Genomic DNA, 102735 nt, shown 5'->3' with positions numbered 1-102735 from the left:
ACAGCAAAGAGCTGTAACCTGAACAAAGTGCACAGTGGGTAGGGTCTGAGCAGAAGACAGTGTATGATGGGTGATGTGTGTCCCCCACAGCCATCTCCTGCTGATAAGGGGCCAAGACACCGCTAATCCCCCCCTGACAACCACCCTGACAGTGGTGGCAATCAAATTACCTAAATAATTTTATCGAATCTTTGTAAAATAAATAAAATAAAACCAGGCACATACCACAAGCATGGGACACGGACCACAGCATGGATGGATATATGGGTGCAGCCACCCAGTTCTGCCAGGCAGCCCCCAGTTGCAGCCTCCCTGCGGGGGGACCAGCTCCAGCAGCACTTAGTGCCCATCCCTGTTCTTGAGAAGGGCAGGAGAAACAGCTCGGAAAGCACTGAAGGGTGCTGGATGAATTCTGTCCTGATGGAGCTGCAGCTCCCCTGCAGAGCCCATATTCCTCACTCAGCCACCAGCCTTTGAAGAGCCCTTTTGCCCATGGGCATCCCAGGTCCTCCTAAAGCCTCGAAGAGCTGCAGAGCCACATGGACTGATCCCAGGCAAAGCAGGAACAAGTGGGACCCCTAAGGGAGCAACGTGAGGAAGTAAGAGAGGAGAGATGGTGGCCAGTGATGGAGAAAGGTATCTGTGCTCTCCATTAACACAAGAAGCAGTGATAAGCACTGCAGGTCATGCAGTGACAGACACTGATTTTTACCTTGCACCATTTGGTGTGACTGTAGCTCTGCCACCAACCCAGAGAGCACCAAGTCGCCTTGTTTTCGCATAAATTCCAGGCTATCTGGTTGACTCAAGTTATCCTTGATGATTGCCCAAGGGAGAAAAGAAAACATCCCTGGAATCATGTTCTGGCTTCTGCAGGCTCCCAAAGGAGACGCTTGCGTGAGGTCTGTGGGCAGCTCAAAACAGACAAGTACGAAGCTGGGCCTCCAGGCACTGGGGATGAGAAGCTGTGGACAGGTGATTCACTGCAATACCTTGGCCAGGACTTCTCCCAACAGTTTAATGACATCAGGCTCTGTTTTAGCACAGATAGAGTGAGATGTTAGTGGCACCTTAAGCAGTGTCAGGAGGAAAGGGAAAGAGAGAGAGAAAATGCTCGTGAATCACCACAGACCTACAAGGTATTTCTGTTGTCACCAAGAAGTAACAGAAACATTTCTGCAGAGCGTTCACCTCAATTTTTCCCTCACAACAGACTAATTTGCAACTGTCAGCATAAGCATCTTTGTCCTGACCATCCTGTACACCAGTACACATTGAGCACGGGCAGGGCTAACTGCAGAGGCCCTACCCCAGTATCATGCCATCGCATTACCCTTTCATTTCTCTTATCAATGCTGCCATTCAGTTCCACTCCTTATTCCCAGCCGTTATCACAATAAGCCAAGAAAGTGCAGAGCATCAGCCAGGAGGGAAAAAAATAATAATAAAAAAAGAACAGGTGAAATCCTGATGTTGTCAGCTAAAATAGTTTCCAGATGAGCTCTGCCCACAAAGCAGCTGAATCTTGGTGATTTAGTTGCCAAATTTTACATTTGCTCCCTCTCCCCCATCTCTCCTCTCAGCTGCAAGCTCAAAGTGGAGTCCTGACACTGCAAAGCGTTAATAGAATTAGTCTCCTGCTATAAACTGTTCACTGGGGCTTGTTAGCTCAATTGTTGATGCTAAATTCTTATCAGAACCACCTAAAAGAGCATTAATCAAGAAAGGCTGAACTCCCTGCCTGGGTCACAGAAATTTAATTAAACCCCAAGTAAAACTGGAAAATCATTTTGAAAAGAGAAGAGATGAATGCAAAAAGCTTTTCACCATTTGACTCTGCATCTTTGTAGTTCAAACCCTCAGCCACGATTTCAAAGAGAGTTTTGCGAGAGCAAAGGCTGAGTGAAACACAGACAAGACTTCCCTCAGTGCCTCCTTTAACACAAGGTCCTGGTGCTCATCCAGGGTAAATGAAATATGGAAACCACTGATTAAGGCCTGCTAAGGACCGGGATCCACAAATGCAAAGGAACAGAATGCCCTTCCAAGTAAAACTGTGATCTTCTCGAGTAAGGTTGTGTTACGGTTATTGGTTTATGTATTTGTATCTATTTCACATTTGCTGTGCAAAAAGGCTCATGCAACAACCATTTGATTGGTAGGTGCAGAGAAATATTAGTACTGGTGTCGGTACAACCTTGTGTGGAATAGTTCTGGGACCTCTCTTTGGAAAAAGAAAAGATGAATTTATCCCTGAACAGGTGCAGGGAAGGACTGGCAGGGTGATTAGCAGAACAGAGAACCTATCTTAGGAGAGGAGATTAAAAGAGCTTGGCTTGTTTAGCCTAGAAAAACAAAGGTTAAGAGGGGATATGATTACTCTTCATAAATACATTCAGGGTGGGAGGAAGGGAAATGATTTAAGTTAGAGGATAATATGGGTAGGAGATCAAATAAGGCTCATCTTGGCCAGGAATAAATTCCCATTGGGAATTGGAAGATGTCTCCTTATTTCTGGAGGAGGGATGTTTTGGAAAAGCCTTCCGAGCAGTACAGCTGAGCCCCTGGGGCTTTTAAGGGGAGATGGACACATGTTGTGGCTGGTGCAGCCTGATAAGCAAGTCTGCAGGTAGGAGATGTGGGACTACCAAAGTCAAAGCAGGAGCAGGAAAACATGATATGGCTGCTGTCTTGTTGTATTTTTATTATTTATGAATCCATAAAACCCACTGATTTCATTTAATCCATGATTCACTTGAAAGATCCAGGAATCATTTTCTTCCCCTGTAAATACAAAAAGTTTGATTTTTGAGATTTTTATTTGGCAGCCCTCTCCTAAATCATGGCAGATGGGCCATAACGAGACAGTGGAGGGATAGGATGCTGAACGGGGCTCACGGGTGCTCCTGGCAGTACCAAGAAGAGATGGAGCACCTCGCTGCTGTATGTCCCCAACGGCAGAGACCTCCAGTGATGTTTTCTCCCACTCTCAGCCAAGCTGCATCATCTCCTGGCTGCTTGCCTTTGATGATGCAGTTAAGTGAGATGAATCCAGGTCTTTACGAGTCCTTTTTCCAAGTGGCAGTAGTTATGCACAGTGCAATACAGTGGAAATCAAGACATATGTTCTTCCTCTTGCTTCAGCAATTACTCACAGAGCCCTTTGATGAAGTGAGGCAAGAGGATAGCTTTAGGAGACACACACACACACACGCATACCCTTTGCATGGCCAGGAGGATCTCAAGTGATTTGCTGTCAGTGTGTTAACAGTAATACTAGTGTACATGCATACGTCTGCATGTATTTACATATATGCATGTGTGTGTGTGTATGCATATATAGTATATGCTTCTGAAAGTGGTATAGTGCCAAACTGACCAGAAAACGCCACAGGGCACATTTTGCAAAATAAAGACAATGGTGAAACTATAACTCTATTTAATGCTTGTCCAGTTCTTAATTTATGTGAGTCATCCTGTCACTCACAAATTACCCTGTTGACTTAAAGGGCCATCCATATCACAAGGCTTCAGGTCAGGCTGCCTAAGTGCACGAGCTTGGCCCTGCCTTTGGGGTGCTAAAATGCATTTTTACTATTTGCTTTTTCAAATATAGAAAAACATCCCATTTTAACTGACCATCACTAAGATGGACTTCAGAAGTTAATTCAGGCTGGCTGGTGTTTTAAAAATATGTACTTAAAAATGATTAAAAAAAAAAAAAGGAAGGAGGAAACTGTGAAAAACAGGGAAATAAAGATAAGAAAGAGCAAGAAAAATCTTAGCTTCAGCTTAACCTCATGAAAATTGCTTGCTCTCAGCAATTAAGTATCAGCTAACAAAGGATGGAGACTTGATTCTCACTGTTAAGACTGTAGAGCTGGGGGTTGCTGAGGGTAGGGACAGGGCTTGCACTTGCACCAGTGCCCCAGCCCAGGAGAAGATGCAGAGGTGCAACCGCCAGACCCTGCAGCAATGCCTGTACTGCTGGGGACACCTTGTGGTACATGCCTGAGAGACATAGTAATGCTGGGATTTAACTGACGCCACCAGGCCCTGCTTTCCCAATCCTACTCTGTTTTTTCCAATCTCAGATGCTGCTGGGGCTCTTCAATCCCGAGGGAGCTGCCCACACGCATTTGCAGACAACGCAGATGCTGAAGTTACTTACTAATCTATTGCTGACTATAACTCACGGATAACAAAGCCCCAGGTGAGCTGTAAGGATGAAAGGAAGGTCTTTTTAAAGAGTGGGGAAAGAAGGAGCACAAAGAATCAGCAATTACAGACCCGTAAAATCATGAAACACCCAACCATTCTGTTTTTCTAAATGTGGGTATTTTTGCAAGATTATCAGACAACTTTTGGTTTCCTCCAGAGCCCGGCGCTATGACCTATGTGGAGTTTTTTTCAGCAATAACTGTATTTTCAAAGAAGCCAGAGGGGCCAAAGCCCAATAGGGGAGCAGAACGGGTGGCTGTCAGTGGGAAGCTGGGCTGAGCTCGCGGCGGTGAAGGTGTGCCTGCCCAGGCACAGCCCAGCGGAGTCCTCTGTTAGCCCGCGGTTTGGGCCCCGTGCTGCACAGACATGTAGGAGCTTGAGGTGCCAAAAATAACCTGTCCCTTGGGGGTGACTGTCTCCCTTCAGCTATTCCCTGCCCCGTGGCATTTGGGATACAGGCAATGAGGTGGGGACTTGCCGTGGGCAAGTGCCTTCCCACGTGCTTCTCCTGGCTAGTTCTTGTAATCCTCTGTCTGGAGATGGAGGGGCTGCAAGTCTCACTGATCCTGGCAGTGAAAGGCTGGAAGGAATCATGAATACACCTGGGAGTGTTCAGGATATTTGGGAATCCCTAAAACACTCCTCAAGCACTTTCTGGTCTTCTCGAGGACCTGCTGGAAGAGCAGCTGCTACCGCTGAATCTTCTCCTCCACCTCAGTAACAGTTTGCAGGGAGGCACAAGCGGTGCTCCCCTCGGCTGCTGCTGCCAGCTCCCTCTGCCTACGGCACAGCTGCTCTAGCAATAATAGGAAAATTTTTACCCACCTTTCATTTTAGCAATTTTTGCACGAAAAATAAACCAATTGCTATTTTGCAAGCGGCTCTAGCAGCAAGGGGAGCAGATGCTGAAAGGAAGCCCTGGAATCACACGTGTAAGGAGTTTGTCTGTTCTGCATTTGCAGCTTTCAACTGCATTGCCATTACGCTTGAGTGCTTTCTGTATTAAACAAGATCAGGCGAGCGCAATCGCCCCGTCCTGTTTTGGTTGAATCAGCAAGGAGGAGTTTCAGTGCTCACTCTCCACGAATAATCCCATTCTCCCAGGCAGCTGTCTGCAAACATCTACAGTATTACCCCGTGCCTCTTCCCTCTTCGCAGAGTCTGCTGTTATCATGTTAATGAAGGGAGCTGAGATAATCACCTTAAAGCATAAATAAACCTTGGATGCTGATTCACTTTCTGCTATTTGAGTCTCATTTACCAGTGCAATTCTTATTTTTTTCCACTGCGGGCTTGTTGTGCCTAGAAGGATAGCTCTTTCTGCTTTCACAATTCATCTTCAGACAACTTAAATCAAGAAGCCTCTTGTCTAGATGTGGTTATTTCTTCTCATTTTGTAGCCATACGTTGTATCAAGTCCTAGATCTAAGGCCAGTCAAGACAATTTTGTTTGATCCACAGCCTTAGCAGTCACACAGACTGCACAGCCCCAGCCAGAGCTGTGTAGGTCACTGACAGGAGAACACACACACACACTTTTAAAAGAGGATAATTTCTCAGTCTGAAATGGGTGACAGCATCTACCTTTTCCCCATGTCATGTCAGGCCCTGCCATGTTGGTTACAACCATTGAAGGAGCCTACGTGGGTGGGTAAAATCTAAATTAGGTGCTTAATGCTCAGCCAGATCGTGCTGAGGGACACTGCATGAATGGCAAGTCAGATAGTGTCACAGGCTTTAAATACTCCATTTTTCCTTCAAGCACCAGCCCCTGGTGTCAGGTGAATATGCTTCTCACTTCTTTTCTTCTCAGTAAATTTATATCTGGCATTTATGGTTGCAGAAAAAAAAAATAAAAACCAAGCATGTGGTTCAAGTTGGGTGTTCATAAGCTCGAAATGAAGAATATCAATTAGCTCCCAGAGTAATGTTTTTTTGCTAAGTTCCCATGATTTTTCCCAAGCCTGACTAACAATATCAGAACATCTGGTGTTGGCTATGCTTCACACGAGAGGTTCAGCTACAGCGCAAGGACGGTGTGTGCCAGCTGGGGACTGGCATCTCCCCAGCTCCTCACTGGCTCCCACCGCCGGGCTGCTCCGTGCATCCGCTCCCGCACCCTGGGAAGCCCCAATCCCACCCAGAGCTGGGACAATGTACTGTCACAGCAGGGATCGCTGTGGAGGTGTCCTGCAAGGGATGAGGACTGGGAGAACTGGGTGCTGAGCTGAAGGAACAGGTGTGGAAATGTTGCCCTGTGCTGGGAGCCAGAAATTAGGGCAGGGTAGGGGGTACGGGGCTGCGGGAAGGCAGCGCCACTGGGATGAGAAGATGCTCCCAGGAGGTGTGCAATGGGACAGATGGGGAAATAAGAGTCCTAGTCTGTGTGTAGTTGTTTTGTGTTTGCGTGGCAAGGTTTTCGTAGCAGGGGAGCTACCAGGGTAGCTTCTGTGTGAAGCTGCTAGAAGCTTTCCCCCCATCTGATAGAGCTAATGCCAGACGGACAGCACAAAGGTGGACTCACTGCTGGCCAAGGCCAAGGTCAGCAGTGATGGTGGCAGCGCCTCTGGGATAACATATTTAAGAAGGGGGGAAAAACCTTGTGCAACAGCAACTTCAGCTGGAGGGAGGAGTGAGAATACGTGAGAGGAACAGCCCTGCAGAGACCCAGGGAGGTGCAGGAGGAGGCAGCAGGGGCTCCAGGCCTGGGGCAGATATTCCCTGGCAGCCTGTGATGAAGACCACGGTGAGGCAGGCTGTGCCCCCACCCCATGGAGCCCATGGTGGAACAGTTTCCCCCCCACAGCCCCGGGAGGGCCCCACACCGGGGCAGGGGGATGCTCACAGCGGGCTGTGGCCCCTGGGCACCTCCTGGCAGGGTCTGTGGCCCCATGGGGAGAGGAGCCTGGGCTGGGGCAGGGGCTGGGGACCCCACGGGAAACCCCCTGGGGCAGGCAGTGCTTGAGGGGCTATGCCCATGGGAGGGACCCATGCTGGGGCAGTGCGTGAGGAGCTGCAGCCCTTGGGAAGGGCTGACACGGCAGCAGCTCCTGGAGGGTGGTCTCCAATGGGAGAGACCCCAGGCTGGGGCAGGGGAAGGGTGTGAGGTGGAAGGAGCGGCAGAGACAATGTGCGATGGACTGACCATAACCCCATTCCCCTGCACCATTCGAGGGGAGGAGGGAGAGAAAATGGAGAGTGAAGCTGAGCCTGGGAAGAAGGGACGGTTTGGGGGAGGTGTTTTAAGATTTGGTTTTATTTCTCATTATCCTGCTCTGATTTGATTGGTAATAAATTAAACTAATTTGACCAAGCTGAGCCTGTTTTGCCCATGATGGCAATTTCTGGGCGATCTCTCCCTGCCCATACCTCGACCCAGGAGCATTTTGTCCCATGTCCTCCCCCCTGCCCAGCTGGGCGGGCAGTGACAGAGCGGCTGGGTGGGCACGCAGCAGCCAGCCAGGGCCAGCCCCACCCTGCCATCCGTATTTCGGCTGGACCAGTGGGTGCAGGCTGTTGGTTCAGTTTGTATTTAGACCTGGTCTACATTTATGCCTGGCTGATATCCCTGTGCTGCTGGCCCAGGCTATATTTAAGCCTGGTCTGTCGGCTCCAGCTGCATTTAGCCCTACTCTGTAGCTCTGGTCAATATTTAGACCCTGCCTATAAGCCCAAGTAGTTGACCAAGGCTTTATTTAGAGCCAGTTTGCACTTAGGGCCGGTCTGTACTTAGCTCTGACCTGTAGGCCTAGTGCATTGTGTGCTGTGGTTTGTATTAAGGCCTGGTCAGTAGCACTAATCATATGTAGGCCCTATACATAAGCCCCATAAGTAGGTCCCATACGCAGGCCCTGTGCGTACTCAGGCCACAGTGCCAGCAGGGAAGGGTGAGCTCCTGCTGGGATGGGGACCGGAGCCCCTCGGCCGCCCCCGCACTGGGACGGGCCCCCCTCAGGTATCCAGCGCTGCCCCCGGGCCCAGCAGTGGTACAACTTTCCCCCCCGCGCCGGGTCGGCATGGTACAGCCTAGAGAGCGCCCCCCGCCGGGCAACAGTGGTATGGTCCCTGCCCCCCCTTCCCGCGGCGGTGGTGCGCGCCGCGCCTGCGCAGTGGCGCGGCCGGTGCTCAGCTGGGCAGTGTTTACAGCTGCGGAGCGCGGCGGGACGGCTGCGCCTTCGGGCCCGGGAGGGGAGCGGGCCGCGCCGGGCTGGGCTGCATCGAACCGACCCGCTGCTCAGGTACGGCTGGAGGGCGAGGAGACTGCCCGCTGACGTGCGGCAGGGCCCGGCTCGACCCGACCCGACCCGACCTGACCTCACCGGGCCGCTGCAGCACAGCCCCGCCTCCCACCCCACCCCCAATTCACCTCAGCCCCGGCCTCAGCGCCGCCGCCTCAGGCTGCTGCCCCCCTCGGCCCTGCCCTGCGGCCTGGCTCCGGCCCTGGGCCCCCGCCGGGCTGCCCCGCCGGCCGCAGGGCCCTCTGCCGGGCCTCCGCCCGCCGCCTCCCCGTCAGGGCGGCCTGTGCTTCCCCCGGCGGCGCGGGGCCCTGGGAGGGCTGCGGGCAGCGGTGCTGTGCGGGGACCGGGGGCACCCAGGTGGGGGTAAAGCGCGGGAGTGTGTGTGTGTGTGTGTGTGAGTGGATATCAACGTCAGGCTGTCTTAGACCTTCCTCCCACTCGTCTCTATCACTTTCCTCGCAGCAGCCTGATAACGCAGGTAGTGATTGAGCTGTGCGGCGCGGGGCTTTTTAATTTGTTGTGTGAGAGGGTTAGAAAGGATCGGATTGAAAGCTTGTGCTAACTGTAACTTTTTTTTTTAGTCGGTAAATAGCCTCACCTTTGTTATTCCTTCTTGAGGGTATTATGTCAGAGCAGGGATTACCCTGGAAATCTGCTGGGGTGAAGAACTGCATTGTTGTGCCTTGTATGTTGTTTTGAGTCCTCCCCTGTGCATCTGCTGGTGTTTGCCTTGGAAGAAATTGCTTTAATTTCAGTGTTTTGTTTCAGGCGTCTGAATGCAGCTTCTCATGTCAGACTTGTTTGGTTTTCTGGTTTGCTTTTCTTAAAGGGGAAGATGGCAATGTGCAATTGAAGGGATGTTTCAGCCCTAAAAGGCTGCTTGGTTTGGTACCTGTGTTGTGATCAGCTAGTGATAATGGTTTTTGCATGTGAACTTTGGCTCTGCTCAAATTTATGGAAATACGTGCTTTACCTAGAAGTGTGAAAAGGCCAACTGGGCTAATTGTGGAGGAAGAGGATCTTGTTAAAGAGTTTGTTAAAAATAAGTCCTACTCATAGTCTTGTTTGCTACTTCCACTAGGAAAAGGGAAACAAGGTTAAACAAAGGTGTGGAATTAGCCAAAGAGGAATTTAAAGGTCAGAGTTCTATGTTGTGCATTTTATTGGAAGTAAGCTAGGGTCCAGTAAAACTGAATATTTCAGAAGTGACTGATGCCTGTCACAACATGGATATTCCTTAATCTCACTAGAAAAATGTCTTCCATGTTGTAAAACATGGAGTAACAGTTGTTGATCATATAGTTGAGCTAAAACCAGGTCGGACCAGTTGTCCCAGTGGCGCTTGCATACATCAGAAAGAATTTGTTGGGGATCCAAAGTGGAACACTGTTAAAGGCACACATTTTTATTCATACTTTAAATCTGAAAATGTAGGCTTTTAGTAGCAGAATTGCTCAAGTGGAAGGAAGAAGCAAGCCTATGAACAAAATATACAAAAGAAGGTCAAGGGAATTTATACCCTTGGGGAAGAGAGTATTTTAATGCAAAATGTTGCATAAAGCATACTGATCAATGATATAAGCAATCCTATATGTGCAGATGAAATGAGCTGTGGTGTATGTAAGAGGAGGAAAAAAAGAAGAAAGAATCAAATTGGCTGATGAACCACGTGAGCCTTCAACTTGATACATTTCCACTGTGAAGTAATAAAACACATTCATTTTTTGCAGAGAAAATGAAGGAGTAACTACAGAAAGGAGAGGGGTGGTACTTTTTTTAAAAAAGTTTTATTAATGGTCTGGAACTGGATTAATGCGTGTGAGACGTGAATGTATTAAAAACTAGCTCAAGTTCCCTGCCTAAGTATGTCTTATTTTATGTGTCTCTACAGGTAATCAGGATGATATGTTATTTGAATAACTGTGAAATTTCCTTAGACTTCTGTAGCTTTTCTTTGTTTCCTCTGAAAATGAAAGTGTGTAATTTGCTCTTGCTGAATGTAGCAAATAAACCCCAATAATTTAGCTGTAGGTAGATCTTCTGATTCCAGGAATGAACTCCAAAGCTGCTGCTTCTGTGATTGTGAGCAGAGAAAGGCATTGTAAATAGTGATATTTTTTTTTTTTTAAAAAAAAGCATTTTTGTTTTCTGAAAAGTTTTCCTCTTAAGATATGTGAAGGGAAGAAAAGCTAGATAAATTTTGAGTGATAAAGTTCTTCCATGTTCTTCTCCCTCTGTGCTTTTTCCTTTACAACCTGTAGATAATTTACTACATGAAGTATATAGCCATGCTTAGTATAATGCAGAGTCAAGGAAGGTGCCTGATTTTCTTTTCCCCAAACCAACAAGACTCAATAGGTTGCTGGAGATGATCATGTTGGTGAAGCCAGAATATTTTGTAATTCATAAATCTGTGTCACTGAAGAGTTTTCAAGTTGGGGATTAGCTCATCCAGGACTTAAGAGGACCTAAGAAATTCCACAGGCTTCAGTGGAAATTCTCTCTGCAGATGTTGTCTGTATTGTTAAGAGCTTTACTAATGATAGTGGCTCAGGCTCTAAAGATGAGCTGTGTGAAAGTGCAGTTGCTGAAGTAAGCAAGCTTGTACTCTAGGTCTGAATATTTTTGACCTCTGTGAAATCAGCATCTGATGATTTTCAAAGAAAATGTAATTTGAGATTTTTCTGGTTCTTGCTGCCTGTATTTTAGTCTCTTAATTTCCCCTTGATACTATAAGAGGTAGAAAGTCTGCATGTGGCAAGAATTATGACAGGCAAGCCAAAGTGGCACTGTTGGTTGGATTTGCAATGAAAAGTGACCTATAAGCATAGGAGCTAGAACAATCCTTTTGTGTGAAAGGGTTCAGGGGAAAAGCTGACATGCTAGTAAAATGTTGGTAGTGTTTGAAGACAGGCATTGCACATTTGAATTGTCTATTGCGATTTTCCCCACTAGTGTCAGGTACTAAATGCCAGATCTGCTGTATTTTTTTTTCATTGTTTGAATGGGAGTGCTGGTGGTAATTTTGTTCTGCTGCTGGTGGTCCTTAGAGTACCTAAAGGTGTGTCTCTAAGTACTTCATATACGGCAGCATAATTTAGTGTTGAAGTGCATGTCTTATACCTCACCTTCCTTTATTATCTTTTAGTTTTAGTGCTTGTAGAAAACTGTTGAAGATGGGAGGTGCAGTGAGTGCAGGAGAAGATAATGATGAATTAATTGATAACCTGAAGGAGGCACAATACATCCGGACAGAACTGGTAGAGCAGGCGTTCCGAGCCATTGATCGAGCAGACTACTACCTAGAAGAGTTCAAAGATAATGCCTACAAGGACTTGGCATGGAAGCATGGAAATATTCATCTCTCAGCACCGTGCATTTACTCTGAGGTGATGGAAGCTTTGGATCTGCAACCAGGGCTGTCATTTTTGAATCTTGGCAGTGGCACTGGTTATCTGAGTTCTATGGTTGGACTCATCTTGGGTAAATACCTTTTCAGTCATGTTAACTGTTTATGTTAGATTAGAAGAAAAGTTCTGAGATTGGGAATGAAGCATTCCTCAAGTAATGAAGCTGAAATGTAGCTAGGAAAGTAAAGAATGCAGTAATCCAACTGGCCAATTTATCAGGATTCTTGCAGCCTTCTCTATGGAACTGGATGGGATCCAGATTTCTGTGGCAGTTCAGAACAGGCAAGAATATGATTGCAGAGGTGGCTTTAGTGGGTTTCTGCAGGACTGGATGTAAACTTGGGGTTTTTGCCCCTTGAGCAAGAGCACAGCTCCAAAGCAGGAGTGCCATGTTTAAACTAGAATTGAGATGTCTGCAGAAACCTGTGACTACAGCTGCTCTGTGCCTTGTTTGTTTTTACACTGTCCTGTCTAGACTGAAACATGTTTGAGATCCAGTTTTGACTTACCAACAAAGAGGTGGGAATAGTCTCTGGAAAGCGCATCGGAACTAACTGTGACCACATCTACCATAGGCTCAAAGCAATGCATCAAAGTGCAATTATACAATTGCAATTCACCCTTAAGTATTTTAGTCAGCAGTTGTGCTGCCAGGATAGACAGCGAATGACTGTAGGGTACATGTTTTCCTTTTGTGGGAGCGTCAAGAATTTTAACTGTTGAAGTGTATGTTGTCAGGATAGAGCCTTGCTGCCATCTCCCATTCGTGGGTTTCTGCTGGGTTTGTTGGGATTACCTAGGATGCCAATATGTAACTCTAGGGCTTTTGAATTCTTTCAAATTTTGGGAAAAGTTACCAAGTCAGTTCTGAATAAAGTGTGAGAGCTAACAACTGCTGTATTTTCCAGTTCATTTTTGCTGTTAACTTGAGGTGCAATATGTGGTTACTATTCCTGATTCCTTTGAGGAGGTTTTTAGGATATCAGCAAGGGGTTATAAAAATAACATAATGAGTCCCTCAAAAAAAAAAATCTTTAAAATATGCAGGATATTGTTCTGCATTGGAATTTTTTCCAGGTGGTCATTAATAGTATCAGTGTTTCCATCCTACAGAGGAATTTCCTGCATAGTTAAGAGCAAATGACTCAAGATCAATTGTGCAAAACAGCCTCATTTTCTGCCAAAAATTGCAGGTATAGGGTTGCAGTTCCCACTGTGGTACTAAGATAGGTGACCCTGTGCAAGTGCTGGCTGTCTGACACTCGAGGAGTGATCCGTTACAAGAAGTAACCAAAACTGTATTCATCCTGCTGGATTTTGTGTTGTTGCATGTAACCGTTATCCTGACGTTCTCAATTTGCAGGTCCTTTTGGTGTTAACCATGGTGTGGAGCTTCATTCCGATGTGATCGAATATGCGAAGCAGAAATTGGACTTCTTCATTAAAACAAGTGACAGCTTTGACAAGTAAGAATGTAGAATGTCCATTTGAATTTATTTTGTGCCTTTGGCTCTATGTCATTCTTGCTCCCATGTGGCAGCTCTGGATTCAGGGTAATCTGAGGATTCTGGCTCCTTAGGCTGCCTGAGCTGCAGTGTGTGACCTTCGAAGCTGATGGGTATTGTGGGGGTGTTTCAGAAATTTGTGCAGTGTTTTCAATAGCAGTGCTGCTGTTGCAGAGCTTAGAGGAAGCTGAAGGAGGTTACTTGTTACCTGCAAGTGCATTTTAAAATAACCTGAAACTTGCAAATAACAATAATTGTTATATTTCTGATCTGAGAACATGCATGGTTATCAGAAGAATATGAACTGATTTCTGTGGTGGCCTAGTATGTTTTATCCGAGAAGAAAGAAAAAATAGGGTGTTTTAAAATATGAAGGTAGTTTTATGATGATTAAGTTGGTACTAAAACTACTTGGGATTTGATTTATGTTCTTCCTTGGAACCTATTTTGCTGCTGTCACAAGTAATAACTTTCCAGCAAGATAACCATTGCCAATAGTAACCTCAGCAATAAAAGTTGTAGCTGTCATATTTTTTGGATCCATCTCACAGCTTGTTCAAACAGGGAAGTGAAGCATCTCTGGATACCTGATAGCCCTCCTCTCGTGGGAGGAAGAAAATTAAAGTCATTACATGTTGGAATTTAAACCACTCAGCCTTGTGCCGTTACTGCTGTACTGGAGAGCTACTGATGAGAGGGCTGTATTTTCTTGATGTTGGCAGCAGACCGAAAGTTTTCGGTGTGGATGGTGGTTGCGCATAGATGATGGTGGTTTTTTTCCAGAGTCACATTGCTATTGTTTGTGTAGGTGTTTTAAGGAAGACAATTTTTTTCCTTCTCTCTCCAGACAAATACAGCCATGGAGCAAAAGTGAGCTGAATTCAAAAGTCAACATGAGTGGAAAATTGGCATTGCTGAGAGAAATGTCTGCTTGGTTATGCTGTTAGAACACCGTGTGCAGGAACTCTTAGCTGGCTGTTCTGAATGTCTAGCACACTTTACAAAACCAGAAAGCTTCAGGAAGTGTTTAGGAATAAATAGGTGCTATATTGAGCTGCCTCCCAAGATACCAGTAGAAGAATGGATATGTTGTACAGCTTGTATGAAAATCAGCTATTTAATGTAGGGCTTAAAACTTAGGTAGTTTTGGAGCATGTAGGAGAACCAGAAGCATCGTAGAATCATTCATTATTGTTTTAAACTGAATCAGAAGTGTTTATGGGCAAAAATTCTTTTTTTTGAAGGGTGAAATCACAGTTCTTTTGAAGCTAATGGCAAAACTTCCATTGGCTTCAGCAAAGCATAGTTCTGAAGCATCAGGTGATTAGTTCCCCACAACATCTGAAAACCATTTAAAAGCTTTTGAAAATGAAAACAAAAAAAACCCCACCAAACCTGGTGCAGGACTTTAATATTTGGAATTGCAGGTCTAATATTTATACTTGCATATTATAATGGGGTCAGCATCAGGTGACTAAAAAAACCTTGTTCTGAAGAGTTTTTTGCAGCTTAAGTTTGAAAATGCGCATCCTTATCCTTTGGAGATTGTAATCTAGAATTCTCACTTCATTGTTCTGTGGTTTTGAGACTTCTAGCTGTGGTTAACATCTAGAATATATAGGCTTTGAAGGAGAAATCCTGTGAAACTGTTGGGGTTATTTAAGTGCTTTTATCACTGTTTCATAATCATGAAAGTAATTCATTTGATAAATTGTAATATTCTTGTACGATACACATCTTCATTTTCAGATTTGAATTTTGTGAGCCATCTTTCGTTACTGGCAATTGTTTAGAGATTTCCCCGGACTGCACTCAGTATGACCGTGTTTACTGTGGTGCTGGAGTACAGAAGGAACATGAAGACTACATGAAGAACCTGTTGAAAGTTGGGGGAATTCTTGTCATGCCTCTAGAAGAGAAGGTTGAGTGCCTTTCTACTCATATTTCTCTTTGAGTTATTCTTAATTCTGATCTCGATTTAGTCAACAGCTTTTCCTTTAGTTTTCCTTCAGTTTGCCCTTTTTGTAGCAGGTTGAAGTATTAAGTGCACCAGTTTTCACAATGAGTGGAAACTGAACTCTGCACACTTGATAATATTTAAGAAATTAATTGTTCTGCCGGTCTTTTGCATATTTCAGTCTGTTGTTAATTGCTCATGTACTTCCATGCAGCAGAAAAATCTAAGCAAGGCTTTGTTCAAGTTATAAATCTAGTGTTATACTTAATGGAAAAATACATTTTGCACCCTAACTGGCTTATCAAAGTGTGCAAGTTGTCCCTATTTACAAGTGTCAGTGGATTATTTTTTTTCTTTCAGTAAAAGTAGAAAACTGTCCTGTGTGCGAGCTCAAGACTGTAATTCATATTATTTTTTTGGTGTAAAGGTGTGCTATTTTAATGGACTTGAGTGGCTGAGGTGTAGGTGTCTGACCTCTTACCTCTGTCAGGGTAGTTGAGATGAGCAGAGTTTCTTCCCAGTGAGATGCTGTGCAGTGAGTTAATTTGTGAGATTTGAGCTGGAACAAAGCCAGTGACCTGCAGACTTCCTTCAAGAGCGCATGTTCATCAGTGACTGACATGTTCTCTGTGGTCACATGTAGCTGTTCTAGAATTCAGAATTAAGGAAGACGTGGGAAAGCAGGGTGACCCAAACTGCCAGTGCTCATACTCTGTCGCAGCAGATGAAGTTACTTGGGGCTAATCCTGTAAGGAGTTCTCAGTTTTTCTCAAAAAAACCCCCCAAACCTCACCAGTGTTTCTCCTTATTACCTAACTTACTGTTGTAGCTTCTAGTACTTTAACCACTTGTCTGGGCAGAAAAGTTGTTTATTTTTTTTGTTCAGAAAACTTACTATAGTTCACACAATGGACAATAATCTCCTTGTTTTGGTTTAGTTGACTAAGATAACTCGTACTGGCCCTTCTGCCTGGGAGACCAAGAAGATTCTTGCTGTTTCTTTTGCTCCTTTGATTCAGCCTAACCACGCAGATTCAGGAAAATCAAGGCTTGTTCACTTGCGTGAGTACAGACGTTCTTGAGTATGGGGGAGGTTTCTTCTGCTGTTTGGCTCTAAGCTGCACCTTCCTTCCTTAGATGTAACATCCCTATGGATATTTTTGAGGAAAATTACTTCCAATTGCTTCCTTCTTTGAACAGTTGTCGTAAGTCCTGTGTTGGATCGCAGTCTGTCTTTGAGCATATCTGTGGAGGCCTGGTGCAAGAATCAGAAATGCATAAAATAGATTCTAAGTACAAATGATTTCTTGTGAAACTGTACCTAAACTTTGTGGGGTGTTTGGTCATCGTTTTTGCACATGCAGACATCTGTTTTAATCCTGAATCACGTACTGTCATGGTTCTTGGGCACTGCGGTATGGTGATGGAAAATACACAAGCAGTACCTTTGAACAAACATAATATATACTCAAAGGCTTTCACTGCCCAGCAATTCAGAATTAACCCTGAACCTGGAACTTGAGGGATAAAAGTTGTGCAATTTTTGGTTAGCTGTTTGAAATGCAGGTCATATGCAGTGGCCTCAATCTTTAAGCCATCAGTGTGGAGAGGCGTCTTAAGAACACATGAAGACAGAGATACTTCCATAAAGAGATTAATGAGGCTTTGTTCTTGTTCTGGAAAGGTGTCTTTGCATGACAAAAAGCAGCTCAGTAAGCAGTCCTTATAGTGCTGTAAAGTTCATAAAGTGTGTATTTCAGCATACTTTGTATGGTGGCTTTGTTGTGAGACTTGCATATATGTTACATGTTATTTTTTTATGGTTCATTCAGGTTGCAAGAAGTGTGTCAGTAGAAGACAGGGGGTTTGTTTGTTTCAGTTTTAATTCATTTTAGTACATGGATGCATGTGCATCTGTACTTTTTTTTTCTTTATGCTGCATGAGTTACTTTGTGCATTTATGGGCTGGCAGCAAATAAGTGCAGAAGACAGAACAGTCTTCCAAACCATTAATGTGGGAGGCATTTTAATACAATAACTTATTGTATGCTTCTATAATTACTTTTACCAGATGATTTCTAGCCTGTCTTCACCCACCAAGTCTGAAGCAGTTTTTGAAGAGCATAAATAGTACTCATGTTTTATAAGTGAAGAACTTGGCAAAGCTGAATTAACTTCACAATAGAAAAACCATTTTATGGAAGAATTAAATAGACTTCAGGTCTAGTTATCTACAGTAGGAAAATATCTTTTTCGAAGTTATTAAACAGTCACAGTTTCAGTCACTAACTCTGCATTCTTATAATCTTTAAGACATGTGTATCTTAAAATAATCGTGAGGACTTGACATCAAAATATGAAACTCCTCTTTCATCCCATTCTTTTTTTTTTCAGTTAATGAGAGAAATGCATAATTAGATTTTGTTTGGAAAGTTACAATACAGTTTATCTGAGTTGACAGGAGTTGAATAGAGCTGTTTTTGTAATCACAGCAGGGAATTCAAGTGGCCTGATTTAATTTGAGCAAATACAACTTTTCCTATGAGTACTCTTGAGGGGAGTTTCTCCATATCTGTTCATGGTTTTCATTTTGTTTTAGCCCCAGTGGCTGTTCGCAGCCTCCAGGATCTGGCTCGCATAGCCATCCGAGGAACCATTAAAAAAATTATACATCAAGAAACAATGAGCAAAAATGGAAATGGGCTGAAGAACCCCCCAAGATTTAAACGAAGACGTGTGCGTCGCCGTCGCATGGAAACTATTGTTTTCTTGGACAAAGAGGTCTTCGCTAGTCGTATCTCCAACCCATCAGATGATAACAACAACTGTGAGGATATCGAGGATGAGAGACGAGAAGAGGAAGAAACTAAACCCTCTGAACTAAAGCCAGATCCTCCTGTAAACTTTCTGAGAGAAAAGGTCTTGAGTCTGCCTTTGCCTGATCCTTTGAAATATTACCTGCTTTATTACAGGGAAAAGTAATTTCCTTCTTCTAGAAAGTGGGAAGTAGGCAGAAAATAAAGTACTACTTAGGGCTTGACAAATGTGTACCACTTGCTTGCCTGCTAATATGACCACCCAAGGCAGTAGGCTAGCTGGGGAATGTGGCTGCTGTATACTTAAACATTATAGCTTTTTTGAGTTTCTTCTTTCTTCTCGGTTGTGTGCTATAGTTTTATTCTACAGCAGGAATTCCTTAGGAAGCAAGTTGGTGAAATGCTCAGCTGCTTATGGAAAGGGTTTAATTCCCTGAAACTAACTGCACAGAGAGATTCTAAAAACCTCACAGCTGCTCTACTGAATTGCAGGTTTTAAATATTCTTAGCAGTTCCCCAAAGACCTTTGTTGTCTGCACTCCTCCCACTAAACCTGCCATGTGTTTACCATGGTATGCGTTTAATGGAGGATGAAGATTATTAGTAAAAACTAACCTGGCAAATCTTGTTTCTTCCAGTAATCTGAAAAAGCACAACTTTTACAGAAAGGAAAGAATTTATGGCGTTACCCTTGAGGCATCCAGGTTTTGAATGAGAAGGAAAGCATCAGCTCCACTTTGGTTGGTCTCAGTTTTGCTTATAAACCATATATAATTTTTCAGTAAAAGGTAAAAATGTTTTGCAGAATATTGGTTTTCTTAATGGAAAACACCTGTTCTAGTGAACTTGTCTGAGATGCACAGGGGGTGGTTTTTTCTGTGGCTTTTTTTTTTTAAGTGATGGAGGCAAATGAAGAATTGCAAAGCTGATTAGCTTTGACAGGATGCTAGGGTAGTCAGGGTGTGACTGTTGTCTCTGGAAGTGTTCACAGAGTAATTCTGAATGGGGAAGAGGGTAAAGAGGAGATGCAGAGCAGTCAGTTTATAAAAACTGATGCTGAAAGCAAAATCTGCAATTTTGCTGCTGTGTGAGATAACTTACGTCTGCTGGGCTGAACAGAGTGAGGTGCAGATTGTTAGCCTGAGCAGGGTAGCTTGTGTCCTGGTTAAAAAGCCAAGTGTAGTTTTGTGGAGAGGGTGTAGAACCTGAAAACAGTCTAGAAAGCCAAATTGATGCAGTGCTTAGGTGTTCCCACATGTGTGCCTCTGCTGTAGCAGGATGGCTAGAGTACAACTTGTGCGCACACAGATGCACACAGGTATGCAGAGCATACCATAGGTGGAATGAAGCTGATCGACTTGGTAAGTTATTTTATTCCTGCAACAATTAAGTAGATGTTTTAACAGTGTCATACAGGAGGACTTTCCACTCTGCAGTTCTGTGGATGTGAACTCTAGTTTTGATTCCCAAGTCTTCCTGTAATGGTGATGGAAGGAGACAGGTGTTTAGAAGAGGAAATTTGCTTGGTTCAGCCTGTTTGAAAAGTCTGCCTAAACTGGTAAGGGCTGGAAAGAAACCCTTGAGCTTGTATTGATGTGAAAAATACTCCTAAAGCTGGGGGGGAGGTGGGTAACAAACCCCCTCTCAGTAGGTAATGAAGATATGTTAAGGCATTGCCCCATCAGAAGCACTTAAGTTGATATCACTTTGATATCTCTTTTTTTACCATCTCGTCATTTTCTGAGGAGGAAGGAATGAAGATTGTCTTGCCAAAAATATGCTGTGTTTTGGGTTAATGGTTCTGAGTTGCACAACTTGCTTAATGATAAATAGTGTTTTGAAGTTCTGTGTGGCTTTGAAAATAAATGGATAACTCTAGTACATCTAAGCCCAAGGTGCAGAACTCTTCCTTGCTTAACGGGCTTTTTGTGTGTCTTTGAGAATATAATCTGATAATACGGTGTCATTTGGCCACTGGCACACAACACAGTTGTAGACTGTGTTTTGCCTCTGGTCTCCACTTCTGGTCTAAATGATGCTCCTTGCTCCCTCAGATTTTTATTTCTTTATTTTAAACAGGGCAGTTCTGTGGCCACTGAGCTGATGGTTTCCTGTAAACATGCAAGTACCCATCTTGTAATTCTAGCAACTAAAGTGAATTTCTTTCTACAAATGGCAATCCTGAATAACAGTGGTAAATAGAGGCTTAATTGAATCTGTGTAATATTTCTCTGTGCTTCCCCAAAGGCTGTTGCCTCTGTATTTGTTAGGCATTCCTGCTTAATAGCTGTCATACCAGGTATGTGCCTTTCTGTACTGTGGCACAGTTTCCATACCCCTACAGAGTACAGGGTGTCTCCTACGGTTGGCTGCTAGGTCATCCTTCAGTTTGTTAATTACAAAACTTGTTTTAAAGAAGTTGCTTTGAAAATTGTATTAAACTTCAGGTTCATATTAGTAAGCCTCACTGAGGTTCTGTTGAAGCTGACCAGTTGGAGAATTGTCTTTAATTTATCCCTGTTTGATTTTTATCCCCATCCCACCCTCAGTTGTAAAAGATATTTTATCAGATTTTTCACCAGATTTGCCTTTTTTATTACATTTGCTAGATTTTTGTAGCTTTCTATAAGATGCATAAAATACTGCTATTTTTTCCTGGATAAGGTTAAATAAATAAATATATATACAGGAAATTTATGTTCTAGGTTGTCAAATTGTCCCCTTGTTCAAAAACCCACAGATTCGAACAAACACATAGTAGAAATTCTGTGTAATATAATTGTGAAATAGTATTGCTTATAGCCTGTAAATAAAGGGGAACTGTAAATACATTTTCCCTGTGCACAAGCACTTGCACTGTAGTTTTGTATGCGTTTCTAATAGAGTAATTGTAGCTTAACTGTTTTTGTATAGTCTGTAAGCTGTCTAGGAGTTTTACCTGCTTTGTTTACTTTTGTGTTCCAAGTAGTCTTCACTTCAATTGTATGTGTCTCCTAGATTTTGATACAGCAGTAAATTTGCAAAAACAAATGAACTTGAAGCTGCTTTAATCATTAGTGTATAAACTGAAAAAATCTATGTGTAGAAGCTAGAGTTAAACTGGCCTGAGGCATGCAAAAGTGTTATGCAATTTAAACTTTATTAATAAGTGTTTCTGTATCAATAAATTCAGTAAAGACTTTTTAGCCTTCTTAACACGGCTTCGCATCATGTTGTGATTACAATACTTTGTAGATAAGTACTTATTTCCATAATTGATGGTTAAGACACTAGAACACTAGAAAAAGCAGTTAATGTGATGCAGGTGCATAGTTTTTGATGAACTCTTCCAGACATAATCTCTAAAAAGAAACCTGCCCAGCTGATTTCTTTATGTAATGGAGTTGTGCAAGATGTGTTTTGGAATTAGCATACACAGACCTGGTCTAGGTTCAGTATATCAGAACGGTTAAAGAGTGAATTGACTTACCTGGCTGTTAGAGCTGTGGCCAACAGGTATTGAGAGGTCATTCAGTCTGCTTCTGTACTTCAAGGAATTGCCTAAATGAAACATGTCAGGAGTTAGTTTAATGCATTCTGAGCTGCAAGTCCCCTCCTGTCTCCTGTGCTCTGTTTCAGTGCTTAATTAATGCAAATTTTTAAGAGCTGGTGTTCATGGCTTCCATTTCAGTATTATTGAGAATAATATTTTGGCATCAGCTGTAGTAGGAAACTGATCACCATAGCAAATACAGCTGTTGCTAATTAAATGTATCTGTTAACCTTTATTCCGCAGGATAATTATTGTATAGTATGTTTCTTCCTGTCATCTGTCTGTATGATAGATGTCCTTTTACCGACTATACATAACATGAGACTAGTTCAGCGTTCATGTTTTCCTTCACACGATGTTAAATGAAAAAAAAATTCTTTTCTGCTTTAGAAAGCTATGGATGTGTCATACAAATGGTATCAAGTAAATTAAATTTGTCAGATAATGTTTGTTCACTTAATAGTAAAACATACATCACAGTTCTTGGGAAGTAGTGATGAGCTCCTCAGGGGACCTACTCCAATGAAATCTTTCTACTGGGGTGAAGTAATAGTTCAAAACAAAGAAGGGTGGGAGAAAAGAACAATCCACACCTGAAAAACAAACCCAGACTTCCTTGCATTCTACTGGTGTGAAAAGTCTTGTCTAGCAGAGGCTGGAAATGCTTAAGCACGGAAAACAAGTGTTAACTTTCATTCCTGTTGCTTAGGAGTTAACTTTTGGTTCTTGCTCAGAGCTGCACATATTTTTGTTTTAACAATTTGTCATGTTCATGGAAAATAAGAGAAATTAATGCAAGAGTAAGGGAACTGTAATTGCTAGCGTTTCATAACATCTCACAAGCGTTGCGCTTCTGGTGAAGGAGAGATAACGAGGGTTCAAGTGAAGATCTGTTTCTAAGTAAGTGTATGGGTTGCAGAACTTGCCTTTTTGTGCTCAGGTTATTCCCTGTGGTGTGGCCACTGTTAAACCTGCTGACTTGGCTAAAGATCCTGTTCCTACCTGCAACAGGAAAATACCCATGAATCCTTCCAGAAGCTGCCACCCACCGCACAGCCAGGTACTGAAACAAGATTCCAGAGGCAGTATGTACAGAAACATGACTGATGCCTCTCCCAGCTGTCCTTTTAGCAATATAAATAAACCTGGAAGGGATAAATAAACCTGGAAGGATTTGGTGTTGGTTTTTTTCCCCTCAGATGTTGGTTTCAGGCTTGGAGTTTATGCACTGATGTAATTGGAGGCAGAAGGCAAAGGCTTTGTATTTGTGAAGCGGGAAGATGCTGACGAGTTTCCTAAATACTGAAGCATGGTTTGAAGAGAGCGTTTTTGTTTATTTTCCTAGAAATGCTGCTTTACAGTGCAGTCTCTAAGTAGCTGTGTTGCCCTGTCCTAACAGAGTTCAGTGTGTTTTGGAAAGAGCTCATACGGGGAGCAATCAGGCTGGAAGAAAATAGGGCGTAACTCTTGAAGACTTTAACAAAAGGTGCGTTGTTCTTTGTGAAGGAGGCGCTTCTATCGCACTTCCCAAAGCTGTCACTACTGGAATGTGCTCTCCGCCGGCGCTTTTTGAAGGCTGAAGCGGACCGTTGAAGCTCTTGCAACCTGTTTTTGTAAGGAAGGGCTGGGAGGCCACTAGAGGATGCTCTGCTCAAACCCATGAGCTGGGTCCACGTGGGGAGCTGAGCCTCCTTGCCTTTCCAAGGGCTGTCAGGGCAAACGAACAGCAGATTGCCTGAGGACTGGATGCAGAAAACGTGCAGTATAATGTGTTTTTATAACTGGGGGAAAAAAAATAAAGCTTGAACAATGTATTTAATATATTTATAATATATATTCTATCTTATAATTTGTAAATAAAACCCCAAAACTCCCCAAATGTTCAAGTGACAAAGAATCTGAAGGGAGAAGAGAACCAGGGAGGTTTAAATGTAATGTCACTCTTGTTAAGTACTGTTTTGTCACATAAATTATACCGTAGTTTCCAGTATAAAGCAGAGGTACAGGCTGATGGTAAACTTTTGTTTGATCTTCCAGGTAGTGCAGAATGGTGTCATGTTTGAAATTCCTAAACTGTCTTTATATCCTGATGAGCATTAATGCCTCTCTCATGCTAAACCCACACATTCAGGATCTTGTGTAGTAGTAACTTAAAACCTGAAGACAATCTTTTTTCACTCTAAGCTTCTTTATAACAGTAAAAGGTGATTAATTCAACTGGAAGCAAGTCCTTCCTTTTGCATCTTAATTTTATCATTCAATGGGAGAAACAAGCTGAGGTCTGTATTTCCTACAGTTCAGACTCAGTTGAGTTCATTGTTTCTTTCCCTCCTCACCCCTCAATTGCCTAATTTCTTCAAAATCCTGACATTTTTCCAAATGACATCTTTGTAGAAAGAAATTAGGCTGGCTAAAAAGTCTTTGAAATTGATCAGCCTTTGCAAATCTTTGCAAAAGGAACTTTACAGAATGCATACCGTCAAGGTTTTTGGTGTGGTTTTTTTTTTTTTTTTCTCGTTTATTTGCAGGTTATTTATCTCTGTTGAGTGATTTTAAAAGGGAGATTACTATCTGTAGCATTCCATGCTCCTGTCAATGATTAGAAATGTATTTTTGCTGGATCTTGTAACTACATGTAATAAGAGACAGCCTTTATCCTGAAAGTCTTACTGCTTGATACATTTGACAGGCTGTTAGATAACATGCTGTCCTTAGTTTGCAGGGAGCAGCATGCTAAGGCAAAAATTTTGACATAAAAAACTTGACCCTGGGCCATCTGCGTCCTAGCTCAGCCCTGGAAGCACAGGGTCATTTTTCAGTCACTGTCCTTGAAGGTGCATTCTGCATGCTTTCAGCTAAATGCCTGAGGAGAGGGTGAGGAGTTAACTTGCTGTTCCAAATAAGAAACAAGGCAAAAATAAATCAAAATTAAGAGTTTGTATTTCAGCACCACAATTAAAGAGGGGTGGGAACAGTCTGATCTTCAATGATGTACATAATGGCAGAGAGGGTGGGCGGTTGGACTGTCAAACTGCCTTAATTTAATTGCAAACACATGCTGATGAGTCCCCTCCTCCTGGACCTCAGGGCTGGGAAACTTTTTTTGTCAGCTCCCTGCAGTTCAGAATTGAGGCAAATACACTCCAGCAAACACCATGCTGATCAAATCTTCAGCTCTTCGAGGCTTTTTGTGTTTTCTCCTCTTGCCTAGTTTCTCCTGCTCCTGTCCTAGTCGCTGCCTGTGCTTCAGGACTACAGTAAGATGCATGCATCTGATGTTGGAAACCATCCCTGATATCCCACCCCAGACAAACATACTGTGAGTAACCATTTCATTTTACTGCCTTTCTTACCTGCTTGGTCTTTAGAAAGAAGGAAAAAGAAAAAAACAGGCAGTGCCAAAAGCATGCTTTTTGTCCTTTTTTTTTTTTTTTTTTTTTTTTTTTTTTTCCTGCGGAATTGTCTGTATCATACACTGTTTCATGTTTTTAAAACATGAAACAGAAACTGCTTCCTTTGGCATCAGTTAATTGTTAACGGGACCATCGAGGGAATTGAAAAATTTCGTGAGTGTAATGTCAGGGCAATCACTGGAAGGCAATTTTGGAGAACCAAAGGTCACAAATGTTAAACTGAGCTTATGGAAAGGTACACAGTTTATATTTGAGCAGGCTTTGTATATGGGTGTAGGGGAGAGAGGGGAAACACAGCGGTTCAGGCTTTTGCCTCTACAGTAACAAACACTCTTCTAATGCATACAACATCATTTCTTTCCTAAACTTCAAGTACTGGTTTTCCAGTTTCTATCTGAACCATACAAACCAAACCTAAGGCTTATTTGGAAAGCAACAATTGTAGTAACTCACAGATTCCTTGGGAAATAAAGTACCTGTTGGGGAGGGAGCTGCTGGCTGAGTCCATTTGAACAGAAAAGGTGGAGGAAAAGGGCATGTAATGCCTGGGGACTCCAAGAGCACTTCCCTGTGATTCTAAACTAATCCTAAACTTAAAGGTGGCTTTAAGATGCAGTGGCATGTGACAAAGTACTTCCCTTTGTGCTACTGTTAGCTGATGCCTTGGTTTGGAAGATCTTTATTGTAAATAGTTGAAAAGACTTTTCAAAAATTTATCTTTCTATTCATCCTCTTTTTAACTGCGCTGATTGTAAAACCTTTTCAACAGTACTTTGAGAAGCTTTCTTCTGTGCCTGTAACAAACAAAATTTGGTCTCAGCCAGAGCGGCTATACCAGCATTTCTCCTGTAAACACCTCACAAATACCGCTAATGAACATGATGTGGGCAGAATGCCGGCATTTTAATTGCTGCCATGCAGATCTGCTTTGGCGGATGGAAACCACAGAGGTTCTAGCATTAGTGGCACATAGGGAAATGTCTACACTTGCTGCAGCTCCCAGAGCTGCGCTGTTGGGGAAACTGACTGCAGCTGGGCTGCTTGGGAGTCACCCTGATGGGGGGCAGACCCAAATCTGGACTTGCTCGCTCCTAGGCTAGTGATGGAGGGGTTATTCTGTGGTATGAAACTAGTCAGTACTGTGTGGTTTGTTGCAAACTGTCTGGGTAGTAGTTATCTGCTCTTGCAGCAACTTGCAGAGTCTGACTCTCCAAATTGTCACCAAGCTTTCTTCCCCCTCGTTCCTCTGCATCTTGAGATAGTAAAATATTTTAAATACCCTTACACTGTTTGATTTTAGTAAAGTAACTTGTTTATCCTTGTTTAAGCATGGATTTTTTTTTTATTGTGGGAAAAGTTTGTTTCGTTGGCTGAACTGAGATATCTCTGAGCTCAGTAAAGCTTAATTTCTGTTCTGTTTGAAATGAGACAGCATTTGCTGTCAAACTGGATAGCCCAAGTAACTTTCTGGTAGAGATTCTCTGAGTGCAGAGGGAGGGAAATTTACTGTGGTCATCAGCTTTTTTTCAGTACTGGAATGATGTATTTCCAAATGCCCTCTGGCAACAGCACGCTTTGTTCTCTGTGCTGCAGGGGGCAAAACCAAACTCTGGTCCATGGCTTGTCCTTACAGCTTTAGTAAAATTCCAGGTAGTATCTTGCTGTAATGTAGATGGCATTGAGCTGTCTGTAAAACTCCGTCTAGAAAGGTGACCAGATTTCCAGTGCAGTGTGTACAGCCACCCTAGTTCCCCTTTCCTCTAGTTTATATGTGCGCTGCTTGTAAATGGTCTGTGTTTTACCCACTTAACCGTTTGGAAAGCTGGTTAATTTAGCTTAACATGATAGTCACAACCTTGAATGGGAAAGTAGATTTTTAATCATTAACTAAATTGTATAGGTGTGAGATATAAAAGTAGTAACATCCCCAAGTGAAATGACTGTCTTTACAGACCAGTATTTAAGGATATTTATCTGGTTTATTCTCTTTTAATGCTGTTCTGCATAATTGTAAGCAAAACCCCTAGTGATGAGCAGAGATCCTCATAGATATAAGACATATGAGCCTGGTAAGTGTTCTCAGTTGGCAGATTGTATGCCTTTCTCTGGTGTGTGGCAAGTAAAAATCCTGACTTTCTAGCTATGCTGAAGATCTAATGTATGCAAATGATTTGCCAGCTAGCATCCCATTGTATCTATTATAAATAGCATTTGAATAATTAAACTTTTTTTAATTGTGAAAGATCAAAGAATGCTTCTTAACCAAGTCCCTGACTACTCCAGCTTTTTGGTATGTTAATCTTTCTCCTGGGAGGACTGTTGTGTCAGAGCGAACATTCAGAATTATAGCAAGAATAGTCTTGATCGTGGAGTTATTCTGAGTAGAAATGTGGGATTGTGATATTTTCCACGTTTGCCCCTTTGGTATGAATAGGACCGAGTCTGTGACTGCAGATACAAACACCGATCCCGGGCTCCAGCTCAGTTCCCTCGCAGAACAGCTGCAGTTTCCAGATGGAGTTTGCTTTGAAGTTAGGAGTTGGGGACTTTCTGACCTCCATGACTCTGTGCCACCCTCTCTTGAACAATCCTTGAAGATCAGGGAAGTCTTCTAGCCGGCACACGCTGTGCTTCAACAAGCCCTGCTGGCAGATGGCCCCCGCGGGGCTGTAGCCAGCTGGCGCAACTTAGAGCAGCCCAGAGCCTTCTCCGAGTGATGCTGGGATTGGCATGGAACCAGTTCCAGGATTGATGAGCTGTTACTGGCTCCTTTTTGGTCACCATTTCCCGCCTCCCTTCCCAGTCCCAGCTGGGTACAGCTGAGGATCTGGCCCAATGTCTGGTTTTAGCGATAGACTGTTTATCTTTGGTAACAAAAGTCTGTTCATTTTATCCTGAGCAGAGAATAGGATGGCAGGAATGACTACACGTGTACAGATAAGTAAGTATAAAAATTCATGGTGTATAACTGCAAACGTATTTTGGCTGTTGTCTGTTCAACTGGAACATGATTATCCAGATGTGATCTGCTGGTTACTGCTGGGATTCAAGCAGTTCTTTTAGCCAGCAGCCCAAAGAAGGGAACAGCTGTGAAACATACATTCAGAAAATTTCAATAGGTCTTTAACCTTCTAAGTCATTTGTTCTACAGTGTGACATTTAAAACAATAAACTTTGAAACGTGTGGGCATAAGTAGAAGAAATCCATGGAAAGAAGTTCCCCTCTGGCTGGCAGCTAATGGATTGCAATCCAATTATCCATGGGTTATTCTCCTTTCTGCATTATGCATCACACATAATGAATGAGTACTTCTAGAGAAACATAGCTGAGGGCACAAGCAAAGACGCCGCAGTATCTGGGATCTGAACGCATCGCTGGCATGAACTGAAGGTGACCCAGTTGTTCACAGACCTGGTTGCTAATTGGGCAGTGTAAGCACGCCAGCTTGACGAGTTTTGTTTCCCTTCATTGTTGTGCTGCTTGTTTGGTGGCCACTCTTCTTCCTCCTGCAGGTCATGATGCTGCAGTAGGGAAGGCTGGAGTAGGACAGGGTGTAGTGCTCTTAGTCTATCTTAAGAAACATAGTTTTGAGAAGGAATTTTATACATTTGTTGAGGAAGGGTTTACTGAGCAAAAGAATTCTTGGAAATCCTGCTCCCTTTGTGATCTCTGTCGTGTGCTTTGGGTTGAGGAATGGATTACTCATTTCCTCTGTGTGTGATAGTCTTATAGGCAGCCATTAAACGCACACCCACGCATTCTGGATGGGCCAGGTGGGATCTCTTTCGGACTTCTTCCACTGTACTATTTAATCCTTGTTAAACCTTTCAGAGGTGACCAAAGTCTTCTGTATGTTCTGTTTATAGAATTCCCTTCATTGGAAGGAAAATGGGGAGGGTGAGGGTATTTAAAACATATTTTCCTTCCAGAAACATTCCAGCATCTTTTGATGAAAGCATCCGAATGCTTGTGATGGTGGCCTGCCTTCACTGAACTTCACGGTGCTTCGTCATCTGGTTCCCACTTGAGTATTTGCATTTTCATTGACCTCACCACATCCTTCTCCCCGTAGGTATACCAGGATTTTTTCCTGTGCCCTTTAAGGAGAAGTCAGTGTTCTTTGGTGAAATAATGTGTGTGTAACCTGGGTAAAGACTTAAATGGCCATGCTCTTAAAAAAGCTGACTCCTATGCTACACGAGACTGCATATTAAACAAAACCCCGGTGGTTCATTTAAGCTGGCAAGGTGCTACTGCTGCTTGGAGTCATCTTTACACTCAGAAATTTTCTTTTACTCCCTCTGGATCAGGGTCAGAACACACTTCAGGAGGAGGGAAAGTTGTCCTCATCTGATGTGGATGATATCTTGAATAGAAGGTGCAAAGGAGATATGCATTAGGTTAAGAGACTCCTGCTCCTTGCTGACATGAATGCCCAAGAATAGACATAGCTGGTTTGATTAGGGTCAGACCCTCATCTTCATACCCACTGCTAATACAGAATAGCTCAAATTATTTAAGATTGGTGAGTTCAATGGTTTTCTGTGTGTTCTGCCTGCTTGAATGTGTCCAGGGCAAGTTGTGCAGATGTGGCAGCTGATGAACTGATTCCACAGGGGATGAAGCATCAGCGGACCCCTCCTGCCTTCAGGGCCAGGCTCTGAAATGCAGCGTTGATGCCAGTTTACATGCACAGAAAAGGTGGGATCAAACAAGCTCGGGATGCTGACTGCTGAATTGCTATCAAGTTCTTGCCCTAGCTGATGCCGAGGGAGCTCTTTTGAAAACCTGACTCCTGTTTGTGGGAGCTGAAATCTTAAAAAGCTAGTTTCAGGAATGCCTGTGGTAATTTCTTAATTAAAATCTAGCGTGCTCATCCCTAAAACTTCAAAATGTAAGCACTGTGGCAGTGCAACAGAGAACAAGGTCCTGTTCAGCAGCACGAGGGTTTCTGCATCTGCTCACTCTTCAGTGTTTCAACTGTTGTTGTGTAATCTCGTTTACTAGCATTTCCATGCTGAGCATGTTTTCCTTCCTGTTCACTCCTTGAACAGTCAAATCTCGATGTCTTAAGCTGGTACACCCCAGAGCAGCCAGGGCTTGGGAGAGGCCCCAGCCCTGAGCCTCGCTGCACTCGCCTCATCTGTCTAGCAGAGATGGCAATGCTCAGCTGCCCATGTGGGGATTCGGAGATGAAGGCTGTCATTTATTAAAGCCATTTGTGGGGGCTCGTGTGTGAGAGGGACATTCCTGAGTTGGGGAGCCGATGACAGTGAGTCTGGAAGGCTTCATTTCCATCTCAGCAAGGCTGTTTTCCCTTGCCAGGACCGAGCTGTTTGGCAGGAGTGGGGAACCTGCAGAGCTGACTCCGATGTTCTGCGGATAAGTAAGAGAAATGATCGTCTTTCTGATAAATGTTCTGGCTTTTCTTATATATGGGAAACTTGACTGAGAAATTGTGGCTAGGATGTCTTTCACATCCTCCCCCAAGAAACGCTGGAAGGAACCTCGATGTTTTATCTCTGTAAAACCACCTCTCTGTGTCTTTGTTGACAATGATCGGGTAGCTGCCACTTACCCAACCGGTTCTGGGTGAAACGGTCCAGAACTGTCAGCATCATTGCTGTGCACAGGGTTTTGAACACAAAAGATGCTTCAATGAAACAAACCCAGTAATTTCCATGGAACTGCAGTAAAATACCTCTTGTAGCTAATTATCTGCTTAGTTAACGTAGTAATACATGATTCTCTGAAAGCTTAAATAGATTAAAGAGAAGCGGAGGTTTCTTGTAAAAGCTGTTGATTGCTTTATATGTTAATTGCCGATAATTATTTAACACAGTGCTTTCAGGAACAATTGTTCTGGTAACAGCTGAGAGGATCAGAAAGGTTCAAGTGTCATGCTGTAAAGACCAGTTTCCCCACCCATTTGCAAACTCTGGCGTTCTTGGTAAGCCTTTGCAATGGGGTGAGGAGTTCCCAGGTTCGAAAACAGTGAGTTATTTCAATAGCAGATCCTAGATTATCCACGTATTCCAGCCCAGTTGCCTGTCAGAGCTATGGTGTTTTGGCACGAGGGTTTGGTATGTTGTATTGAGCCGGTCAAGCTGGTATCGTCCGGAGGGAAATCAGTATTGCAGGATGCAGGACAGCTGCTGTCCCGGGCCTCCGGCATGCACTGCGTGTGGCAAGGTAGAAGAGGATCTGAAACCCTTTATCAGCAGCTATCCCCTTTGTTCCTTGTGGAGAGGTATCTCGTAATCCCAGAGTGCCAGCCTTGAAAACTGGGGGGGGGGGGGGGAGTTAAATCAGAAGATTCCCCCCACCCATCACCCACCCCCTCCCATATTGCAAATTCCAAAGTGGAAAGAAGCAGGCGGGAGTGAGGGAGCCCAGCTGCTGGTGCACGCAGCAGCTGGAATGGGCTGGCATGGGAGAGCCTGTGTGGTGGGTCCTCGTAAAAAGCACACTTGGTGAAAAGAAACATAAGGTTTCCAAAGTGCCCTGGGAATAGAGAGAAACGAGCGTTTCGGTGTCAGAAGGGACAGACTCCGTAGGGAATGTTCTCAAACGCATGCGAGCCAGGCATTTCCCGGTGCAGCCGTCCATGGCATTCACTGCCAGCTCAGCTTTAGGCCAAGGCAAGGGCTGGAGAAACACCACCACGGGTGAGGTAAGGAGGAACATGTGCGTTCCTCTGTGTCTCCAGGAGCTTTCTCTGCTGTTTAGGGACATCCACACTAGTTTTTTACTGTCTTAGGTACAGGGAGCAGAATAGTCTGGTCCATCCTTATGCCTCCAGGGCAAGATCCACCTACCTAAACCATACGTAGCTAATGTCTGTCTCACCTGCAGTCCACCTGAGTATTTTATTAGCCTTGCTATTTATTTTTTTTTTAAATCTAAATCTTCAGTTTTAGCCGGTGACTTTTTGCCCTTTTCTATTTTTAGCAATGTTCTGACATATTTATGGTATCTATTGCTAAAGAAGCCATTTCAGTTCTTTTCATTGTCATGTTTTCTGGTCTTCAGATCATTCCCATTACTTTCCTCTGGATTCTGTCCAGTTAATTCACATTATTTCTTGAAATGAAGTGCTCAGAGTAGACATGCACTCTTTCAGTTCCCTGTTTCGTGTGTGGGGAAAACTGTTGCCTTTGTGTGATGGAAAGCAAACTGGGGGGTGAGTTTCCCAAAGAAGCGCAAGACAGCTGGGTCTGGAGAATCATTTGAAGGTCTTACCTGGAACAGAAAACAGAGGAAATATGAAGATATTTCAGTAAAATCATAAGGTTTATTATATGCTCCTTGGCAGTGGTGTAGGGGAAAAGTTCCTGCATGAAACCAGATCCCCATTGCTCACCCAGCAGTGGGAACTATCAGGAGGCATCTCTCCCTCCATGTGCTTCTCGGCAGCAGGAGCGCTACTGAGAGATGCTCCAGCCAAGTGACAGCCCTGAGACACCTCGGCTAGTGACACAGGGTGGCTCCCGCTAGGTTCTGTGGCCCAGCTTTGCTTTACTGCTCTCACAGGTGAGGAGACCCACCACCGCCTAGCAGGTCAGGCTTGCTTAGGGAGCTTGCGACCAGGCGCAAACTTCCACGGTACCATTTCCAGGGAATTGTTTTTGGCAAGTGACCGGTAGTGAAAACAACCCCGGGAGCGGAGGAGCTTATGTGTTATTTTTCTGGAGTTTCAGAAGTGTTTTCAGTCACCTGTGGTTCTGGCTTCTGCTTTTTGTTTCAGCTGTGGAAGCCACACTCTTATGTGTCAATGCTGCAGTGTGAAGGATTGCACTTGTCTTTCTTCATCGAAATAGTGTGATTTTTTTTATTTTTTTTCTCCCCACCCCCCCCCCCCCCCCCCCCGCACCTGCAACCTGTGACCCAAAGTGGTATTTTACTCTTCACTGCCTGCTTCCTGCTGCCTTCCGTGAGCATCAACAGTTTCAGCCCTGACCCCTGTGTATTTCTTCCATTTATTTGTTATGTTCCCTATTACCTGTAGCCAGCTGCCTGGACTAATTACACAGCTTTTTACAGCCCCCTTGGGGCACGCAGAGTTTGTGTCTGTGCGCTACAGTGTATAAATCAAGTGTGTGTTTCTTCACCTTTTTTCATGGTCTAGTCTCTCCTCATTTCTTTTTAATAAAGCCGTGGAGAATAGTCAGCCTGTCGTGCTATCAGCTTTGCCAATGTTTTAATTGTGTTTGGCTTTATGGTGTCAGCCATCGCCTTGAAAAATCCGTACAAATATCCTCAAATTCACATCATCAGGGCAGAGGGATGTGTAACACCTTCCAACAAGAAGAGCAAGAAACGTGCGTTTGAAGCAACACAAGTAAAGCCAAACACACCAGAAAATGTCAGAGGTAAAGTTACTGTTAAAAACTGCGATTCCAAGTAGTGCTCCTTCGGGACTGCAGTTTGCAGTGGAGAAATGGTGCTTGTAAATTACAATTCCAACACTTTTTTCTGAAATACTGAAGCCGTTCTCCTTCCTTCCCTCTAACTCTTCTCTGTGGGATACGTACCACTAAGAAAGGGGAGAGACCTCTCCCTACTTCAGTCTTCTCATTCCTTTGTTCAAAGTTGAAAAGTTACAGAAGGGAGAAAACAGCAGAGAAGACAACTCCCGCTGGCATGTGTTCTGTCGCGTTCAGCGCTAGCAAAGGGGTAACAAGGCAGAGATTTAATTAATAATTTCAGTGTAACCTAAGTAAAAATGCCGCACATTTTCTGCCTAAACAGTAAGGGAATTTAGTTGGTATTTTTAAATATAAAATAACTAGTTTTGCAAACTGCTAAGCTGAAGAAACATTACACCTTAAAATAAAATCAGCTTTACTTACTGTCTATCCTCTTCTCGAGTACTTGCTCAAAGATGTTTCAGCCCCCTTGGATACTCGCTGGCAGTTTGGGTTTACAGCTACCTGCAGTGGTTGCACCTCTTTCTCATCTCGATTTTATAAAGGCCACGATTCTTGTTGATGCCTGTTCTAAAAATAAGGGTTGAACTTGTAACTATTGGTAGGATTCTTGTTTAAAACTCTGCCTCCAAATGCTCTGTAACTTACCACCAGAATGACAGGTAGTTCAGCATGTTCATGTGTTTTCCCTCTTCAAGCAAATGCCCGTAAAAGGCTGCCTTAAACCAAGAAATAGCTGTCTGTTCTCTAAATGTGATAGATCAGGCACCGCAGGAGGAGAAAAGTCAACTTGTGGTTTGGATAGAAACTAGCAGCTAAAAACATTTGTCAGTCCTCTGCGATTTGTTATAATACACTGGACCATGCAAAGTGCCAAATCAATGTACATTCCCTATGGAAGGGTTTCTACTTGGTTAACCAGGTTAAACCACTTAGCTCTTATTTTATTATCTCATTAGCAATCAAAACCCCATGTTTTAGGGTTCCAAGTTGATGTAGTTACATGGGCAGCTCTTGAAATTTGCCAGAATCCCCTGGACTCTACTAATTCTAATTGAAGTTGGCACAAATTTGAAATGCCGGCAGCGATAAGCTGTTCTGAGTCTTGGAGCATTGCAAAGCAGAATGTGAAATGCTTATTATATGAGGTTATTTGATCAGATTTAACCATTTTAGGGTAATTTAGGAAAAAAAAATTTGCCAGGGAGCTAAAAAATGGGTCCACGTGTTGATGTGCATTCCTCTACAAATCTGTGTAAGATGCAAGTGTAATTGCGTCTGAACTTGGGGTGCTGAGCTGCAGACTTTGTCTGGTGTTCGTGGAAAAGATCAGTTGGGTCCTTTCAGTCTTCGGTTTTCTATGAAATTTGTAAATGTAGGCTTGTCCTGGCTGCTGGCTGACTTTGCAGACAAGACTAGACCCCAGCCACCATCCCCACTCCTTCGCTCCTTTCCCTGGCCATTGTCTCCATTTCTCCAGTTCCTGTAGGCCTGGTACGATAGCCTCTCCCACCAGCCCTCCTCCCTGCCTCCCATGGACGATGCTGATCGCTAATGGCTTGTTTATATCATGAGCACAATGATTGTATCTTTTTCTGCTTTTAGAGATTTACGCTTCAACCACATCAAGGAGGTACAACCTGGAGCCTTCAGAAGACTGAAGAACCTCAACACGCTGTAAGTTCCACTCCTGCAGTGAAGATATCCATTTATTGCTTGTGTTGGTGCTATCCCCTATAATGCCTTAAAGATGGTCTTGATCTTTCCGTTATCTCAGCCAAGTTGTGCGTATCCAGCTAAAACTTTAAAATTCTCTCTGTTCTACCTTTTTGTGTTTATTACCTTTTTTAATTAAATGTGCCATTTAATAACTTTCATTTTTCACAATTAACCCATCCTTTTAAAACAACATTTTAAATCCTGATGCGTGCTCTACTGACTGAGGATGTTTGAGCAGGTACAGCCTTACGAGTAGCCCATAAAAAGAGTTCTGGCCTGGGGTCAAGGCAGTGGAGGGATGCATTGAAAGTTTCTTCCTTTCCATGGCCGCCTCAAATGCAAGCACCACTTCAGTTGCTCTGCATGAGTTTGACTGAGGTGAGAGTGCATCCTTCCTAATGCCATCTTCTCCCTATGCCTTGCCCTAGAATAAATGCCTACACCTACCCTGCTGCAGGTAAGAGTGGGAGTAGAAAGCAATTCCTTCAGTTTTGCACGCCAGCCGGAGCAGGCACGCTCCGATATACTACTTGTTTGTTGTATGGTACACTACTCTGCTAACAAGTTTCTGACTCTGCCCTAAGGAAACAGCGGGAGCCTTTGCTGCTTCTTGCCGTGGTAAGGCTGGGGGGTTGACGATAGATATGAGGACGTCTGTACTGTGTAGCCAAGAAGTTGAAAACAAACCAGCTCCCAAATCAGAACCAGAAGCAGTGTCAGCACAGCGCTGTGCTGGGTGTAATTGGCCTGTCGAGACTCAGATGTGATTATTCGATCTGTAACATGGCGCTAACAGCTATAAGATCTCCCGGTCCAAGCTCGAATCCCTCTCTGAGGCAAGCCAGCTAGCTTGGGAACCCCCACGGCTGGACAGACATGCGTGTTTCTTGGGTTTGTATGTTCAGGGTCCCAAATGGCAAGAGAAAGTCCAGATTGTTGTTTTTTTTCTGTCTGACCTTGAAAGATCTGTAGTTGCTGATTCTGTAAAGGTGGCAGTGCTGAAAGGAGGCAGGCCTGGGCAATGAGGTGGGCAGTCCGTTTCAAGAAGTTGTAGGAAGAGTGGGAATACAGCAAGACTTTATTTTTTTTTTATTATTTACTACATTAATTTTTTAAAAATCAACATTTGCTAGAGATTATTCCACTATGTGTATGTGGGACTTACTGGCCAGGATGCTTCAGAGTACCCTGCCCATGGCCCAAGCCCCTGCTCCTAGGACAGGTAGTCCGCTAGTAGACTGGTAGAAAACTTTATTGCCAATGATGCTGTTCATCCAGAGCACAAGAGCAGCCCATATTAGTCTCTCCATCAGCACCACGTGCTGCTTAATTACCAAAAATAATAGAGAGAAAGGATACTTTGGATGCATTTCTGTCATTTGAGATAGGGTCAGATAGGGTGATGAATGTGACTAAAATATCTAGGGAGAAAATAGAGTCTGAGTCGGTGGGGTTCTACCTTATCGCAAAGCTCTGCTGAGGCGTCTTGATCTGCAGATCCGCTCTTCCACCCCTGGAGCTCTCCTGAGTCGAGAAAACAAACGGTTCCAAATTATGTCATCTCTGTGTGATGCAGACAGATGTTTGGCAGGCAGCTCGGCAGGACCGCCAGGCGAGTTTCAGCTGAACCCTGGGGAAACTAGGGATGCTGGCAGGCCTTTGCTTGGAGAGAGCCTCCACCCAACCTGCGGAGCTTTGTAAGAGATCCCGGCTCCTGCCCTGCCAGAGCCTCGGCCGAGGCAGGTCCCCCACATATACAAGACTTCTGCTTCTGTCTTCCCGAGTCCTGCCACTCCGCTTAAAGCTCGATATAGACACGCAGCCTGGCTGAGGTGGAAAGAGCTGTCTCTGTTTATGCTCCGTGAATTTGTCCAATTCTTTTTTTTGCTTTCTCTCTCCACACCCTCCTGGACTTGGACCTCCAGGACAGCAACTCCACGAACAGATACTAAAGGGGATAGGCATGACCATGCCCCCCAAGATCCCTAATCCCATGATTGTGGATTCTGCGGTGTTAAGAGGAATATGTTTTGCACAGATGGTGAGCAGGCTCTCCTGCTTTCCCTAAACAGTGTCCTACAGCTATCGTCAGAGCTGGAATGTTGGACTAGGTGAAACACTGCTCTAACAAAATACTGTGTTTTTATATTTGAATTCTGAAAATCATATGGTTTTGCAAATGAAACCTTTCCATTTAGACAGTGTTTCGTATGCTTGGTTGTATTTCCTGGCCTGGCCAGCAAACTGGAAAAATCAGTTATTCTCACACTCGTAGTAGTTAACTCCCACGGATGAGGAGCTTGATAACTGAATGAGAGTATGTCAGACCTCGCACTTCCAAAGTAAATTTCTCTCCAGGAACTTCAGTTTATCCAATTCCCACATCAAAGCTGACGAGCTGAAGAATTTGCTGATGTTTCTTAGATGGTAAGCTTTTGCCTCAGGACTCATACAGGTCTTCAAGTGATAAAGAGAATAAATCCTTTAAAATCCCTGGGAGACTCACTGGGAAAGTTTGACCAGAATATTTGAAGTGAGAGATTTGGAGGATAGAGTAGCTCCGGTTCCACGTGCAGAGCTCTGAGCTTGCAGCTTCCTGCCATGGGACTTAAATAAAAGTTCCTTAAGCAAATAAATGCTTTTAAAAGAGCCTTTTCCTACAGTGCTTTGGCCTGGCAGAGGAAGGGCAGCAGATTCTGGGGAAGCTTCTGTTCTGCATCTCCTTCTGGGCAGGGTGGCTGTACTGTATCCACGTTTGACAGTTTATAAACCACCCTGATAAGGAAACCTTTGTAGCCTGTGTTGGATGTGGGCAGATGGGCTGTGAGACTGGCAGGAGAGGAGCCTGCTGTGAATGTCCAGTGGGGCTTTGCAACATCTGAAACCTTCCCCTGGCTCTCCTCTCCTCTTGGAGATTTGAGAAATTACAGAGTGCTACTTTAAAAATAAAAGCAGGAGCCCTGTTTGTCTGTGGAAGAGGTACGGCTGTTATTTGTTTCTGGCTGGGGACTCCTGCTACAGCCGCACAGGTAAGAAACAATTACCTCAAATGCTGCACCGCCAGGAACTGGCTTGTTGGCTGTCTGTGACGTTGTGTGCATTGGAGAAGTCCTCTTGGGGTAAAGGTCTTGGAGTTGTACAGCTTCCTCATCCCATCTATTGCCTCTTCTCAGTTCCCGTGCAGGAGCTGGTGTCAGGATCTCCTTTGTGTATTTTTAAACTCTTAGTATGTCCCCTTGGTCAAAAAATAAACAGGGTAGCAGGGAGAGGGAGGCAAAAAACCTCTTGTATGCCATCCATAACATACCCACAGATCCTCAACATCTGTTTCGCTTGCGTTTGCTGACACTAGCCACGCTGCTTGCCCAGCATTAGCTCACAGCAGGTGGTGACTGTGGCAGAGAGCAAACACAGTGCGAGCCCGTGGCGAGGCACAGCATCGCACTGCTTTCCAGCTTTTGCTCCTTTAGGTCATCTTTGGGCAGGGGTGGGTGATGACAGCCCTGCATGACTGTCCCCTTACGTGTTCCCCTGGAGGTCAGCACCCTGCCGTGTTGACCCAACTGGTCGATCGCTGTGATTTCAAACCAAGACCAGCAGAGCCAAATGGTTGCTGCTGCTTGGGTCTCTCCAGCATCACCTATAGAAATGTCCAACCCTGGGACCAAAGCAGTATTTCTTAACCTCCCCAGCATGTATTTTGTTCTGCCTGTGGCATGAGCATCCTAGAGAAGAGGGACTCTGTGGAGACCACATCGCGGTATGTACTTCTGCATGGGCCTTTGCCCTGTTGGTGGTGTTGCTCACATCATCTTTCTCTTTCTGCTTAGGTGAGGGTAAAAGACACTTCTGGTGAGCTCTGCAGCTCTCCATTATACACTGCTTGTGATGGGTTTCAGGGTGAATGACAGGAGCAGCATGGAGGCTCTGCCTGGAACCCTTTAGTAGCTCTTGAAAGAACATTTTCCTGCCAGCAAGGAGGGGATGCCGGAGCCTGCTTCAATCTCAGAATAAAAGTTTCTCCCTCAAATGTGGGAAATGGCTATTCCAGATCATTCTGTCAACAAGGGAGAATGCACGGCTGAACATTAAACTCACTTTTTCTCCCCCTTTAAATACACTATGTGACGATTTCTATTAATGGAGGGAGGAAAAAATAGCTGTTATGTCACGACAACTGTAGCATGTGGTTTATCAAACAAGAAGAGGAACGAGTACACAGTTTGAGTCTGAATTCTGTACTGTCACATCATTTAATACATTCTTCAAAGCAGAAAACGACTCATTTAATGCAACTTAAGCCTGTGCTTGGCAAGCCGGAGAGAGGGTGGGGAAGGAGAAGGGAGGGGCTGTCAGGACATAAAACCTAAAGGAAACTGAATGTAAAATGTTCTCTGATCTGGGCCAGATCTCATGGTGCTTGTATATCTTAAACCTCCCAGAAGAATTTTTCAGGAATAAAACCTGTATGATTGAGTCCACCTACTCATTTGGAGCCCGATTCACCAGCTGGCACGAAGGGGAATGCCACATCATTTTGCTAGGAAACAGACTGCTGATACTTTTAATTTAGCTCATTTTGCTACAGGGTATACTTAAGATATACATCGATAATGATCTTTCCAGCTTCTGTCTGCCAGAGCATTTATTCCCAGCAGATCTGGTTAGCAGTAGATCTTTAGTGTTAGCAGGAATTTGGGTCGTTTTGCCATTGATTGCAGCTGGGATCAATGTCAAGGTCAGTCATGCCAGGTTTTTGCACACTCCTCTGCCTGGGTGAATTGCACAGGAGTCAAGGAGCAGACAGCTGTGCAGAAGCCATCGAAAGTCTTTCTAGGAGCCAGATGTGCTGTCTTGTCTATGGATTTCGCTGAATGCAGCAGTTTGGACTATGTGGACTGTGATGGACTTCATAAATTATCTCACTTTTGAGTTTTTTCCAGGACATATCCTTCTATTACAATGGGGAATCCTGAGACAGGAAACAGAGATGGCTTCTTCCATACGCTTTGTAACCTTTAATAGGGCAGTGAACAATTTTTTGAGTATCAGACGATGAGATAAGAGGTCTGCGTACTGCATGCCATCTGAACTTCCAGAATTTGTCTTATTTGTCTTGGATCACTGATTACACCCCCTTGAACTTGTCCAAAATTGCCAAGACAACAAAAGAGACTAGGTTGATGTTTTTAAAAAGCATCAAAGTGCAGTCAACATGCTGCAATTTGAAAGCCCCCAGGGACTTCAGTCCTGGTCCAAACTCATTGCCTTAAAGATAAAGGGTCAGCGAAGGAGTCTAGAACATCGTGGCACGTGGGGCTGCTCAGGCTGTCGGCATGACCCTGTCTCCACGACCTGGTCGTTGCTCATGACCCCTGTGGAACGAGTGGCCGATGGCAGTTGCGTGGCTGGGGACAGGTGTTCGCATCCAGGGGAATGACGTCGGAGCTGGCGCCCGTCTATCAGCCCATCTAGTGTCCTCAGAAGTGTGGCCAAGGATCAGATAACAGAGAACAAGCTGCCTTCGTCCTCCTCTGGCTGAAGATGAAAGCGCACTGATCGAGGGCAGGGAAGGAAGCGTGCACGGTTGGTGCCTGTGTTGTCTTTGTCCTGTGGGTAAATAGACAAAAGCCCTCTCCCGCGCTGCTCTCAAGCAGTTATTTCCAGTCCTTGGGTGTTCAGTCACCAAATAAACCTTTGGGTTGGTGTTCAGAGGCTGGATTTCCACTCAGCATATCTGGCTGTCAAAGCAGGATCGTGTGTTCCAAGGACTTGACATCATTTTTGCATCCTTATGAGTGAAATCGGGTTGTTTAACCTCAGCCGTGTGTATTGAGCCATTGCTTCCAGCTGTGCAGAAACTTTCCAGCAACTTTTTGCCTTAACCTCTTCAGACTGCTCGTCGGCAGCCCTGGCAGTGTGCAGTTTAGTAGTGGTACCTGCAGCCATGGTAGCAGGGTGGCTGGTCAGGAGGGGATAGTGAGATCAAGGATACTGAGGTTTTTCTCAAACCCTTAGTGCTCTGACTTCCAAGAGTTTCTTTGAAATAGAGTTTCTCGTGTGCTTTTTGGAGTTAGCACTCCACCTGAGAACAAGGTGGTGGAAAGCTGATGTGACTCAGTGCCTGGCAGTGACTTGTGAAGCTGCTGTAACACGTGTGTGTTTCTGACATCTTTTATCTTCGCATCCCTGAGGCTTTCGATTTTATCTTCCTCTTCTTTTCCCACACGTTTGCTTCCATTGCTTATCATCTCTTTGTCTTTTCTCTCCATCCTTTACCTGCACAAACTGTTCTGCCCAGGAAGGGACCTTTGCTCGTAGTGCCGCAGGCTGGCCGAAGCCCTGCCCACCCTGTTTTCTGCAGCAAAATGGGGCAGAAAATTGGGCTTTACTGCTGCAAAAGTGCCAAACTTTTTTCTCACCTGCTGCCTGGAGGCAGATTGTTTCTGAGTAACATAGCTATCACACAAAGGAGCCTGTAAAATAGAAAATGCACATCCAATGCGCGTGTTGAATTAGACCCAATGCTGTAAGGTCTGGCTGCTTGCAGAGGGAATAGCAGTTTTTCATACAACACTAGAAAAACAAATCTGTGCAGTACATGGCTGCAGCTCTCCTTTCCATCCACAGCTCCATTTAGGAATTTTAAAAATTAAGTGTGGCTGGTGAAACCCTTGTCCTGAGCTATTCAGCTGTAAGCTCTACCAGCTCTGCGGCTGCGGTGCGGTGTGCCAGATCTGAACATCAGTGGGATACCATGGCGAAAGACCCACAGGAGTGCGGCTGGGCAGCTATGATGAATAGTTAAATGTCGTATATTAAAGAGCTATTTAGAAGTGATTGATTTCATTTTCTCACTGTTGGACTTGGCAGTGGCCGCAGAAGAGGTTTCTGCAGCGTCCAGCTGCGTGGTTATCGCTGTTGCACCCAGCATGGTGATGACGGGGTTGAGCTGTGTTTCTGGCCATTGGCACTGGCCATCAGTTGCATGCACAGTCATGGCAACTGCACATACAAGTCAGAGGTCGCTTGCCAAACCGATGTTGTCCATAGGTTTTGTATTAAAATCTGTCACGAGGCTCTGGAGATCGAAAGAGGCTGACTGTCTCTAAATAGCCTCAGGAGTCGGGTCTGTGTTTGTTTATTTTTCCTTTGCACATATTTGTATACAAAGTGATTAGAACGAAGCATTACCGTTTATAACTCCTATAACTCCACTGTGAACTGGTATTTTAAACTGCACTTGCAGTCTTAAAAACTGGTTCTGCACATCCCTGCTCACACGTTGAATGCAACCATGCACCTTCAAAACCCGTTGCAATTGCGCAAGAGTGGCAGCAATGATTTAATTTCTCCCTCCCCTCCACTTCCTTCTGCCTGTCTCCTTTCCCCCCATCCCTTTCCTGGCCAAAACTGTATGTTTGGGGTGAAAACTGCTGCGGCAAAAGGTAAAGGTCTCTGAACATAGTGCATATGGGAAGCACTTGGCATCTCTGGGCCAGAAACCTGCTCATTGACTTAGCTGGTGTGAGTATCCAAACTTTGATCTCCTAACCCCTTTGAATCTTCAACTCCATGAAAGACAGGCTGGGGATTTTTGGATGGGCATCCAGGAACAGAAATGCCACAAGTCTCACATGTGCTGAATTCACTGGTTGTGTTTTTCTTTCTTGATTTGACAGGCTGCTGAACAATAATCAGATAAAACAAATTGTGAGAAGATCCTTTGAAGATCTGGAGAACCTAAAATACCTGTGAGTTGGTAGCTCAGTAATTGCTTAATCTCTTTGAGATGTAACAACCCCCTTCTAATGTTTGGCTGTCAGGGGCATGTTTTCTGTGCTCAGAGTGTCTGGATGTTAAGGTTACAGCTATAAAACGTTGCCCTTGAATCCACACAGCCAGCTCTGCTTTGGGTTGAGGTTCATAGCTCTTCCCACCTTCTTTTTGAAAAACACCTGCTGATCTGTTAGTCTAATGCTTTTTTCTTTCTCTCCTTTTGAAAGCTACCTTTACAAAAATGAAATTCAGAGCATCCAGCAACATGCCTTCGACGGGCTCCGTTCTCTGGAACAGCTGTAAGTACGATCGAGCCGTGTTTGCTGCTGAACGTGGTGTGCCAAAGAGCTGATTTATCGGCTCCTTTGACCCAAGTGCTGTGTTTCCAGAAGTGGGGAGTACCAGACACTTAGCAAGGAGTGGGATGAGGCTTCTGCTGTTTTATCATCCAGCTTTGCAAGACTGCAGTGGCTTCATCTCAAAACAGCTGGTCCCAGTACTGATTTTGGTTAGTTAATACTGAGGTCTCTTCCTACCGACACCCCATATGTTTTCTCCTGACCATAAACCTCTGGAGCATAGGAATTGCCCAGCTGTGCTTCTGATTCCCTTTACGTCCAAGACCTTATGCAATGGGAGGAGGCGGGTCTATAGGATAGCTTGAAGGAGAAGGCAGCTAGCCCAGCTGTGTTTGTCTGCTGGGACTCCTGGAGCAGAGAGCAGGATATGGCCCTTTGCTTGAATTGAGGGTGCTGGTCGAGTTTCTCTCTTACCCAAACTTTTGCTGAAAATGAAGGGATGAATTGCAAGCTGAGAGCTGGGGCAGTGGGGTATTTGTGGGATGCGGTACTATGGATGGAGCTACCGGTGGTGCTCACATGCTGCAAAGCATCTGGAAATTGCAACAGGGCGGAAATGAGGGATCCAGACAAAGTGATGTCCTTCCCTCCAGGCTGCGTGGCACTCTGGGATGAAAAGGGTTGCAGCTGGAGCCCATCACAGTGACACTCTAGCAAGTCCTTATTTGCTCCCCTTCTGTGTATGGCAAATCTGTCCTGCTTTTTCAATCAAAGTTTTAGGTCTTGACTCTTTGTGCTTCACGCTCAAGGTGAGATGGGAACTCAGAGGTCTGACTCTTCTAAAGCTGCTAAACCGGGGCTGGATTTTCCGTGCCAGGGGTTGTGATATATTATATGCATGCATGTAAATACATGTGTGCACGTGGAGAGAGTGTGAGCCTGGATATTTGAAGTACAGGAATATATTTGCATCGCTGGAGAACAGGGACTAAAGGTGAAACCATTCTAATTCACAGATTGTCCCCAACGGCAGCATTTGTAGGGCTGGAATGAAACCAGCATAGGATCCAGCTTGTTCTCCAGGATGACAGCAGAAGTGGGCAGAGTATAGCAGGAAGTTTCAAGCTGGCTTAATAATAGGTGTGCTACCAACCTTGTGTGCAAGATGGTTTTTCATCAGCCAGCTCAGCAAGGATGCCTGAGAGAAAACATAGGAAGCAGATACCGGATCAGCTGTGCTTAGAGAGGAGATGATACCAGCCACAGTGATATTTTAACAGAGAGCGTTCCAGACTTGATGTCACGAATAAAAGAAAAAAAAACACCCAAAAAGCAAAAAACACAAAACCTCAAAACCAACAAACAACCCGCTGAAAGTCCCATCTGTTTTCAATCTCAGGCAGGCGTGGTTCCAAAAGAATTAGCTTTGCTCAAATCCTACCCCATTTTCTGTACCCCACAAGCCAGCTTTTCAAGAAAAAAGTATACCCTGGTTGATGGATGGTATCAGATGCTTTCCTCAAGGTCCCAAGCAATGACAGCAGACATCTGAGCCTTATTAAAGCACGTACATCTCTCCCCGCTGTTGCCCTCCATTGCAGAATCTGAGTCACCATCTCTCGGTTTGCGCTCTGATAGTGGACCATTTGTCATGAATCCTTCCATTACGAATCAAACAGCCATGTGGCGGCTCAGGCAATTGTTTCTCAATGCAGTCAGCTACAACAGCAGGATGAATATTTGTAGATCCGTGATTAATCAGCGTCCACTGTGAAATTTATGCCTGTGTAAAACAAGGGGGAAGAGTTGAAGCAACTTGAAACTATACCAAAAGGCATCTAAAAGTCAGAAACATGTTGGCTATGCCGTTGGATGTCACAGCTAGTGGGGAGAGGGAGTCTCAGGTCTTGTGGTATGTTGCCCTGCAGCCCCCAGTTTTTCCTTGCTGTTGGCGTGGGGTGACTGGGGCAGTGCAGAAGCTCTCCCAGGTCTCTGGATTTTAGTGGAACTAAAAGCATTAACCTGTATTAGCAAGGACTGGGCCGTTCACACTGATGTGCCATTTAGATCCAAGTGCCTCAGCTGGCTGCACCATCTGTGCTGTCCCTCTGCCGAAGCAGAATAGCCCTACGGCAGCCGTTCTGAGATGGTTCTGCTCTGGCTGGGTGGATGCACGTGCTGGGAGCCCCTGTTAGAATCACAGACAAATGCAGACTGGAAGAGACCTTTGGATGTCCCCAGTCCCACGTTCAGCAACCAGCAGGACCAATTTCAAAGTTTTATCAGGTTGTTTAGGGCCTTTTTTCTACAAGTTAATTCCCAGCAAACTCATGATTCCACTCAGAAATGTTGCAGTTCCTAGGCAGGGAGCAAATGCCTTGTAGTAAGGCTGTTTCATCCTGCCCAGTGATCCAGGGATGTGTTGGGAAATGCTGAGGTGCTAGCGGAAAGGCAGGGAACATTCCCGTACGGTGCTCGGATGGGGGCAGTTGCTGCTGGCTCCCCACGGGCAGCAGTTTCATCCTGCCCCTGCAGAGTGCAACAGGCAGTTTGCAGTGACAGTGGTGCTCTTAGGCTTCAGGGCAGAGCAAACCTGACCTCCTGGGCAGATTTTGGTTTATTAAGAGAGAGGCTAAATAATTGACAGGGTAGGGAGAAGCTGGTGTTGGCTGCTATGGTTGCACATGGAAACTGGAGACACTGAAGTGGATGCTGGTTTCTCAGAACCTGCCCTGAGGTGTGTGGTGGGCATTGGGGGACACTGGTGGAGTGGTCTGGAAAGATCTTCTGTCTTTTAAATTGCCATCTGTAAGCCTGCCCTTCGTGATTTCCTCCGTGACAGCTACCTGCATTTCAACAACCTGGAAAGTCTGGAGCCGGAGACTTTTAGTGACCTGCCTAAACTTGAAAGGCTGTAAGTAAGATGGGACCTTGTAAGGGAAAAGGGGAAAACTTTGTGTAACAGTTTTGATAGCATGAAATGTGATCTTCACAATGGAGGGAAACACAAAAAGAAGCTTCCTTGAAGAAGGAGATTTTACATACTTGCCAAGTGGGAGGGTTACTGGGAATATGAAGGGAATTTTCCATGTTGCATTATGTTCACGTTTCCACCAAGGGTAGTGGTAAATCTGCAGAAAGCCCTACAGTTGGCCAAGCCAACTGAAATTTTACTCTGACCATAAGGTCAACATTAGTCACTCTTGGGCAGCATGTATGAAAAAAAAGGGGGGGTTGGGGTCGGAGGGTGGGAAAGGAAAAAAAGTCAAAAGAAAGCCTAACAAGAAAAACACGCATCCTTCTTGAAAGCAGTTAGGAAACGAAGTCCTGTGTCCTCTGCTCCCCACGGTTGCTGTAGTACTGATGTAGCCACTAGGACAAAAGTTCATATGGTGGTTCCCACTCCCTGGTGAAACCAACAGACCCTTATGGGATCCAAACACCTTTAGGAAAATTCAGACCTGGATCAGTACGCTATGGCTGATCTCAGTTGCTGTATTTGATCCAACAAAAATTCTGGCTTTAAATTTTAGAGGAAGGTTTGTCAGCATCCAAGCTGGGCAACTAGGCTGAACTTGTGTGTACACATGTGTGCAGACATTTGCATGGAAGCTGTTACTGCTTTTGTATTTCTTTCCTGTTCCACCGACTACTAAAATTGCTTCCTGTCTTCTATCAATGGTCTCTTATGAGTTTTAGCTGTAATGGACATAACTAAGTTTGCCCCTCCATTATGGGAATGGGGAGTTAATTATCCCATCTTCGCCCCCACTGATGCACTGCAGTGCAATCAGGGTTTTTTCCAAGAACTGGAGAATCTTACCAGAGCGCTGAGACTCTGGAAGTGAGAATTTGCCTCAGCTTTGTTCAGAGATAAACCCATCTTAGGCTGTTGTTGTCTGAATTAGATTTACTCATGGATTTGGGTTAATAACTACGTTGAATCTAGGGCGTGAGTTGTCTAGTGTCTTCTGCTGGTGCCTTGCTTCAATGGCTGCCCTTGCAAAATTGCCGTATCTTCTGCAGGGGGGGAAAGGAAAGGTCCTTTCTGAACTGGAGCTGATCCAGGAACAGAAAACGTAGGGTGGGTCCAGTCTGTGGGGATATGGTGCCCTTTCTCCTCCTTTTGCAGAGCATGAAGCAGATTAAGGTTCCAGTTTAAACCTGTTACATCACATCTTGAGTCACCGTTTCCAGTCCACACCCGCTCTCCACTTTGGTGCATTGCACAGCACTCGCAAATGAGTGAAATCCCTATAGCTCGTGGGAACAAACACAGTAAATTTAAACACTAAGCTCCATTTTGGTGAGCAGCCTTTGTATTTAAACTGAGTTTTGACCTGGGATGTTATCATCCGCGCAGTGCAAATACTGAATAATGTTTTGGCATGGGTCCTCCCGTTGCAGATTCTTGCACAACAACAAGATTTCCAGGATTCATCCAGGGACATTCTCTCAACTGGAATCCCTCAAACGGCTGTAAGTAAAACGCATTGCCTGCAAAGAGCAATTGTTTATCTTTGATCAGATGGCCAAGACCTGAGGAAAAATGTGCCTGGTTGGCAAAGCTTTTAGTTGTTGCACTTCTAAGGCCACTGCTAAGTTTATAAAACGGGTTTGATTGGACATGGGAGCTGATTTAACCAGTTAGTAGTTTCTTCATGCTAGTGTCTAATTATAATCAAACTATAACCTGCTTACAGCTCAAAAATGCCCCAGGAATAAACACTTTTGGAAAGTCCTCACAATGGTTAGAACCCATAAAACATCCTTCACTGAAATGTGGAAAGCTCAGGTCACAGATATGACCCCAATCATGTCTTCAGATTAGTACCTAACATGGAAGGAAAAATCATAGTCATACAAGAAAAGGCTTCTTTTTCTAGGGATTGAAAACACTTAGAGGGGCATCAAGGTGTACGGTTCTCATTCCATGCAGGAATGCTCTGGTGCATTATTCCCACATACCCTGGCTGTCTCTTAAGCTTACTTCTTGCTTGCTTCAATCCCCTCGAGCTTTGCTTTGTTTGTCTTTTATGATCTCTGGAAATAAGTTCTATGATGTGTTGCGGGGGGGGGGGGGGGGGGAGTAAAACTAAAGAATTTTGGTGTTCTGCCACGATTTTCAGCTACGAGAAAATAATGTGTTTCTCACTGCAGCCCTCTGTCATTTCTGCAAGCAGGTAAAATGTCTCACTTTTCTTTAACAGGGAATAACTTGTGAAATGTTGCCTGTATGCATCAGAGAAAAAAGGCAGGGTGGCTCTAAAATGCTCTCTCATGCCCTTGTGTGAAATCTCACGTTCTCAAGTGTTTGTCCCTGAAAATATTAGAACTTCCATATATATATATATATTTTTTTTTTTTTCCGATGGCCCAGACCCATCTACTGTAGAACTGTAGTGGGGACGGAGGCATAAGCTAATCCCCCTATGGTCTTTCTGTATCCTTATGTCCTTATGCATAGCACCGCACGTAGGGATGGATTCATGGAGGGAATAGCACGGGTGTGCTGGGAGGTCACCAGTGCTCCATTCGGCATGGTGCAGGCGTACGTTGTGGTGATAAAAGTTCTTATAATTGTGTGGAAATGCTACAACCTTGAGCAGGTGGGCACAGGAGGAGATCGATCCGGTGCACACTGAAATCAAAGGGGTTTGGAGCTGACAGTAAAAGAGAATGGAAAGCTCTAACGGAGGCAGTGTTATCTACTGTTCTTATGGAATTCAGTAAAGGTGGAAATCTCTATCCTGCAGGTAAAACCCAGTATTTCAGTGTGCTCCTCTGCCTCAAATTAAGCCAAAAATGCATAATTCAGTTTAAAAGAATAATTTTCATTTGAAACTGAAATGGCTGATGGATAACGTTAGTTTTTCAACAAAATCCTTGTGACTCAGTTAAGGACCTTATTTAAACGTTCTGGAAATCAAATATCTCCAATTTTCACTTGGGATAGAATCAAATGCAGGGAAAATCAGCCAAGTGATCCTTCACTCCGGAGGACTGTTCCCCTCCTGTGTCCTGGAGAAGGAGGCAGCAGCCTGCGGCTGGGAAGTGAATTGCCTTTTCCTTGGTCTTGCAGGCGGCTGGACTCCAATGCCTTGCTTTGCGACTGTGACTTGATGTGGCTGGCGGAGCTGCTGAAGAAATACGCTGAGCAGGGCAGTATCCAGACAGCCGCCACCTGCGAGGCTCCTCGGGAGCTGCACGGACGCTCTATTGTCACCCTGACCACCCAGGAGTTTAACTGCGGTGAGTTGAACCCTTCCACCGGCCACCCTCAGCCCGTGGAGCTGGGCTTTGGTCTGGGAATTGCTTCTTCCATCCCTTTTCCTCCCTCTTCCCTGTCCTGGCATCCTGCTTTCTCCCTCCTTTTACTGCTGAAGTGGGAACATCCCAATAGGGTCACACGAGTTACCAGGATAACGCTGGGAGAGCTGACAGCGGCGTGGGGGTTGAAGGCAGCTCTGTTTTGATTGGCAGGTGTCATCTTGGTTCTTAGATAAGAGTAGAGCCAGGGAAGGACCTGCTGCAATTAGTGGCTAAACCAGGGACCCGAAGAAATGTCGTGCCTTAGGCTGGACAGAAGGAGAACCCTGGGAGAGCGGCAACGGCTGGAAACACAACTGAAAACCTGAGCAGACGCATAGTCGATACGTAGCTGAATGCTTTGTTTGACTGTGGTAGTGTATTGCATTTCTTAAGCTGTTACTCTTCAAATTCAAATAATTGTTCCCTGAAGAAAAACAGCATTTCAAAATGAAAGGGTTTGTTGTGAAAAATTCCAAAGTTAAATATTTTGTACAGAAAAATACAAAACTCAGACTTTTAAGTGCAGGCATCAGCGGAAGATGGCACAAGCATCGGCTGTGGTTCCCTGGTACTCACTGCTGGCAGAGTCAGTTTGAGATGTTCCTACTCGCCCAGGCCAGCTATTAGCATCCCTCCTGGATATGCCAGTCCAGCTGTGTGCGTGGTCGTGCTGGGAGCCACATCTGTGAGAGAGCTGGATTTTGAAGAGCTCTCCCTTAAATTCAGCTTTTCTTCTATGTTTTTATTTAAAAAAAAAAAAAAATCTTGACCATTTCACAGCTTAATTGAGGGCACAGCCATGCAAAGAGTTGAATTGGCACCAATGGCTCTGTAACCACAAGGGAGGTGGGGGGTAGGAAGGGTCTAGAGAAAGCAGCTGGGGACACACCGAGTGGGATGTGCTGCACAGCGAGCTGTCCCCGTCACACACGGTGCCACAGTACAGCCATTGATGTAAATTTGTTCTGGTTTGGGCATGGGCACACAGTGGGATGTCTGTCAGATTAGCCAGAGCACCTGGTGGGAAGATTTTGCTGGCATTAGGCTTTTACACTGGGATTGCGCCAGCTGGGAAAGACAAATGATGCATAATTCAGCGTAAAGCTCTAATGATGCAGGCAGCTGATATCTGAGTACGAAGCCTGCTGGCATGGAGTGAACCCACCACTTTTTAGCAGATGTGAGCCAGCGGAGCAAATCTGCACTGGATCGGCATCGTGCACCACGGGGATGCGGTGGGTTTGGTCCCGCACTGGTGTTGCCGTTGGGGATAAGTGACCATTAACTTGTGGTATGAGGAGTGAGGGCACTGACCTTCCACTGGAGAAGGTGGCAGGTTCTCACGTAACGTTATGAAGGATCCTGCTGGTTTTACTGGGTTACTGGTGGCCGTACAGATTGCTGGACATACTCTGTTGGGTCAGGAGCATCGTGCTTCAGACCATGTACATAAATTCCTCCCTATTTTAGCACATCCTTTAAACGTTTCACATGCTTAGTGCTTGAGCACATCTTAAAGCGAAGTGTGTAGTGAAAAGCTTGGCTGAATAGGGATCGGCTGATGAATCAGGGACACGATGAATGAAATGCTGTTGAAATGGCAGTGGTGTGGTTCGCAGAGCTGGCGCTCCCTTCAGATGCAGCAGGCTGCCAGGGGCAGAAAAACAACCCAAGTGAGGATGCCACTGACTTCTTCGCTTACTCTGGGGGAGACAGGGCCCATCTCTTGGGGCAGCTGTAGTGAACCAGCGTGCAGCCGGGTCTGGTTTGCCTTAGCGCTGCCCGGGGCTGTGTGATACTGGCAGTAGGTACGGCCACTTCGATTTTCCAGGGCTTTTAGCAGGCTGGCGCAGATGAACGATGCTGTTCCCTCTCTGACATCATTTTTGCTGATGTCGGTGAGGAGTCCTGGGGTGGCTCTGATGCCCAGGCCTCTGCTGGTACCTGCTTGCTCGGGAGCTGCAGGGTGGCTGCGTTACCCACTACGCTCCGGTTGGGCTGTAGGTGGTTTCATGCTGCTCTGGACTGGGTTGTGTTAAAACGGTCTTTTGCAGAGAGGCCTCGTATAACCTCAGAACCCCACGACGTCGATGTCCTCTTGGGAAACACGGTTTATTTCACCTGCAGGGCAGAAGGCAACCCAAAGCCTGCGATTATTTGGCTGCACAACAAGTAAGTTGCACACAATGCGCCCTGGGGTAGCAGAGGTTTTCAAGCGCTGAGCTTTTCAGTGACTGCCTGTAATTACAAAAGCTGTTTCACGCAACATTAAAAAAAAAAAAAAAAAGATATTTCATGGGTTGTATTTACCTTCCTTTTAGTGGCATTCTCTGGTGACCACGTAATCCAAGTGGTGTCTTCATCTGCGTTTGAAATATTTCATCTGCATTTGTAATGGATTCCAGGAGCTTATAACTTTCCCATAAACATACTCTGCAGGCTGAAAGTAATTGTCTTTTGATCAGAAAAAAGAAATAATTAGTATTTCATGTCGCTCTAAGCCATCGTGCTTGCCATCTATTAACTGCTGAAATGCTTCTAGTCTCTAGGTTCTTCTCACTAAAGGCTTTGCGTGCTGGGAGAGTGGCTTTTTGTCAGAGGGAAAAGTCACTGTGCTCCGCTGAAGGACAGACCTTGCAAAGCAGCCTATAGATTATCATTCTATACAGCAACACTGAAAAAATATAGTTATGCTAGATCCCAAAGCATTTCTGGGAAATGCTACACAATAAAATACTCTGTGCTCCAGCAGTTGCCCACTGTGGAAGGGAAGTTACTTCCCTGCTTTACGAGCTGCTTGTTTGTGGGAGCCTGAATAGGGCTCGGTTATTAATAAAAATGATCAATGTGTGCTTCTTCAGCTCACTCCCCACCAGGCAGAGTTTCAGCACAGAGCAAAAGTTTATGGTTGAGTTAAGTCCCTCTGGAAGGAAGGTTTTGTTAGGGAAATTCTGGCAGGCTCCCAAAGATAGCATTGTAAGAGGGGTAATGATAATAAATGTTCTGCAAACGAGATATGACTAGAGTGAGGAGACATCAGGGGAATTAAATAAATGCCCAGCAAGCATATTAGTTTGCATCGTGGATTCAGCCTTTGTCCTAGGGGGAGAGAGGTCCCTTCTCCCTTTTCAATCATCTGCAGCCATCCAAGATTCCTTCGTGCTGGGACAAGTGGGATGCAGCAGTGGGACCTTCTGCTGCGGGCTGGGATCCAGGAGCCACAGGTCATTGCAGAAAGAAGGAAGATGTTTCACAGCTCTCGGGTTGGGTTGGAGTCCAAGCTGTGTTGGGGTCCCTTGGTGACCTGCTCTGAGCTTTTTGCCCCCCTGAGGCCTTTCAGTCCATTCGAATAGAAATGTTTGCACACAATAACAATATTAATTCATTATTATATTTGCACTTACTAAATAATGAGAACAAGCTTTCCAGGCCTAGATGCCCTGACAATAGCAACGATGCTATTGCATGGGAACAGCATGCTCTCCCGATGGGCTGTAAATGTCGTATGTAATCAGTGGTGAGAGCAAGAACAGCTCACCCAGGGAGTAAACCAGAGCTGGAGCTGAAGTTCAGTGCTGTAAATCATAATTCTTGCTATAAATTTCGTGAAGTCTCAGGACAGCTCCAAGGAACACCAATTTACTGCAGTGCATGCGAAGCCCCCCCGCCCCCCTCGCAGGCTGGGGGAAGACCACCAGTCTTTACTCCTTTCAGATTTTGCCTGTTTGTGGCTGTTTTTCAGTAATGAGATTGACATGAAAGATGACAACCGCCTGAACCTGTTGCAAGATGGTACCTTGATGATCCAGAATACCAAGGAGTCAGACAAAGGCATCTACCAGTGCATGGCCAAGAATATAGCAGGAGAGGCCAAGACACAAGAAGTTGTGCTGCGCTATTTTGGCACCCCATGTAATTGAGCCTTGTGCACCCCTGGAAGGCTCGGCTGGGGTTTGGTCTGGGAGGGGAGCTAAGTCAGAATCAGTCCCAGCTTTGTATGTGCCAAGATATTCTTGGTGAGCTGGGGGAGAGGGTGGCGAAGAGTGTAGCGTGGTCTGAGCTTTAGGGGTTCCGTCATGGGACTGGGAAACCGGGGGTTTAAAGCTTGAAGGTAATTTGGGGCTGGGGAGGGAGTTTGGAGGCTGGGGGGAATTCTGCAGCACAGAGGTGTCACGGGTGAAGGGGGCAGCGGAGCGGGGATGCTCCAGCACTGAGTGATCGGGAGGGAGGAGGTGGTGGGAAGAAGTAGCACTGGGGGAATTGCTCGCAGTGTGGATTTGGAGGTTGAGGAAGATCCAGGTGACCGTTAGCTGGGTTGCGTGAGGAGTCCAAGCAATTTCTGCCCTCACTGAGCAGGCAGCAGAGCTTCTGGTTTCTGAAGCTCTCGTTTCCTTCCAGCCAAGCCCACTTTTGTGATCCAGCCGCAGAACACTGAAGTGCTGATTGGGGAAAGCGTCACCTTGGAGTGTGGGGTCTCTGGGCATCCCCACCCTCGCATCAGCTGGACCCTTGGCACAGGCTCTCCTTTACCGCAGGATTCCCGTTTCGCTATCACCAGCTCTGGGGGGCTCTTCATTCAGAATGTCACCTTCTCGGACCAGGGCCAGTACAACTGCAATGCCAGCAACACCGAAGGGTCCATCCAGGCGACAGCAAGGATCATAGTGCAAGGTGAAGAGTCCCAGGCTGATGATATTTCTGGGATGCAGCATTCACTCAGGGGGTGTATTTTAAGCCCTGGGACTGGTTCTGCTCCCAGGAACTGAGAATTAACCTGAGCTTGCTGCCTGAGTTTTCCCTGCTGCTCAGTCATTGCTTTCCCCTCCAGATTCTCCCAGGTTTCTCGTCATTCCCACTGATCAGACTGTAACTGAGGGACAAAGCGTGGATTTCCCCTGCTCTGCTGAGGGTCACCCTCCACCTGTGATTGCCTGGACGAGGGCAGGTACCGCCTCACTTGACTCACGGTTTCCTTCTCTCCCATGCCATCATCCATGGGATGTGGGTGAAAACAGCTGAGCTGGTGGCCCAGGGTGCTGGCTGGCAGTGGTGACACAGGACAGGTGGTGATCAGCACAGACCTAGTCACACTAGGAGGTATGTTGTAGATCCAGGATGACGTTAAGCACTGCAGAGGGAGCCTCTCAGGTCTCTGACACGCTGTAAGTCATCGTGTCAGAAGGAAGGAGTGTGCTGAGACCCATGGAAAGCCTCAAAGTTCCTCCCGTGGTGGCTTCCTGCCTCCTTGGGAAAGGCAAGGTCTGGCCACTCGGTGGGTGTCACCATGTGCCCGCTCCCCATCATGGCCGTTGGGCTGCTCCTCTGGGGGAGCCCGTTGCAGAAGAGCACCGTCCGCTGCTGACACACCTCACAGGCTTCTTTTAGCTTAGGAAAAACCACTTTGGGCCAACAGGTGGTGGTGAACTTTTAAAGTCTCAGATGATTGTTAGCGCTGGCTCCACTGAGCTGATCCCATCCAACACTTTCTGGGACAGAAGCCAATAATGCTTGGCCCAGAGGCCCTCCAACTTTTCCTTATGCTTCACAAGCCATAATTAATGGTTTAGTGCTGTGGAGAATTCATGGCTATTGTATTTCCGCTTCCACAGCAATAGCCCTGATGCGGAGTTAAGACAGACCAGCTGAAATTCACCTCCACTAGCATCTTCTGCATCTTCTTTAACCTGTTTTCCTTCACTGCCCAGATTTCAGAAGCTATCTCTTAGAGATGTGGAAAGAAGGGAGCACAGTGACAAGAAGAAAGGTTAATAACTGCTTTGTAGCCAGGTTTGCTGGGTCACTCAGCAATCCAATGATCAACCAGGCTTTACCGTGCTTTCACAGAAGGCATGCTAAGAACAAGGCAAGAGGAGGACAAGTGATGGAGCATCACTTTTCTCAAAGCCACTTTTGACAGTGTGGGGTGGATTCAGATTCCTTCTGGTATTTGGAATGAATAAATAGAGCCCTTATTTGGAGGAGAATGGAGTATTAAAAATAAAAAGTTGCTAAACTGAGAAGTTCTAATAATTTTGTTGGGGATTGGTAAAGCATTTCAATTTTCAGCTTTTCTCCTTAAATAGAGGAAATATTGAAACAACATAGTTTCCAAACAAAAGAAAATCAAAATTACCAATTATAAAAGACAATCCAAAATGTTTCCCTTTCTTTGATTAAAGAGCCAGTTTGGATAATTGAACATAGTTTTGCTATCTGTCAGGTGTCACTAAATCTGCAGTTTACACTAGGAAAAGACTTGGGAGAAAGAAAAAGGGTACCAGCTCCTATCCAGTTGCTTAGTGAGGGAAGACAACTCGTTCATGGTCCTGGGTGTGAGGAGAGCAGCATCTGTCCTGTTCCTCACTCAGCAAGATGGAGAGGGCACCTCAGGGTGACTGGTGTCATCTTGGGAAGGAAATTAAATTTTTAACTATTGCACAGATATCTCCAGTGCTGGAAAGAGAGGTCTTACAGACTGTTAACAAATTGCACTGCTTGTTTGACCAGGTGGGCCACTGCCAAGTGACCGGAGGCACAGCATCCTCTCCACGGGCACCCTGCGGGTAATGCGGGTAGCTTTGCATGACCAAGGCCAATACGAATGCCATGCCATCAGTGCCATCGGAGTGAGGACCCTCCCGGTACAGCTGTCGGTGACCCCACGAGGTAAGCTGATGAGGCCATGGGGAATAAGGGCTGGTTGTTAATTTAACATTATGGTAAATAACACACTATCTGACAAGGCAGGTTATTGCCCTGTTTCCTGTGGGATGGGATTTTCCTTTTGCCTGGGAGCAGATGTCCAGCCATGAGAGCTCCATCAGTTGGTGGGAAACGTAAAAGAGGTTTCCAGAGTGCTAAGATTTGTAAATTGGAAGAAGCGGCATCGGTTTTCCTTAAAAATTTATCTGGTAGTCTAGAAAAATTATAAGTGTGGGAATGAAACTCATCTGGTGTGGCCAGGGAACAGGATGGTATTGGTTAGCGTCTGCACGAGTGAACACTAGGGCAAGGTTATATGGTCAGAAATGACCTTGAACAGCCATCAGATGAGCTCTGATAGCTGACCAGTTTGAGTGAAAAATGGGGCCTTTAATATGTTTGAGAGTTGTCATTAAGAAAATTATTTTGGTAAAGGAAAGGAAAAAAAGGATTTTTCTTGGATAATGTACAAAAAAAAAGGTATTAAATTCTTAGTGAAATTTTTTTCCCTGTTTTTAAATTTTGGCTTTCCTACATAACTAATTGTAGGATTCTTTTTTAAATGAAATATTCTGCAAAACAGAATGATTCCTTGCAAGGAAGATTTAACTCTGGCTCTGGATACACTTGTCTTAAACATTACTTACCAGGTCGTAGGTTCAGCCTAAATTTAGGAATTCTAAATCAAGCCTCTGTAAAATGCAAGGCACACAGGAATGCTTTCATGTTTTAATTTTCTTTTTTGTTCCCCTATAAATAATTGTTCTAAATGAGAAAATTTCCCTGCTTGTTCACAAACATGGCAGAATTTTACTAATGGTAGACTGCAGGGAAGGAAACTGTCTAGAAACAGGAAATTAGCGATGCTTCAAGCACAGAATTTGCAGAATCTTTTAAGACCAGCAAGATCACTATAATTATTTAATGTGACTCGACTAATACTTTCCAGAGAGCTTCATCCGATAATTCCTGAATCAGTTCATGATCCTTGTTTCAGTGAGAGCATCTTTTCTAGAAAGCCTTTGGATTAATGATTTTAAATGACAGAGAACCCAGCACATTCCTATGTATTTGCCTCAAGGAGAGACACACAGGAGCAGAAAATAATGAACGTAAATTACAGGGGACTTGGTAGAGAGACAGCGAGCCCGGGTGAGGTGACACTCCTTTGAAAAGCCCTTGCAAACAGCAGCAAGAGCCCAGCAGCTCTGGTTTGCCCACGCTGAGACCTTTTGAATGCAGGTTTTGCTGTTCTCCTTGATGCATTTCTTGCACTTGTGACTTTTTTTCCCCCCGTGTTGCACAGTGATACCGGTGTTCCTTCACCCCCCCCAAGACGTGGTGGCAGAGACAGGCCAGGACGTTGCAATCACCTGCGCTGCCCAGGGAGATCCACGGCCCACCATAACCTGGGTCAAAGTAAGAGATGATGCCGCATTTTCGGCTCACTGGGAAGCGGGATGGCTTCTCCCTGGAGGTGTTAAACATCTCTCTTGTTAAACACCTCTCCCAGCTCAGCTAGTTAAATCAGTTTGTGCAATACACATGGAATAGATTGTGTTTGCTGAAAGTTTAAGGACCAACATTTCCACTGATCTGGGGGGTTTTATGGTCCAAAAGAATGTTGCTCTTTCTCAAGCTCGAAGCCTCACAGCTCACATTCCTGTTTTCTCTTGTTCTTCCTTCCAAACAAGTAACTTGAAGCCAGTAACCTTCCAGGATGTTAGAAACACGTGACTGACTATTCCTGGAAAAAAATGAAAATGGTTTTTTTTCCAAGTAGTTTGCCTTGCATTTCCAGGATTCCCACTGGTGGGACTGTATGATGCTGATCAGCTCCAGCTTTAATGGGGCAAAGCCCTGATCCCTCAAAACCACACTGCAGCCTGGCTGCTCTTTTCAAGAGTTCATTAGATGAAGCTTTTCAGGCTTTTCCTGCTGTGCTATAGCACAACTCCTGGGACCTTCACTGGGACCTGCCCTGCCCTGCCTTCGAGCACAGTCAGGCACAGAACAAATTAGAAGGGAAAATGCTTGAGCCTCATTTACCCCGCAGAGGTCTCGTGGGAGGTGACCTTGCAGCTTGCCTTGGGCTGCCGCCAGTGGTGGGAGCAGCAGAAAAGAGCCTGGGAGGGCAGCAGAGTAAGTGTTAGATTGGGGCAAGGCAGCAGAAAGATGTTAGGAAACAGGAGAAGAGAAGAGTAACACCTGAAGCCACTTCTGCCACCAGCCAGGCTGGGACGCAGGGTTTGAGCATGCTGCTGCGCATGGCGCTTCCATCAGCAGTGCTGGCCAGAGCCAGCAAAGGCTGGGATGTGCAGTTCGAGGCCAGCAAAACCCCACCAGTTTCAGGTTGTCCCCAGACTGAAGACATTTAGACTTATTTATGTGCCATGAATCTTCTGTGATGGCATCAGGGCGCAACACTCGCTCCAGCCAGCCTGTCCGTAAGAACCGCAGGGAAACGCGTGGCGTGTCTGTGCCCTGCGGTGAGTGCCTGGAGGTGGACCAGGGCGAAGGGGCTGAGCAAGCACCTCCTCGCAGTGGGGCCAGGCAGGAGCAGATGTCCTGGGATGGCTTGCTGGTTTCTCTGGAAGAGCAATGCTAACATCTGGTGGCCACCTTAGTTCATCGCATCCATCTGCGGGTTTGCTGAATGGGCTGGGGGCTGGGATGGTGGGAAACTTTCCATTCCCTCACACGTTTTCTGTCTCTTGATGGTGCGGCAGGAGGGCATCCAGATCACAGAGAGTGGCAAGTTCCACATAAGCCAAGACGGGACCCTTTCCATCCAAGACCTTGGCGTGGCTGACCAGGGCAGATACGAGTGCATCGCAAGAAACCCCTTTGGCTTCACCTCCAGCGCCATGCAGCTCACCATCACCGGTAGGGCATCTCCCGCGTGCCTCCCGCGTCTCCTCTCGCTCTGGTGCGAGGAGGGGCCGTGCTGTGTGGGCGCCTACGCTTTGAACAGATAACTGTTATTTCTCTAGCTTCTTTGCTGACAGCTCCCTCGCAGGCGTGATGGGAGCTGCTGGGCCATGAAAGCCCATGCGCCTCCCAGCTGCTCCTCGCTGTTTTCTCAACTGAGCTGCAATTGCTCCCCACAAAGCCCAAGGTGGCTTAATCCGCCTCCCGCAAGCCGAGCTGTTGGCGTGCGCGTAGTTACTGCCTCTGCTGGGAGGGAGAAACTGATTAAAATGTGTCACAAGTCACCGTAACCTGCACGCCAGCGGAGGGAGGAGGAGAACAGCGTTGGTGCTGCAGATACCAGGGCTGAAATGTTTGCTCGGTCCCCTGGGGATGGGAAAGAAGTCGCTGTTTTCCAGCTACTGCTCCGTGCATTAGGGCAGTTGTAATGAATAAAGAGCAGTAGGACAACTCTGCTAGGCAAACCAGGGGTCAGGAGTGGAACTTGTACTTCTCAGAGGGTATGGAAGAACGGAGAAGGAAACAAAATCACAGACGAGCAATGAGGTTAAAAATAGCAGTAAAGGGGTATTCGTCCAGCACGCAGGAATAGCCAGCATGGATAGTGAGTAGCTTATTAGATTAATTTAGTATCATTTTCTATACAGGGGTTGTATGCGAGGAGCTGAGAGTCATCTGAAATGTCTTTGTAATTTGAAATTATTCCTAAGATAATTTCTGTGATTTATTTTTGATTGCTACCTCATTTTCCAGCTGACAATTGCATATGCTGGTAGCCAAATGGGAACTCGTTTGTTCAGCTGTGACAAAGGCCCTGGCTTAAATGCATTCTGGAGTAATTTTTTAAGAATTCATGTTTACTTCTGAAGGTATTCAAGCGGCAGCTTTCTTTTTTGATTTAAAATTATGTATATGATGTGTTAACGCTAAATTTGAATTGGTTTAGAAGTGTTCCACAAATGGAAAATTAATATATGAACAATATGTTCAAATGAGTTTAATGACTTTTAGAAGTTGTGGGTTGTTTTTTTTTTTTGTGGGAAGTAAATATGTTATTTTGCGTTTACTCATTGTGATTTTTACGTTTTCTTCTTTCGGTTTAATCACCAACTGAAACAGGCATTTGTCTGCAAAGTTGTATAGGAGCAAACTCTGAATACATCTTCCACAGCCATCTCCTGAAAACATCACCTTCTTTTCCAGGCAGTTATTTTTTAATTCAGAATTGTTTAAACAAAGAAATTCATGGTGTGTATATTGCAAATGGAGACACAGCTTGACCCGCAGTGGAGTTGTTACGGGGCTTGTACTGACAAGCAGATTTTTTTGAGCTTGGAAGACAAATTCATATCAAGGTAAATTTAGGATATTTTGTTCTTTCTTTCTGCTTTGGAAAGCCACGGACGTCGGTCGGAGCGGCGACACGTTTGTAGCCACATCGATACGGGAAGCCATCAGCAGCGTGGACCACGCCATCAATTCAACACGCACGGAGCTGTTCAGCAAGTAAGTGTGTGAAGCGCCACAATCTGGGACTTGCAGCAGAAACGAGACACAAAAGACAACAAATGCAGCTTTCTCAAATCTCGTTTTATCACTGACAATCCACGAATGAAGGCTATGGTATTTTTTTGAGTATTGGAGGTTGAAGCTGCACCATGTAGATATAAGGATGTGATGGAACTTGATAACAGGCATTTGGGATTCTGGAAAAATCTGGTACACAAATATCACCTCTTAAGTCACTTATATTTTCAACGTGCGTTTTGTCAGCTGGAGTTCACTCCAGAGAGAGTGCACAGAAAAGAAAATTAATCAGCACAGTCATTTTATAAATGCAGCTAACTTTGTGTATGGTGAACAGAAATAATAATGGAATTATTCTAACTATTTCCTCAATGAAGAATGACTTCTCCAGTGAATGGTAATTCCCTCCTCTGCCACCCCAATATAAGTTTTTATTGAAAAGATGGATAGTTTGTATTAAGCCCAAAACCTCTGGGTTTCAGTTGTTGAAAAGTGAAAAAATAAATTATCATGGCAGAAAAACCCAGGGATGCTGAGGAAATTAAATATGTGTGTTTTTCTGGGGAAAAATATCCTTTCTTTTTAATCATCTGCAATATGCAGGCAAGCCACGTTGGTCTTACACACTAGTTTTGGGGGTCAAGCACCAGACGAGGCTTAGAGCTTGCCTCTTGCTGTCTTTAGTCTCATTGCTCTGAGCAGAGTCTGCTTATTTTAATGTTCCTGCATCACTTTTAATTCCTTGAAACAGACGCCCCAAGACACCCAACGACTTGCTGGCTCTGTTCCGTTACCCCCGGGACCCCTACACCATTGAAACAGCCAGGGCAGGGGAGATCTTTGAAAGGACCTTGCAGCTGATTCAGGAACATGTGCAACAAGGTCTGATCGTGGATATGAATGTCACAGGTAGGAGAGATTTTATTTCCCTTCTTAACTTTGTGCGTAGGATTAAATTAAAACAACAGTGTGTAGACATCCAGAAAGTTTAAAAATTGCAACGGTGTACCAAAGTCCACATCAATTTTGGGTATATCAAGAAATGTGTTGTCTGGGTTGCAATTCTCTTTGACATCCCATGGTTTTCATAACCGCTGGAGGGCTGGGCTTGCGTTTACTGTTCCAACCCAGTACTCAGGGAAGTGTTTCTTCCTGAGTGCCCCCATTTGCTGAAGATTCCTTGACTGGCTGTGAAAGCTCTAATCTTGAAAAGTATTTAGCTATCTAACTCAGGGAGGAGTGCCTTTGTGGATCTGAGGTTCAGTCCCTCAGCAGCATGGCCAGAGGTGTTTCCTGCCCTCCCAGTGGCAACGAGAAAAACCTGGCGAACTCCGGACTACCCGGTGCTGTAACGGAGGAGGGGAGGTGTCATCCCCCTGTCCCTCTACTGCTTGGACCTCTCAGCTACAAACTCAGATGGGGTCTGGCACTCAGGTTCCTTCTATCGAGGCAGGATAGCAAACAACAAAGCAGTGCAACACCAAAAGTACTTAGTACTTTTTTTAGAGGTCCAAGCACCCAGCAGCAGTACTCCAAAACGTGCTCACTGGGGCTTCCTTTATATGCAACAGACATTCCTGTACACGGCGTGTTTCTACCCATACGTGTGAATCATCATGTAGCAGGCATGTACGTTTGGGGCCTGTAAATATTTTGTTCCTGCCTGGATGTATTCCAGGGTGCGAGGAGTCTCTCTCCAGGCTGCAGGTCTCGTCTGGGCTGGTCGGACTGCCAGACTCTCCTCCTCCTTGCCCTGTCAGCATCCGCACGGCACAGCATTATTCAGCGCTTTCGCATGGCGTAGCATCCTGGCAGTCACCCACGGCTTCCCTGCTGCTTGTCACGTAGAGTTTGGATGCTTGATGGTTCTCAGGGCTGCAGCAATAACCCAGAGAGATGTAAAATAAACCTAGAACGGAGACCGAGACCACCCCCACAGTTTGGTCTACCAGCCACATTATTTCTGGTTTCCACTCTGTGCAGTTTATACTAAATTATTTTTGCTTTCTTTTCTTCTTTCTGGGCCTGATATGACCCTGTGCTTCATCTGCCTTCCATAAATGACACAGCAACACCACGATTAAAGACCTGGCCTTCCAGTGCCCACCCAGCAATGGGTTTCACATGGAGGGAGCCCTTACACGGGGTGGTACGAACCGGATGGCTACAGTGGCCGCGGTCTGACCTGGTGCTCTGCCTTTACCTTCGCAGGCTATCGGTACAACGACTTGGTGTCCCCTCACTACCTGAACATGATTGCCAACCTGTCAGGCTGCTCTGCCCACCGCCGCACACCGAACTGCTCGGATATCTGCTTCCACAAGAAGTACAGGACCCACGACGGCTCTTGCAACAACCTCCAGCACCCGATGTGGGGTGCATCCCTCACAGCCTTCCAGAGGCTCCTCAAACCTGCCTACCAGAACGGATTTAACCTCCCCCGGGGGTTTTCCTTAGCAGAAGATGCCAGGGACCTGCCCCTTCCTCTACCTCGCCTTGTTTCCACCGCCATGGTCGGGACTGAGACCATCACCCCCGATGACCAGTTCACACACATGCTCATGCAGTGGGGCCAGTTTCTGGACCACGACATGGACCAGACAGTGGCAGCCATTAGCATGTCCCGCTTCTCCGATGGAGCACCCTGCAGCGAGGTGTGCAGCAACGACCCACCCTGCTTCTCCGTCATGGTCCCTGCCAATGACCCCCGTGTGAGGAACGGGCGCTGCATGTTCTTTGTCCGCTCAAGCCCTGTGTGTGGCAGTGGGATGACCTCCCTGCTGATGAACTCCGTCTACGCCAGGGAGCAGATCAACCACTTGACATCTTACATTGATGCCTCCAATGTTTACGGCAGCACAGAGCAGGAATCACAGGAGCTGCGGGATCTGAGCAACCAAAACGGGCTGCTGAAGCAAGGGCAAGTCGTGCCCAGCTCGGGGAAGCATCTCCTTCCCTTTGCTGTGGGGCCACCCACTGAGTGCATGAGAGATGAGAACGAGAGCCCCGTGCCGTGCTTCCTGGCTGGGGACCACCGTGCCAACGAGCAGCTGGGTCTCACGGCCATGCACACGCTGTGGTTCAGGGAGCACAACCGCATTGCCACTGAGCTGTCGGCCCTCAATCCCCACTGGGATGGAGACCTCCTGTATCACGAGGCGCGGAAGATTGTGGGTGCCCAGATGCAGCATATCACCTATGCCCAGTGGCTCCCCAAGGTCCTTGGGGAAGCTGGGATGAAGATGCTGGGTGAGTACAAAGGCTACAACCCCAACATCAATGCGGGGATTCTCAACGCCTTTGCCACTGCTGCCTTCCGCTTCGGGCACACCTTGATCAACCCCATCCTGTACCGGCTGAACGAAACCTTCCAGCCCATCCGCCAAGGCCACATCCCCCTGCACAAGGCCTTCTTCTCCCCTTTCAGGATCACGCAGGAGGGTGGGATTGACCCCCTCCTCCGCGGGCTCTTTGGGGTTCCTGGAAAAATGCGGGTCCCCTCTGAACTCCTCAACATGGAGCTGACTGAGAAACTCTTCTCCATGGCGCACTCTGTCTCACTGGACTTGGCTGCTATCAACATCCAGAGAGGGCGAGACCATGGCATCCCACCTTACAATGACTTCAGGGTCTTCTGCAACCTCTCATCTGCACAGGAGTTTGAGGACCTCAGAAATGAGATAAAGAACCTGGAGATCAGGGAAAAGCTCAGGAGGTACTGTAGCCTGGACTCAGAAGCATCAAAATCACTGGAGATCAGTCAGTGAAAAGTTTCTGCTCCTCCCAGGACATCCGTCAAATAACCTTCCCAGATATTGCTGCCCACAGATGTTAAGATAGGGTAATAGCTGTGCTTTAAGAACAGGGTAAGACAAATGAGGGCTCTCCGAGTGAGCAGGCTGGTTCTGAGTGGAATGTCATCAGGCACTGCTGTGGTGTAGCTTGGGAGGAGATTGAGCCTTGGAGCTATTTTCCACTGAGACTAAACTGCATCCTATCTGCACTGGCTGCCCCTTTCCAAGGCAAACCTTTATCCCATTGTCTTTTAGATAATACCATTATAAATATTGTCCAGATGAGTTCCTTACATGCAAATTCCTATGATAGGGTCAGATTTTTATTATCTCCACTCTTTGATAGTCTTTAACTTTTTTTTTTAATATATATTATCCTGCAGTTTATATGGAACTACCAAAAATATTGACCTGTTTCCAGCACTGATGGTGGAGGATCTCGTCCCTGGTACCAGAGTTGGACCAACGCTGATGTGCCTGTTAACGACACAGTTCAGAAGGCTGAGGGATGGAGACAGGTATTATCATTGAAGTCAACCCAAAGTCTTTGGTGTTCTGTTTGGGGGGATTTGCTCCCTGTGGGAGGAACAGAACCTGTAATTTTTAGTTATTTCTTGTCTTACAATACAAAGAAGAGTCTCCTCTGTCCAGTTTATTTCCAAGAGGACTTGCCACAGTTCCTGCCAGTGTGTCCTTTCCCGATGTAATGAGTCTCATTTCACTGCAGGACACTGGGCACCACTGAGGATGTGCCCAATATCTCCTGAAAATGCTAGAAAATGTCCACAGGAGCTTCCTTCTAATTCTTATTTGAGACTTGTGTGAATGAGACGCATCTTTGGTGATGCACTTTGGGCAGGAGCATTGTTCACCCATGTCCCAGCCTGCTAGAGCAGAGCTGCCTGAGCCTTGGGGTGCCCCTGTGAGGGGCTGTACCCGCAGATGGTGGCACCCTGCAGCTCTGGCCAGCAGCTCACAGGGGTTTATGGGTTCAGAAAAGGGCACCTGACACCAGAATAAAAGCTCCTTTTTGAGGGTGTGGGTGCTGCCACACAGATGTAAGGGAACTCTTCTCCCTCTCCCAGCCTCACTTCTCCACCCTTTTCTGCTCCTGAGTCATGCTGTGATTACAACCCACTGCAGATTTTGGTATGAGAATCCTGGCGTCTTCACGCCCGCACAGCTGACGCAGATCAGACAGACATCCCTCGCTCGTGTCATCTGTGACAACAGTGACCACATCCAGCAGCTCCAGAGAGATGTCTTCAGGGTGGCATCGTACCTGCAGGGCATGGTTGGCTGCGAAGAGATTCCTGCGGTGGACCTTCGCTTGTGGCAGGACTGTTGTGAGGGTGAGGAAGGAGGCTGCTCTAGCACCAGCTGACATGGGGATGGCTCTGGGTGGCATTTGTCACATGCGGTCACCTTATATGAAATGCCAGGAGATGGTTTCTTGCTACACCATGAGAACCACATGTCAGCAAATGGATGCAGGAAGAATAGAGTAGAACAGAACAGAGCAGAGTAGAATATTTCAGTTGGAAGGGACCTACAATGATCATCTCGTCCAGCTGGCTGACCACTTCAGGGCTGACCAAAAGTTAAACCAAATTATTAAGGGCACTTGTCCAAATGACTCTTAACCACTGAGAGGCACGGGCATGGGGCATCGACCACCTCTATAGGAAACCTGTTAGCTTCATTGAATCTGGCCAAAGGTCCACCTAGCCCAGGGCTTCTGTCTCTGCAAACAGCCCATAGCTCATGCCTGGGGGAGAGACTGAAACAGGGTGATCCCCCCCACCCATCACTTTACGGACTCATTTGGGAGTCTGTAAAACTCTGCCACTAAGCCACAGACCTTGCCACGGTCTCTGTGCGGTATGCTGGGTATGGATGTCCAGCTGAGACATGGGAATCCATGCATGATGCGTGCCCCGTTACACACATTTCTTGCCTCCTCTCCTCTGGAATAAGAGACGTATCAAGGGTGGTTGGCGAAGGAGGGCAGCGCTGCCTGCAATCCACATGGTTTTGCTTTAAAAGCGAGTACTCACTGGAGATTTTCCCTTCCTTCCCAAGACTGCCAGACACGCGGGCAATTCAGGGCTCTTTCTCAGCGGTTCCGGAGCAAGAGATCACCTGGCTTCAGCTACCCAGAGGAAAAACCTGCCAAGCATAAGGCTGCCTTCCCCAGGTGTAGTATCACCGCTGCTTTCACCTCCATTTTATGAAGTGTGAGAAAAGTTTTGAATAACTTGGTCCATTTAGGCCTTTGAAATTAGCATTCTGCAAAGGTCTGGAGGCCAGAGGTGTTTCAGTAGAGAGATGCTGAGCTCAGTCAAAGTTCTGCAGTCCTTTAGTGCCGAGCCTGACTCTGATATTTAAATGTCTGGGCTGGGTGGCTGTTGGGTTGGCATCCCTTGGGAGGTGCACCTGGCAGGCGAGCACTTCTGTTTGACGCTTACTTGCAGGCTGATGCTGGAGCGGCAGAATGATTCTCTCATCCAGGAAGCTGACATTTGCATAATCCCTTTCACTTTTTATCTCTGACCCCAGAAATGAGGCGCCTTCTCCAAGCCCTTCCTCCAGAAAGAATCTCGAGTCCCTTGTGGCTGAACTGGAGAGGACAGTTGCTTCCCTACGGAAACAGGTATATTGTGCCCAACTGTTTGTCTTCCATGGAGTCACCCCAGGAGCAGGATTTAGCTTTTTGCTACGAGCAGCTGCTGCGACTTCTGTGTCCTCCAGAGCCATGAGCAACCATCCGATCAGTGGCAGGTCCAGAAGATGTAGAGTAGGGAGAGAAGAGCTGGAGCTGAGCTCTGTGAGCTTAGACCTCTACCACTGTAGGGTAAAGTGCAAGTCTGAGCTTCAGTGAAGGCAACTTGAGCCAGCACTTTCTTCTTGTATTTGGGACAGGTAAAAGATTACCTGTGCAATGGTGCAGACTTGTCTTAGAGCTGCTGCTTTCTTGTCCCTGCCAGGTAAATGCACTAGAGAGCCAGCTGAGGTGGCCCCACAGGAACACCAGCACGCATGGACAGGGGAAGAAGACTGGAGATAAATGGAGAAAAAGATGACCGTGTTGCCCGTTTGTATAAGGTCAGTGTGTGTGTTCTGGGCCAAGGTCCAAGAGGTGGATCTGAGCCGGTGCTGCTGAGCGTGCGGTGGGACACCTCAGTGGGCTTCACCTGCAGAAGAGACTGTTGCAGAAAGGAATGGAGCAATCTGGTGATGAATGGGACCAGAGGTAATAGGCTTAAACGCAGCAGGTTAGACACTTGTTTCTCCCAGTAATGATTAGTGACTCACTGGAATGGGTTGTCTGGGGACGTTGTGGTGTATCCATTCCTGGAGGTCTTTTAAGAACTGGTTTGGCAAAGATGGGGAAAGACATAAGTATAGGATGGACTGGGTGGACTGGGTGAGGTTTCTCAGGCCTATTCTCTTGGGACTCTGGGTAGCTTTCTTCTAACGACACTTAATATCATAACCCCAAATCTAACAGCCTCCAAAGGACCTTTGTGGGAAAGATATCACAAAGCTCAGTGATGGCGCAGATGGACTGGTTCCTCCTCAGGGTAACAAGGACATCTGGGCAGATGGAGCAATCCCTCATTTGCTTACATGTTGGCAGAGATTTCTCCCTCAACATCTGAGTCATTGTGCACCTCTCTTCTGGAAGCACCCATCCTCTGTTTGCTCAGCTCGAGCCAAGGGAGCAAGGCTGTGAAGTGCGTGTTTAAAGTCACTGTGAGCCTGGGGGCTCCTGCTGCTGCTCAGCTGGGGCAGGTGCTGGCACAGAGCTGTCAGACCCCTCTGGTCCCTGGTGTTCAGGGGCACGGAGAGCACAGACTGAGCTCCCTTAGCCCTCTTGCCATGGAGATCCCAGCAGCCTTGAAAGAGGATGAACAACTCGCTGGCACCTGCCAGTCTGGAAGAGGTGTTTAATGGTATTTACGTGTTGCAAATGATTACTCCAGGGACTGGAGCAGAGGACTTAGGAGCATTGTTCTACCAGGCAATCTGTAGAAGGAGCATCCTCTGGAGGTTAGATTACAGGACAGGGCAAGCAAAGGCTGCTCTGTGCCGATAATCTCAGCAGAAAGCAGAATGGGAAGCCTGTAGGCTGGCCGTGCTGTTTTCCAGTCTGATTTGGTGTTTTGGTCCTTATAGATTTTCCAGTCAAACAGCGATTTGCCTTTAGAAATTTGACATAAATTGCAGTGTGACACCCGAGTTGGCTTTTCCCTGCTGTCATTTCAGTTCTTTGAAGAGCACTGTAGTGTTTACAGGGTCCCTGGGAAGTATTTCTGTGGGTTTTTGTGGGCTATTGCTGTTCTTGTGCTGCGGTGATGCGTGCCCCAGACCTGCCAGGCACCGCACAAACACCTCGCTCTGCCTCCAGCTGCCTCCCATAGAGTTCTTCTGCTTTCTTGTGCCATTTCAGGTGCCCTGTGACCCGCACTCCTGCTCTCCACCAGCCAGTCCAACCCACTCCTACAGGGCTCAGAAACAGCAGCCACCAGACTCCATGATGCTCTGCCTCCTCTCACACCTCCTGGACCGCTCCCGGTCCCAGGGCCACTGCACTTCTGCCTGTGTTGAACCCTCTGCACTGACTGTCTTCGAGCCCCTCAGCCCCTTGGCAGCCTCCCGAGGTGGGCTCTATCCTCGCTGGTGGTGACAGACCAGCAGTCTGCCGAGATGCCGCTTTCTTCCGCAGTCCCCAGGAAACGGAGAACACCTGAAGCTGCTTTAGTGTCCCTGTTTCGCTCCGCTCTTCCCACGCAACGCTGCCATTATCTGCCACCCCTTGCCTGAAATGTCCCATGGGCACCTAACCGAAACAACTCATTAAGAGGCAAAACCTTTCTCAAATGCACCATGGTGCCAGGAAGCATCTGCAGAAGTCTTAAAAAAAACCCCAAACAAACAACAAACATGAAATGCAAAACAACCCCCCAGCCATCTTCCCATGCCAACAGAAAGGGCAAGAGGAACCTTGGGGCCCTGGCGAGCACCGTGGGGACTGGGCTTGCAGTCCCTGCCAGCAGCGAGGAGGTGAAGCCAAGGCTCGCGGAGGTCTCCTGGCAATTTGGGTGCTTTGGGATGGGGTGCCAGATGCAGCAGACTGCGGCCACCCACAGCGCCGTGACCAGCCGTTGTGCTTTGCCAGTCCTTGGGTAACCAGTGGGGCATCCTCGGTTACGTGCCCCTGCGAGTGACCTACTGTTACGTGCCCAGTGCTCAAAAACATTTTCCTTGGCCTGACCAGCATTCTCCACCTTTCTGCCCCTTTAGGGTTTTAATTGGATTTATGCTTTTCTTCCTCCCCCCACCCTGCAAAACGCTCTTTGCTAGAAAATGTATTTTGAGTGTAAACGTAACAGGACCTGGAACAGAACCTCAGATAATTAGGTGCAATGGCCGCGCTCATTAGTGGAGGGGAGCTGCTGGTTTCTGTCAATTAGTTTGGGAGAACACGATGTGCAGTATTTGACACATGGATGAATGCAAAGTGCTGTTTGTGTTTATTGCTCCCAGGTGCTCTGCAACTAAACCAGGACTGTGTAACCAGCTCTACGGAACAGGTCTTATGGTTTTGTTGCTCTTCAGACGGGCTTTTTAGTGGTGCTAGAACTGAAGTCCCTGTGTATCCACCATAGCCCCAGATCTGTGGACAGGTTGGTTTTTAATACATCCTTATAAGCTGGTCACAGGGACTGAAGAGAAAATACTTGATCCATCAGATATCTGTGCCTTCCTTATCTTTCTCACTTTTCCTGCACCCTCCCACCTTCCTTCCCACAGTACAAGGACCAGAAACTTTTATGAACATGCTTTCTCTTTTCTTCTTGTTTTATTTTTAGGTGTTTTATAGTACCAAAGGGATTCAAAGCAGCAGGGATGCTCCTGGAACTTAATAGGAAAATAAAAAAAAAAGATACTAGAAAAAGGTTGTGATTTATCAGCTATTTCCTGGCGTGGGACTCTGAGCTGTGCATGGGTCCTGTGCAGACACGGGTTTGCAGTGATGAGTGTGTGTTATGCATGTCTGGGAAGTTCAGCTCAGAGGCAGTATTTAGTCCTCAGGGATGTTTGTCATTTTGAAGTACTCTTTCATTTAGGTGCAAATCAAGATCCAAAGCCTTGCGTGTTATAAATCAGCTGCACTTGTCTATCGCTTGTACCACTGAAGAATCTAGTCTGGTAAAGGTCAATAAAGGTAAATCAGTCTCCACTCTCCTGCAGAGCAGAAGTTTACAAAGTCCTCATTCAAAACAGTAAGGCATAAACATTCGGTGCTCGATCCCTTCGGGTAATCTCTAAGTGCATAACCAAACAGTCCATTTTCCTCCTAATGGAGTGTGACGTGAGGAGCAGACTTGTCAGGAGCACTGCAGAAGGACAGCAGAGGGGATGTCCCTTCCCCATGTGTTGCAAACCCTCCTGTGCTTCATCCCCTCTTTCCCTCCCTGTGCCAAAGAGGGAAGAATGCACAAAGAAATCACACATCCCTGCGTGCCACCAAGGGCGAGGCTGTGTGCTGGGCCGGTGGGGAAAGATCTTGGCGGAAATACCCATCTATTCAGGTGCTGCTTTGGTAAGTAGGGAGTAGAATATTTTATTAAAGACTCCCTTTTTTCCTAGTTGCCATCTGTGCAGCAACACGAAGGGCTCTGTGCTCCTGCCCTCTGCCCTGGGCTTCTTTGCCTGGGAGAGGGTGAATTGCTGACTCCCAAACCCAGATATTGAAATCCACCTTTTGCAAGTTGTTTGGGCATCATGGGGCACCCAGGATGCAGGACACAGCAGGCCTCGAGCTGCTGACCATGCAATGGGTCCTGTTTGCTCTTTACACACTACACGGTTGCAGTCTGCAGCCTAGACCCCTACAATTAATTTTCCATCTTTTTCTTTAAGCAGCCTCTTTCAAAACCCAACCGCACACCCAAAATGAGGTACCCAGACCAATTACAAGCAGAGGAGGATCGAAATAATGGGCTCAAGGCCAGGAGCGGAGTTGCCAGGCACAAAACTCCCACTAATTAGACAGAACAGTTAAATGATAAAACCCAAGCAGGGGCTGGGGGGTCTGGAGTTGGGAGTTTCTCACCGGAGCAGTGATCTTTGGGTGGCTTAAAGTGCGTGTGCAAGATGTGAGGTGGAGATCTCGGTCCTTTGCCGATGCCTGCGGTCGCTGGGGTTCAGCAGGGCAGTGCTAGCGTGTCTGTGTCCGAGCAGGACCAGGATGGTGAGGCGCGTGGGTATGCTGGTGCAGCTGCAGCCGGGGTTGTGTGCCAGGGCTCTGCTCCGGACACCACAGGTGCCTGGGGCTGGTCCGCACCCTGCATTGGACAAGGACCTCCTGATGCTGAGGGGCACCCATCTCTGCTGGAGGCTGAGCCAGCACCAGATCCTGGTGGATCTGGGAAGTGGATTCCCTAGACATCCTCTGCAATGGGGAATTAGTGGGAGGAGGCAGATACTTTAGTGGGTTAATCCTGGGAGGTCTTTGCAGACCAAAAGGGAAAAGGATCTGGTGTTATAAACTCCACAATATCCACCCAGCAAATACACAAACCACTTCAGATCTCTCTTAAGGTTTACTTAATTCTGTTTTAAATCTCTCACATTTGTGCATGCAATTATTTTCCTATGGAAAAAAAAATACCCTCCCACACAAGTGAGATCAAGACTATTAGCTGGAGCCAGCCACTTGTCACAAGAGCTGCTTGAAGAACAGAGAGCTGTGTTTACCGGTGCTCTGGTAACAAGCAGGAGAGCACACTTTAAAACAATAATTAAAAAAAAAAAAAAAAAAAAAAGCCATTCTCCTTCGAGAGCGGTGAGGCTGGCTCCAGCTGTGCCTGTCTCCCAGATGTGCCCGTGGGTCTGAGCGTGGGACTCCTGCCTGCAGACTCGTCCCACCTGCAGACTCGTCTCACCAGATCAACCAGTTTCACTTTCAGAAATAGGAAGTTCGCCGGGAAGGGCCAGCGAGCACCCAGACGCGTGCGAGGGACGCGGGACAGCAGCATGAGCCTCCCGGCCGGCAGCATGAGCCTGGGATCGCCCTGTCCTCCAGCCTGGAGAAGCGCGGTGGCATAGACCACCGCATCCACTGCCTCTGCCAGGGATGGAGCAGTTTGTACGGAAGCGTTTGACCTTCCTGACATCATTCTGGAACAAGCTCCGTCCCCGCTCCGTGCCGGAGAGCTGCTCGCTGGGGTATCTTGGTTCTGATTCCGTTTCGCTGCACTCTGAGCCGAACTCCATTTCCTTCATCCCCAAGTCGTCTCTCTTTATCGCTTTATACGCTTTCACAGCCCGGAGCGCGGAGGAACTGAGCGTAAGTGCAGGGGACAAACTGCGTGTCCTCAGAGAAGAAGGAGAGTATGTCTTCGCCCGGCGGCTGCTGGGGGAACCGGCCATGGGGTACGTTCCTGCTGCGTATGTGGCCAGCCTCAGCCAAGGCACCTCTGCTCACCAGCCGTAAGTATCTGATGCTCCGGACCTGTAGCGGGATGGATGCTGGACAGGGTAGCATGTCCCTGCACAGGGAAAGGCAGCACTCACCCTCTGCGACAGCAGGGAGCATGAGTTCCTTGTCCCCTACTTTAGCCATCAGTGGTGGTGGGACCGGGTGGGGATCTGCCCTCCTCCGGGCATCCCTGCCATGAAACTCCTGCAGCTCCCAGCAGCGGGATGAAAGTATTGAGCACAGCAAGGGCTGAGGGGTGTGTCAAAGGGCAGAGATGCTGGTCCCCCTTCTTGGGTGCATCACCCTTGCACACGATAGGGTGGATCTGGGCTGGCATGTGGTGCGATGTGTGAATGGATGCAGCTACGGTGCTGAATAAATGGGCTTCTGCTTGCTCCAGCACCTCTCCCTCTTGCCTGCATTAAAGGGCATGCAGCAGGGAGGGTGGGAGCTGGGGAAGCTTGTACCTGAGCCCTGCCAGCTCCAAAGGGCTCAGGAGCATGGGGAGAAGCAGTTTGGGCTGGGACCTACTAGGAAGCCCAAAGCTCTGTAGCTCCAAGCCATGGCGGTGGTGCTGCTCTCCAGCTCCTGCTCATTTGGGACTGGGGGCTCCCTCCCCGTCAGTGCCTCTCCCACCTGACACGGAGCTTGGCTTGATGTCTCAGCCTTCTCTCAGCTGGGGAAAGCCCAGGCACAACGTTGCATAAGGCAGCCTGGTCCTGACACGCTAGGCAAAGCGCCCCGAGACACTGCTGCTCCCTCTGTACCAGGCCCTGAGTCACGGGGAGCGCATGGACGGGGTGGGTGTGATCACCCTGCAGGCTCCCCCCTGTGCTCACCCTGTGCTGCCTGGGGGTGGGGGTAAAGGAAAGGAGTGGGGGGAGCCTGGGAAGGGGCCTGGATGTGCAGGGGCAGTGATTGCAGCTGGCGGGATGGGAGACACCCTCCCTCCCTCACCTACCTGCACGCGCTTTGCAGAAAGGCAAATCTAGTCTGGTTTGCACCGTACTGGGACCGCATCAGTGAGGACCGTGGGGTCAACTCGCTGCTTCAGACCCATTGCACAGAACACTTGGGCAGGCTACAGCTGAGTGTGCTGGTGTGTGTGTGCATGCCCAGCCTGTGCCCAGCCCCATCCCGAGGACAGAGGTGAGGGGGATGCCACAGGGAGGGCGGTTGGCAGCAAACGTGCAGGGCTTTGCAGCCGGAGCAAGCTGCAAGTGCACAGACTCTGCGGAGCCGCAGGTCGGAGCTGGGTGGTGATTTGTTCAGCTGCTGTAACCCCATCACATATAATTTCCTGCACGGTTTCCCAGACACTGGCGATCCCAGCTAATGATGAAACCTTCGGTTTCTCACATCCTGGCTGTGTCAGGCTGGGTGAAGCAGCCCCTTCCCCACGCTGCTGTGCATCCCGCCGAGTTGGGACCTGGCCAGCCAACCTGCCTTTTCTTGCTGGAGATTTGGTGATGAATCTCGGTGCTGATCGGGCACAGAAGAGGGGTTTGGCTGGGTCCTTCCTCCTGACTTGGTGCTGCTGAGGTCCCCAACCAGTGCTACCATGTCTGGAGCACCGAAGGGCAATTCCCAGAGATGTTTTCATTGATGCAATTCGCTCACGCGCTCTGAGAGCTGGTTGTGTCCGTGAGCTGCATGTCAAGAAACACAAAGCGATCCTGTGCCTGTAGCTGTTGTTCTCGTAGCAGGACACATGGGTGCAACCCCACCAGAGCATCTTCCACGCAGCACTAGGTGGTTGGTGTTTTATTTACTGCAGGCTGTCAGCCCAGGTGCTGCACCAAGCCACACTGTAAACCTCCTGATTTTGGGATGGAGCTGAGACCTGGCCAGCTTGATGCACTGGTGACCAGCCACTTCTGGAGGAAATAGTTCACAGTCAGCAAGCTGCAAGTGCCTGCAAAACTAATCCAAGGAAGCAGCCCTGTTGCAGGCTGGCAGCAGTGTGCGTGGCAGCCACATTCACAGGCTCTGAGGCACCCACGGGCTGCTGTGCCACTCGGTTGGTGGCTGCCAGGGATGGGCAAATGGTGGGAGGGAGCTGCTCGCCCCCTGGCCCAGAAGGTGCAGAAGCCCCTGGGACAGATGCAGCCCCATGTCTGCACCATCTCCTTGCACCACGCTAACCCCTCTCCTCCCTTCCCCCAGCTGGTACTTCAGCAAGATCAGCCGAAATGAAGCTGAGCAGCTCCTCCTCTCGCATCCCAACCAGCACGGCTCCTTCCTGGTCCGGGACAGTGAGAGCAGCAAGGGCGAATACTCTCTTTCAGGTAATTTTGTGGCAATTATCCAGAGAAAATTAGCGCAGGGAAAGGAACCAGGCTGTTCCTTAGGGGCAGCTCCTGGCTTGGTCATCACAGGTAGAAAAACATGGAAATGTTTAAAGCAATTTACAGCATCTTGTTAAAGTGAGAGGACTGTTTTCTAAAAGCGTGGGGAAAGCTAGTAGATGCAGATACGGATTACTGAATTACTGTGGCAAAGGAAAGTGCTTTGCTCCCATCCAGGGTATGAAAGCCATAAATAATTCACGGAAGCTTAATGATGGTTTCATGGCACTGACTCCTAGGATTTCATTCCAGTGGCTTTTGTGATCTGAGGGTTGTCTAAGAATATGCTGCCACTCCAGATTACCAGGGCCTGGGCTGCTCCCACATACGGAAATCTGAGTTTGGGGGGGGGTTGGACCAGGCAGTGCTGTTACAATCTGGTCCAGATCCACATAAAAACAACCCCAAGAAATTCACAGCAAACCCCGCACCCTGCCCATCGCCCCTGGGTGGTGGCGTGCCTGCAGGAGGCCCAGCCGCTGGTTTATCCACCTCGAGCAGCAATGAGCTCCGTCGCTCTCCGAGCAGTGCATCTGCCTGGGGAATCATCCTTGCTAATAAAGCATCACCTCTGAGGTCCAAGCAAGCCCCACTTGCCCATGGTAGGAGTCTTCTGAGCTGGGAGGTGGGAGCAAAAGGGCTGGTGGGGAGTGGGATGTAATACCCCAGGGGTGAGTTGTGTTGCTTTAAGGTGAATTAATAGACAGGCTGCCTGGAGAGGAGAGGGTGAGAGTCAGCAGGGAGGGGGGAAAGAGCCGCGATTGCACAAGCTGAGTTTTACCCACCCTGGGCTTCCCCGCAGTGCGCAACCACTCAAAGGTCAGCCACTTCCGAATCTGCAAGAGCCCCGGAGGCAGCCTCTACATCCAGAAGGGGCATACCTTCCCCGACATGGAGGAGCTCCTCGCCTTCTACACCCAGCACTGGAAGGTCATCCAGAGCCCCCTGCTGCAGCCCTGCAGCCCCGCGGTGCGTACACCCGGGGCACAGCTTGGCCAGGGGCCCAAAGGTGGCCAGGATGGAAAAAAGGAAAGAGAAAAGAGAGAAAAATAGACATTAGTAGTCTGTCTATTTGGGATTTGAGCTTTATTAAGTTAAATTTAAAATACACCCTTAGTAAAGCTGGCAGCTTCACCTTTTATCAGCCATGTTAAGGCCAGGTAGAGCACTTGTATGGATTTTTGACCAGTCAGAACGCATAGGCTTTTCTGAAATGTCTTCTCCACCTCAAAGACAAGAAACCACATTGTTACAAATCCCTTTGGATCTGGAAATACCCGTGCTTCCCATTTTTTCCATAGCATATAATAAGACCACATTGCTTTTATATAGCTTTCATGCCAATTACTGTGGCACTCATAAATCCAATTAGAGTATTAATCCCAAATTGCCAACTCATTTCCTGATTAGAACTCCATCCGCTGGTTATGACTTAGAAATAACAATTAAACATGTGAATAATCCAAGAGTAGAACTGAAAGGTGCAAGATAAAATAAATGCTTAATGAGCTGAAATCTAAATCAGCCATAATACGCAATCATATTCATTTACTCATTTTTATTTATTGGTGGAAATGGAGAAGAGCCACCTCTGAGGTCTGATGAGCAATGAATTATGACTTGAATTCCTGATATTTCATATAGTCTCCAAAAATCTCCCCCCTTGCATACATTGCCTCCCAGCAGAGGTAATGCAGAGGATGCCCCCCCCCTCCCATGCTTTGTGCCCCAATGAACATTTAGCAGATGGAAACGCAATGCAACCCTGGGGCAATGCAGGTCATGGAGCACCATGTCCTGCTCACTCCTCCGTAGGCACCAGGCCTTGGTGGGCACCAGAAGCTGGTGTAGGCACCATCAGCAAGTCCTGCCCAGGCGGCTGGTCCGAGCATGCAATGTCCATTCTGCAGACCCCCCCTGAGAGGGATGGCTGGGAGCGCCCACGCTGGGAGTTCACGCTGCGGAGGAAGCTGGGTGAGGGCTACTTCGGAGAGGTGTGGGAAGGACTGTGGAGGAACACAGTGCCGGTGGCCATCAAGATCATAAAAGGTAGGTGGAGGAGCAGATGTGGCCAGTGGCCAGCTGGGTCTCTCATTCACTGCCACATCGTTCACCTCCTTTTGTTTCCCAGTCCTGTTGGCCTCTGTGTCTGTCTTATCAAGCAAACTGTGGTAGGACCTGGCAGGAGGCCACTGGACGATTTCTATGGACCCACCTAATCTTGGGCTGTGCCTTTATAAAATGGCTCTGCCCAGTGGGTTCATGGTAAGCTATGTCAAATCAAGTCAAATGGGTTTGTGATGTCAAGTCCTGCTGGGGATATGATCCTGAAAATGGGATCCAAAGCCCTGTGGAAAACATCTTGGGTATTTGGATCTGAGACATAGGGTGTGCAGACACGAGCGAGGTGGGCTGTTAGGAGTAAAAAGGTCCTCATCCCAGCTGGAGGTGCTGAGCTTCCAACATGCACATGAGAAAGTAGCTCACAACCGTCATGTTGGCTTTGTTCCCTAGCTGACATGAAGGCAGAAGACTTCACCAAGGAGATTCAGAACCTGAAGCGCCTGAGGCACGAGAAGCTGATCCAGCTGCACGCTGTCTGCTCACTGGATGAGCCCGTCTATATCATCACTGAGCTCATGCGGAAAGGCAACCTCCACAGCTACCTCAACAGTGAGTACCCATGCTGGCACCATGGGGAGTGGGCTCCCGGGGCAGTGCTGCTCCGCAGATACTTTCTGTGACCCAGAATGGCCCTACGAATCCGAGTGGGGACCCTAAGAGAGCAAAAGTCTAGGTTTGGGTCCTGTTTAGATCAGTGGTAACGCAGAGCAATCCATGGGTACTTAGTGGAGATGGTCTTGGGTGACCCCAAGACCTAAAGACACAGTGCCATGATCCTTTTGGTGTCTGTATGGGCTGGGTATCAGTTCCTGGGAGGGCAAGTGTGTCGGTAGGTACCTTCATCCCTCCTTCTTATCTCACCCATGGTCTGCCACCTCCCACTAGTGCACAGAAACCCTGTGGACATGTTTCATAGAATCACAGGATGGTTTGGGTGGAAGGCACCTTGAAGACCATCTCATTCCACCCCCCTGCCATGGGCAGGGACCCCTCCCACCAGCCCAGGTTGCTCCAAGCCCCATCCAGCCTGGCCCTGAACCCTGCCAGGGACGGGGCACCCCCAGCTGCTCTGGGCAGCCTGTGCCAGCGCCTCGCCGCCCTCACAGGGAAGAATTTCTTCCTCGTATCTGATCTACATCTGCCCTCTCGCAGTTTAAAGTCTTTCCTCCTTGTCCTGTCACTACAGGCCCTACTAAAAAGTCCGTCCCCACCTTTTTCACAAGCCCCCTTTAAGTATTAAGTGTATGTAAGCTTGGGCAACTCTGCCTTCATGAGGAATGAAATGACCCGTCCCCCAGGCCAGCAGCATGGCTCTGTTCATGTGCAGAGCTAGCAACAGGTCACAGGCCACCCATCACCAGCCATCAGTTTATTTTTCTTGGCCTTTCTTTTCCTGACCCAGTCATCAGTCTTGAAGGGAAACAAGACAAACCACTCCCACCAAGACCTGTTCTTCTGCTGGGTGCACCCCCCTCCTCCCCCACGCTGACCTCGTTTTTGGTTGGGGCTCCAACAATATTTGGTGCCGGAGGAGCTGGAGCTTGCAGGTAGGACAGGTTGAGAGGCCCAGCTGGAGATTTGCATGGCAGAAGGTCACCTTCAGCTTTGAACAAGACATGGATGTCCACATCTTCATTGCAGCACAGGGTGCTCTTCATAGTGCCAGAGAATCACAGAATCATTTAGGTTGGAAAAGACCTTTGAAATCATCCAGTCCAACCGTTAACCCAGCACTGCCAAGCCCACCCAAGTGCCACCACTAACCCATGTCCCTAAGTGCCACATCTACATATTTTTTAAACACCTCTGGGGATGGTGATTCCACCATGTCCCTGGGAAAGCTATTCCAATGCCTGACCACCCTTTCAGGGAAGAAAGTTTTCCTCATACCCAACCTAAACCTTCCCTGGTGCAACTTGAGGCCATTTCCTCTTGTCTTATGGCTTGTTACTGGGAGAAGAGACCAATGCCCACCTCACTACAGCCTCCTTTCAGGCAGTTGTAGACAGCAGTAAGATCCCTCAGCCTCCTCTTCTCCAGACTAAACGCCCCCAGTTCCCTCAGCTGCTCCTCATAAGACTTGTTCTCTAGACTCTTCCACCAGCGTTGTTGCCCATCTCTGGCAAAGAATGTGCCCCTCCAGCACATCTACGTCCCTCTTGAAGGGAGGAGACCAAACTTCTCCCTTCAGAGCTCACCCCAGTCCCATCCTGAGGAGCACATGGCTGTGCTGAACTTCCCACACAGTACCACTGGACAGTTGGGCAAGACCTCCAGTACAAGGTTTTATATGTTCCCCTGGTCCCACATTGCTAGCACAGGGTCTCCTTACAAACCAGAACATCCAAAATAGATGTTGCTAGGTTGCCCCCAACACTTGGATCATCTGGGTTAACAGGTCCTGAAGGGAAGTCCCTGGGCACCTCCCACCTGCTCAACATCGCCTGCCAAGTGGCGGATGGGATGAGGTATCTGGAGGAGAAGCATATTGTCCACCGGGATCTAGCGGCCAGAAACATCCTGGTGGGAGAGGAACTCACCTGCAAAATTGCTGATTTTGGACTTGCCCGGCTCCTCAAGGTTGGTCAGTGGGATGCTGTGATCCCCCCCCCATCACCCCAGGCCACCAAGCTGCCCCAAGCTGCAGCCACGCCCCCTGCCATCCCCTTTTGCAACCCACAGCCCCGGCAAAGCCCCAAAAGCAGCATCTGTGTTCATCATACCACCCCTCGTGACCCATCTCCCCTTGCTTTTCAGGATGACATTTATTCCACCAGCAGCAGCACTAAAATCCCCGTTAAGTGGACAGCCCCGGAGGCAGCCAACTACCGCACCTACTCCCTCAAGTCTGATGTCTGGTCCTACGGGATTCTGCTCTATGAAGTCTTCACGTATGGACAGATCCCGTATGAAGGTAGGGCTGCCAGCCCCATCCAGTGCAGCTCCATCCAGAAGCCAGGCAGCTTGCCCATGGTCCCCAAAAGCCAACATGGCATGAATTGTTATCTTGTCCCTTCCACGAGGGATGTGGAAGCAGCTCCTAGAGCACGAATAGGTTGTTGTCCACTTTGGGGGCTGCTTAGAGGGATTTTCAGTGCTTGCAATGTGGGTGTAGGAGCTGGAGGCAGGAAGGTGGAGTGGGCTGGATGATCTCTCACAGCCTTTCCTCTACCAGCCTCATGGTAGAGAGACACCAGCAGTGCTGGCTGACATCTTGGCCCACTGCAGGTGTACCTTCAGGGCATCCTCTGGGGATGTTAAGATTCAGGAGCATCTTCTCCTTCCTTGCAGGAATGACAAACCAAGAAACCGTACGGCAAATCACCAGGGGCTACCGCCTTCCCCGGCCCAGCTCCTGCCCTCCCGAGATCTACAGCATCATGCTGGAGTGCTGGAACGGCAACACAGAGGAGCGTCCTACCTTCCTGGCCCTGCGGGAGAAGCTGGGCTTCATCTACAGACGGCTGCTCAGCTCCCTCTCCTGAAGGACCCCTGCCCACCATCCTTCCTGCACAAGCCCACCCAGGCCAGCTCTTACCAAGAAGCTCCTTCCTTCTGGTTTGCCCTCTGACAGGGCTCCAAGGAAAGCACTTCCCCCCCCAGAAAACAGCCCATGGTCCCTCTCGGTCAGGATGCAGGGAGGTGGCCAAGGGAAAAGGCAACGAGTTGTGAGAACTCCTTGCCAGCGCTTGGCTGTGTAGCAGTCTGGAAAAGCCCCATGGTAGTGAAGGTATCACCCAGAGTTTACATCTTCATTCAGCCAGTAGGGTGGGAGGTCCCTGCTGCTCCCCACGCCAACGTGAAGGTTTGCAGATTTTTGTTCAGTTGAGGCTCCGCTTGATTTTTCTTGTAGTGTGTGTCCGGTGTATTTATCAATAAATGTGTGTGCATCCATCCTCGAGTCCTCGCAGGGCACTGCTGGATGCTCCACCCTCGCCACGCTGCTCCCCTCCCTGCCCAGCAAGCAATGGTTTGCAACCAGTCCCACTCTTGCAAACACATATATAACTCTTTGGTCTCTGTGCATCCAGATGGGCACTAAACCTTAGTGTGTGTCTGCCAGCCCTTTCCCAGGCAGCAGCCCGGCTTGCACAAGGATCCTGCGCAGGCAGCTCCTGCCTGGGCTGCTCCACTCTGGCTCCTTGCCTTGCTCACCATCGTGTAGTTATTCCAAGAGAAATGTGTTTCTGGGTTCATACATTTAATGCCCCCTTAGCCCAGGTGCGGGCAGCAGAGGCAGCACTCAGGAAAACACTGTTTCACCCTGTTTTACTCCTTATCGCATCTATGGTGCAAAGCCAAGAGATGCTCCCCCAGCTGCTCGCCGGTCCCCAGGCCTGGCATTATAGAAGGACCTTAACCCGCCCAAGCTGGGGTGGAGCGGGGGGGGGGGGAGCATTTGCTCCAGCCAAGTACCTTTTGCCCCCCTGCTCAAGCCCACTCAGAGGCCGGGCTGTCCTTGGCAGCAGCGGAAGCAAAAAGCAGCAGTGGGAGCAGTGCCAAGGCGCCAGGCTGGTGCAGGCAACCTACTGCGGCCACACTGGGGGCACCGGTGGCAGGGAGCACGGCGTGCTGCGGGTGAAAGGCAGCCTGGCACGGCCAGGGCTGCCTGGCTTTGGGTTTTCTCCTGACAAGCCCATTTTGCCTGTTTGCAGGAGACGGGGTGACCGGTCGCACTGAAACAACAGCGGAGTTGGAATATACGAAGTTAATAAAGTTTGTGCAATACCCCCCCTGTCTGAGCAGCATCCGTGCTGTGCAAAACAGCAGAAACAAGTCTGGCTGATAATTGAGCGAGTCTTTGTGCACAAGGGGCCTGGAAAAGGGAGGTGGGAATGTGGTTTTGGTATGCAACAAATTCTGCTCCAGCCACGCTTCCTCTGAAGCCGGAGCAAGGGCAAGGCAGTAGCTGAGCCCTCAGGAGCTGCAGCCGTGCCCGGGAAAGCAGCTCCGGGCTAGAGTGTTCACAGCTGGAAAAAGCAAGAGGTTGGGTTTGTTTGGACATATTTGCAAGAGGAAACCTTCATCTTGCAAAAGCATTTCACAGGCTGATCAAACACCCCAGCAGAAAGCACACACATGCACGGCCCAGATCCCCTCGTACAAGAAACTGAAGACTGAAGCCGAGTGCGGCGGGTGACAGGTTCATTGCATGCCAAGAAAGAGCACAGACACGCATGGTGCAGGTATGGCAGGGCTGTTGCAGCCATAAGAATATTAAATTTGCAAGTCTGATTGCCACCAGATGGAGCTAAAAAATTAAGCAGGAGAAGGGGGTGTGTGGGGTGCTGGGGCTGGTGTGGGGAGCAGCAGTGCAGGAGTGGGGTCCCTGGAGAAGCCAGCGGGGTGGCAGGGCTGTAGGAGCCCTCCTGCTTGTGCTGGCCCCATCAGCCACATGCCCCAGAGCAGCTCAGGCTGCTGTAGCAATGTCATGATGGGTGGTGTGGAGGGGGGGGACATGGCGCTGCCAACAGCAGCTTTTCTTTCCTCCTCCTTAGCTGCATTAGAAGCGGATCTGCTGCTTGGGTTTGCCCTCCAGCACGGTCTGCTGGCTTTTGGCATTTCTCTGAGTCATTATGTGCTTGAAGTAGACAGAGTTGTGGGAGGGAGCCAAGGATTTTCTTATCTCCCAGGATCTCAGCCTGGGCAGTGCACTGCAGCATCCCCCCAGAATCAGAGCCACTATGGGGTCCAAGCTCTTCCTAAAATCCATCCCACGAAGGCAGAGCTGCCAGGGTCCCCAGTCCTTTCTGAACCCCACCAGAATGGGCATTGCAAATACTGTTGTTAAAGGCATTTGCCTGCTCTGGTTTCAGCCTGGCATGTGCCCTGTTTGCAGATTCAACTTGACCGACTGGCATTTGCAAACACTGTCAGGCTAACAGGATGTATTTGAGCTGCACAGTCTGTTTCTATTTTTAAGGTCCCACATTGGCCTTTGAAGGGTGAGGGGGAAGCAAAGCTGCTGGAGGGGAAAAAAAAATAAAAAAATCCCCAAGCAGCACGAGGAAGGCAATGAAAGGAAGTATTTCTCACACGGCTGCCGTGGGAGCTCCTCCGAGACGGCGGGGTGGCACAAGGGCTGCTGCTAGGGCCGAGAGCGAGCGGAAAGCACCGGCTGTTTTTTGCCAAATATGTGAGTTAATCAACAGTCAAAACACGGGGTCTCGTCACAGGGCACAAGGTGGGGGTGGAGGAGCAGAGGAGGCGATGTCCGTCCCGGGGGGGGGGTTGGTGCCATGGGAGGTGGGTGCTTGGCCCTCCGAGAGCAAGCCCAAGGGCAAGAGGGGATGCGCAGGGAGGGGTATAGCATGTAAAGAGCCCCTTTGCTTGTTTTGTTTCTGTTGCCCAATGAATCCCTGGCTATCTCATCCCAACGGGCAGTACGATGACCCGAAACACGGGAGATGAGCTGGAATCAGAATTGTTTGGGTTGGAAAAGGCCTTTAACATCATCATTAGCCCAGCACTGCCAAGCCCACCACTAAACCACGTCCCTAAGTGCCACATCTACGCATCTGACTCCACCACTTCCCCAGGCAGCCTGTTCCAATGCTTGACAACCCTTTCTGGGAAGAGATTTTTCCTAATATCCAGTCTAAACCTCCCCTGGCACAACTTGAGGCTGTTCCCTCTTGTACCATCACTCATTACTTGGGAAAAGACACTGACACCCACAGCAGTGGGAATGGAGACAAGACAAAAATAAATGTGCCCAGCTGTCGGGTGCTTTTCCTGAACATGTCTGAGAGCTGCAAAGGGGCAAGAAAGGCCCCAAAAGCACCAGGCAAGCAACCAAGGCAATGCCTAGGTCTTTGCTCTCAGCCATGCGATGAAGGTGCCTGGGAGTGCAGTCTGCGGGGCGACCAGGCTCTCCCTGTTTTTTCACCCCAGCAGAGCAGGAGCCCAGGTCTGTGAGTCTTTACATATGTTTTAAAAAATCCCCTTTAACTCAGCAGGGCTTTTCCAAGCCCTTTTGCTCTGCTGGACAGGGAGCTGCTGGCATCAGGGCAGCCACTCACTGCTGCTGTAGTTACTGCTGTAAATCCAACCTGCCTCACAGCAATGTGGGCATGAGTTTAACCTCCACGCAGTGTACATAAACAGGATGAAGGAGCATCAGTGTGCTGGTGGCATCGCGGCAGGCAGCCAGAGCAGCTCACCCAGAGCTGGGTCAGCCCAGGGAAAGCGCCCAGCTGAAAACCAGGGACACAGGATTGGTGCCTTTGCTCTGAAACAGCCTGTCCCAGGGTGCCTGGGGACATTTGCTGGGTTGGACCCTCTGCAATCACAAGACCAACAAGCAAATATGGCAATATTGACTTTACCTTTGTGTATCTACACTTTAATCTGCAGGCCCTGAGGTTGCAGGCTTGGAAAAAATATTTGTTTCTCCAAAATGAGGGGTTTCTGCTGGGAACCAGCAGCAGATAAGACCCCTTTGCTCCTCCGGGGCATCCCAGGGGTCAGCAACAGCCGAAGGGGCTTGCCAGGGCATCGCAAGGTCCCAGAGCTGTGTGCTTGCTGGTATGAGCCAGTGCCACAGCCACACTTCCCAGCTCACCGGCCAGACAGTGTGCCTTGTCTTGTCTTACTCAGAAATGATTTTTTAAAATTATTTTCTTTTGCTTGATTTACCTGCACTTTGTGAAGTTTAAAGGCTGCCCCATGCCTCCTGTGATACACAGCCACACACGCGTAGGTGCAGACCCCCAGCAGTGCCAAGCAGCCGCGGTTTGCTGCCTGGCTGGAAGCCATGTCAGATCAGTGGTGGGGTGATGTGCTGCTGTGGACACGGAGGTCACCCACAGGGTGCTGGAAGCCTTTGGGGATCTAAACCACGTGCCCAAGGCTGCTGGCCCTGGGGACCCCCCCATAATCATTCCTTTTGGATGCATATGCTTACACAAGGGGGAGCGGAGGGTCCCAGTGCTGCCCTAGCCCCTCCTAGGGACAGGGGAGCCAGACCCTCTGCCCTGAGGACAAGGACTGTTGCCTGGAGATAGAGAGCCCAGGGCAAAGCTTACACAACACTTTTTCCCTATCAGAAACAAGAAGCAAAGCTGGAAGTGACCCCGGATGCCTCTGGGGCAGCGACACAAAGCAGAGCAGCCACCTCAGCTGCTCCCTGGGCCAGGCAGTGGGGAACTTTGCCTTTGCCCCGGCTCACATGGGATGCCAGCTGTACAACGCCACTGCTCAGAGGTCCTGCAGCACCTGATGCACACAGGGACTGTCCCATACCACGTGCTGGGGCTAAAAACAGACCAAGCAGGGATTTGGCACCTTTAAATCAGCCCCCACCAGGGTTTTGTTTGCCTCCAGCAGGACCCTTGCCCCTTTGCATGCAGGCACCTGCAGGCTCTTGTTTTCTCAGTGCTGTATCAAGCAGCACTTCCCAACTATCAGGCAGATCACAGAAGGGCCAAACAGCCAAGGTGACCCATTCAAAGCAAAAAATCAGCCAAAACAGTCCTCAGGGCACTACAGCTGATGGGCCAGCTGGGCTCCAGGGCTGCCCAGCCCAGCATACCCCAAGCTGCCATCCACACCACGAGTTCCAGCCTGACATCAGGCCCATTAAACACAAACCCTGAGCAAGCCTCCTCTCTTCCCTCATTAATTCTGCACCCAAATCCTTTTTCCAGCCCTGACCAGACCCAGGTACTCACTCCTACCCCAGAAGGCACCAGAGCAGGTCAGGGCAGCAATGTGCTTGGGGAGCAAAACAAGTTCAGCGCCAGCAGGGACAGGCTGTGCAGCCAGCTATGGAGGAAAGGGTGGGGGAGGCACTTGCAGCATCACCACAGCCAAGCCAGGTCTTGCTGACATGCAAAACACACACGCACCAGTGAGTCACGCTGGCACAACTGCGCCATGCAGCATTGCCAGATCCTGCTGCTGCGGTCAGAGGCTGCACCACGTCCTGGTCCAGCCCCACCAAACCGGCAGATGAAGAACAACCCACTGAGTTTTAAAAGGCTGCTCAGGTTTATTAGTTGTCATTGTATGAGTACAAGGTAAATAAAACATGTTACAAAGTCCGTGTGGAAAGGGCGTAGTTACATTGAGAAAGAGTAAAAAAGGCTGGTACGGGAATCGTCAGGGGTTTGCTGCACTTTCTTACAAAGCAGTGCCTTTGCCTTGGAGCAGCCAGCCTACTCTATGGGGGGGGATGGGGGGGGGGGGGGGTCTGTGCCCGCCGGTGTGGAGAGCAGCCGCTGACCCACTCATGCCGAGGGCCCGGAGCTGGGCTCGCTGGCGTGACGCCTCCGTCCTGCTCCTTGGGCTGGCACCAGGCCACATGCCATTGGTCCCGTTGTCACACGCAGTGCTCCCAAGCTGCAAGACAGAGCAAAGAGAGGGTCAGGCATTCCCTTATTGCTCTGCATTTATTTTTGCAGCAAAGGAGTGGGTGCCCTGGACATGAGGACATCGCTCACTGGGCGAGGATGTGCCTCAGGGAACACAACAGGGATGTCCCCAGCTGCCCTGGGTGCTGTGTTGGTGCTCCCGTGTCTCATCTCCTCCAAGGACCGCACTCACCTCTCTGGGGACTCTGACACAGTGGTCATGGCTGGGTGAGTAGTCTTCCCGAAGAAGAAGCTGGCCCACCAGTGGCCAGGGTCAGACTTGGGCAGACCTGGGGGGACAGTGTGTGCCAGGGCAAGGCCAGGTCAGTGCGAGTGCCCTGCCACCACCCCAGTCTCATCCCATAGGAGAGGCTGGGTCACCTCCAGTAAGATTTGTAGTGGAGGGGCTGGGTGCAATGTCCCCGCCATGGCCCTGAGCTGGGGCTGGTGGCACTTACCCGGGGGGTGGGGGATGACCTCCCCAGAGTACTCCGAGCTGCCGCAGGAGCTGTTGCTGGATGTGGAGCTCAGGCGCTCTGTGGAGAAACCACTCTCATCAGAGCCACCAATGACCCTTGGTCACACCACGAAAAGCAAAGCATGGCCTTGGTGTGGCCATCCCTGGGGGTGATGTGGCTCAGCCTTATCGCTATCTCGCTCCAGTACTTGCCCAGCTTCCATGCCAGGTCAATAGAAACCACTAGGAAGGGAATACTGGTGAGATTATGAGCTGGGCAAAAGCAGGTAGCAGAAAAGGACCTGAACACCCTTGTAGGAAAGCACTTGCAACCCCAAGGACACTATTTAATGGCTTTGCATCTGTATGCAACACTTGGCAGGCCTTTGCGGGTGACTTGAGGCCAAGAGGATGCAGATTCCTGCATGTAATCCCTGCAGTTTCAGACCAACTGCTAGAAGCCTGTTACTTGTTTCAGCTCAAGGGGAATACTTTTAATTCCCTCTGATTTAGGCAATCCGTTAAACCAGAAAGTCTTTCCCCTGGAGAGGTACCAGTAGCTACCATTGCCCAGACTGGTTTTGCAGCTCATTTCCACAGCACAAGTGCAAGATGCATTTGAAGCTGCCACCTCCCCTCCCCCACAGCCTTCCTAACAAGAGATTGCAAGACCCATCTCCAGCTGGTACAACTGGGCAGGGGCTGCAGTGGCCCAAAGGAGGGTCCAAGCAGCAGGAGGGGGGGCTGCTGGGGGTCCCTTTTCTCAGCAAGGAGCCCACCAGGTCTCGTGGGGCTTCAGCTGAAGGCAGGCACATGCCTGAGCTCAGCTTTTTCGCTGCTGGAGCCACATCCCACCGAGCCTGGCAGCGCACCCTGCCCACTTGTCCACCGGGCCCAAGCACCCCCATACCCTGTGCCCTTACTTCTGTAGTAGGTGTGCGTCGCCATGAGCGAGCCGCTCGATGGGATGGATGCCATGGTTTCTTGATCTTGGTTCTTGTGCAGATCTAAAACCTGCAAGCAAAGGGGCAGCTGTCACTGTGGAAGGGCTGCAGCATGCTCCCCCCGCCCCCCCCCCCCCCCCGAAAGCTGCAACAAGAGTTTCAACGTGTCATTTCCCAAGAGATTTGGCACGCACACCACCTTCACCGCGGCACTGTGCTGGGTACAGGGCTAGTGCTCACAGTGCTCAGTCTGCTTCGCATCTGCGGCTGTAGGGTTCTGGCTCAGCGCTTCGCGCAAAGCCAAAATAACTTGCTCCAAGCACAGAGCACAGGCCTGGCGAGCCTGCACAGCACCTTCCCCAAAGCCCAGACAGGGATTTTTGCCTCCTTGCAGAAATTCAGTTCCCCTCCTTGTATCAACAGTTGGGAATTATGAAGTCTCAGGCACAGATTGCATAAGTAGCAAAGGAGTGTTCAGTTTGGGGCACGTGCTGAGGATTTTCATGCTTGATGAACTTAAAGGTCTTTTCCTATCTAAATAATTTTGTGATTCCAAGGGGTTCCAGGCCAGCCTGGCCCCAGCAGTGCCTCTACCCGTGCCAGGGGCAACCCTACCTGCCCTGCTGGCACAGCCCTCCTCTGGCAACCTCCAGTTCTAGGGCAGGCAACAAAATTCCTCCCCTCGGCCCCCAACATGACCAGTTCCGAGCGGGAGCTGCATTATTCTCCTGCTGGTACAAAGCATCTTCCGGCTAGGAGGCTGACACCCCCCATGCCCCCCCCCCCCATCTGATCCCTTCTTCAAGCCATCAAAGGAAAAGCTCAGCCGGCCCCAGGCGCCAGCCGCCAGCAGCAGCCGCAGCGCCCCGGGCCTGCGGGACACAGAGCCCCCCGCCACCCGCAGGAACACCAGCAGCACCGACCCCCAGGGCTGTGAGCCAAGTACGGGGGAGGCACCCAGCACCCCCACCACCCACCGGACGGCCAGCTCCTCCCCAGCTCCTGATGAAGCTTTCCCTAGTCTAACGATGCTCCCACTTGTTGGGTGCCCTGCTCCAGAACGTCCTCCACGCACCCACGACGCCGTTAACGCTGGGTGGGGAAACTGAGGCACGGCGCCATCTCTCAGAAATTCCACCCCACAGGGACTCGGTGCAGCCCCCTCCCAAACCACCCCCCGCCAAACCCCCAAACTGCTATGAGCTGCCCCCTTCCCTCCCCGCTCCTCGGGGCTGCACTACCGGTCGCAGCGCACCTGGGCTGGGCAACGGCGAGGTCCGGCGGGCGGGCACTAGGGCCGCGGGGGCCGCTCGGCGCCGGCGGCGCCGCCCGGGGAACGCAGCGTCCGCTCCGCACCGCACGGCCTGAGCCGCGGTGCTGCCGCCCCCGCCCCCGCCCCGCCCTTATAGCGTCTCTGGCCACGCCCCCCCGGCGCGGCGCCAATCGGAGTGGCCCTCCTTCGCGGAGGGGCGGGGCGAGGGGCGGTGGGGGCGGGCGGGGGATGCGCAGCGCCGAGCACCGACGGGGCGGCCGCTCGGCTGCGCGCTGCGCCGTTACCGGGCGGGGGGGCGACGGTGGGGGGACGGTGGGGGACACCCACGCCCCCCCGGGAGCCCATTGCAGCGCCGCACGGAACGCTTACTGTTGTCTCACACAGGAGCGAGCAGATTTAAAAATTCAAAGTAATTTCCTTATTATTCATTTGATGTTCCTTGAATGTAAGAGTTTGCTTAGCCCGTGCGGTGGGCTGGCACAGCACCGCCGTTTGAGCAGGGCTTGGAAAGGTCCCATCTTAAGCAAGTGCTGTGGGCAGCGTGATAAGTCATGGCCACCACACACGGTCTAACGCCAGGAATGATCTCAGAAGATTTATCTTACTGCAGCACATAAGGTGCTTTCCCATTCCCAAGAGAAGAGGGAATTATGTTTTTATTGACTTTGGGTGGTTTTTTTTCTAGGGGTGGAAGTCTTTCGTAACACTAGTAAAGGGACTCTGACACCTAAATGAAGTTCTTCACCTGGCGAAGGCACTGCACAGCCACAGCGTCGTGCAGTCCTCCCAGCCCCTGCTTGTCACACCTGCGCTTCAAATGCCCTCGATGCCAAACCAGCTTCCCACAGCTGCATCCTCAAAAACCAGCATTACGGTGTGCAATCAGTCCTGGCATACGCAAGTCAGTAAAACCTGTCCAACTTCATAGTCTCTTGGGGTTGGTGAGGTGCAGAGATGGACAGTTAGTTTCTCTTAAATTACTTGTAAAATCCCTAGAACCATACATGTTCAAATTTTGAAGAGTATAGTTTTGAAACTCAAAGTTCAAGCGATACGACATGACACCACCTTTAAAATTAGAGTAACAATGAATAAATAACTAAATATGGATTTGAAGGGATTCTGAGCTGGCTGGACTGTATCATTTTTGTGGGAAAATACTTGATTTTAGAGGAAAAATCCTGCAGCAAGGGCTAAGTACAACCTGCACCGCAATACAGCCCCTCCGCGTTTGGGTACCGGGGTAGCACGCTGCACAGATTCTGTGTATCAGCTGCCGGTACTGAGGGTACGAGCCCCAGGGAGCCAAGGCAATGCCGTGGGGGTGTAAAAGGAAAACAGAAACTTTACAGAAAATTGCTCTGTGTGGAGCAGGAATGTGGCTGAGAAGACAAAGTGAATCCCCTGGAAGTGTCAAAGCAGGACTCTGGAGAGGCCGGCTCCCCAAAGGCTGTGTGGTGTTTGCTGTAGCTAAAGTGTTGTTCATTTATTCTCTCTCCCCAGCTCAGTAATAGTTCAGAGCAGAGTGCTGTGGCCCAGCATGCTGAGGTTCGCAATAAAATCGTGCAGGTTGGCTGCAGCTGGGGGAAAGAGCATGTCTGGGGGGTGATACTGTAGATGTTTTAGCGTTTGGAGACAGGAGGGAGCCCGTATCCCAGCCTGGGGTGGTTCTGGCACAAACTGTCCATGCAGCAAGGTTCATTCCTCCCCCAGTCTGTGATTTTTTTTCTTATTAATCTGGAGTTATTAAGCTTCAGGGGCAAGCAGCCAGCTCCAGGGGGACAGCGCTGGGTTGCTCCAGGAGGACATTGATGTCCCCACACAGCTCACAGAGCTGCTCAAAGGCCGAGCTGCCCTGGGGGCAGCACGGGGACAAGCCACAGCATGGGGACAGTCCGGATGGCTCATGTCCACAGATCCCCCTGGCACGGAGACACTCTGGGTGGCCCGTGACCCCAGATCCCCCTGTCTGGCCCACAGAACCAGGCAATACTCCTGCCATCGCTGCTGGGACGGGTGCTGTCCCCTGCACGCAGCCTGTGTGCATGCTCCCGGGAAATCAGCTGGGACAGCTTCGGGGAAATCCTTGGCACCACAAAGTTGTAAATAATTTGTTTATTTTCAAAGTCTACCCCGGAGGTTTAAGGACCAACACAAGAGCATGCGCAATCCAGCTTGGGACCAAGTTCTTCCAGCCGTGCCTCAGTTTCCCCATGGATGATACCGACTCAGCGTTTTCTAGGGAAGGAGTTGGCTAAAGACCGTGATGGACTTTGAATACCCAAATACCAACAGGCAAACAACCACGTGGATGTTTTCATGCCCAGCATTAGGCTTCGCTTTTGTGCCTCATCATCAGGTTTGATCAGTGGTTTGATTTTGGGTCCCTGGGACCCCTGGGCCAGCCCAGCAAAGCATGGAGAGCTTTTGGGCGCAGGCTTGGGAGATTTTTCTGACCCAGGAGGGAAAGACAGAAAGGGTGAAAACTGGGTGCTTCAAACCTGAAAAGTCACTTTTGTTTTAGTGAAGCTGGTGTCATTTTTCAGGTTCCTCCTCAAATCCTTCCTGAGAGATGTATTCCTGCATCCTAAGTCCCTCTAATAATGCACAGAGCAAAGAGAGTATATTGATAGAGAGATTATATTCTATAATGGAGTGTATTCTCCCTGGTGGGTTCAGGATGCCTTTGTACCCCACTGATCCTGAGTGGGCTAATTGCTTTAATTAATGATAGAGCAGAGATGAGCAAACACTTCCTAGTCCCTTTGTGCAAGGACACCACTTACACCCACGTTTGGGGCTGCGTTTCGAAGGATCAGCTCCTTACGCAGACGGTGCCAGGGGCGTGATGCTGCACCTGTAGCAGTGGGGGTTAATTGGGGTTTCACTGGTTCAGGGAGATGAGTCTCCCCATGTGGATGAGTGACAGACTACAGCAAAACATGCCTTGCTCTGCTCTTCATCCCAAAGCCAAATCCACGTCGATAGCTGGAGCAGTGCTGGTGGGATGGAGCAGCCGGGGGGGACTGATGGAGCAGCCAGGCTGGTTTCCCAGGACAAAGCCTGGCCTAGGTGTGCTGAGGAGAGGAAGATACATTGAATTTGTATTGATCGAGAATCAGTAGTTTTAAAAGCAAGCAGATGACAAGATTTAGATAGATTTTCTCTTCGATTTTCCTCTAATTAGAGCCTCTGAGCTGACTGCCACTCTCCTAGCAGGTTGCTTTTGAGCAAGGTTTCTGTGTTGTCCTTCTTTTTTCTTTTTTTAAATCTGGTTCTTTGGGCTCCATGTTACAGCTGCCAACTGGCTTTTGTTATCTGCCGGTTGTGTGTGCCGCGGGGAGATAGCCTTTTGAGTCACAGTTTGTACGGCAGAAACATCTGGAAGCCAGCAAAGGCTGTGGGGCTGCAGGAGCTGCTGCCCTTGGACCCCACCAGCGCTCACAGGACGTCACAGCCGGGTGTCAGCAAACGCCGGGGGCGATGGGGCTCCCCAGGGCCCAGCTGATGAGGCTTCATGCTGCTACCCAATTCCCTCTGGGGGTGAGATGTTCCAGTGGCTTCAGGAATTTGGTCAATGGTGCGAAAGTTGCCCAGCAGCCCCTTCCCTATCCCCACCGCGGAGCACGCAGCAGTTTTCCACCCGGGTAAGAAGGCAGCGCTCGCTCCCGGCACAGCAGTGGTGCAGGCTTGAGCTCTTTATGGTGCTGCAGAGCTTGATCCTGCGGGTTTTCCTTAATTCTCCCTCTGTCGAGGGCCTCTCGCTGCAGGGGAGGGAGCAGGCACGACCTGTGATCTGGCTCTGCCCTCCCGCTCCTGCCGCACTGCATTTTCCCGGCTGTGTCGTTCAGTGCCAGGTTTGGGATCGGGGCATTGTCCGCCCAGCGCAGACAGCTGCTGCCATCTATGGATAAAAAATAGCTCAAATTCACTCCAAATACTACATTAGGGCCATCCTCTCCCCTCTGCCTGGGGCCTTTGCAGCCTCACAGAGGTCAGAGTAAGAGCCAAAGGCAAACCCATGTTGTGGCCGACACACATACCTGGGCATCTTCCCTGCCTGCACATGTTTTAATCAGAAAAGGGGATGTCCTGGAAATACAAGGGGAGATTTTCCTTAAGCACAACACCTGAGCAGCGTATTTTACCTGCCAGCTGGAAATCATGCTCTGCCTTTCTGGGATGTGAGCAGCAAAGTGGCTCAAGTGCCACCTGGGCAGGAGAAAGAACCAAAGTTAGATCTGGGCACGCACCACTGTCCCTGCGGTGATGGGAGCAGCTCTGCTATCCTCACCTGCAGTTTGTGCCAGGGGGTGCGGGCTTCCAGAGCTGATTTCCAAAAGGGCACAGGGAATTGGCGTCAGGGACCCCTAAAATTCTGAGTGATCTGAAAATGCGGGCTTTGTGGAGAGAATTAGGTGGGAAGTCCAGGACTGCCTGATTTGCCTATATGAAAGGGATGTCCACAATTCGGAAAAGGCAGTGAAGAGAGATGATTGCTGCTTGCTGAAATCCAGAGGCTTTTAAGTCAACTTGGTCCCACGAGTTCCTGACATTTGACCCATCCATTCCTCTGCGAAAGCTGGAAAACCATCTTGCAGAAACCAGCAGTGGCACCGAGCAGGATCCGTCTCTCCACAGAAAACTCTTAGACCAGCATCTCCTTTGTGGGATTCAGGGAGGTTTCACTGCCATTCACTACCATCATATGCAAACAAATTCCTCACTAATATAAATCTTTGGGCTTTGATGGGGGTTGGTTCAGCAACAAATTTTTTCATTAAGCTCCCTGATCCTTATTTCTCCCTCTGGATGCATCCAAAGCTTATGCTGTTAGCCAGGTACCTCCGTTGACAGCCCTTCGACTAAAATGATCTGAAGATACGGGCAGCTGGGGCTCTTTTTGCTCAGTGGCTGTGGTTTAATATGAAAAGCCGTCCCCAGGATTAATGTAGGCTTTGCCTAACTTGGAGATGCGCATGGCTGCCAAAACAAACACATCAATCTGTTGAGGCTTGATAGGGCACCAGACACCCTTGCTGTAAAACCAGCATGGTCCAGGAGCAATGCAGTATCCTGCAAACAGCGTTAAACCCCAGGACAGAGGTGTCTTACCTCACCTGGGCTTGACCTAGATCAGGGTCTGTCCCCTCCTGGGCACATGAGGAGATTTACAGGATCAGCTTCTCGCAGCCCCCGCAGATGCTACATCCAGGCAGCAGAAATGTCAGGGTGTCCCTAAAGAGATGCATTTGAAATGGTGTTTTTCTCCTCCCCTGATGTTAAAAAAGATTCCAGAGTGTGGAAATGTTCATCCTGGCTGCTTCCCAGGCAGACAGCGGCTCGGATTGAGTGGTTTTATCCTCCATAGCCTCTTCCCTGCCAGTGGCACCTCGGGAAACAGGAAGAAATAAGAGTGACAATATTAAAATGATGATGGGGAAGGTGAAGAGCAGTGCAGGAGTTAAAATATTCAGAGAAAATCTGAAGATAGGTGGGGAGCTGCTGCGTTTGACTTGGGGATGTGCACCCAAGGGTGTATTATAAGCCCTGGGGTGCTGCTGAGCTCAGAGTGGTGGGATGAGAAAGCTGCATCAGAGGGTGCTGGAGGAACTGCATCCCAGAGGGATGAGCTCCCAACAGTTTTATCTGAGGCCACCACCTCTCTCTCAACCTGGCTGAATTTGGCCAAGAGCCTACAAGCTGCTTACTGGGGACATTGGGGTACAGGGTGTTGTGTGTGTTGTGGTTTCTTAAAGAGATTAAAATCTGTATTGGCACCCACCAAGGCTGGCTGGAGGGCAAGAAGTGCTGGATGGGTCCCTCGGCTGCGTGGGGCTGCCAGCTCATGGAAGATTTATGCTGCATGCAGAGATTTTGCTCCCCTGTGTCTCTGCAACAGGATTCACAGCTTAAGGTGCCAGGGAGCAGGTCAAGCCCTAGAGCTGGAAGTGGCCTGATCCTCCCCTGCTCCCCGTGCTGCCCCATGGCCCTGGCGCCTCGCACCCTGGGGACACCTCTGCACTTCATTCCAGTCTAAATGCTAAGCCTTAGCAACATCCTCTGCTTGTATGTGGGTTTTCAGTAAAAGATGGAGAGTTATTAAGGCCATTGATTTACCACCAGAGGAGGAATTTCACCCCATGAATGTGTGATGTCCGGCTGTTATTAAAAATGTTTAAAGTCAGAAGTGGTTTTACTGTGCTCCCAGGCGAACGTGGGCACCAGGAGCCAACACAGGAGCTGCCTCGGCCCCCATGGCTCCGGAGGCTTTCTGTGGCAGAGCTGAGTTTTGGGGTGAATACCTACAAACACCTGGCGCACGGCTGCCCTAGGGTGGAGGGATTTCCCTGTCTCAATCCCATAACTCAGCCGTTTGGTGGAAAAGGCGTTTCTGGAGGAGCATCCCCATGGCACGCCTGGAGCCACATGCTACCACCCATGCCCAGGATGGATGGGGATGGTTTTTAAGGCCTTTAAGCATTGTCCCTTCAGCATTGCTACCTCAGATCTCCTTGGGCGATTGCCGATAGCTGTGGCTACACCAAAAGCCAGGGGGCCAGGTCCCAGTGGTGTGAGCATGATGGTGGGTCCTTGGGTGTAGCCTGATGCAGCCCAACCCACAAAAGGTACACTGCTGTCCCATCAGGGATGACACCAGACACCGTCCCCAGCTGGCTGGGTGCCTGGAGGGCTTGTTATCATTTCCAAAGTTTATTTTTAAACCTCTGGCTCCAATTTAAAGGTATCAGCAGCATGCACTTAGTGCAGGACCTCAAAATACTCCCCTCCTCCTCCTTCCCCTGCCTTTCTGTCCCATCATTTCTGTCTTCATCTCCCCTCTCCAGGTCTACAGCATGAGCCTGAGCTGAAAAAACTGCTTGCATTAAAAGTTCCATGAAATCTTCTCCTGTTTGGTGCCTGGAGCTGGGAGTGCTGCCAGGCAAACAGAGAGAGAGAGGCATGACACATAAACATGGGGGCTTGGAAAGGCTGACCTCAAAGCCAACCCCACGTAAACGTGGTGTAGAAACCTCTGGGAAACACAGTGGGGAATCCCATCCCATCTTAACCTCACTTAAGCTGTGGTATAAGTGAAATGGGAATGCCTGTTTTATGCGCACCGGCCCTGGCACTCAGGATCGCTGCGGGATGCGTTCTGTATAGATGAGAGGATGGCCAATGTCTCAGTGTTTTTTGCTTGTCCATTTCCAGCAGATGGTATACGCTGAAACATCTGGGTGCAAAGCCTCTAAAACTCGTGTGGGAGGAACTGGAAGCCTGACTATGGGAAGAGGGAAACCTAACAGCATTCACCCCTTCCATAAAGCTGCCCTTTAGAGGACAACCGGTGCCCCTACACGCCTCTGATCAGCTTTTCTGATGGCTGTTGCATGAGGCCATGCATTTCTTCCTTCCAAGGAAAATATCTCCATTGCTTTGTATGGGAAGAAGAAAGACAATAGCAATTTATAGCCATGCCTGTGTCCAGCCTCAACTTCTCCCCAGCGAGAGCAGGGCTTCTGGAGCTGATAACATCAGGGCAGGCATCCCTTGTGGCTGCTGTCTGCTTTGCCCAAACCCCCACCTTCAAAGAAGACCTGATGCATTTTATAGCAACAAAACCACAAGTGCTCAGTTAGCTGAACGCGTTACTCACGGGAAGAAACATCCCCAGCGTGAAGGCAAACTCAGGCAGGCAGCCTGGGGTGTTCGCATCCCAGATACATACAAATTACCAGCACTGCGGATTATTCACTCTCCCAGTCACACTGTGCAGGGCCTCTTTGGAAACAAAACAAAAAAAACCCCAACCCTCAATTATTATGTCTGGGCTAATGGAAATTTTAGCACAGCTTAAACCATCAGATCCTAACTTGGGGAGCTGCAGGGCTGGATGGGGTTGAGGTGATGATGAAAGGGTATGAGGTACCCACCCTGCACGTGTGCAGCCTGCCCATCCTTTTGAGGGGGTTTCTGTTTTCCTGAGTGACCCCAAATCATTTGGTAATAGTTTCTGGGGTGGGGGAAATCAAGCCTAAATAGGATGTACAGGAATTGCTTCAGCTGGGACCTGAATCTGAAGCCAGATGGATGAAGACGAGGCGCTAAACTTCAGCCGCCCTCAGATTTGCCTGCTCAAGTCTCTTTATTTTACATAGCTGAACATTTAAGGACAGATTGCCATCATTTTCCAGGAGGGAAAATGGTTCCACTGGGGTGTGGCAATCGCACTTGATGGTTCACAGGAACCACACACGTTCAGCGAAGCCCTTTTCTCCAGGCACTGGCGAGACCTGGGCACACAGCTGGGGCTTTCAGCTTCCCGGAGGCTGGGCACAGGGTGGCTTGATGGAGCCGGGATTAGCCAGGTCTGACAGCTCGCTCTCCTGCCTGTCTCCCACACTATTTATAGTCTGCTGGGCCATCAGGCTCTGTTTCACTGTAGAAGTAAAGCACAGTGCACTGTCCGTTTCTCTTTTCCCTGCCTGGGAAAAGGGGTGAAAATCCAAATTCTTTTTACTGGAGAAGGAACGGAGAGAGGAGAGCTCCATCACACACTCGCCTGGCCCAAGCGGCACAGGGACCTGGGATTTATTCCATCTCTGCGAAGGCTGAAAGTCTTCATTAGCAAACACAGTCTCTGCCCTGCTGAGGGCAGTTCCCAGGCTGCCTGCAGCCCTTGGGAGTTTATTTTTTGGCAAAGTACTAAAATCTGGATAGGAAGAATAAAGGATCTATATACCCATCCCCTCTACGCATTGTCACACTTGGTGTCCATCCCCGGCACATCCAGACTTGGGGTAACGCTACTACTTCTGTCCCACATGAAGGCTTGGTCACTCCCTTTAAATGCTGTCTTAGAGCCTTCCTCTTGGAAGTTTATTTTTATTTTTTCTGGCACTCAGTGCATTTTATGTTGCGCAAGGAATGCTGCATAAAAGTAAAAGATATCTTTCCTATCATATTTCTAAGAAAATACCAATGAACTATAACATTCAGAAAAAAATAAAAGTCTCCCTTTAAGTATTAATGAGAGGTTAGTAACATTTTAATCTACATGATGTATACGTTTTTAACCCTTAGGCTATGAAGGTAAGAGTATCTTCATAAGAGTACCTGAGGGTACCTGATTTAGCTATTAAATTCCCTGAAAGGATGGTCTGGGCCATAAAACTGGCCTGGGCTATGACATAGCTTAAATCAAAATTAGCTTTCTTTTGACCTATATTTGGCTTTGGGACACAAAAAATGTTACATTAGCCTTGTAATTGCACAGCCGACACAAGTATAAATATTCTGACCACTACATGTTGTTTTTTTTATGCACAGAAAGTTTCATGTATTACCGAAGGAGATTACTTATGGTTTCCTCATCCTCCTAGGGCTTGAACCCCACCTCCCATTAAATGAGATGATGTTAATAAACCACAGATTCTTGAGCAGCCAACATACATGTTGCAGGTGCAGAAATCTGTTTTGCTCTATTTGTCCCTTAATTTGCTGTTTGCTTCCGGGCTAAGGCATTTCCACCGAGGCAGAAATGTGGGTCAGTGCCTGTGGGGCTCTGCCCTGGTATGTGTTTGCCCCATGTACCCTGCAGGGATCCCTCTTCTCCCAGCACCTGTGGGAAAACAGCCCTTCTGCACCACCGGTCAGACTGGGCACAGGCAGGAGCTGTGGTATAAGGCTGTGGCCCTGGCTGGCCCTGCCCCCCCCCTCCAGTTCCAGTCCTGTCCCTCCATCCCCAGGCTGCCACAGGGGGTCTGAGCCCCACTTGGCCTCCATCTGCACCACTGTCCCTGGACCAGCCCTGCCATCCTTTCCCCTGTCTTCCAAAAAGCCCTTCCTCTCCATCTCCCCCATCCCTCCATCTCCCCCCCACACCTTCATCTTCCATTTCTCCTCTCTCCATCTTTTATCCTTTCACCTTCCTCCCATCCCTCTATCTTCCATCCTGATGTCTCTCTCCAAACAGTCTTTCAGCCTTCCACCTTCCTACCCCTCCATCTTTCCCCCCTCCGTTCCCCCCCTCCGTTTCTCCCATCCCTCTGTTCTCCCCATCCCTCCATCTTCCTCCCATCCCTTTATCTCCCATCCTTCCACCTTCTCCCCCTCCATCTTCCCCCCCTCCGTTCCCCCCCCTCCTCCGTTTCTCCCATCCCTCTGTTCTCCCCATCCCTCCATCTTCCTCCCATCCCTTTATCTCCCATCCTTCCACCTTCCCCCCCCTCCATCTCCCCCCCCTCCATCTCTCCATCCCTCCACCTTCCCTTCCTCCCAGCCCCGTTCCCCGTCTCTTCAACATCCCCCCCGCCCCGCTCGCTCGCTCCCTCCCTCCTCCTCCTTCTTCTCCTCCTCCTCCTCCCCCCGGCGCCTCCTCCTCCCCCGCCCGGTACCGCATTGCCGTAGTGCGGGGGGGCCGCTGCATTGCGCTGCCGCCGTCAATAGGTGGGCCCCTCCCGGGGAGATAAAGCCGCCGGAGCCCAAGCTGGCAGCCTCTGCCGCCCCGACCGCCGCTCCGGTAAGAGCTCCGGGCCCCCCGGCCGGGATGGGGCCGCTCCACAACGGGGCGGGGGGCACCGGGCTGGGGGGGGTCCTGCGGGGGGTCAGCGCCCCCCCCGCGCTGTGCGTGCATGGGGTGCTGCCGGCCCCGGGGCGGGGGGACCCCCGGCGAGGGGGAGGATGGAGCTGGGCCGTTCCTTCATCCCGCAGGTGCCGCTTCCCGCAGGTGGGAAATACCGCCCCCCCCCCCCCCAGCCTTTAGCCCCTTGTGTGTGGGGGGGAGTAAAAAGATAAAATAAATCCGCGATTCGCAAAGCGACCCCGCACCTGCCAGCCTGGGTGCTGGGGTGCGCCCGGGCAGGGGTCCCCGCCCGGGGGTGGGCGCCGCGGGGCACCGGGCATCGCTGCGGTGCAAAACGGCCAGAGCCGGGTGGGGGCTGCAGGAGGGGGAGGGGGCAGCAGGGCAGGGGAGGGGGGTGCTGCAGGAGAGGGAGGGGGCACCGGGGCTTTTGCTGCCCAGGGGGGCTTCTGGCAGCGGATATTATTTCCCGCATGACTGAATCACTGTTAGAGCAGCAAACTCCTCCTGACCTCCTTTGCTTTTATGGGCAGATTCATAAAATTGGATTTTATTAGACGTCAAATTAAAGCTCCTAATTGTGCTGGGTTTGTGTAGCAGCCGCAGAGCCATGGTAACGCTGGGAGATGCCAGAACAGCTTCCCCGGATAAATCGATTTGTGTTTTTTTAGCCTCCTCCCTCTGTTCCATCCAGGTTCATGGCAGCAAAATATAATAGCCCCCCCAGCCCCCAGCCCGTGCCACCGAGCTCCGGGCAGCCCTGCCGTTAGCAGCCCTCCGCAGGGAGCGGGCGAGGGCTATTTTTGTCTGTCCCATTTTGCGGACACCATGTTGTCACCCGAACCATGCACGGCTGGGGAGCGGCGAGGGCACCCTGCACTGACGGGCACCCACAGCTCCTCCCAGGGCACCCACAACATGGAGGAGATGCCGTTGGGTTTGGAAAGACCGAGAAGGCAGCAGTAGCAGCCCTGAGCTGGAGGAAGGTTTTTTTCCAGGGAGGAAGGGCACCTTCAAGGCACCGATGACGTAGCCCTGGGAACTGGGGGTCTCCAGGAGGATGGTGGAGGGCGAGATGCCGAAAACTGTGGCATCTTGCTGAGACTTGGAGGCTGTACATGGCAGCCAGAAATAGCCCGGCTGGCCTCCTTCGGGGTGGGCTGGCTCCGTCCCAGCGCGGGCAGAGCTGCCAGACGAGGCTGGGCACCCCCAGCCGCGATGGGGCGCGTGGTCCAGCGGGAAGGTGGGGCAAGGGGAGGAGAGCCATCCTTGATGGGCTGGGAGGGTGCTGTCACGGGGGCTTTTTTGACGTGCTCACCTCTTCCCCTGCAGCCTCCCCAAAAACGCAGCTGCGTTGCCACTGCCCTCCCCGCCACCGCCTGCCCCGGCCAGCCCCGCGTAGCCCACCAGCATGGGGAAGGAGAAGACGCATATCAACATCGTCGTCATTGGGCATGTGGACTCTGGGAAATCCACCACCACCGGGCACCTCATCTACAAATGCGGGGGCATTGACAAAAGGACCATTGAGAAATTTGAGAAGGAGGCTGCTGAGGTGAGGAGCCCGTCCCTCAGCGTGCCCCCAGCCCCACACTCCCACCTGCAGGGATGCTCCACACTGATGCCCCATGAGTGTCCCGTGGGCAATATTCCCCTTTTCCTGGCACTGCCCTTCTCATACCTTCTCTTTCTCCCTTTGTTCCCATCTATTTTTTTCCCCTCTGCACCCCTGGGTCTTCCCGACTTCTCTGGCCTTGGGAAAATAGGCCATTTGGGCGCTCGCCACCCTCTTCTCTGGAGCTGGGGGACTCCCTGCTGCAGGCGGTTAATGAGGGCAGGGGCATGGTGAGGTCTGCGAGATGGGTTAGAGAACCGGTGGTAATGGCCAGGATTCTGGAAAACCACAAGCTGTGGTGCTTCAGGGAATGAAATTCCTTATTTATAAATTCCTTCTAAAATATTATGCATGAGGAGGAAAACCTGGTAATCCCTCACTGCCTAGTGCAAGGCTCTCTGAATTTCACTCTGAAGCATCTACTTCCAGTGCCTGCTAGGTTGCAGCATCAGCTGGACCACTCATTTGATACAGTTTGTTAAAAACTCCGTTCCCGTTTTCTCAGGCAGGTGGTGTGATATGTAGCTTGATTGGTAGCCTTTAATACAGAAAAGATTGTATGAAGCACGAGCATTTAAATTAAATTCTTTTGTTTAACTCTTATCATGGAAGAATTTATACAATTTAATGGTGCGTGCATTTAGCAGGCTGTCACACAGTAAAGCACCACCCAATACCTATAATGTGGCAAACACAGAGATGAAAGAGGAAGAAATAGTCTTGAGAAGGAAAACGTGAATTGAAGATCGCAGAAATTAATGATGGTAAATTCTAGAGAGGTGGGTGAGCCAGGAAAAGCCTGGCTGTGTTATTGATAGGGCAGAGCTGGTTTGCGGAAGATGGCTTGTCGTCATCCTTCCAGGAATCTTTAATGCTTTAATGCAGATATCCCTCAATTATTTTTTAAATTTTTTAAAAAAGTATTTTTTTCTCCTTTTCTGGACAAGATCTCATATCTCA

The 102735-nt window shown here is 48.4% G+C and overlaps 5 protein-coding genes across 9 annotated transcripts in view; 4 read left to right on the top strand and 1 right to left on the bottom strand.

Annotated features, from left to right (window-relative positions):
• Nucleotides 1-8325: 8325 nt before the first annotated feature.
• On the top strand, nucleotides 8326-18807 carry PCMTD2 (protein-L-isoaspartate (D-aspartate) O-methyltransferase domain containing 2). Of its 3 annotated transcripts, none has more exons than XM_056353400.1 (6): nucleotides 8341-8459; nucleotides 11608-11942; nucleotides 13233-13335; nucleotides 15124-15295; nucleotides 16270-16393; nucleotides 17931-18807. In XM_056353400.1, the coding sequence occupies exons 2-6, from the start codon at nucleotides 11636-11638 to the stop codon at nucleotides 18311-18313; spliced, it is 1089 nt and encodes a 362-aa protein (XP_056209375.1). In that variant the 5' UTR covers nucleotides 8341-8459; nucleotides 11608-11635; the 3' UTR covers nucleotides 18314-18807. The 3 variants fall into 3 exon arrangements, with proteins under 3 accessions (XP_056209376.1, XP_056209375.1, XP_056209374.1); XM_056353399.1 differs by lacking the exon at nucleotides 8341-8459 and adding an exon at nucleotides 8804-8937; XM_056353401.1 differs by lacking the exon at nucleotides 11608-11942 and having other exon boundaries at nucleotides 8326-8459.
• Nucleotides 18808-21489: 2682 nt separating this feature from the next.
• On the top strand, nucleotides 21490-69176 carry LOC130155765 (peroxidasin homolog). Of its 3 annotated transcripts, XM_056353396.1 has the most exons (23): nucleotides 24698-24998; nucleotides 35128-35199; nucleotides 42924-42995; nucleotides 43248-43319; nucleotides 46162-46233; nucleotides 47727-47798; nucleotides 49402-49571; nucleotides 51686-51803; nucleotides 53374-53543; nucleotides 54030-54302; nucleotides 54460-54576; nucleotides 56139-56297; nucleotides 57640-57752; nucleotides 59063-59219; nucleotides 60662-60770; nucleotides 61543-61700; nucleotides 63003-64506; nucleotides 64969-65103; nucleotides 65729-65937; nucleotides 66668-66782; nucleotides 67145-67238; nucleotides 67573-67690; nucleotides 69039-69176. In XM_056353396.1, the coding sequence occupies exons 1-22, from the start codon at nucleotides 24835-24837 to the stop codon at nucleotides 67666-67668; spliced, it is 4221 nt and encodes a 1406-aa protein (XP_056209371.1). In that variant the 5' UTR covers nucleotides 24698-24834; the 3' UTR covers nucleotides 67669-67690; nucleotides 69039-69176. The 3 variants fall into 3 exon arrangements, with proteins under 3 accessions (XP_056209370.1, XP_056209369.1, XP_056209371.1); XM_056353395.1 differs by lacking the exons at nucleotides 67573-67690; nucleotides 69039-69176 and adding an exon at nucleotides 21490-22739 and having other exon boundaries at nucleotides 24891-24998; nucleotides 67145-67564; XM_056353394.1 differs by lacking the exons at nucleotides 67573-67690; nucleotides 69039-69176 and having other exon boundaries at nucleotides 24695-24998; nucleotides 67145-67564.
• Nucleotides 69177-72731: 3555 nt separating this feature from the next.
• On the top strand, nucleotides 72732-81442 carry SRMS (src-related kinase lacking C-terminal regulatory tyrosine and N-terminal myristylation sites). The gene is made up of 8 exons (XM_056353397.1): nucleotides 72732-73087; nucleotides 75243-75364; nucleotides 76227-76393; nucleotides 77335-77473; nucleotides 77939-78097; nucleotides 79947-80128; nucleotides 80306-80462; nucleotides 80840-81442. Exons 1-8 carry the CDS (start codon nucleotides 72732-72734, stop codon nucleotides 81031-81033), a joined length of 1476 nt encoding a protein of 491 aa, XP_056209372.1. The 3' UTR covers nucleotides 81034-81442.
• A 5074-nt stretch (nucleotides 81443-86516) lies between these two features.
• PPDPF (pancreatic progenitor cell differentiation and proliferation factor) lies at nucleotides 86517-89710 on the bottom strand. Its single transcript, XM_056353402.1, has 5 exons — nucleotides 89558-89710; nucleotides 88282-88372; nucleotides 87360-87437; nucleotides 87095-87191; nucleotides 86517-86890 (listed from the first exon to the last, which is right to left on the bottom strand). Exons 2-5 carry the CDS (start codon nucleotides 88334-88336, stop codon nucleotides 86779-86781), a joined length of 342 nt encoding a protein of 113 aa, XP_056209377.1. The 5' UTR covers nucleotides 88337-88372; nucleotides 89558-89710; the 3' UTR covers nucleotides 86517-86778.
• A 10235-nt stretch (nucleotides 89711-99945) lies between these two features.
• The window catches only part of EEF1A2 (eukaryotic translation elongation factor 1 alpha 2), a 14615-nt gene continuing 11825 nt past the window's right edge, over nucleotides 99946-102735 (top strand). The window contains exons 1-2 of the mRNA XM_056354887.1: nucleotides 99946-100100; nucleotides 101493-101715. Of these exons, the coding sequence (XP_056210862.1) occupies nucleotides 101572-101715 (144 nt within the window). The 5' untranslated portion in view covers nucleotides 99946-100100; nucleotides 101493-101571. The remainder of the gene's footprint in view (nucleotides 100101-101492; nucleotides 101716-102735) is intronic.

Source organism: Falco biarmicus, chromosome 10, assembly GCF_023638135.1.
Source record: "Falco biarmicus isolate bFalBia1 chromosome 10, bFalBia1.pri, whole genome shotgun sequence".
Lineage (NCBI taxonomy): Eukaryota > Metazoa > Chordata > Aves > Falconiformes > Falconidae > Falco > Falco biarmicus.
This window is presented reverse-complemented; position numbering and strand designations above follow the sequence as displayed.

Excerpts from the sequence above, each read along its gene's own strand:
- PCMTD2 (XM_056353400.1), top strand. The coding sequence starts at position 11,636 with ATGGGAGGTGCAGTGAGTGCAGGAGAAGATAATGATGAATTAATTGAT. Across the intron at positions 13,336-15,123 it reads ACAAGTGACAGCTTTGACAA|ATTTGAATTTTGTGAGCCAT; the intron begins GTAAGAATGTAG and ends CTTCATTTTCAG. Across the intron at positions 15,296-16,269 it reads TCATGCCTCTAGAAGAGAAG|TTGACTAAGATAACTCGTAC; the intron begins GTTGAGTGCCTT and ends GTTTTGGTTTAG.
- PPDPF (XM_056353402.1), bottom strand. The coding sequence starts at position 88,336 with ATGGCATCCATCCCATCGAGCGGCTCGCTCATGGCGACGCACACCTAC. Across the intron at positions 87,192-87,359 it reads GGTCATCCCCCACCCCCCGG|GTCTGCCCAAGTCTGACCCT; the intron begins GTAAGTGCCACC and ends CTGTCCCCCCAG. Across the intron at positions 86,891-87,094 it reads GTGTCAGAGTCCCCAGAGAG|CTTGGGAGCACTGCGTGTGA; the intron begins GTGAGTGCGGTC and ends TCTGTCTTGCAG.
- LOC130155765 (XM_056353394.1), top strand. The coding sequence starts at position 24,835 with ATGCTGATCAAATCTTCAGCTCTTCGAGGCTTTTTGTGTTTTCTCCTC. Across the intron at positions 60,771-61,542 it reads CGCACGGAGCTGTTCAGCAA|ACGCCCCAAGACACCCAACG; the intron begins GTAAGTGTGTGA and ends TCCTTGAAACAG. Across the intron at positions 65,938-66,667 it reads GTGGCAGGACTGTTGTGAGG|ACTGCCAGACACGCGGGCAA; the intron begins GTGAGGAAGGAG and ends TTCCTTCCCAAG.
- SRMS (XM_056353397.1), top strand. The coding sequence starts at position 72,732 with ATGGAGCAGTTTGTACGGAAGCGTTTGACCTTCCTGACATCATTCTGG. Across the intron at positions 76,394-77,334 it reads TGCAGCCCTGCAGCCCCGCG|ACCCCCCCTGAGAGGGATGG; the intron begins GTGCGTACACCC and ends TCCATTCTGCAG. Across the intron at positions 78,098-79,946 it reads CCTCCACAGCTACCTCAACA|GTCCTGAAGGGAAGTCCCTG; the intron begins GTGAGTACCCAT and ends CTGGGTTAACAG.